The sequence below is a fragment of the Sander vitreus genome, chromosome 8, assembly GCF_031162955.1.
Source record: "Sander vitreus isolate 19-12246 chromosome 8, sanVit1, whole genome shotgun sequence".
Taxonomy (NCBI): Eukaryota; Metazoa; Chordata; class Actinopteri; order Perciformes; family Percidae; genus Sander; species Sander vitreus.
Window position 1 is genome coordinate 25912635 of NC_135862.1, and position 144179 is coordinate 26056813.

General features: G+C 41.2%; 1 protein-coding gene across 1 annotated transcript; it reads left to right on the top strand.

Moving 5' to 3' along the window:
* The first annotated feature begins 3952 nt into the window (after positions 1-3952).
* tmtc2b (transmembrane O-mannosyltransferase targeting cadherins 2b) lies at positions 3953-115969 on the top strand. The gene is made up of 12 exons (XM_078257659.1): positions 3953-4408; positions 52856-53432; positions 80009-80855; positions 82806-82920; positions 85348-85433; positions 88047-88231; positions 89409-89487; positions 92712-92833; positions 101166-101247; positions 102647-102761; positions 108962-109025; positions 115414-115969. Exons 1-12 carry the CDS (start codon positions 4326-4328, stop codon positions 115591-115593), a joined length of 2535 nt encoding a protein of 844 aa, XP_078113785.1. The 5' UTR covers positions 3953-4325; the 3' UTR covers positions 115594-115969.
* The last annotated feature ends 28210 nt before the right edge of the window (positions 115970-144179 follow it).

Below are 144179 nucleotides of genomic sequence, written 5' to 3' on the forward strand. Positions count from 1 at the left end.
TTCAAAAAAATGTCTCAGAGGTATGCTTTACTTTGAATCACTGCACTAATATTTAGTTCCATAACCATTACTTCTGAGAACTGCTTCACATCTGTGTTGCATGGAGTCGACCAACTTCTGGCACCTGTGAACAGGTATTCCAGCCCTGTACGATTGAACTACATTCCACAATTCCTCTGCATTACTGGGTTTTGCCTCAGAAACAACATTTTTGATGTCACCCCATAAGTTTTCTATGGGATTGAGGTCTGGGGATTGGGCTGGCCACTCCATAACATCAATCTTGTTCATCTGGAATCAAGACTTTGCTCGCCTACTGGTGTATTTTGGGTCATTGTCTTGTTGAAAGACCCATTTCAAAGGCATTTCCTCTTCAGCATAAGGCAACATGACCTCTTCAAGTATTTTGATGTATTGAAACTGATCCATGATCCCTGGTATGCGATAAATAGGCCCAACACCACAGTATGAGAAACATCCCCATAACATGATTTTTGCACCACCATGCTTTACTGTCTTCACAGTGTACTGTGGCTTGAATTCAGTGCATGTGGGTCATCGGACAAACTGTATGTGGCCCCTAGACCCAAAAAGAACAATTTTGCTCTCATCGGTCCACAGAATGTTGCCCCATTTCTCCTTTGACCAGTCAATGTGTCCTTTGGCAAATTTCAACCTATTCAGTACGTGTATTTTTTTCAGCAATGGGACTTTGCGGGGGCTTCTAGCTGATAGCTTTGCTTCACATAGCCTTCTTCTGATCGTAACAGTACTCACAGGTAACTTTAAGTCTTTGATTTTCCTGGAGCTGATCATTGGTTGAGCCATTTTGGCTATTCTTCGATCCAGTGGAATGGTAGTTGACCGTTTTTTCCCACGTCGTTCATGCTTTGGATGCCATTTCAAGGCATTTGAAATCATTTTGGCTGAGCAGCCTATAATTTTCTGCACTTCTTTATATGTTTTCCCCTCTCCAATCAACTTTTTAATCAAAGTCCGCTGTTCCTCAGAGCAATGTCTGGAACGACCCATTTTGCTGAGTATTTCAGTGTGAAATGTACTATTATACACACATTTGCTTCCTTCCTTCCTTAAATATGGGCCGTAATTGACACCTGTTTCTTCACAGAATCAATCACCTCACTAATTGAACACAACACTGCTATTATTTTGAACATTCCCCTTTCAATTACAGATTCAATTACACAGAATGAGCAGCATGCATGTCATGACTGTTGGGTCTGTTGGTTTTCTATGACTCTACAACACTTACTAGTAAATTCTTTGCCATGTAGAAATATCACTTCTACCAAAAAAAATTGATTTATGAGGTTAGTGATGTTGGACTGCTATTATTTTGAACACAACTGTATAAAGGGATGTGCAAAAAGTTCAAAAAAGAAAAAGTTCAAAAAGGAAAAAGGATATGTAGAATGTGCAGAGGACAGGATGTAGTTGCTGTTTCTGCCAGTGGTGGATAATAAAGCACAAGCAACAGTGAGACATTGTAGCATGTGTGTCAGGCTTTGAACCCGATATGGAAACAGGGTTGGATCGTTGATGTTTGGATATTTAATCAGTCCTCAGTGAATCATAGACCAGAAGCAAAAACCTTGTGCCAGTTGCTCTGATCAGTCTAATTAATTCCTGAAATGTGTTACGTCGTAGTGTGCTGCTGCTGTCCTGTGAAAGGCTACATTGACGCCTGCTCCGACAGATGAGCTCTGTCTATTGAAGCAACCCTGAATCAATATGCAGTGGGCCAGGCTACATGCTTTGTCTCTGGGGCACTTTTACAATTATTCTTTTTTTCTATTCTTTTCTTTGCTGCTGGTCTCTTCCTTTTTTTATATTGTGCAATATCCTCTATGGAAGCGAGTCCAAGAACATTTTTACAGTCATGACCAGTGGAAGACTTTGATTTGAATGTGCTGTATTGTTTTTGGAAATTAAAACATGTTGTTCATGCATGATCAGGATTCAATCTAGAAAAGTATAATAATAACCAAACATTGTTGTTACTCTTCATTTTATTTTACTCTATCACTTTATTTTTTAAATGGGGCATTTTGGAACAATAAGATAATAATTGGATAACTTCATTTGATTTATTTAAGGACAATGCATTTAGTTGTACAACAGAGACTGAAGTAATGAGTATGTGAGTTGTACTGTCTCCCCACAGACATCATGCACTGTGAGCCCTCTACTGGTCACTGTGGGGCCAGCTATAATGTCGCCTTCACTCATTGTTAAGGCCTAAAGCAATGGAAAGCAATTACTGCATATGACACTGACGAGACTTTTAGTAGCCAGTATAATCAACATGTCACATTCTGTATCCTTCACATTAAGTGAAATAAAAAGTTTTTTTCCCCTTTATGATTTAATCAGACAACCACTCTTTTTATCTTTATCTTTTTTCAATGAACAGAAATCAAAGCACATACACACAGTGTCCCTTTTGCTGTTTTCTGCAGATGTGATCACTTATGTTGAGATTATTAAAGCCATATCAGAATCAGAATAAAAGTTGATTAAAAGATGATTTTACAGCAATCATGTTGTACTTCATATAGCTTTTGTGTTTAATTGGTATGCATCCCAATGAAGGAATAAGAAATACAGAATAGCCTATACTATAATGTACACTATGCAGCTGTTGGTAGATGAGGAGAGTGACATATCTGATTGAAATAACATTACTTTCATTAAGGTGGTAACCCCTAGGGAATGAAATAATAGTCAAATGAAACAAAATATTCATGATAATGCTCGGAGAAACCAAAGTAGCCTAGCAACCTGAATAACTTCTAGATGTCCCAGAACGTCACTCTGAGGACCACCTCCATGTTATGGACTACTGTTAGTTGTAGTAAATGACCCTTACCAACGGCTCTCAGCATCATGTAGTGTGATTTATCCCCATCTCCGGAGGAGGGGCAGTGCGCATGCGCTCCAACTCTCCTAACCACATGCGTTTGGATTACGACTGCGTCAATTAACCAGAGACACCAAGAGCAGAGGCGGAAGTGAAGCAGATGCATCTCAGTTTTAAAGCACAAGTTGAAGCTCTATTATAAATCAAGAGAAAAGTGACAATAGAAGCTGTAATATCGATAAACTCATGTGAATACATTTAATGTACTTTTGCTAATTGCTTTTTTAGATGAGAATAGAGCTTAACAAAATGTAAAATATCAAAGATCAGATAATGCAGAAGTGGATAATAATAAAAATGGAATGATAGTGAATAACGGAAGACTTATGTTCAGTCATAATAATAAGTAATGGGAAATGTACTTGCAGTCATTGCAGACAGCCTACAATTTGGGCTAGTAACACATTATTTTTGCATGTCCTAATTTATCTGTTATTTGTGCTATCAAATTAGAAGAAAACTTCCTCATATCATAATGTCTCATATTAGGGCTGGGCAATATATCGATATCATATCGATATCGTGATATGAGACTGGATATCGTCTTAGATTTTGGATATCGTGATCTAAGTGATCTGTCCCTGGTTTTAATGGCTGGATTACAGTAAAGTGATGTAATTTTCTGAATTTACCAGACTGTTCTAGCGTTTCTATTATTTGCCTTTACCCACTTAGTTATTATATACACATTAATGATGATTGTTTATCAAAAATCTCATTGTGTAAATATTTTTTTGTAAGCACCAATTGTCAACCCTACAATATCGCTGCAATGTCGATATTGAGATATTTGGTCAACAATATTGTGATATTAGATTTTTTTTTCCATATCGCCCAGCTCTATCTCATATTGTATTTAGCACTAGTAGGTCCATTGCTCGTAAAATGTAATTTTGATCAGCGAGCCTTATTTTGAAATTTCAACCGGAAGTTGTAGATGCCTCTGTGGCTGACTTGAGAGCGGATTATCCAGCAGCGGCCGGGGCCGCTGAGCATCAGAGCGCTGATCGTCCTCTGTGTCGGCGAGGCGTGCGGTTCGCTGTCACAGATTCACTTAAACGCTGCTCGTGTTTTATTTTCTTCCCAACTCCCAGCAGGATAACAAGCTCTCGAGCTCAGACCCAACATGGGTTAGAAAGAAAGCGACCTATGGATTATCCACTTTGTGCACTTCGCCGAGAATGATGGGGGGAGAAACAGACTTGTTTTCGCAGAGACATCCTGACAAAGACGGGGACTGAGAGGGAAACGAGATTGGGATTCGCTGCTTCTCTCTGTCTCGCTCCGCATCTTTGTCTTTTTATCATTTATACTGTGTATTTTTTATTTTTTTATTTTTTTTTATTACTATTATTATTTCCCCGCGTGTGTGCGAGACAGAGAAATGTTTGCAGAATTGCTGTGCAGCGCCGTGGCTCTGGTCCTGTATGTCAACACTCTGGGCGCCGATTTCTGCTACGATGACAGGTACTTGGGTAAATGAATGACATCCAGCCTCATGTTACTAACGGCACTGGCTCCACTGTGTGTCCTCACCGATAGGCTACCTTATCATTTCTGGACAACAGCAAAGCAAAAATCATTATGTTGCCATAACTGTGAATGAGAGGTATTTCATTGCACCAGCAAAACTGACAGTTAACTCATGTGAGCTTTTTTTTTTTTTTTTTAACACAAGCATGAAGGAAAGTGCCAATGTATCAATGGTGCTTTGAAGAGCTGTAGAGTGATCAAAAATCAGTAACTTGGAAACCACTGTTATATTCGTGAAGACACCTGTGTCTTTTTAGTGAGTTTATAGGCATCATGGTCATACAGTATTTTCACATTTCCAATCATATTCCTGCAGCATTCTTTCAGTAATATCTTTCTGGCATCACTATAGTTTTCCTTGACTGATGAACAGTGAAACCAGTAGTAAATAGGCAGTGTTCTTGGATGCCTCAGTGCAAAGTGTTGCAGTCTCCAGAGTCTGGAGTTGCTCCAAGTCTTGAGTTGTGCTGAGGAACTAATTGATCTCTGGAGGAGAAATATGTCTGCTCTCCCCAACAGCACCACACAGAAGCCCCTTTTTCCAAATGTGCATTCTACTGGAACTTTGAGCACGGTATTTTATGATTAATTTATGTAAAAACAGGCTGTGAGTTATTGTTACCCTCCACTTAAAGCCATCTGTGTGAGAAGGCGAGCATGGTGCATGGGTCCAGCCGCTGCTGTGATGCGGGGTAATGCATGTATTACTCATGGCTGGCCGTTTTGATATTTGATGGCTGAATGGTTGTCAGTGCCTCAGGCTCTTTTATGCACCATCCATGCATCGATGTAGGTCAGAGGCATCCTTGTTTCTCTGCCATCACTATGTTGTCTCTTGCTGTCATTTTATAGCCAATGTTTTGATTAATAATGAGCTCATATTTCTAGATAATAGGCATGGATACACCTGTTCTTAACAGAACCATTACTAATCTATTTAAAGTGACTTTGCCCTAAAAGTAGGCCTATGTATAACAATCAATCAGTTACTTTTAATCGACAGGTGCAGCTTTTAAAACGCACCCAGAGGATACAGCTTACCTCAACATACTGTATTTTCTTCACAACTTTGCTCTGTAGAACACGTCTGATACTTTTCTTGTGGCAGCGTTGCTATAGTTTTTGCACTTTGTTTTCTGGTCAGGTGATTCAGGCAACTCTTGTACAAGAAAAAATGGTGCTCTGTGTCCATAAAGCTGTCAGGGAGTGGCAGTGCTGTGCAGAGGTGAGAGGCTACCACTGCTTGTGACTGCTGCTGCAGAGTCAGCTGCTGGAGAGCCTCGAGCCTCCCACGTTTTAATGTAAGACAGAGAGCCAAACTCTGATTATTCTGCGAAGAGATGTTAACATAATGTTATTTATTACCGTGTGAGTTTTGGTCCAAGTTATTGCAGGCTTCTTATGAAACGGATGAATGGCATACTGTAGTTCTCCAAGGCTTGAGGATTTTCTCTGACGTATTCGGTCTCTGACATGTTTTTCATTGCTGGCTATCAGTCATCCAGTGTTATCTGTTTTTAACACCATGTGTTTGGTTCAGGCTTGCAATTAGCAGCAGTCTCCTGTCCCCTCGGGCTTCCAGGGAGGGAAGGAGGGAGATAGAGGAAGGGAGGGTGTGCAGTGATAAATATCTATCTATCTATCTATCTATCTATCTATCTATCTATCTATCTATATATATATATATATATATATATATATATCTCAACACCCTGCAGCTCATAGGTGGGATTTATTTTGACAGTAATTTATGGATCATACAGATAATGGTTTTCAAAAGCTCAAAGGACATCAGTTTTACAGAATGTAAGGCCTCATGCTCTGAAATAAAGATCTATGGTTGATGTTTTATTTAGTGTGTATTTAAAAGTAAACCCCGTGGCTTCCATTGAATGTTTATGATAAATAGTTGCAGAAGAATTAAATATGGATATTTTGTCACAGTGCAACATTGATTCCTCTCTGTGAGGAGACGGATTGTGCTACTTTTTCGCTCTTGGCTGTGAAAGCAGTTCATTTACTCAACTCAGTGAGTGATTAAAAGTTAGGATCCAGAATTGTGCTGTGTGTATGGACGCGTGTGAAATGGCTTGGAGCTACAGAGCTGGCATAAAAGACACCTGAGGATTTGCAATCGATTGGCTGGCAGTCTCGTATGGCCCTGGAATACGTAATGATGTGTTGCTTTCTTTCTATGTCGCCTATTCTTGTTATGGTGAAGGGAGTGTTTGAGAAAAATAAATCTGTCTAGGACTGTGGGGCCAGATTTATCAGCGCCATGGTCAACCCGCAGAACGCGCAGGCTGTGATACTTCAGTTTACGTCGTATTTACTAAAACCTGCAGTTCATCGGGTAGTCAGCGCCTTTCTCCGCCCACTATACCGTAAATTGCGCTGTAGCAAAGCGTTAAGTACTTGTGCTATGATACGGCTGAGTGCAGACTGCGATATTCCCACTGCTGATGCCACGACTGTTTGAAATGATCCTGATGCCAATATTTGTAATGTAGCGAGGAGTTTAACAACTGCTGGAATGGAATGTGAACGCTGAGTCGGCGATTCAATGTCATCTTTCATTTCTTCCAGTAACTGTAATACTGCTTAATCTGTAACGCTTAATGATTTCATGTTCACTCAACTGAAAAAGTGTGACCCTTGTGGCAAAAATCTTTTCAGCTTGTCTCCTTGGCCCATGTCTTTGTCTTGCTCGGATTACTGCTGCCATTTCACCAGGAGGCATATGCGAGGAAACCCGTTTGCGGCAGGTTTACACCTGCTTATAAGAGGCGAAGAGAATTTTCACCGCGAAATAGAGGCGCGCTTTCACGGGCGGTTTATGTACATATACATAATTAGGCATACTTTACGTCTCCCCTCCCATCTCTTTATGGGACACTCCCACTTTCCCCTTGACCCTCCCGTGAATGCATATGCATGACACGGAAAAGCGCAATTTCCCATTTTCAGTTCCCGCGACAGGCAGTCTGCCCTTTTACCTCAGTGTGGCCTGTTTCGACATACCTCGCCATGCTTTCACGGCACGTTGCGAAACAAATACGCCTGAAGTGGGCTCAAAAGCGTTAGCACGTCTGGCCCTGTGTGTTCTGAGACACATACTTCTTATCACTGGTTACACATTAATTTGAGCCCCAGCAAACTTCATGCATTTCATACATAGTAACCAAGGCCATCAGGAGGTCACAGTTAAAAGGGAAATCCTTATCCTTATTAGGGAAAATGTTATCCTCCAGGCTGTTAAAAAAAAGTAATAATCCCATGCACGGCCCCTCCCTCGATGAAAACGACAGCCTGAAAGAGTGGCCTGCTCCGCGGTGCCGAACCACCCCGGGGAGCTTTTCCTTTCTCACCCCTGGACACACCTCATCATTAACACACACACACACAGCTTTGACACCTGCACTGGAAAATGGGAATCATACGTCATATAGTTCATATCTCTGCTGCTATAATCTACAGTTAGGGCTGAGGGAAAGAATGAAAGAGCCCAGATAAATGTCAGAGGAGAAATACTGGTGCAATATTGTGTGACTTTCCGTAAGCCCGCACACTAGAAACCTGCGGTGTAACAGCAAAACCTGGTGAAGTGCGTTATTAGCTTGATTGCCGGTGGTGAAATTTATGTCGCAGTCCTTTTTAAAAGTTTCTGAATGAGAAATAGCCTAAGCAAATTAAACATACTAGTGAAGTTAAATAGGCAGCCACTTTCTCCATTACACAGCTGCAAACTTTGAGCTGTTTTCAAGGTATATTTCAGCCTGCCCACACACACCGGCTTTATGGATTATCGTTCCATGTCAAGAGCATGACGGATGTGATGAACTGCACCCCACCTCATTTATCTGCCCTGGTGTGATGTGGTAAGGTTTGACTGTGTGAGGATTTGTGAAGGTTGCGGGTCACGTGGAAGGACACAGCCTCCCTGGGCGTGGGCGATGATTTATAACGCTCAAGACAGTTGGTAACGGCGAGCCACTGCTCTACGCCATGCCCTGAAAGCTTTATTAGAGAAGTCGGCATTGGGGGCAGAACTGGACGCTTCACGCTGATGCGGTTTGATCTGAGCTTCGAGTCGATGACGGCAAAGAAGCCACACGGCACTTTGAGCGGTGACTCATGTTGTCTAATGATCATACCAACCGGGTTATGGGGAAAAAAATAGTAGTGGATCTGTATTCCTATATATCTTTTTATATTTTTTGTGTTTTTTTGTTTATTTTTACTTCATTTTATGCCATTTTGTCATCATGTATAGTCAGCAGTTTCCTCAAAGATGCACAGACAAAGGCAGAGAAAAGTAGACTGGGTACTCGACCTCAAGTCTAATGACAATAAGGTTTTTGTGCACTCTTTATACCACTGTCTGGTACTTGTGGGGTGGAAGCAAGCCTGTGTTGACCTACCTGGCCTGACGTGGACTTTGCCACCGTCTGTGCCCATCGCTGCTTCCTCCATGGCACTGTGTGTCAGTGCACTGATCTGGAACCCTACTCTCATGGCCTATACTGTAGGATGGGCAGCTTGCGGTTATGTTGAGAGCCCAAGGGCGGCAACCCAGCAGTTTGAGTATCTCCGCTTTTTTCCCCAGTCAGGCTCTCTGTCTGTGTGCTCCCTATAATTACCGCCCTGCCTGCAGAGAGGGACTCACGCCATGGTTTGGTAGACGTAGCTGCTCTGCTCTCTCTCTCTCTCTCTCTCTCTCTCTCTCTCTCTCTATTTCGCTGTCTGCCTTCCCTTGATCAACCCCCCCAAAGCCTTTTAGTCCTCCAGTGCCCATCATCCAACGACTGCCTCCAGATGGTCCCGTTTGGTAAGCAGTTTAGGGTTTTTCTCTCTTCTGCAGTTTGAACGGGAAGGTTTGAAGTGGATTCAAATGGAGGATGTTGTGTTTGCTTGTAGTTGCCAGGATGGAGACATCAAAGTGCCCAATGGCACAGACAGTGTGTAACGGAGTCATTGAAGATGGCCTCATGACTAAAAGCACATCCAGCCAATATTATTGTATATTCATATTTTAGTTGCTAAAGTCAATAAGTATGAAAGGGGTTGCTCATAGTGATGAACCCACAGAGAATTAGCTTTATAGCATCTTTCAGCTAATTGTTTTGGTTTTAAGTCCAGCAAATGTACTGTTTTGGTTCATCACTCTCATAGCGTTTTTCGCCCACAACAATTACCTGTTTTCAGCAAAAAAAAACATTACTTCCCCAGCACAAAACGGCTGAGAAAGTTAGCAAGAAGCTAGTGAACATGAGGTCACATTTAGCAGCTTTAGCCTTTCTAGCTAAAGCTAAAGAGAAGATCTTTGCTTCAAGAGTTAATGGATAACAAACCTGCCATAAAAGACTACTCCATATACAATGTAAATGGTATTCAGTTATTGCAGGTTTAGATAAATGTCAGTTATTAATATAAACACACAATGACTATGACTGATGACCAGTGTGGTAGTGGCTATTTTTAATGTGCAATGGAAGTGTTGTTTAGAGGAGGAAGCTTAAATGTTCCTGAATTTCCTCCCTCAAATCACCAGGGAGTGCAATCTGTTGGCAGGAGAGGAAGGAGATATGTGCGAGGCATCCTGCCCAATCTTGTTGGCCCCACACTTTCTCTGATAGATTTTCTCAGATGAGGGGAAGACTGTGTGTGAGATTTCTGACCAACACTTACACATTATACACAATTACTGTGCGCCAACTTGAGACTGTTTACGCTCCAGGTACAGTAGCTGTCAACTAATGTATTTTAAAAGTTATTTTCGCTCTTTTCATTCTAATTCCTTTCTCATTTTCTCTCAAGATGCCAGAGTATCAAAGAAACAATAACTAATCTCCCTCCATCCAGTCATTTCACAGAAATGGATGAATCTCTTGTGAGAATACGCCGCCACTGTGACCATCGTTACTTGAGCTACACCAGTCCGGAAAGATCAGCTCAGTGTCTAACCACAGATAGATTGGATCTCCATTTTCCCAAGCTCTCATTTTCCAACAAATAGCCGATGAGGGTAGAAATTGTTATGTTCACCCTTGCCACAATTGCAAGATAAGCTAGCCTGGCAGAAATGCATTTGTTTCTAAAAATACCATTAATGAGGGGTTCTGATATGTTTGTGAGTTGCTTCCCTTACCCACAAAACCCTACAGAATTACTTCAAGCATCAGAGTCTTGGATAGAGTGAGTTCATATTTAGGTCAATAGGAAACAGGTGACTGGATATGATGCTCCCTTTTCTCCCTCACTGTCATCACCAGGCCCAGAATAAGACTTCATTATACTGTATCTTGGTCACCTCCTGAAGTTCATATAAAAAACGCTGGCCTTTGTACTGCATTCCCTGTGGTGAGGGCAGAAAGGGAAAATCTGAATTACCTGCATATTTGGAAAATGTGCAACAGCGATTAAATTTGAGAACGTGTTTTATTGGTGCACTTCCTAACATGTAAAATGTGTTGAAACACACTCATTGCAGCAGAACACTGCAATCCTGTTACCTAACTTTGGACTTCCTTTTCCCTACCTTTCCATTCTGCGTCTCCAGGTTTCTCAGTGACTGTCAAAACAGTTATATTAGCTCCTCAGACTGCTGTGTGGCCCAGAGTGGGAAGGCTGCTTCTAATGTGTGATCTGTGTATTGGCTAGTGTGACCCCGCCAGGCTTATGCAAACTTTCTCCTTCCTGCAGCTCTCTTATTGCTCTGGTAATTTAAAGGCTTGGAAATATGTTTAGTTAGCGAAACTTGCAATATTTTGGATCACTTTCTATAATTCAAGGGAGGCCAATATTCAATGATTTTATTTGTTTGTTTTCGTGCCATGCACACAAAGTGCCCAACCCTAATGGGTTTACAAGACACCAACATTTGATATGTTGGCCAATAAATAAGATATGTTTAAATAAACAATACAAAACAAGGGAGGAAGCCTTATTTGGATCTTATAGTAATGGAAGGAAGAGCAGGTGCTCCTCATGCGTAGGCATAATACTGTCAATAGAAAGGGAATAGATTCCAGACACAAAAGTAAGTGTTCATTAAAGTACAGAAATTAAAATCTTTATTATTGCTGCTACAGGATTTAAAAACGAGGCCAATGCATATCAATTTGACACTTTTACACTAACAAGTTTGTTAGTCGCATGGCTCTATAGATGGCAATGTCAGTCTGAAACATCTCACCAACTATCAGATCGACTGCCATTAAGCTCTGTACATACATCAATGGTCCCCAGGCCATACATACTAATTACTTTTACTTTCCCTTTGGTGCCATCAGCCTTTGGTTTATGGCAGAATACCTGCAAAACTAATGATTTTCCCATACCTGCTTACTTGTTCAACAAATACAGCCTCATATGGGCCACTAGTACGCTGTGGACTCTTGCTTCAAACTGTAAAGTGGCCCTATTTGGTCACAATAAAAAAAGAAAAGAAAAAAAAATTAAGAGCTCCTTATCAAATGTGTTTGCTCATGTTGTGTTTAAGTAAAAAAAATCAGGCAGGCTACAATAATACGCCAACTAACAGTATGGCTATTCACAAATCTACCATAAAGTATATTCTCTGCTGCAACTAAAAGACACATCGTTGTGCTCAAATCTGATTAGTGTGTGAACAGTAGCAGGTTGTAGTGCTGAGCATGGTAGCACCACTAAGCCACCCATTTTTCACTTAGTCACAGTTATCCTGAATGACACTTAACACAAGGAACATGCTCCTTCGACGCCACCGGACACCCATAACCTCCAGGTCCAGATGATGTCTAGACTCTTGAGAAACGTGATACATACCTAAGTCTGTGATGGTGTGATGTGGAGTTGATCACACAGTTTGGAGCTGAAGGAAACTCCCTTTGATTACCGGAACAAACTGCTACTGTATCTGCCGTTGATAAGACTGAATGTGTGTGGCAGGTAAGGGAGCTGAATCACTCTGGTGATTGCCCGCTTTAGCTGATTGTCATTTAGGATAATCTACAGCACTAGGTAACTGTTCTCAATTTGCTCATGAGCAGTCAACGTGCTCATTGTTTCTTGAAAGCCCTCGCTGGGCTCTAGCCCGGCCAAGGCAAGCTGCTTCAAAGCTGCATTAATAAGGCTCTAATACTTTATAATCACCCCACTGGTATGCAGTGGGATGAGAAATGTAGCCATATGTAAATGTCGAGTTTTCTGCCCGCATTAGAGATTAACTTCGCTGCCCTGCACAAGATGTTAATGTTAGTCTTATTTGGGTATTCTCAGTGCTCCTTGCCTGGCTATTTAATTAAAAGCCAACAGATTATCTCTCCTAATACATCATGTGGTTATAGCAGCACACACACATACAGTATACTGCACACAGACAGACACACATGATAATAATCACTTTAAATGGGAATAATGTTTAATACCGGACTGAATCATTCAATAAGCAAATCCCTCACATGGTCAGTATTGTGTGGCAGACGTTCAACACAGCTACTCAATAATGTGAGGAAGGTTAAAAAGCTGCCAAGATATACACTAAGTCAAAATGGTGGAACAAATGTACTATTTGACCAACAGAACCAGATTAGTGGGGTTCAGAATCAAATCACATGATGCATCTGGTGTGTCCGCTCCGAGCAGACGTGTGTGTGGTGATGGGTAAATGCTGGCTATAGGTTATGCTCCCATCATTAGACGTGGGTCTCAAATGATTTAACTCTGCAGGGCTAAGTTGTTAATGGGTCTAGACAAGGTTTTGGATTTCGAGGGCTAATGCTGGCTGATGGCTCTTAAGCTGTGGCCACTCTCAGGCTCTTGGCCCTCTTCATATTAATGGGATTAACAGGACTGAGGATGAGAGGGGGCACGACATGTAAGCAGAGAACACCAAGCCATTAGAAACAAAAACTCCCCTGTCCCCCATATCCAACAGGGATGCTATAGTTTTTCCTTTTCAGTGAGGAAGAGGAGATGGCTACCCCTCTTCACCGGGCCTCTCCATCTCGGTGGCCTTATTTTCTGACAAGGAGCGCTGGCTCGTTTCGATAAGGTTATGACACAAGTTGGCCGGTCCGGGGGCAATGCCTTTGTCCATTGTGAGAAGAAGGGGCTGTGTGGTCCCTCTGTTCTCCCTGGACCCAATGAAGGAGGCCATTTGTCCCCAAATAGAGGGGAATTAAGCACTGGTTGTGTTGGCCTGTTGTTTATAAAGGACAAAGAAGCAAGACCTCAGTGTTCAGTGTTTGGACAGAGCAGAAAACTGCTGCAGCTTTGCGGACCAAACCTGTCTGGACCAATTGGGTAAACTCATTACGGTCGTACGTGCTCTGGTTAGGGTTTTCAAGTGTCGGGACAAGAAAGGCAGAGGATTAACAGTTAGTGAGCTAACAGAAGCTTCTTTGTGTTATGAATATGCCGGCTCAACTTGTTAGTTTTGGGTGGCATGGATGTTTAGCTGGAAAGATGTTGCAATGGTCAATGCACTTGAGGAAATGCGGCGCGACAGGTTTTAGAGCTGGTTGCCAAAGCTGACAGAATCGTTGCCATACTTTAGTCATTTATAATTGGAGTAATTGCATTGCGTTTTAACTATAAGCCATATTTTACTGACGAAGAAGTGAAATCAAGAATGGTTAAACATATTTTACATAACCCAAATCGACGTGTTGGTGCTCTCACTGTGGAGGGTTTGGTGTTTAACGATATATATTTAAACACAGTGGTTAGGCCTTTGTGACGTTTCCGCGTTTTGATACTGTGTTGCTTTGCTAAATACAGGATATCAGGCTATTAATTTGACATTATCATCTTTTTCCCTTCCTTATTTCATGTTCATTTCTTGAAAAGACAGAAGTGTTGGAATTTCTCAGTTTTGTGTTACTATTGTGGTTAAAGCGGTTGTCAAGTATGATTACAGTATCTGGTGTTTCCTAAGTGTGGTAAGTGAGTCAGATGCAGCACAGAACAGCCTGTGGTCTGGGTAACCTGCCGCTCCCCTCAGGATTGGAACACTGGGACACACAAGAAAACATGTGACCCTTGTGGCCTTCATTCTGGTGCTGTGTGTTCCGTCAAGTCACTGAGTTGAGGTATCTGTAGAAAGGGGAACTTCATCAGACACTTCAGACCAGAGAAAGGAAACAGAGGGACTGGTCAGGTGTGTGTTCTATAACACTTTTCTGTATTTGTGGGCTTGTGAACGAGCTAACAAAGCAACCTGAAGACTGGATTCTTGTGGAGGATTTGCCTCCTCTCTCTGTCTTCCCTCACTTCCTACCTCTCACAAGACCACAGCAACGGAGGAAGCACATCTTTTCACAAGCTGCCTCTAATTGATACTGTTGAGCCCTGGGAACCCAGTGCGTGGTTTTAGTACTCTGCAAAATGCGTGCAAAGCACAACAGCCTGCAGTATGCCACCCTCTGGGACACCACAGGTTATTTACAACCAGACGAGCAGTCTGGCCCAGGTCCTCGTATAGTTTCATTTAAGTAAGTAAAAAAAAAAAATACCCACCGCACTTGGATGTGACGCTTGCCAAGCCTTTCATCAAATAGTTACACTGAGAGAGGGCAGGAGTTGAATCCAATCCAGAACTGTAATCTCAGCCTTAACGGGCTTTTCACTAAATGGTTGTGTGGTTATGAAAGAATGAAAGTAGTTATATGTAGGTTAAGTTCCTGCTGTTGCCTTGCTGGCTTTATGCTAATTTTTCTGTTTGTGCTTTTGCTATTCCTCACCAGCTACACCTGTATAGTTGTTTGAATGAATGCTTTTATTTCTAATAAGTCATGTGAAGTAATATTTTTTTTGTGTTTTGGATATATGTATGTGGCATTACCAAATCCAATCAAATGCGGTGTAAATTGACTAGTTCTTATGTAAGCTTGTCATGGCTCGGTGAGGCAGACGAGTCTGACATCTCTCCAGATGGAGAACAGCTTGTGTTGAATTGTATTTCACAGACCGAGCCAACTTTCTTGTTCTCTCTTGCTCGCTCTCCCTCTCTCTCTCTCTGTCATCATGAATAAAGTCACGCTGGTGACGGATTGATAGAATCACGATGGTTTACAGGGTTGATTTCCGTGGTGTATTTTGGCTGAGCACTGACTCTCCGTATCTGTGGCCGTGGTGTTTCTCCTCATCTTTGACCTCCTTGGCATGTGCAACTTTTCCCCTCTGGCTGTTTTGCCAAGTGAGGTCTTTGTCTTCGCCAGGAGATGGATGCGCACAATTGGCCCGAGTTTATTTTTGATCCGAGGAGGAAGTTTGGGTTGGGAGAAAGTGCGCGCAACTGTTTTTCCTTTACCAGCCCCTGAGGTTTGAGGATGTGGAGAGAAGCGCTGTCAGCTGCTCTGACGGAATGAGACTTCTTAAAGGCTCTCTCAAGAAAAATAAATGTATAAACTGAGAGATATTTAGGGTATGCAAAAAAACAAAAGAGAAAAGAGCAGAGCTGGCAAGAAAGAATGACTGATGGAGCATTATGGCATTAAATGGAAGGTCTGATCCTTGCATAGGCGTAATTTATGGATGGGGGATGGTGTGGTTACAACCCCCACATAATCAAAACGGGACTTTATTTTCAAAGTTTTTGTTCCTTTTCAATGTTTTTGTTGTTTTTGAACGTATTTGTTGCTTTTGAAAGATTTTTTTCGGACAATCGTTTCAACGTTTTTGTCGCCTTTTTCAGCTGCCACAACGCCACTTTTCTATGTTTTTGTCGCTTGTTGTTTTTAAATACATGCACATGTCCCGGTACCTCCCTAGAGAGTTGAAGATCTCAACCCCCCCAATGTTGAACCCAAAGTTATGCCTTTGGATCCTTGATTGTTTTAAGTGTGACTGTGAAGGCCTCGAGGTTGATCTGTTTCAGTCTGTGGTGAGCGTGTGTTGTCCTGACTGTGAACTCCGGCTGCTTCACGGTCTTACAACATTTACCTGATGAGATGTTAAGAGGGCCCAAAACCACATCGGATCCCCCCCAAGTGGCTCTTCCAAACGTGTTCAGCCTGTACAGTAGACACATTTCTCGCCACCACATGGTAGAAACATCAGTGGCTGTTTTAATTAGGAAGCGGTTTAAGGGAAATCCATCCACGGCCCTGCTGGCTCACAAGCTTTGTTTTTTTTTTTTGTGTGAGTGACTGCCCGGGGTCCTCAACGAAGACCCTCACCTTCAGACACATGAGGCTCACGACATGTTCAAACAAACCGTCACTCAAACAATTTCTTTCTGCCGAAACGGTGATGACCCGAGCAAGTCTTTTAGCCTCATGCTCAGGCTTAATGCTTTATTTTCTAGAAACAAGCGCCACTATCTCGGAAAAAGACGGATTACACTATCATGAGAATGACACTTTTATCAAGGAACTTCTTGAGGCGAGTCAATTTCTGTTTGGGAAGAGGTGACATTATCTTTACCCTGCTGGCAGATTTCCACCACTTGTGTAAATAAAGAATACATTATCAGCCCTAAACACTAAATTAAATGACTTGCCTCCGCTCATTTAGTACTACTCTGAAAAAATGTGCTAATGCAGTGCGCCCATCACCCCACCTTGATTGATGGCTCTCCCACATGACAGCTGATGAAAAGCAGGCAGGCCTTGGGGTACCTGCCATGTGGGCTCGTTGAGTCCCTCGGGACCCAGGAAAGATGTTGGGGGAGAATAGACATTGATCGGCACTGTGATTATGCCACCTTAACACCGCACGTCCCGCACCTCATATTTTCATTCTCCTCAGAAGCTAGCATCTACCACCAGCTCAGGCAGAGGGTTATTGATTTTCAGTGATGGAACAATCCACCATAGTTTACCAGTGAACACACAGATGGCTGGCCCTTATTAGGGGAATAAGGATTTCATGAATTTCTTCCTGCGGCCATTGCAGAGCCCAGTCATTCATTCATTCATTCAATGAAGTGTAAATCCATAAAGGAAAATGAACGACTAATGTGTCTATTGCCTGCAGTGTCACAGCATTAGACATTTGTATGTAAACTGTATTATCTGTGGGTTCATATCGAGACATGAGGAAAATAAAACCTTTCGGAGATGATGGTGTATCTCACACTTTACTGTTGGAAATGTTTGGCTGTAAATCATGTGGACGAATGATGGATATAGGTTGTCACAATGCACAGATGAGTTGGCAGGGCGCACGCTGGCATGTTTGCCTGCTCAATGAGCTTTTAATTAGCGGTAACAACTTGACATCAGCAAATGAGGGGTCTTTGGAAATCAGGAAATTCAACTTGCGTGGAAGAGTAAAGGATGCATTTCTAAGATATACCTGTTTTCACAATGCTCTTATCTGGAGGACAAAATGAATTGTCTTTTATAGATTGTTCCTTTTTGCAAAGCTTTTTAGAAATTCAAGTTTTAAAAGGCAGAAATTGTTTGTTTATGGGACTCACATTTGTATTTACTGTACTTATTTAACACACAAAATGACACATTTGTTTTTCCAGTGTAATTGGCTGTTGTTGTCATGATTAGTTGCAAAATTGCTAAATTGCAAACTTGGCTTTCACGCCTGTGCAATTACTATTTCCCATCTGAGAGCCGTGATTCAGCTATATGTGTGGTCCACAACTTGGCCTGGCCTCCAGGGCCAGGCCTCCTGGTGTAGTTATTCAAAAATCAATATTTGAAATGTAAATACAAATATTTCATGTTGAAATATAAATGTAAATCACTTCCTCGATTCCCTCAGATGTTTGTCCTGACCGTCGTACCGCATAAGCCTAATAGTTTTACAATACAGCGTCTAAGTGAGTATATTGTTGGAAAGGAAACATTCATAGCTTTTCTGCCATAATCACATAATCATCATTATGAATTACCTCATAGCATTTAGACCATCAAGACCTCTGGTTTCCTTCAAGAAACTAGCTCACATCATGCCCAGTATCAGATTAATGGGAATAATAGCTATATGAAATATTGCTTATTCATTCTTGGAAGCTATCCGTGGTCTTTTTTTTTTTTTCTTCACGGTATTGCATTTCACGTATACAACCTAATCAATTCATCTCCATTCAAATAATTGACATCGTTTTGAGCAGGGGAATCCTTGGCCAGGGAATGAAAGGCGGGGAGTGGAAACCTGACCAGAGCTGAAGAAGAGCCACAGGTCCATTGACCGCTCTGCGTTCACGGTTCCAGTTTTGTCCACAATAATCAAAAACAGTTACTTACATGCAGTTCTGCAGGTTCCTTCATCTGAAACCCAGAAATAATACTGTAATAATGATAATATTGGCAAAGGTACCTAAAGCAATGTAACAGATGGATGATACTGCATGTTGTTCGCATCTAAACAGCTGCATCCTCAAAATAGATTTGGGATATATAGTTATTAATAAAATAGAGGATTCTTCCAAAATCTTTAACTATTTGCAGATTTGCCTGACTTAGGAGGATTTCTGTGTAACTGTCAGTGTACTCCCAAGGGGTGAGTCAGCTGCTGCAGCTGTAGATGCACGGTCTAAACCAGATTAATAGTTGAAACCTTTCAGTCCCTGGTCCACAGGCTGTCCAACTTCTCTTAATGTAGATCCCTACCTTTTCTTTCTCCATATGTGGAAAAGTGAACATATGGGTTGCTAGATGATTCATGACTAGGGGTGTTGAAATGAATCATTGCATCGATGCATCGCGATGCGGACCTGGATGATTCTGCATCGATGCAGTGACAGACCATAATCGGTTATTGCCTACTGACTTTACAGTTTTTTTTTGTTTTTGTCTGTTGTCTGCTGTGTTCAGACTCCGTTACAGTCAGGAAGTGTATTTATTTTAAGAGCAGATACTGCTAAAGAGCAGATTGTTATTGTATCTGCTCTTAAAAAAAGCTGCTTGGATTTGTTGATGAAAACCACGTGTAGCAATATATAATAATACTGAGGAGGCGACGCATCGTGATATTGATTTTTGAATCGTAAATGTAATCGAATCGTGACACCAGTGAAGATTCACACCCCTATTCATGACTTCGCTGAAAGCTATCAAAAGAAAACTAGAACCTTAAAGTTGAGGTGCATTTGATGTTGAACAGAGATGTTGATGATTGACATCAAAGTGAATCAAAACTGGTCAAACATCTTGATTTTATTTAAAAAAAAAGAAAGAAAAAAGAAAGAAATGTATCAAAGAATCAACATTTTGTCCTGACCCCAGCTGGAGATAAAACCAAGTGCATGCACAATGTTTTCACCTCAACACATTTCCACTTTGTGACAGCTCTATACCTTGAAGCGGAGGTCACCTGCACATTCATAAACCTGGTGCCGGTGACCTGATGCCTACCAGGATGTTCAGCTCTAAACATTTTCACTTGTCTGCAGATAATGTTGTCCTGTCGTTGCCTTGTTGTGGTCAAACGGCAACGGTAACAACATAACTTGCCAGCTGCGCTCTACATATAAATACATCATGCTATATTATGCGTTATAATGAACCCAAAGTTGTTAGTCTCAGCACACTAAGTAATCACTATCCATTATAACAATGGATGCAGTATGCGGTATGACAAGACCCTAATGTAAAATGGGGAGCAGCTGAGCGTTTTAACCTTGTTGATCCGCTATGATGCAAGTGTAGCGGTGTGTGGTGCAACCTTTGGCTGATCTATGAGTAGAGATGCACCGATTGACCGGAATTGGCCGATTTTCACGTCATCGGCCATGACCGGCGACCTGCCGATCAGTCTGACATATGCCGGTCAAATTCACTCGGGAGGCGCATGATTTACATCGCGCAACATCAGCACCACACGTGCACATGCAGGGTTTCCGCTGTATGCATGTAGCAGCGGCGCACTGCCGCTCAATCAGCTGTTTATGAAATGTCATAAAGTTGTAATTATACACGGCTCTGCAGAGCCGTCTGCTCTACTGATCTCAGGCGAACAGTCAGCCGCACTCTCTCCCCTCTGAGGCTGAAAAACTGGAACATGAAAACCGCACTCACGCGGGTCCCGTGAAATATGACAGCTACAGTTTATCGGAAAATAGCGTTGGGCACACTGACTTTGATGAATTTACTGTTTATCAGACCCCACATGAGACAAGAAGCTAACGTTAGCGAACGCTACGGTCCCTCTGCCTCTGAGGCCCCGCTGGCCGCTGTGTAAAGACTCTGTATTCCTCCGACACGCTGTATTAACGTTACTGTTTAAAACGCTTTCCAGGTTAGTGGGGATGCATACCGCTCAAAACCAACATTAAAAACCTACCACCGGTAGCTGATGTTAGCAGCAGATAAGCCCGTTGACATCAACGGTATCGTTCATATTTATGCACAATGACAAATAAAGCAAACTTGCTAAAAAAGGAACGACACGCTGTTTTCAGGTAACGTTACTGTTGACGTTCAAACAGGCCTGTGCGTGTGTTTTGAGAAATATCTTTATACTTCAAGGCTATATTTATTTTATTTTTATTTGTTATTTATATATTATTTTCTTGCCCTTACTTGTTTTCCCTGTTTTCATACATACAGAAGTTTAGTTTGCTAAATATATAAAAAAAAAATATGATATTGAATGTGAAAAGAAGGAAATGGTTCTTCCATAACATTGCACTTTAGATGTGTGTGAATTTCCCCCACCAGTAGTCATTTATATAGTTCTATTTTATTAGTGATCGATTATCTTCTCAAAAAACTTTCTATGTTCTATGAAAAATGGTAAATTTTCTATTAAAGAAAAGATAGAAAATAAATATTTGTGTGTGCTGTAAAGTGGTTAGGTATCGACTGGTCAAACTCAATGAAAAATCGGAATCAGCTTAAAAATTGTAATCGGTGCATCTCTATATTCCTGTCAGCTTTGTGCAGTAGCCAACATTAGTTTTACTGGAACACTGGCCGTAGCTTATCACAAAGAGACTTCATAAACATTTCATATGTTGAGCTGCCTTCCTCATTTTCCACTTGAATTTTTTCATGGAATACAAATATTATTTTCTAATGCCCTCATTAGCAAATACTTTGGAAGTCAACCACACTTTATTAGCAGGAAAATATGGAAATATAAAATCACACCTAATGGCTAATGGTACTGCAAATGATGCATGTAAATGAGGTAGTCAAAGAATGCAAAAAACATGTACTAAAATTGGAATCATTCATAACTGGACCCAGTATTATGGACAAACAACCTGGCATATCTCCAGCATCAGTCAACCAGATGCCAGAAGTGAACACTATTTCCTCATACGGTATATGTCTGCTAGGATTGACAGCAGGTACTTGCATTATTTTCAGCAGCTTCGGTTTGGGTTATTAGCTGAAGTTGCTGATGTGTTTATGGCTGTTGGGGCTGTGTTTATTTGAGCCGGATTTAAGGCTGTTTATGTGGGACCAGCTTCTGAAGTATACAGTCAGATAATTGTGAGATTTATGAGCTAGATAAAACACCAGCTCGGTGTTCAGCAGAGTTTATCTCAAGAGTTTTGGTACAGCTAAATCATTTACTTTAGGGAAACCCATAAAATGATTCTGCCTGGCTCAGAATGAACAGAAAGTATCTGCTAATTTTCCTTGAATGCTCTCTGATTGTGAGCAACTGCAAGTATGGCTGACATTGACTTATGCAAGGTAATTATCCTGCTGCTTTTTTTTTCTACCCAGCTTTTTATGTAAATAGACTGAAACTGAACCAAAACCTGTGCAATATCATGCATTATTCAAAAGTAAAATTGTCTACTCCTTTTTTCATGTTGCATTCAAAGCATCCAAGTTAATGTCTTACTTACTTTTTGCGTCCAATGCAGTCATAAACATGATCCTCATTATCTTTTTAACTGTTTATAGTCATGTCTCTCTGATCCTGTCTTGTTTAAAGGATAAGGCTGATGTTACTCTCCTTTTCTCAAAAACTATGGCACTGAGCACTGAGCCTATTCCATTATTCTATTATTGAAGACGTAAATTAAAAAAACAGGTCACAAACATATCCTTTTATTTCTTTTTAAAAGAAGGAGTTATCTCCTCGATGGGCACTGTAGATTTTACTAAACATTACCTAAACAGGAGTAAATAGTGCACTTGTTGAGGACTACTTTCAGTTGAGGATTAAAGAGGAACTACGCAGTTTTTTTTTTTTTTAGCTTAATTTACCTTAACTGAACTGCTTTGGAATCATTGGAATGGTCATATGACTTTTTCCGGGTTGAATGGTGGTCGTCTCGCTTCCCCCTAGCGCCTGTGAGCGGAAAAAACACCCTTGCAGCTTTGGGCCGGTGAGCCGCCGGCCTCAGCGTCAGGAAGTATCGCTGTGATATCAGGTCTTGCGATGTAACGAATTGCTTCACGGCACTGCACCATGCACTGCACACATACACGCCGCTACACGCCCCCATCCAGGAACCGGCTAGTCATAAGAACAAGGTAACGATGGAGTTTTTCACACTACTGACATGGCTGAACCGGCAAAAAATAAGCAGAAAGCTAGGAAAGCATTGTCGGAGGAACGGAGAAAGGGGAAACGGCAGACTGACCGAGCGAGGAGTCAGACACGAGTAAACATCGGACCTGAACTGAGACAAACAGAAGCCTGCAAATCCGAAGCTGACCTGGCGTTCTTGCTGTTGCACTTGTAAGTATCTTTGATCAGAAACTTTAGCTGCCACAGAGTTTCTTGTCATCTTGATATTGGCAAACGCCAAGTTGCTTCTGCTCCGACAGCGTTCTAAGGCCATTGTAGGAAAAAAGAATAATGTACGAACCCGGGAGAGAAGGGTACTATTTCGAGAAAAACCTCAGTGGACATGGCTCCGTGCGTTCGCCGGTTTCTTTGAAAACAAATGCACATGACCAGAGGGAGAAGATGGGAGGGGGGGGGGGAGTCACCAACAAGTTTTTATGACAGCGTTGCCAAATATCTATTCCGAAGCTGTAGGGGGAGCTCTATAGAGAAACCTGCGAGCAAAAAGCGAAGAAATGGCCAAAACTGCATAGCGCCCCTTTAATACACATTTTTGGTGCTCTAGTCAGTGTAAACGGCAGCCGGACGGTGTACATGGGATTGGAAATGAACCTAACTACTGTACCTACGCTGATGGTGATGATGGAACATGTCACCCAGTGCAATGATGTGGCTTATTGATGTGTTTTTAATGTTTGGACAACAATGGCGTTCTATGGCACAGACAAATAAGCTGTATCTGGCTTTGACTACACAGACAATACTTGTTAGCTGCTTCAATTTATTATTTGTTTTGGTCTGTTCTTGGTGTTTGTTAGTCTATATCCTTAACGTTCCGCTGCCGGGATTGCTCCGTTGTCGATGGAAATACCGCCGTATTTTATATCCTTTAGATATCCATTGCCTTGGGCTTCCTTTGTGTTGGCATTTTAAACTCTGGTCGTTTTTTATGAGGACTATGGTTAACCTTTTCTCAGATCTCTGAATGGTAGATCCAGATAGCTAGCTAGACTATCTGTCCAATCTGAGTTTTCTGTCACACGACTAAAACAACTTTTGAACCTACACGTTCCACCAAAACAAGTTCCTTCCCGAGGCTATTTTGCAGCGGCACCGCAGCTTTTCCCTGTGCTCAGCACAGCCCGAGACGATTGTGATTGGTTTAAAGAAATGCCAATAAACCAGAGCACGTTTTTCTCGCATCCTGGAATGCTGTGTGGACTAGCCAGACCCTTCTCCGCAGCGCTGTGTAGGTAGATCAAGCGAGACTAGGTGTTTGTTGACAAATGAGAACAGTATAGAGTGTTTCTTAACCTGACGCGTCATGTGGTTTGTTACACAAAACCATCTGAGGAGCTGTAACTCCCAGTCGGGAGAAGAGCGAAACAATCTTTTTCATTGAGAAAAGCATTCAGTGCTGTTCTTTGCTCATCTTTCAAAGAAGAAATACTCTCCAGTTCTGATATAACTATGCTATTGCTGCATCTACTCTAACATCTTTAGGAGAACACATTACTTGAAGCCTGACAAGATGGATTTGTGTGGGATCTAATGGTATCACGAGATTCCAGCTGCCAGCCTCATTCTTAAAAGCCCATATTCCTCTCTGAGATATTTCATCTGGAGCGTCATTGGTTGGAATGAATCATACATATTGTTTTGCCCCAAAACCAAGGGCCAGTGGTGGCCTCTTATAGAGCTAACCAGCAAGAGACTGGTAATTGATTTGTTAAAGCCCTCCTACTGGCTTGGCGAAATGAGATGACAAGTACAGTCCTGAGGCGTAACTGAGTGGAGTGAGGGATGAGGGGAAAAAAAAGAGGTCCATGACCCACAGGAAGATCAATACTACATGATGAGGCTGTGGAAATGGTGCTGCAGCTTTTTGTTCTCGTTCAGGCCCTAGCAATAAACCAACCATTTTGCCACACCACACTTGTGATGTTATCAGAAAAACATATTTTAGTAACACAGGCCATTTGTTTTTACTGGCCATATGTATGACCATGTGGTTTTCCATACTACAGGCAGAGAATCATTATTTTTAACTGCCCATCATTGTAAGTGATATCAAGCACATACAATGCAATGTGAATCCCAAACAAAGGCTTATGGTAGGCTATACTATGAAATGGAGTCCCACTACAAAGGAATGGAGACATCACTCCCCTACGCTATGTTTTTTGTAGTTCAAATCATTAGAAGTTCTCGCAAAGATTAACAACCACAATTCTACTCTATTGGAAAAAGATGAGCTCACATCTTTGGGATATGGGCTTGATTGCAGTGTACAATACCTGATGTGTGGTGAAAAATGGTGTTCATTAATTCCACCAAATACTATTTGCTTGAAACAACAATTTGCCAGGATAACATGAATAATACAATCGAAGGACACTAATGCAGAGATGTTTTGTTTCCTCTTGGTTGTGGATCCGACTTTGAAACCAACTGTAGCGCTTTATCAATCTGTTTGCATGTACAGTACAGAATCAATTAGGGCTGGGCGATATGGAGAAAATCAAATATCATAATATTTTTGACCAAATACCTCGATATCGATACCACAACAATATTGTAGTGTTGACTAATGGTGCTTTCACAAAATATTTACACAATGAGATTTTTGATAAATAATCACCAGTAATGTGGATATAATGACTAAGTGGGTAAAGGCAAATAATAGAACAGTTACAACAGTCTGGTGAGTTTAACTTTATAGTATAACTACTGTAATGCAGCCTTTAAAACCAGGAAAAGACAACACTTATGGCATATTACCATATTATGATATCCAAAATCTAAGACGATATCTAGTCTCATATCACGATATCGATATATTATTGATATATTGCCTAGCTCTAGAATAAATGCAGTGCAGTGTTTGGCAGCATCACCTTCCAGCTCGGCTTTTCCTTTGCCAAAAGAGGGGATAGGTCAATTGCAAGTACACTTTTCAAGTCATAAAAATCCATATACAATACAAGTATTTATCTTTGAGGTTTAGAGAGAATTCCTCGCCCTCAGGAAAGGCGGCTGAAGGATTGGAGGGAATAATAGCTCACTTTGCACCTCATAAAAACCTGTGAGCACACCTTGAGTGCTGCTGCTGAAGGTCTCTCACTGAAGGTCCTTCCCTTGCAGACCTCAAAGCAGTCCCTGAGGATTATAGATGTGATGAGCATGGCAGTACAGAGGATATCTGCCTTCACACCACTGATGTGTGTGTTAAGTCGTCTTCCCTGCTTCCTTCACTATAAACCACAGTTTGAGGGTCATACAAGGACAAGACATCATGATTACCTTATTCCCTTCATTTTCTGAGTTAAGCAGCCTTTTCCTGCCACAGCTCCCATTCGACACTCCAAAGTGCTAAAGTGTGTATTTCTTTGCCACAAGATGCAAGAGTCTGGCCTGAACCCTTGGCTACTGAGCTGAACCAAATTTGTGCGCTGTGTGGTGTTTTAACCCAGTTTGCATGACTTGAATTTTTTATATCTGCTAAGCTCCAGGAATGCACTCTGTTGCGCTGGCATAACAGGCATGGCAGAGAGCGGGTGTACCCATTGTATCCACTGCAAGTGATTTCATTATTCTGCAGCGGTTCACCAACACTCAACACTACTTTTGGGCAACGATAGCAGACTGAGATAGAACTGAACTTCAGTGGATGAATTATGAGGGGATGAACTGACAGATGAGTGCTTTATTTCATCCTCCCTCCCAACAGATACAGCATGGGTATTGGCTGGAGCTGTGTTGTCCGAGTCTTTTGTTGCACTGGCAGACATACTGTAGTTGTCAGGACAATAGTCGTATCGATTATCTGAGCTCTGGTGAAAAAACGACAAGAAATAAGTCTCTCATATTTGGCTATTTGTAATGAAACGGCAGAAAAAATACTTATGAGCTCAGATGGAAATTACTTGGTCTCAATGTTGTGAAGTCGCTAGCTTTTATTGCTGAAATGATTAGTCAATTCATTTGGTTAATTGATTGAAAGAAAATGTTGAAAGCAGTTTTTCTAATCAATTAAACGTTAAGTTATTTATCAAGCGACAAGATGAAGAGTCTACAGCCATGCCAGCAACTCTGTGAAGCTGTAATTAGCAGCAGAGCTTTAAGCTAAATGCTAAATTCAGCTTGTTAACATGCAAAAAGTGACAATGCTAATATAAATATAATAATATTATTTACCAAGTTCACCTTCATCTCAGTTGCTAACGTTTGCTGACTAGCACTTAGTACATAATACTGCTGAGGCTGATGGGAAATGCATTAGTTTTGCTTGCTTGATGGCACAAGATAAAAAAGTGAGGAGAATCACCCAAATCTTACAATGTATCCTCTAGGGACTTTGAATATCCGCCGCAAATGCCATGGCAATCCATCCAATAGTTGTCAAGATATTTCACTCCAAACCAAAAATGTTGACATTTGCTGACGCCAAGTAGTCATAAAGTCAGGGGGATCACAAAAATCTGTACGATTCATCCTCTGGGGACCATGCATGTCTGCACAAAATGTCATAGCAATTCATTAGTTATATTTCAGTCTGGACCAAAATGGCTGACGACCAAGAAACATTGCCATGCATGGAGCCAAACCGCTAGCGTGGCTCAAAAATGGGTTAATAAAAGATTGTAATATTATTAAGATAAATGTATTGCTCTGCAGCTGAGCCGTAAGTCAAGATCTGAGAGGGAGATGGACTAGAGTATGCAGTACGTAGCCAAACATGTTTGACCAATGTGTAATTCTGGATTGTGTATGGCTCACTAGGTAGGAGACTGAAATGAGTCTGTCCTCCCACTCTTACAGTAATTCACTGACTTCTTCTAGGTCAAACAGACCGGTAAATCTCTCCTTTGAGAAGGCCCGTCCTCCTCTGAACTCTGTTATCAGGGATCTGACATGCTAGCAGGTTCATTTATTAAACCCCACTGCTTTGTTCACATCTGCATGTAACTGTGTCTTACATGATCCGTCTCTGTCTCTCTTTTGCTTCAGCACGTTTTGGCTTCCAGTGTGTCCCTACTTTTTTATCATTAAGCATGCAGTTTGCTCGTAATTAAGCACATCAGTGAATTAAGGTTCACTGTTGCTGAATTGTTGTGGCAAAACGCTGGAGATGACAGTCTCCTACATGCACAGATACGTAAACACAAACCCACGCAGCTTTGTGAGGCTGATTGGACTGATGGCCTAGAATTTGGTGGGACTGCGCTACAAATAGCTGTAAATACGTCACAAGCAGGTGGTGTTCTGTAGGAATTCATGTAGCATTTATCCAACAAGGCTTTAGGACTAGTGCATGAAGGAAAAAGCTGTTTACTAGCGGGGTTATTATTTTTTGTTGTTGTTAATATTCATGTCTGAATTTCATTATTTACCTTTCAGTGTTTTGTGAAAAATTAATCTGGTTTCCGCAATTTCTTTAGCTGATCACACCTCTTAAATGTTAATGTCTTGACTTACATCACCATGTTTCATGTATTTAGCTCTCATGTTCAATAATACCATACAAATCAATTGCCTTGATGCTTTTATCCGTGCTAACATCATAGCCCTCTGGATATGGATGTCGGTCGATCCACCACTTTGGTTCAGACTGAAATATCTCAACAACTATTGGATGGCTTGCTATGAAATTTGGTACAGGCATTCAGCTTCCCCTTAGAGTGATGGTTTATCATTTTGGTGATCCTCTGACTTTTCATCCTCTCAACCTATCATGTTAAGCATCTTTTCCAATACTTTGTTTATGACCAAATACCAGCAAAACTAATGAAATTCCCATCAGCCTCAGCTGTACTTTGTATTGTTTTGCTAATTAACATACACTATGTTAGCATGCTAACACGCTAAACTGAGATGGTGAACATTGTAAATATTTGACCAGCTGCTTAGCATGCTAACATTAGCATTTATACTGTTGTAGACTCTTAAAAACATTGCTTTAGGGCTGCAACTAATCATTATTTTCTTTGATTAATCAACTATTCGACAGTGAAACATCCCCCTTGCAATTTTCCTGAGCTCAAAGGGACATCTATAATGTGTTTGTTTTGTCCAACTAACAGTCCAAAACCCAAAGTTATTTAATTTAAAACAAAGTACAATTAAGAAAAGATGTAAACCCTTACATCTTAGAATCTGGATAAAGAAAAAATGTAACCATTTTGATATTGATAAATGACAGTTATTTATTAAAATGGCCGACGGTTAATTTTCAGTCAACTAATCATCTCTAAAGCACTAAACAGCTTATCTTGTGCATTGTGTTGCTATTCTGACTGACTATCATATCATCAGGTGAATAGGGAAAGCAGTTTATTAATTCCCACAGTAGTCTTGAATATTTCATCATTACTAATCTGCCCCTGTGAGTCAGAGGATTGCAAACTGAGGCAAATGTAATTCATCACCACCTCACCGTTTTGGTCATTACCACAGAACTAGTAGCGAGATGAACATTCACCTTCTGTCAACATGTTCGTTTTGAGATTATGGCTTCCTCGCTCCTTCATGAGGAAATTGGGTTGACACAATGAATTTCTTTCCATTTAAGTAGCCTTAATACTTAATGCTGTTTTGTCTGCCCCTGGGGCCCGCTGAGTGCGCTTTGCACTTTTCTGGGCTGGCACACATTCTCATTACCCCTGGAAAAACTTCCCGTGTTCATGTAAAACGGTGTAACCTGATCTCGAGTCTCCTAATAGTTTGCGGGAGACTTAACATCCTCCACAATCTGGTGGAGGCGATGCTGGCTCCCAAGAAGAATCACATAAATAGAAAGCGGCCCAGCAGACGATGTGAATAAACAGCTTGTGCCTGTTTAACACCTATAAATATCTGAGACGAGGTTAATGTTATCTGTTCGCTCTAGTGAGAGGAATTAGGGGTAATCAAAGGAGACAAAAGGACTTGCAAAGTGGTGCTCTCTCAGCTAATTTTTGATATGGCTATGGCCTTTTCTTAAACTCTGACTTCTGTAATTGTTAGTTAAATTGTGTAGGGTAAAACTGAGATCTTAACAATCAGTATATTTGGAAGTAATGTATTTGGCTTATAGATATGCAACTTAAAAAAGCGTCTTTGAATAGCAGTGAAAATAGGAGTTTCAGTCCTAAAGTGTTGGAAAGCAGTACACGGTGAGTCCACATATACTCCATCAGAAGAATGGGATTGCAACAGGTTTACAAGACATCATGCATTTTGTGGGGTAGGACGTTATTTGTTACTCCCTGACGAGATAATCTATTTTCACCAGCAACTTGAGAACCGAAGAGAAGATCAAATCTCAACCTGCTGGATAATGGATCTTCGAGTCTTTTAGGACTGGTGATTGTGATTGCCTCTGCGTTCACTGGGAAGCAGTTAAAATTCATCTGTGTGTGTGTTTGTTTGGGCGTATCGGGGCTGTGTTTGCGAGCTTGTGTGAGTAAACGTGTGTGTGTGTGTGTGTGTGTGTGTGTGTGTGTGTGTGTGTGTCTTTTTTATGAGCTCGTCTAAGTGATTTCCCAGTGAGGGTGCATTTTACAGCCGGATTCCTCCAGGATGACTCTGACTGTTTGATAGAACAGCCCCATGGCGGCCTCCCAGTCTCCAGTCTCCATCATGTCTAACAGGTGGTCCATCAGATCACAACAAGAGGAGGCTGTATGTACCTTTTCTTTTTCTTTTTTTTAACCATTAGTGCTACTTTTTTCTCCATCCAGAGAGGAAATTGAATCATAAACACTATATTTCTTAGATCAGCGATTGGCAGCCTAAGATGCGGTTTGTGGTGTAAATGATCAAACTATTTCAGAAAACATGGAAGGTAGTCGCAATTTATTGACTGATTTAAGGTTGCTGACGTTTCATACGCTGTCTAAACTATGCTGTGAACAAGCTGCTTTGTTTCATGATCCCACTATGAAGAACCTATAATAAAAACGGGGGGCACAGTGTATACAGCTGGAATGAAAAGAGTTGTAAAAGTGGCAATTGTTTCCAGTTGCACTTCCAGGTTATGTTATGTACACAACAAGGGTTTATTACATATTTTGTGAAAATCATTTGTATGATACAAGCTGTAGTTGCATTAATGAATTATTCAGAAACAGAGTGCTCTATAAGCTTAGCATGTACAGTATTGGAAGCTGTCCAATGTGTGTGTTTTTATGTAAATTCTTTCCTTTAAATGCCAAATTATTTACACACAGCATTCTCACTTGCACATGTAATCAGACTACAGACTACAGTGATACAATCAGTAGTACAATCAAGGTCCCTTACTATACAGTTAATGAAAGTTATACAGTAATAATAAAACTATTTGTGAAATGCTTAACTATCGGAGGTTACAAAGTGATGATATCTAGCTAGCAGTGTGACATTGTTGGTTGGTCGATCCAGCACTTTTGTCCAGAGAGAAATATCTTAACTTTTAAATGTCCCCTTTCTGAAAATGGGGACGATAACACGACAACCAGAGAATATGAAGGATTCGGAGTAGAAGTGAAAATGAAAATACATTAGTTACAGCTCAAACCGTAACAAAGTTTCTCAAAATGTGGAGGAGTACGGGCCAAGGTGGAAATCAGTATATCAAACCTAGACCCTATACAAAGGAAATACAGAGGTGGTACTAACCGATGACTAGAATAGGGCATCGAGAACCGGTTCCAACTTAGAATCGTTCCAAAATTTACGATTCCAATGAAATTGTTTTCTTTATTGGAATCGTTTGGAAAATTTGGTTTTTATTCGGTTCCAAAATTTAACGCGCAAGTTTTAGTTTCCGTAGCGACCACCGTACTTCCAGGCGCTGGTTGTGTTGAAGCCATGGTCCGAGGTGTCTGCCTGATAAAAGGAAGTTTTTCCTTGCCGCTGGCGCACCAAATGCTTGATCTTGGGGGGGGGGGAATTGTCAGGTCTTTGTAAATTATAGAGTGTGGTCTAGACCTACTCTATCTGGAAATGGTACTGAGAAAACTGTTGGGATTTAACACTATAAATAAAATTTTAATTGAATGGAGCACAGTTAGTGGCGCTCTAAAGTGTTGGTAAAGCCTGGTAAAACTAAATCACTATTGAATCAAAATAAAAAATAAAAAAATCCTCTTACCTGTGAAATAAGCTCAACTCCACCCCTTAAAGAATCGGAATCGATAAGAACCAGAAGAACGGGATTAAAAGGAAAAATCTGAATTGGAATCAGATTTGTTATAATCAAAACAATGCCCAACCCTACTGATAATCCCAGTGTCTCTAAACAAAAGTATACGTATGTAAATAAAAATATCTTCCTCAACCTCCCACCACATACCTTTTCTAATACGCTTAGACATTGCAACAACATTGTCCAGGCAGACTAAGAGCAGAGAAAAATGAGAGATTGAACCCCTGAGGTGCGCACCTTTTATTGAGTGCCCCGAGTGATGATTGGCTAGCTCAAAACCTGAGGGAACCAATGAGCAGCATGACCGTGCTGCACAGGTGGAAACCTATCATCTTGTTAACACCTAGAGAGAAAACGGGAAGGGGAAGAGAAATAACAGCAGGAGGGAAGAAAAACAAAACATACAGCAGGTTTTCTGCCTCTGCTTGACACGTAACAGTTTGTAATGACATTTTGTTCATCATGTTCTCCAGAGGATAATTCCTAATGACTTTGGTAATCCCCTGACATTTTTCTGGCACCACTACGGTGGTAGTTTTGATACAGTCAAACCTCCTCCCTATTTTACCGAGGTATACGGTATTACCGTGACTAATTAAAATGATGACGCAAGGCTCAGACGGCGTCACCAAACTGTTGGCTTGTGCACCGTTCAGAAACTGAATACCAAACACTAATAATACTGAAGCAATAATAACATAACAACAACTTACAAAAAACTACTTTCTCCTCCACACTGTCACGTGATGACAACCACACATAATTACATAAATTATATTTTGTGGAGTGCAAGCGGGGCAGACGTGTGCTGGGGGGGGGGGGCAGCAACGCGTGGACAAACTGCTGCCGGTTGGCGAGGAAAATCCTGTCTGCCTTCACAGCCAGTGCCCGATAGTCTCTGGAGGAAGAGAGGGGGGAGCAGGCCAGTGCGGTGCGCACGGGTGCTGGAAGCTGCCGCGGGAAAATGTGGGCGAAGAGGAATGAGGGATCCACCGCGCCCAGCACAGCCAGCATCCTCTCCATTAACTCGGACGGCTTGCTGTCGCCAAGGCCGTTCAGGGACAGCGGGCGGTCTGCTTTCTCCAGCTCCGACAGTTCAGAGAGTTCCAACAGGAATGTTTGGAGTGCGTCGTACTTGCTGTTAGCCGGAGGAGCCTCTAACAGCGCCATAGCCCTGGCTGTTGTTGAGGCATCTAAGGCCGATACCACATGGAAATACTTTGTAACGTCCTGTGTTATTCCTCTCAGCTGGAACTGGGCCTCGATGTGCTAAAACCACGGCCGTGGGTTGTGCTGCCAAAGGTCCGGTAACTTGATGGTGGCCGCGTAGATAGCACCGACATTAGCCGCGCCGCTAGCAGCGGCCGGCGCCGCCGCAGCAACAACAGCATTTTCACCAACGTCGTTGTTTGACATAATTCAGTCGTTAACCCGGAACTCGTATATCATAACACCTCTCCCTTAAAGGTACAGTACCTTGGTGAATGTCTCTTTCAGTCTTACTTGTGGGTCACCACAATTTAATATTTAATCCTTGTCTCCTATATAAGTGCATTGCATTTTTTTTAATAACGGTACTGAAACTGATACCGTTGCTATTTTTAGACCCTGTGGTATACCGTATTACCAACCCCAGTAGGTTCATATTTGTAATTGCGAATGGAAGTTCACGCATCTAGTGCCATCTTCAGGTCGGAAGTTTAAATTTGTCCAATACACAAAATACTAAACTACTGACATTCCCATCAACCTCAGCTCGTCTTTGTGTTTAGGGATTAGCAAATGTTAGCATGTCAACATGCTAAACTACGAAGATGAACATGGTAAACATTATATCAGCATGTTAGCATTGTTTGTGAGCGTGCTGACATAACAGTTTTTAAGGTCCCATTCCCCTAGTCTTGAAATGGAGACGAAAATTGAAACGAAATAACACGAAAATAACTTTGCCTCTCTCAGTTGCTGCTTTGGTAAATGTCTGAGTCATGATTACTAATTTTAGTCTTCATGACTTTTCACAGTTAACTGATTCATCTGCGTTATGTGAAACTGCACTTCCGCAACAGCAAGATCCTTATCTCAAATTACTACTTTGCACTTTGCATTACTTTAATTACTTATTAGTTAGTTAATTACTTCAATCATACTTTCATCTAATCATAAGACAATCTACAGTTATGCCTTTATCTCAGCCAGAAGATAAACAAGTATAAAGAAAAAGGACACGCTATCCACTATTAATGCTAATTTTCTTTATTTCTTCTACTTCTTTTTGTGCTGCTTACAACTTTTTACTATCCTTTTTTTTTTAAACTTAATATTTTGAGCTGTGCTGTAATCCCTCTTCCGCATGAACAATGTATACAGTAGGTCAGAAACAAAGCTGTTTAGCATGACCAGCGAAGGTCTTTTGTTTTGGCATGAGCTCATTACATGATGGTGTGTTAGAATGCAAGGGGCCTCTCCTGCATTGCTGCTGCAGCTGACTTTTAATGGAATCTGATTTAAAAGCATGTGAATAATTCCCGTGGGGTTGTGGTTTGTAGGTCACTGTGCCATTATGGTTTGTTCCTGGTCTGTCTGAGGGAAGATGTATGCATGCATGCATGCATGTGTGTGTGTGCGTGGGTGGGTGGGTGGGTGTGTGTTTGTCTGGGTGTGTGTTGGTGGGGGAGGGGGAGCAGAGGCACAGAGGAGGCTTCGCCTGCTCGTCTGGGCGAAGTATCGTAGCTTCTCTCTCCATACGGTTGTGGGTGGACACGGAGATAACCCATCCCCCCTTAGACTTGACCCACAAATCCCTTCCTCTGGGCAACAAAGGGATTATGGGAGAAATAGACTAATCTACTTCTGTGAATTTAATGCAAAGTGTGTGCCACACAAGCCCTGGCATCAGCCTAACCTTAGAAAGCAAAAAAAATAAAATAAAATATAGTTATTATTTTTTTATCTTTTACCTTATTTATTTAATCGTCCAAAGCTAGACTTTTTGTATGTTATGCTTTGTGTGCAGAGCAAAGAAAGCAAACGCTTTGTTTTCTTTATTCAGGATACTTGAGAAGGAACACTGGGCTTGTAAGGGGCCACCTGCAATAACAAATTACTCCCCAGTGTGTATGAAACATCCAAAAGCAGCACTCTTACGATTTTACGCAGCACTGATTTTTTTGTCTTGATTTATTAATATTCTGAATATGCCAGAGGGTTGTGCCTGAAATATAGCTGGAGGTGTTGCAAGATGAAAAATACACCTTTCTTCCCAGCTAGTAATATTCAGTAGCACATACCAGAAATGACAGCTTGTTACTTGGACAAATGCTCGGAGAGAAACTTTCACCTCAGAATGGTATTTCTGGCCGGCTCAACTCAAACATCTTTGATCTCTTCTTTCTGTTTATATCTGGATGCCATGTCTTTATCTGCTGGTGAGGTGGGAGTGGAGTGACAGTGAGTGGAGAAGACTGAATAAGGATGAACTTATCATCTTGTCTTCTTGTGCAGGGTTTCACCAAAAGCCGGCTCTGTTTCACTTGTTTAAATGTTCCTGTCTTGATGGTGTGATACGGCGTATCCCAGGCTAATATAAACAGTCCAGGGAGAAATAAGCTCAGGGATTTTCTGCAGTAAAGGTTAACACAGTGGAGTGGCTGGAAGGAGATAGAGTAAAAGCTTCTTTGCAGTGATCACGTTATTGTTCCTCCGCAGACATCCCTAGATGTTTGGAAATTAGCCTACATGTTTGCACATACTGTAAAATGATTGTTTCCCCTCCACATTTGGCCTGATGATAAAAGATTGTGTGATATTCTTGTTGGCTGATATTTATCTTAGCAGGAAGAGCTTTGATTTTGCACCACAGGAAGAACATGTGGGTAGTCTCTGTGTTGCACAGCGCTGGATTGTTTTTGACTCATTTCCAGACTAAATCCCAGATGCTGGACCTGTAGCGATGTTGCACAATGCCTGTTTGCTGCCTCTTGTTTGTTAACCAAATTTTGTGCTTTTCTGAGGGTGGAGGTGGTCTAACTGATATGTGTTATCATTCTGGCCCAAATATAAGATGGTTTTTATTATAAGACATCCCTACTTTTCCAAGACCTATTTCTGTAAATTGACTTTTTGACAATAAGAAACACTTTCACTGAGATACTGTTAGATGCTGTTTTCTCTTGTAGAAGTGAAACATAATAAAGCAGGACCTGAATCCTTTATGTGTAGGGTTGTTCTTGCAGATTAAGGGCTGACTGACTGAAGTCTACAAGACACACTATAAACAGACTTAAAGAAACTAGCTAGCCTACTAACATTATGGCTCCAAACAACGAAAACATCTGCAGTCTCAAATATGTAAGCGTCTAGTCTTCATATATAATATGAACCCCACCTTTTCAAACATAACTTCCAGAAAAAAAAATATTGTCTAATATTTATATTTGGGCCTATACATTGGTTTTATGTACTATGTTCTGCTTTAGTATTGTTATTCATGAAAATGGCAAACTATAATTAAATTGTACCATTTTATTATTAGAACTATGGCCCGACCAACACTGGATTATTGAGTCCGCTACCGATAATTGACAGTTTAAACAACTCTGATAACAATAAACACATAATATATATTACATTTATTTAATACAGACCCCTTAAATGTTTACGAAAGAATAGGTACCAACATTACAGCGTATACAGTAAGTTAAAAAATGACGTAATAAAGACACTGTTTCTAAATGACTCAGAACCTAGTTTGGCATTTTTGTACTGCAATTAATTGTGACTTACTGGCTGATATAGACACGATACTGATATATTTGCAAATGACTGATATACTGGCTTGGCTGATTAACTGGTCTATTTCTAATTAGGTAGCATTATTAAAAATAAACGAAAAGACACTTTTTTCTTTTTGTTTTTTTTTAGAACATATTCAGACATGTTTTCTTTTCTCAGCCTGCAGGCTTCTTTCACAAGCTTGAGTATCCCTGTTCTCTCAGCTCTCTATAAGAAATGAATGAGCCTCTGGTGACTTGTCGATCTCGTTAGTCAGAGTGTGATCACACAGTTAGACTGACTTGTTCATTTTATCATTTAAATGCTACCATGAGAGCCGCCTGGATTCAAAACAAATGTTGCTTTTACCGCTGTGTAACATTATCATATTTCACAACAGTGAGACACACCACTCTGTCCAGGGGCAACAAGCATTCTCTGTGTTGCCATTTACTCAACCTTATCTGAGCTGATTTCAAACACGCCCCGTCGCATGGAAACAGGAGCACTGCTATATCCAGGCCACTCCCAGGCATCCATCACAGACTGTAACAAGCTGCTGAGAGCCGCTTGAAGGGTGCGTGTTTATGTGACATACGTGCTCAGCGCTGACGGATATGCAGTGACAGTTGTGAGATATGGCCTGCAGGACATCCAGAACAGCGATTGTACTGTCTGATGAGTGGCATCAACAGCCCGCTGATCTCTGAACCCATTTTCTCATCTGCTGTTAGCAGCGGATAAGGCAGCTCTAAAGCCTCTTGTGTAAGAGACTCAGTCACCGGAGATGGGACGGGAAGGGGACAGAGGATGACGTAAGTGTCCTCCTGTTTCTTCCTTTCATTCTCCCCTGATCCCTGATCCTGAGCGCTCGGGAGGTCAGCGGAGCGGAGTCACTGACCCTAATTCCTTAAGGAAAGGTTTCCTGAGAAGAGTTGCTCCCTGCCCTCTTTTGGCGGCTGACCTGGAAACAGCGCGGAGAGCAGCGGACGCAGATGAGGCTGCTTGTTTGTAGAGACTTCAGACGCTGAAGGGCCTGAACCGCCTACCCTGGCCTTTTTTGATCTGATGAAGACACGGCTCCATCTGTTTCCTGCTCCCGAGGGCTGCGGCATTAGAAGTCAGATCGGATGAAGACAAATGAACAAACGGAAGGATGAGTCACGGCTTCATTCTCATGTTATGACAAGTCCTTCTGCTCAAATGCGTGAGGCTGGAAGTATAGACATGTTTGTCAAATGACTGTGAGGGTGGTAGTGTGTCAGGCGTCGTTATAAACAGATAAGCACAAACAGTAGACGGTTCCGCAGACATTTCGCTCTATAACTTTACTATAACATCGCCACATTTACTCGGCAGGGTTCCATTGTTTGTTCTGGTCAATAAACCAGCCAACTCAAAATGTAGGACAAACTTTCTCGTCGTGCTCTCCTCAGGAAGCCAGTGTCTCCCCTTCATCCACCTCCACACTCAAACCCATTCGTCTCCTGTATCCCGCTCTGTCCTCTTGTCCGTCTTTCTGACGCACCTGTCAGCTCCATTGTCCTCCCCCTGAAGAAGAGTAAACTCATCCAGGCATGGCTCCTGTGACCTTTGTCAATGGCCCTCTCCCAACAGTGCGGGTGCCTTTGTTCCTGGATCCTTTCTTACCAGGTTTTCAGGCAATCAGCAAGGGGGCATCCGTCTTCCCATTGAGGGAGGCGTGGTGTTCGCTGCTTGCTGAGTGCGATAATGGACCACACATGGTCGTGCTTCAGCAGCACACCAAGACCTGGGGCTTTGGTGCGTGGGCACAGGCCCTGGCTTTACCTCCTCTCCCTCCAGCCCTGCCCATAAAGCGCTCTTCTTCTCAGCCTTTTGTCAAGGGCCCTTTCACTTAGCCTGAGCTCTCCCGGGCCCTTTGTCCTCCTATCTGGGGGCCCAGTGCCTCAGCGTCCACTCCCTCAGCTTTGTTCACTCCACCTACAATATGCCACCAACAAGTTTTCCAGAAATGCAATGAATGCAAGTACTTCTGTCAGTGTGAATGTGCCTAAGTAAAGAAAATATTTTTTATTTTTTTATTTCATGTTTGGGCAGTTTATTGAGCTGAGCTGATGATATGGATAAATTCATTGGGAAACAAGATGTCAAAAAAATAAATATACCAGCATTCCTTTCCTTACTGAAAATGAAATGAGGAGTCCATTAATTAACATTTTTCCTGAGTGAGGGATTGTTGTTTACATGGTGCAGTTTCTAATATTAGCTCTGAATTAAGTTTTATTAGTGAATTAAAACCTTATGCACGCTTTAATGGCAGACAACTCAACAATACAGTTCAAACCTCAGTCCCAGTAGGTTGAGTAACCCCCATCACAGACCACATGAATCGTAACAAGGGCTTTTTTTGATCAAACCTATAGACATATTTATCATACTTGACAGAATTAAAGAGCCAAAAAACAGGCGTCAGAAGTCTGGATACTACACTTAAAACGTAATATATGTCCTTTTGTCTCCACATCCACTAACATGTCTGACTTTGCAATAATAAATCTTTATAACCGAGGCTTATTAAGTTTACTTTTTTGTCTGTAGAGTTGAGCTTTTTGATATTTGACACACATGTCAGGGAGGTTTCTTTTTAGCTTTCTTTCATTATATTGGAGGCCTTTCTAATTTAGAAAACTTCTGTCAAGCCCCTTAGCAGTGGTACCACCCTGACACTTTATTAACATGAGGCATGTAGGATGGTAATGATGTAAATTGAATTAAATGCCCATCCTTCTTCGACTAAAATTTCATTGTAGCCATTTTAAACTATAAAAGAGATGTCATTTTATGTACCTCATGAAATCATTCAGCAGTTTGCTCTGGTTGAAACCATACGGATGGCATTGATTTGTTGGTGCTGCCGTGCTGCCTGCAGAGACCTGCAAGAGTGAAGCATAACATTCAATTGCGAATGCCGGTCCATTTAAGTAATAAGTCCTCCGCACCACATGGTCCTTTGTTGTTTTACCGCAAACCAGGAATACAGTACGGGGAAACATCAAAGGGAAACAGTTAGGCTACCTCTCGGGTAGCCTTACCAGAGGCCTTGAAAAAAAATCTGTTTTTTCCCTCTTTTTCATTCAGGTCACCATGCTGTCTTTAGTATTTCACACAGTTTATACAAAGTCCAAGTACATTTTTGAGGTATTGGTGGGTTAGAAAGTTTCCATCTACAGAGCTGGGTTAGGTTCTTCAGTGTTTCCTCTAGAATGTTTTTCAGCAGCGGCGGGTGTTGAACGTCAAAAAGTACGGGCTTATCTGCTAATGTTAACTACTGACCATTACCTTGAAACCATCCAGCAAATAGACGGTACCGTAGGGTGATTTAACGTCACCGCTCATTTTACACGCAGTTTAACAATAAAACAAAACACTGAGTGAACATTACTAGCTAGTTTTTCGTGTTGGTTTTAAGTGGTATGCACCCCCACTAACCTGGAAAACGGTTTTAAAACGGTAACGTTAATACAGCGTGTCGGAGGAATACAGCGTCTCCTGCAGCAGGGAGTCAAAGGCAGAGGGACCGCAGCGCTCGCTAACGTTAGCTTCTTGTCTCATCTGGGGTCTGACAAAACAGTAAATTCATCAAATTCAGTATCCATAATGCTATTTTCCAATAAACTGTAGCTGTCATATTTCACGGGACCCGCATGCGTGCGGATTTCATGTTGCGGCTTTCGTCGTTGTTTGTCACTTTGCCTAAGATTGAGTAACAAGTAGTACTCGCCCTGTTGTTTATTTGGTTGCCATGACTCTGCGAGTGATGACGTCCTGTCACTGTTCCAGTTGCTCACCCTAAAGGGGAGAGAAAGCAGATGACATTTCGCTTGAGTTCACTAGAGCAGACAGCTCTGCAGAGTCGTGTAATTATGACTTTATGACTTTTCATAAACAGCTGAAGGAGCGGCGGTGCGCGGTGTACATAGCGGAAACCCTGTTGTGCGTCTGCCCTATTTCTGATACCGTGGCGGCAGAAATTTTACTGTGGCGGGCCGCCGCGGTAAAATAGAAATACAAGCACTGAAATACAAGCACTGAGGCCAGTGTGCTGCCCATACTTCCGCATTTGTCATAGGAGTTTTTAACAATGTTTTGCTTCTCACAATACTGATTTAATTTAAAATGTCAGCGTATTGTTAGTATTCCATCAACACCTGGGACTGTTTCTCAATTTCAGCACTCTCTCAGCAAATCTCCCTGTGGAATCGCACGACTCTGATCATTTACGCCTGCCAGTTAGGAAGAAAAAAAACCAAATAGCTGCCTGTTTAACAATCAGGCCTACCCTCAGGACAGAGAAAATATAGATTGCTGTTGTGTGATACATGCTCTCAGAAGAGGAGACTCAACCAAACACATTGATTACTGCCCACTTTATCCAATTGATTCTGTTCACTTTCGTCCCACTGTAATTCAAAGCTAATGACACAGCCTCATCAATGTGTACAGTATATCTGAATTTTGTTTTTAATATTTTCTACCTTGTGTTGTGTATATATTGTACAATGTGGCGTTTTGTAAGCCCAACATTGGCAGTGTAGAACAAATGGTTTTAGAAAATCCAATAGTGCTGACTGCTGCAGTGTACATTGTGTCTTAGTTTGGAATTCAATTTAGCCCGAAAATGGGAACTGAAGGAAATTGCCTGTGAATGTTATTGACTCAGAGATAGAGATTAGCTTGGGAAAGTCTTTTATGGTCCAGTGACAAGATTGACAATACAATAGAGAGAAGACATGGAGACACAGGAGGAAACACTAATAATAGAGTTAATAGAGAAGGTTTTCCATTTTTGTCCATTTCAAGGCACAAAGACTTATTATTAGATGCATGTACACTGAATTTGTAACAGTAAAATGTCTGATTTGTTCGCTTTGGTTTCAGATTGGTAGTTCCTTTCCTTTGCGATGAGTTGGTTTTTCAATTTAGCAGTGCAAATAATCTGCGTATTGTGTACATGCTGTATGTACAGTTCTGCATTTGTCTCAAATGGAGGGCAAAGAGTGTGCCTGAATTAAAAGAGGAGCTGTGTGTGAAGATAGCGAGCACTTTAAAAGCTCTTTAGTAATGATTCAAACACATGGAATCAACTCCTGTGTTCACTTGTGTTTGACTTCAGTATTTGAGAGATTCTACACTTTCTAAATGGAAAACTAAGTGAGTGAATCCAGAGTTTGTTAAAAAAATAAATAAATAAAGAAAAGCACAGGCACTGGTTACGGAGGTGGTGTGGTTTGTGTGATTTGGTGGCCATAAAATGTCAAATGCGTAAATGAGCTCCTTCGCAAAAGTGCAAATTGACACCATGTGGAAGACAAAGCATTTAAAAACATGTAAGAGGCTATTTAGGTTCCTCTTGGACATGTTTATAGGTTTACAAGTCAGCGTCTCACGCAATGGCAGCCGGCGCTGGAGATATTTAGGTTGCTTTTGCTGCAGGCCATGGATATGGACCTGATATAAAGTTTTGCGTTCCTGATTGTTTCTTTCCTTTTATATTCATCTGTTTCTCTCTGTCCATTGTTCTGTTGCACATTTAAACACTGTTTACCAAGTGGTTTTATCTCATTTTGCAACATATAAGCATCAACCTCCAAAAGCCTCGTTTTCCGTTTCCAATTTGAAGTTAAAATAAATACCAGATTAGCATCGTGCGTTAACCTGATTTCCCCCCTGTGTACCAGCTCACATTGGCCCTGACTATCTGAGATCAAGCAAAACTTTAATGAGGCAACAATGTCAGCCATCAGAGGTGAATCAGTCCAGTCTGTCATAGAAAGACCCTCGCTTATCCCTGAAGGAACACCACACCACCAAATCCTGACAGCCTCCACACACTCACATGGCTGTCGATGTGGGCTCTCGATCTCTGTGTGAGCGGGCCACATGTGCCTTCAATTATGGCTTGGAACTGGAGCCCAAATGTGAGAGTAAAAAAAAAAAAGAGCAGTGTGAGAACACTGGCCTGTTGTGATAGTATCTAATGAGATCACTCAGAGCTGCATCCTTGAACACTGCCATTCATTAATGTAATGCTTCTTTGTGTATGTGCATGTGTCCCAATTCAAATAAGCTTTCATGCTGTGTTGTGGTTGCTGCCTTGTGGTGAGCAGAGAGAAGCTGCAAGAAACCTGCATTAGAGGTTTATATAAAGCTAATGCGGGTATTATGTGAAAAAAGAGCAAAGCAATCAATTGCTCTCTTTCTCCTGCTCTCCATCTGCCTATTTTCTCTTGCGCTGTTAGTGGCTTTAGCTGATTGGTTCTCACGATTTTTTTGTGTTTGATTGATTGCACAGGGCTTCTAGAAAATAGCCACTAATCACAACGCCTGCAGGAAGACGAGCTCTTGGAGAACTCCTGCATTCGGGCAGCATCTTCATATTTAAACAGAAGAGCCTCATAGCTGTGAGGAGAACTGGGACGCAACACAGCTGTTTTGAATGCTGCGCAATTAAGATGGTCGGGGCACTAGAGATGTCCTCTCCTTTCTGCTCCACTGGCATTCTCAAAGGCTCTTCCTGCACTTAAGCCCCCGTGCAATAAACATCAGTGAGCGGAGGCCTCTGCGTTGATGTTCCATGATTCAGGCTCATCCTTCAGGGCTGCCGTGCCTCGTAAAAACCCCTCTATGCAAACAGGGTTTGGGAAGAAGGATGGCAAAATGTTGGACAGGCCATCCGTTCACTCATTTGTTGAGCTCTGGCTTGCACAGGATTTTTCCATCCCACTCTGCTGGTCCTCTCCATCTGGTGCGGGTCTCCCTGAACCCCTTCATGGGTCAATATTCTCCGAGCCCAAATCAGAATGCTTAAATGGCCCAGTGGTGGGCCAGGCTGGATGGTGCTTGAACGCTACACGGCGCACGAAGAGTAGCCTCCCCTGCATTGATCTCGTGCTCCATGTGGAAAGAGACTCCACTCTAAACGGGAGAGGAGGAGCAAATCAAACACATTTATTACCACATGGCTGAAAAGGTCAGAGCATGACAAAAGCCCTCCCATTGTGAGGAGGAGTGCTGTGGAGTGGCCCCCTCCAAACAGCCTGGGTGACTATTGCAGCATTAGACATGGGTCAGGCCGAGGGGAAACTGTGAGGTAGAACAAAGACCTTGTTCTTGATTCTCCTCCGACTGTGACGTTTATTTAATAAAAACCTCTGGTGAAATTTTCCACTTTAGTGTTAAAGTGGATAAAAAGCCAACGAGACACTGACAAATTCAGTTATTTGACTTGGTGACCATAATGTGACCATTTTAAGAAATTCAACAAATTGTAGACCGTCAAGTTAATTAGAATATTAAAGTTTATAAGAAATGTAGTGTCACGTTTATAGTTATTTTTCTCGCAATCTGGTTAGCAGATGCTACTTTAATAACATTTTATTCTAGGAATTATCAAATCGTGATTTGGCAGCTTTTTCTGTTTTCTTAAATTATTTTTGAAAATCATTTCTCCTCAGCTATAAAACTATGCTATGCTATGTTTTTGTTGGCTACACCAGCGATGTCAGTTTGTGGGTCAGATGGTCCCCCTACTTTTGTTCCAGACTGCAATATTGCAAAAACTATTGGATGAATAGCTTTGGAAGCGTACAGGTGCCTGTGCATCAATATGTGGAAGTGCAGGGGTTCCAATTGAATTTCACCTAACACTTATGAAAACCATCTGGTGGAAAGTTCTCACCTCTGACTGACTGCCCACCACACACGCGTGCTTGCGTACATATACGTGTGTGCGCGCCTACTGGAGTGAACCAGCAGCTCTGCACATGCTGACAGATTTATCGGATACAATAATCAGAGTGTATTTCACCCTGCTGTGCTCTGCACATGCAGCTCCTGTAATTGGCTCTTACACCTGGAATCCACAATAAACATCGGACAACTTTACACTTTGACATTCAGGTTATTTGCTCGCAATGCTCCTGGTTTGGACAGTGATCCACAAGACATGTTGCTTTAACATGAAGACATCAACATTCATAGCCTTTGTTGAAATGAAATCTTTCTTAAACCTACAAAATACCATTTAAGTGTCGGTCAATTGTTTTTATGTGTAGTTGGTCAGAAAGTAATAGAGACAGACTTCCAGACAGCTTTATCAAACAGGGCAGTGGCCCTAAGGCCTCTGCTGGACATCAGAGGTTTAAGCAGGACTCATACATGCCCCTGGCAACTTTACACCATGGGATTTAATGCCGGGCTGCCAGGATTCCTGCTCTGCCAGCCCAGTTGGCTGGATAGAAGTGTGTCTCACTGGTTGGTTGGTTGCTTTGCTGGCTGGCTGGTTAGCTCTGGGGGATCAGCTTTCAGGTCGTGCCCTATTGTGCCCATCCCATACCGCACAAAGTGCTGATCAGGGATGCTACACAGCAGGCACGGGCATTCACCGAGCTAAAACACACTGCAGTCCTGGACGAGCCTGCCCAGACTCAGTGTCTCAGTGTCCCAGTGTTTGCTTGTCTACTGTGCCATGAAATAGAGTGAGTGTGTATGATTGTGCCAGTGGAGCAATGCAAATACCCTCCCTGAAGGGAAGACTTACCCACTTAGTTAGGGGATGTGTCTGTGAAGTTAGGGGATGCTGCTGCTGGATGAATTGGACACAGTGTTGAATGTTGCACTCTGAAAAACACTTTGATCCTTTTGAATGAGCCTTAAGTGAGATGAAGTGAGCGTTTTATATGCAAGTAGGTTTGCAGTATGACATAGAATGTTACAAAAACACACTCTCAACACTTTGAGCAAAGCTTGAGGCAACGGATCCTGTATTTTCCATTTACTTGTCAGAAAGTTTTTTTTTTTATCTTGATCAAATGGATACGTTGCAACTAGGGCTGGGCGATACGGAGGAAATCAGATATCACAATATCATTGACCAAATACCTTGATGTTGATATTGCAACGATATTATAGGGTTGACAATTGGTGCTTTAACAAAGTATTTTCACAATGAGATTTTAGATAAATAATCATTAATACAGTGGGTATAATGACTAAGTCAGAGGATTAGACAAATAATAGAACATTTAGAGGAAGCAGGTAGTGGGAAAACCCAGCATATATTATGCAGTATTAATGACCCAAACCGATGATGGAGAATATTGAAGGAAATAATAGTTCCATTATGGGTACAGAGTAGATATAGCCCAGATCCAAACCTCATTAATGACTTTTATCCTGATTGTCCATCCACATGTATGTCCTCCATCTTTACTCTCCTGACTTTCATCAATCACAGGGATAATAGTGTAATATCCTCTTCATTTGCTCTCAGGAACGGAAGGGGAAAAAGACAGCATAGCCAACATTTTTTTTCCTCTACTGTAAATGAATATAACTGGTTAGTTTGATGGGGGCGAAAAGGATGAAGAAAAATGTTATAGTTCTCACTCAGACATTTACAGAACATCTGCTATTTTCAGGTCAATAAATACAAATGAAATAGCATGACATTTTTCCTCTGCCTAGCTAAAAACAAAATGCTAATCAGCGCTTCCCTGAGGCTGTTTTCTTTTATAAAGAGCTTTTATTATGGGCTTACTAATCGCATATGTCGAAAGTAAGAAAGCAGCCATTCATTCGTGACAATAGGGATTTTACGGCGGTCTCCGTGGTGGTGTGCTGGCTACAGTGAGCTACCCCACAACCACTTTCCCTGTCCTCTCTTAGCCTTCCTCGTCTTTCATTCACTGCGCTTCCCTCTTGTTCAAGCTACAATATCAAAACATTCAGTGACACTTTAATACTAGAGTTATTAATTACATTTTAGCCTGAAGATACAGAAATGGAGAGCTCTGAAAGTAAGCCAAAACAAATTTGGACTTTTACTCCATGTTGAATGGGACCCAGGTGCCTTTTTTTTCTCCCTGGCTGAGCTAGTCGTAAAATGTTAATGCTTAAATACATTTTATCTTGTTTGGTGTCCATTGCTGGTGGCTGGCAAGTCTCATCCATATACCCGTGCTTTAGGAAGCTATTTGTAACAATGCCCCAAAATAGTGATTTTCCCCCTCTCATTTGGCAAATTATTTCCCCCCATCTGGGTGTATTTCATCTCATCACCCTACAAATTAATAATTGATGTATTCAAATGAGATTATTGAGAGGTGGATTGCTTTTCCAATGCTACTGAATACATTAATCACAGCAGTCCAAAGGCACAAAATAGGGCATTATTTATCTTTCATTTCATGAAAAGATTTGAGAGCATAAATATTATTTTAACTAGGCTATTACAATTATGTTTAGACATTATTTTTTAATTTATTACCTTAGTTATACAACATTTTAGTAAAGAAAACCAATGGAATATGTACGCTTGGCCTTAGGGAAATACTTTGTTTTTTCCATATAAGGTACTTTAAGTGTGTGAGTGAAGTGGAGGTAGGCCATTAATGACCTGCTAGCATGCCCATGGGAAGAAACATTAGACAAAAGAGTTTGCCGGAAACATTGAGCGGGCTACCTCGATGTCTCTGTGGGCAGTCTAAAAATACCACTGTGCCTCTTTCAGATATTGAAGCCGGGTGATGACATATAGTTGGCAGACCTTCGATCACTTTCGCCAAACTCCCACCAGAGTTGATTTTCTTTTCATATGCTGTCACAAGTGGAAATCTTTATAAGCCTTGTATTTTAAAGGGCTCACTTTCTCGTCATTGTTTCAATATAAAGTTAGTCTGTACTATTATACACTGTGTACACTGTACTGTACCTTTAAATCCTATTCTTTCCCGGATAGATGACCCAGCATAATGCATTCATTGGTGACAATAGTTTGCTTATTTTCATGTACTTTTGCTTCATGCTTTGGAGGATTTTAAAAAGATTTTATTCTGGTTATACAGTCATGTGAACAAATTAGGACACCCATGCTAAAGTTGACTAAAAAGAGGAATAAAAAAATCATCTTTTGGAAATTGATCTTAATGCCTTAATTAAAAAACAAAGAGGAAATATCCAATATTTAAGGACACCAATTTTCTTTGTGAATGAATAATGTATCGTAAATAAATAAATGTTCTTCCTTAACATACAGGGGGCATAAGTAAGTACACCCCTATGTTAAATTCCCATAGAGGCAGGCAGATTTTTATTTTTAAAGGCCAGTTATTTCATGGATCCAGGATACTATGCATCCTGATAAAGTTCCCTTGGCCTTTGGAATTAAAATAGCCCCACATCATCACATACCCTTCACCATACCTAGAGATTGGCATGGTTTTATTTCAGTTAGCCTAATAGCTGGTTTGATTTGCATTGAGAGATGATTTTATGGAAAGTACCCCATGCCAATCTCTAGGTATGGTGAAGGGCATGTGATGATGTGGGGCTATTTTAATTCCAAAGGCCAAGGGAACTTTATCAGGATGCATAGTATCCTGGATCCATGAAATAACTGGCCTTTAATAATAATAATCTGCCTGCCTCTATAGGAATTTAACATAGGGGTGTACTCACTTATGCCCCCTGTATTTTAAGGAAGAACATTTATTTATTTACGATACATTCAATCACAAAGAAAATTGGTGTCCTTAAAGATTGGATTTTTCCTCTTTTTTTTTTATTAAGGCATTAAGATCAGTTTCCAAAAGATTATTTTTTTTTATTCCTCTTTTTAGTCAACTTTAGCATGGGTGTCCTAATTTTTTCACAAGACTGTACGTCTCCATTTCACCCACAGCTCCATCTCAAATTCATTGAGTAGTTGTAAAGGGCACATTCTGATGACATGTCCTTGGTTTTTCAATCTCCTTTCTAATATCCAGTCTCATCTCCTGTGTGTGCACCCACTGCTTAGACTCAAAGCCAATCAATCTTCAATTTTAGATAGTCTCTTTCCGTGGGATCCCGTATTCATTGCAGTTTTCTCCACCCTGCTGGCGCCTTCATATTATAAGTGAAATTGTTCCAGGGGTAAAGAGGTTAGCTCTCACAGGATTATTTCTCAGACAAGGAGATAGCAGGAGCATTTCTCATGGAAATGCTTTTCAACTCAGCAAAAAGGGTTTACGGGTACGCCCTGATAGAAAATTGTTTTACTCTGGGTTTATAATGACATGGTCTACAGCTCTGCGTAAGAAATTGTGCTTCATTAGAGGCTCATTTATGCAAATGATAAATTACATAGCAGAGGAATAAAAAGCAAGGCTCTTTTGGGGTCAAGGTAAGAAATAATAATTTGATCCAGAACAAAGAATAACTTAAACATGAGAAAGCTTTTTGACTGTTGACTATTAAGCTTTTTCTGTTCACGTCTTTGTTTTTCGTGATTTCATGTAACACATTTCTAAAAATGTTCAGTTGAGCAAGTTCTTTTGTTAACATTAGTAGGGTTCACCACAGTTATTCCAATTAGCGGTATTGTGTACAGTATGATGCATAGGCACAGAAAGCTTACATAATAGCATTATCCCCCTTGCATTTCCATACTGTATATAAGTAAACAAGCCCTTTAATATATAATTCTAAAGAAGGGTAAAAGTTTAGTTTCTCACGTCAGCCCCTGTTTCAGTCCACACTGTGACAAGCAAACACATTGTGACAGATTAGGCTCCAGACAAGTTGTGGAACAATTGAGGCTGGCAGCACGACGTTCATGATCGAGACAGAGCAATGTGAGGTGGAGCAGTTTTTCAGGGGCTCCTCTTATTAGTGGCCACACGATCCCCTCGTTCCTGTGGGAGTCGGCGTACAGGCGCGCAGCCGGGGGAGGAATGTGCTGCCGGCTGGTTTGCAGTGCACAGAGAGGTCCTCCCTGCCTCCAGCTCTACTGAGAAATGGGCCGGGCCATCCGCAGAAACTCAATCTACCTCTCCAGCTGGCCTCTTAGCTGGTAGAGGAGCAGGGTCTAATGACGATGATCAAGACCTGCAGTGGTTTGATGATTTTCTATAGATTGGGTAGACTGCCCATGACTAGTTGGACTGTAGTCTATATCGACGACGTTTCATTTACGGGATAGTTCTGGTGCCGCTGGAGGTTTGGGCAGATGTCCCTAATTTTTCGGCTGGAGGTTCGTCAACTTCCGCTTTCTTTGTGTTGGCATTCTAAACTCCGGTCGATTTATGAGGACTATGGTTAACTGCTCCTCAGATCTCTGCAGGGTAAATCCAGACAGCTAGCTAGACTATCTGTCCAATCTGAGTTTTCTGTCGCACGACTAAAACAACCTTTGAACGTACACACGTTCCACCAAAACAAGTTCCTTCCCGAGGCTGCTTTGCAGAGGCACCGTTGCTCCGTCTGGCGCTTAGCACCGCCCAAGACGATTGTGATTGGTTTAAAGAAATGCCATTAAACCAGAGCACATTTTTCTCCTATCCCAGAATGTTGTGTGGATCAACCAGACCTTCCTCCACAGCGCTGTGGAGGAAGGTCTGGCAATGCCAAACTCGCTGGGCTGTGATGCAAATGTGTTAATTCAGCTGTGGGTGTTTCCCATTCACCCGCTCTGAGTAGTTGATGCAAAGTGGATTAAGAGGTTCCACTCCCTCTTTCTCTGCGTTCCTCAATTCTCTGCTTGTCACCCACAATGCATTCGCTGCTTGTCTGCCTCTGTGACATAAAAGCAGGAGACTATCTGAGAGGTGAACCTCATGGACGGCGACACAGGAAGCCAAGGCTGTAAGCGAAGTGGGCTTCTGAGTGAGTGGCACTGGCTTTTTGTCTGTGCTTTTGCTGCCAGAAAAATCTAGTGTGGTTTTAGGGCAATATATAATGTATCTGGCCTCATGGGCTCCACCGCACTGTGCAGTGGAAAAAGAGCGCACACTTGTCTCCAAAACGGCTTTGAGATATAATTGAACCATAATGCCTCTTATGTGAGCATCTTGCGGCGGAATGAAGATCTCATTTGACAAATGGGCCAGAAAAAATAAACTGGCATATCTGAGTCATGGAGTGGAGAGTTGGGCTACCGACTCTTAATCCTGCTGGTGGAGGGCTGGAGCCTCCGTCAGTCTGAGAGAAGTTAGAGAAACCCAATCATCTGTGCGCTGACATCCAAGGCATTGTTATTATATCCCAGCTGATTAATTCTATGCTCCTTTCAACATCCTGAGGCCAGGTAGTATTTCTTTCCCTTAGATCCATCTTAAGATGGGCTATTTTTGCTCACCCTTCTCAGAGAGAGCCACTTCATTTTGTGATTTGATGAATGCTGCATTCCCCGTTGTGCAACACCAAACTCCCCATGAGCTTTCTGGTATTGAGAGGTGTCAGTTGCCAAGATAAAGTGTTGTACTTAAGAGCTTCAGAACAGCTGAGGGAGCGGATCATTACTCTTAAGCCATCTGTTTTTTTGATTTATCCATTTTTCTCACATTCATTTGTATTTCATACACAGATAAAAAATAATGTTCTTCTTGTGTTGCACTCTCTATGGCTCCCTCCCATTTTTTGCTACACCTGTCTGTCTTTGAATTTATTGAGTGTGTTAATTGTGACGTGTACAACCTGGTGCACGCGGCTTGTTATTCCGTGTCATGTCCCATCTGTCACACTTTTAATAACACCTCTGCTCTGCCATTGCCAACAACCTTGTCTCTGCGGAGGCTCATTCTGTTGACTTCGAATCATCAGCAGCACCATCTCTGTTTAAAGCAGCAGAGGCCTGTCACTGCGGCAGACACCTTGCATCGTGGCAGAAGAAGATAGGAAAAACATTTTGCATTTAAGGACACCTGTAGGGAGAAACATGCCTTCTTTTTTTCCCTCTCCCTTGACCCTTGCTGGCCACCCCCCTCAGCCACTGACACGCACAGCTTGCCACTGATGTAGCAGCATTAGGGTTAGGTCAAGCAGGTTCATTATTGACAGAGGGGAGGTCTAACTGGGCCCTTACTTAGCGGGCATGCCTGCCAAGAAAGGCTGAAAGTACACATTTGTTGTTTAGAAATGTTTTTAACCGTGGACATATCTTTCCATTTTGCTCCGTCGTCCCAAAACAAACTCAGCTGCCATGTCCATTGTCACCTCCGGTCGCCTTCTCTCCAAGCTGCATTATGCCAACATGGCGTTCCCCTACTTCATGCATGTATTTGTTTGTGGGTTAAGGGTGTGGTGCTCTTGCTTAATCCACAAGTCCACAGCTGTAAGAGCTGTGGCTGTGGTGACAAAGCTGCCCAGAGTTTGAAGCTCGCCCTCTAAATGTTCTGTTTGTAAATGCCACATGACCGCACTCTCTGGGAAAAGCTGTAAGCAAATGCAAAGTTTTATTTCATAGCAACCTATATTTTCTGCTTAGTGCGCACTGGTGCAGAATGGCTGTACATCCCCCTCAGAGAATCTGCAGTGGACTGCCAGTAGAAATACTGTATACCATAAACACTAGGGGTGGGAAAAAAATCGATTCACATATGTATCGTGATTTTTTTTTTTTGCGACAGTTTTTTAAATCGATTCTTTCCTAGAATCGATATTTTTTTTTTACCAATGATTGACCTAAATATTTTCTGTTTTAAACGGTACATCATATCCATTTCCAGCTAAACAGAATGAAAGCAGATGTTATTTACTTCTTTACAAATGAAATAAATGTCAGACTGACTGACACGCAATGAGCATTCTTTTTAGAAAAATGTCTCATGATATATTGTCTCTAGAAGTTTTGGGATTCATCTTTTGTTTTTGTTAAAGAAGGAAAAGAAAATTACTATCTTAATACTATCGAATCGCAATACTTCTAGAATCGCAATAAATAAATATCACAATACAAATCGACGAACCCATGTTTCGTGAAAGAATCAAATCAGGACAAAAGGATATCAACCAGCCCTAATAAACACTGCGTTCAGATGTAGCACTTTTATTGAATGTGGCAGGGCGGTTAGGCAGTGTGACATTAATTGAATTGACGGAAATGTGAGCATTCAGTACAGTATCAATATTGATTTGATCTTTCAATCTACAGTATATACATTGTGTTGTTTTTTTTTGTACCCATAAGTCCTTTCCTAACCTTTTTTTGTTTTTCTTTACAGCCGTGCAATCAAGACTAACCAGGACCTGCTTCCAGAGACCCCCTGGACAAATATCTTCTACGATGACTTCTGGGGCACCTTGCTCACACACAGTGGCAGCCATAAGTCTTACAGGCCCCTCTGCACCCTTTCCTTCCGCCTCAACCACGCTGTGGGTGGGCTGGAGCCCTGGGGCTACCACCTGGTTAACGTGGTTCTCCACGGGGCTGTGACAGGCCTGTTTACCTCCCTGGCTCGCCTGCTGCTTGGAGGAGGCCTGTGGAGCCTGCTGGCCGGCCTGCTATTCGCATCTCACCCCATCCACACCGAGGCGGTGGCAGGGGTGGTGGGCCGGGCGGATGAAGGGGCCGCCCTGTTTTTCTTGCTGTCCCTGCTGTGCTACATGCGCCACTGTAGGCTGCGGGGCCACGCCGGGCCCTGGCGGCTTGTGGCCTGGTTCCTGGGCAGCCTGGGCTGCGCTGCATGCAGCATGCTGTGGAAGGAGCTCGGAGTGACCGTCCTGGCTGTATCGGCGCTGTACGACGTTTGCGTTTTCCACAAGCTCAAGTTGCGACAGGTCATCATGCTCCTCTACAAGGTAACCAGTTTGTTCTCGCCCCGTGGTGCTGCTTTTTCACATGTATCTTATTTCCTGCACCCGCTCCCTGACTGGGAATCTGGCAAACAGCATTGGAAAGTTGATATATGTATATATAGGTGTGCGTGCCCTATATGTGTGCGTTTCGTTTGCTTTTCATCACAATATAATTTGAAAAACCTTAGCGAGTGTATGCACAGCTGTGTCATTCAGGTCAGATTTGTGTGTTTTCCATTAAATGCAAGGAAAGAAAGTGTTAGGAAAAGAAAGCAAACAGAAGGTTTTTTTTGTGTTTGTGCAGAGGGAACAAACACTACTGCTGTTGTATAGCCATACCCATGTATATTTATTAATGCATGTATCAATGGGTAATCTGAGAGGAATGTAATTGATCATTATGGTAATTGGTAGGAAGGAGTGGATTGCTGAAGTTGTAATCAATTAAAATGTAAATTTTTACCCCTTTTGGCCTTGGGACTAAATGCGCAAACCCACAGCAAACTGGCCTGTTCCACATTTAAGGTCCAGACCTATAATTCAAGATATCATGCCTTTGTTTGAATCCTAATCTGTCCCTTGAAATGGCTCAACCTTAAACAGTTACATCATTTTTTTCAATCAAAATTCTAAACATCTAAATTAGGATTCAGTTTATCCAATAACAAGTCAATTAAACCAAGCTTAATGTGAGAATGTACAGCTAATTGTTCCGTGTTTATCATTTTGAAACACATATCTTTTTTTAAACATTTTTTTTTTTAAATGATGAGAAGTTCAGAACAAATCACTTTGTGTCTCTGGGGGTTTCACATTGCACACTGCAAGAGAAAGAGAAGAAAATGAAAACATGTTTCAAAAGAAATCTCTGAGAAAACAAAGAGTGATGGCCATTTTATATTCTCTTGTCGCTTTTGAAGCATTCAGCTATTGACTAGCCTTTTTCTCCAACAGCTGCTGTCAGAAGTATTTACTGTTTGCTGTCTAGTCAATGTGACATCCACAACTCACTACCCATCATAACAAATTCAACAAGACGTGTGCAGAAATCTCAACAAAAGGGCTCAAGAGCAGCCAATGAGAGGGTGGCTATCTGGCACGCCCCAACAAAGAACAACACTTAAAGATATGTCGAGTGGCAAGGAGGGATAGGGGTCAGCAAGGAAAGAGGCTGAACTAAGAGAGACAGACACTGAAATAGAAGCAAAGAGAGAAAATAAGGGCGGCAACTAATGATTATTTTCATAGTCGATTAATCTGTCGATTATTTTCTCGATTAATCGATTACTTTTTTGGTCTATAAAATGTCAGAAAATTGTGAAAAATGTCAGTGTCGATCAGTGTTTTCCAAAGCCCAAGATGACCTCAAAAGTCTTGTTTTGTCCACAACTCAAAGAAATTCAGTTTACTGTCATTTGGGAGTGAAGAAACCTGAAAATATTCACATGTAAGAAGCTGGATTTAGAGAATTAGAGAGCATAGTATGTAAATGAAGAGTGAAGGCCTCTGCTGCTGTCTTCTCATGATTTAAGCCTTATCTGACTCCCTGTGTCCTCTGGAGTATGGCACATTCATTGCCACAGGCAGACAGGCCTTCTGATGGCTTGTCAGGCATGGCTAGACTAGAGAGGAAACAGGGCCGAAAGGGCCAAGGGACATGATGCCTCATAGCTGACAGTTTTTCAACCTTTTTGATGGAAAATCCACAAAGCCTGCTGAGCCAATTGTCTTAGGGGTTAAAAAAAACGGACTGGAAGATAGTTACACTTCTGGCATGGAGCAAGCCCTACAGATGTCTTTCATGGCTTGCCATCGTGGTTAACTAAATTGGCAAGCATCTCCAGGGGCAGATGTCTTCTGCTACAGCACGGCACGTCCAGTGTAGCTTCTGAATTCCAGTGCTGCATTTCTGATGCCCTGATGCTTTGTTGTATTTGTGTAAAATATATATATATATATTAGGGCTGTCAAACGATAAATGTTTTTTTAATCGCTGAATTTCTATAGTTAATCATGATTAATCGCATGTTTTATCATATGATTAAAATTCTATTATTTTGCATTTCAGAACTGTTTTTAAATACATATTAACAATGGAAATCAAAAGCAAAAAAAAAAGTATTAGATCTTTGAGTTCAGCTCATGAAAAAATGGGGGCAAAAACAAAAGTGTTGCGTTTATAATTTTGTTCAGTGTATGTATGTATGTATATATATATATATATTTGTGTGTGTATGTATGTATATATGTATGTATGTGTATATATATATATTATTATTATTATTATTTTTTTTTTTCAGTTAAGATAAGTGTGGCAACAAGAAACTACATAAAAGCAAGATTTAAAAGTCTTAAGATGTTTCTCGAAGGAATTAACAGTTGCACATTGCGTGTCGAATGTTTACAGTTCCACAGTTTTGGTCAATAATAAGTAAAGGCTTATACTTCTTATCTTAACGGTCTATTTATTGCTGTGACGTTTGATGAGCCTTATAAGGCAGGAGCTGGGAGCATAGAAGGAGAGACAGTCAACTAAAAATGAATGTGCTAAAACATTCAGAGCCTTGTTAACTAGTTATAAGATTGTTAAAGGGACAGGGAGCCACTGTGATGCCGCTAAAATCTCTTCCATGTCTTAGGTCGTCCAGTTAAAAGAGGATTTCAATAGTCTAGACAAGAGAAGACCAAAGCATGAATCAATCTCTTTGTATCGCATAGTGCTAAAGATACAGTATGGTCTGAACTTTGCTTTATTTCCCAGTTTGAAAAAATTGCACTCCTGGTCACACCCAAGATTTTTACCACCGATTGAACCTTTGTTGCAAGATTTTTTAGGCCTCTTAAAATTCTTTACCAGCAAGTTAAATGCAATGTTGTTCTATGTCCTAAAATCACAAATTAGCCTCAAAGCTTTATAATCTGTTCAGCTAACGGCACCGTTTATCGAATAATCAAGCCTTTTCTAGTTAAAGCAGTGTTATGGGTGTTCTATAACAGCTACAGCAAACAGATGTCATCGCTTTAAAGTCATTTGTAAGATGGACAGTGTTGATGGTTATATTGTGAATGTGGAAGCTTTAGCAAAAACATATTATTTAGTAAGGTGAAATACTGAATGAACCTTGACAAAACCACTGATGAGGCCGTTTGCTTTCACAAAATAAGAACATAGAAAGCTGCATGGCCTTATTTTCAACATTGCACGCTGCAACCATTCAGTCTTTATATTGCACAATTAAAACTCAAAGAAAATTATAGTCACTGTCATGCGCAACAAGTTTTAAGTGAATATGCCACAATCACTGGTGTAATGATTAATCAAACTGACACGCTAGATAGGGTGTTAGGAGATAAATCCCTGTTTTGCAGCAAAGAGGAAAACTCACAATGGGTTACTGAGCATTGAGGAGGCAAATAAGCTTTGCGTGTGTGTTGTTTTTTTAGAAAACTGTGCAAAACAACAAACTTTCTGTTGAAAGAAGACTGTAAAGCAGTATATTTTTCTGGACGGGAGGCTTCAAATTCCTAACGTGCAACTTGGAGCTGACAATTGTCATTATCGTAGCATTTCATTTAGTTGCACCACAGACAACATGAAAGGGAGCCCAGACAGAGAGCTGTCATCATCACGTCAATCATGTTAACTTGGGAGGTTTTTTTGTCTACCTGTAATGTAATAGTGCTCTATGATCATAGATCCATATGTATGAGTATTGTGACCCAATCTGTTACCCTCATGGCAAACAGTCCACTACGGCAGTGTGCACATTTGTCTCTCTTTGTCTCTGCGGAGTGAGGCAGTCACTTTGACTGATGATAAGCAAAGGGAGTTATTCCTCAGGGCAAGTTGAGCCTTCAACCGCCTGCATGAACATTAGTTGTGTACAGAGCTGGAAACGATCACAGGGAAAATGAATCAGGAAAGTCAGGGCTTGAGATCTATCAGGTGCTGAAAACTTGGTCACCCCAAACTCGTATATGAATAGGAAAGCAGCATTGTAGCATTAATGTTCTGTGATAAGAGGTATATGCATAAAAGCATGAAAAAGCAGCTGTCACCATGTCCCAGCTTTTTCTTTGTTTGGAGTACATAAAACCCATTCTTGAGTCAGACTAAAGAGCCCAGCCTGTTGCGTGACTGACAGGCCACAGTGGGCCGGCGCTGCCTTTTATCACCACGCTCTCCACTCCGCTGAAGTCATTTGACATTTAACGTTGGAAATGGTGAAATGGGCCTGCTTATCCGATCGTGGCGCACAGTCAATTACATTAGAGTTTTATATCTGCTGCAAATCTCCCATTGTGTCATTACAGCTTCTGTGTGCGGTTTAAAGGTTATAGGCGGGCGGGACTGGGAGCTTCACTGTAATTCCATGTAGGTTTATAACTCATTTCATCAAGACTTTAACTGTAGACTCTCTGCATACAAATCACAGGGAAGAGGTAATGCATGGAAATGATCTTGATTTATTCAATGGCTATACATCGAATAACAGATCTTGGAACAAAAGAGGCATGCGCTACAATTAATATGTGTAGAAAAATAAAGCGAGAAAATAATACCTTCGGAGACATCTGACATTAAAGCATGCAGTATTTAAATTAGGTCAGATTATATTGTCAGTTTGAATGGACTGTAATTTGTTTGTGTGCTGTGCATGTGTTCTTGCAGGCTTTTTTTCTGTGTGATGTCAGCTTCAGAGCTTACATGGATCCAATTTTTCCATTCATCAAACGTAATTGTCCCTTAGGCAATACACAGTCCTAGAAGGGATTAGACTAACGCATGCCAACTTTATATTTGCCAATAGATTTTGTGAATATTAAACATTATTAGGGCTGTCAGCGTTAACGCGTTAATCGCGATGCGATTAAGGGCCGACGCAATGCGATTATTTATTCTTTAATCGCATGCCGGCATGCGATTAATTTATTTTACACTTCACTCGGCTTTGCGTCGTGCCTAAGGGCTACTATTTTGACCCTTTGGCGCTGCCGTACTTCTACATAACGCATCTTCTACTGCAGAATGCAGGCAGGCTGCCGGCATGGAGAAAGACAGCAGCAACACACTTCTGAATGGCGCTTTTCTTTTAAAAAAACTCCCGGACGGCTCAGTAGACAAGTCGAAAGCCATATGCACATTGTGTAAAGCCGAATTAAAATATCACCGAAGCACGTCAAGCTTGAGCTACCACCTACGAGCTAAGCATATTAACGTGACGCAGTTTGATGCTAGCGGGCTCAGGCAAAGCACTATTTTGGAGAGTGCTACTTGCCGACCTGTGGATGAAACCAAATCCCAAAAAATTACTACAGCTCTTGCAAAATGGGTGGCAACTAACTGCAGACCTGTCAGCATCGTAGAGGACTCGGGTCTTAAAGAAGTGCTATGGTTGGCATATTCTGACCCGTCTTATACACTGCCATCGAGATGGACAGTAGTTTCACCGTACACAGCCTGTATGACACGGAGAAAGCAGCTAAACTGGAACTGTTGCCAAGTGCAAACGCTGTCTCATTAACCGGTGATCACTGGACGTCAGTGAGTAATCACAATTATTTAGGAGTTACTAAACACTATATTGACTCTGGCTGGACTTTGCACTCGTTTGCCTTAACGGTGGTTGTTAGTGTTACATCTCAGTCAATTGTTCTCAATCCTTGTTAAAAATGTAAAGGTTAAATGTCTGGTTTTTGGACCATTTTGTTTGTACTGTATAAGCAACGTCAGACACGTAACTATCGGTAAGCAGGGTAAGCGGTGCTTACGGGCCCGGACCAATCAGGGGCCCGCGTGACTGGAAGATATTGATTGACAGCCGGGACCCCCTATCGCATTTGGCCACTGACCAAGCGGGAGTGAGAACGGGTCAAATTCATTTCCTTGTTTCAGAGACCGTTCTCTTCACGTGTGTGACTCGAACACCTCACATTTACCAACAAATCGTACAACCAAAGACCGTGCAGAACATTTCAGACCGTCCTGCCAACCTGTAAACATTTTAACATCAATGTACGCTGTAACGTTTTTTCACTTTAAAGTCGCTGAAAGCTGGTGCTGTTTACATCCTGTCTGATCTCTGCAGCGGGGCTGCTGAGTTCCCCCCGCGACTGACACACACAAAATCACACACAGTGGATGCAGGAAAAACCGGAGATGAGACGTACAGGATGACTTAAATTGAGAACAGCTACACTCGTTATTGTAAGTGCAACGATAAGTTAAAGTCCAATAAGTAATTTATCAAACCGTATGAATGTGTGTCCCAGGCCAGGCCAGGATAGGAAATGAACTAACAATGTAAAGATCAACAAGCCACTGACACATATGTTCATGTTTGATTCATTCAATAAATTATTATTTTTTGTCTTAAATCCACCAGCTGTTTTCATATTATACCAACATTTGCAGCATCCTGAGCCTTTTTGGTAAGGTTCCTAGGAAATCTCAGCCCAGAGTAATTAATTAATAGTAATAATTATTATTCTCCCTATACAAAACTATACTATACAAAACTTTTTTTGCAACTTTCACTGTCTTCTGCAACTTCATTGCAACAAACATACAAAAGACATCGCAACTTTTATCGCAAAATCAGGCATTTTGGGCCGCAACAATCTAAAAAAAAAGCCACGAAATCCTGGAGGGACTGCCCTTGTGTGTTTTTTCATGTGTTATGGTGCGCATTCACCAGTGTTTTTTTGTTGTTGTTGTGGTGCGCGTAGGCTACTCCTGATTTTGTCAGTCATCTCATCTCTTATATGCTGTGTCTCTATGATCCTATCCTGTCCTATTGATGGTAGCCTACTCGTGGACATTGCGCCGTCATCACGTGCTGTAGTAGGGGGGCCCGCCTTGATAATCCTGTTTAGGGACCCAGTGTTGGCTCGTTACGCCACTGAGCAACGTGTTAGTGTTACATCTCAGTCAATTGCTGTCGTGTTTTAATTAGGTACTTGTAGGAAATGTGCAATAATGACAGATTCACACATTTGTTTACAGTAAATAAATAATACTCAAGTTCATAAAGTCACTTTCTTTGCATTCATTTGATTCCCAATCAAGATACACTGGTAAGAATTGCTTTCCATTGTTATTATGTACTTAAAAACAGTTCTAAAATGCACAATAATAGAATTTTAATTGTGACAAAACATGCGATTAATCGCGATTAACTACAGAACTTCAGCGATTAATCGCGATTAAAAAATTTTAATCGTCTGACAGCCCTAAACATTATAGAGTGCATTCAGTGTGAAAAGCTAATACAAGTTTAGGAGTACTTCTTGCTCGTGTTAGCGGTACATGAACTTCTCTGACTGAAAGAATTGAAGAGAAAAGAGAGACGGCGAGAGGGAAACAATAAGGCCGAGACTAATTGAATAAGCACACGTTGGGTTAACGGTGACATTGGAGTGAAAGCTCTTAGCATTCTCTGGCATCCAAACTCCAGGGAAAGCTTTTATTAAGAGATCTGGTGCAACCTTTGCATGCTCGGAAGACCTTTCTAAGAAAAACATAGTGCTTTGTAGTGCTGTGTGTGTGTGTGTGTGTGCGCACATATATGTATGTGATTATAAACATACAAAACACCTCTTTCTTACTACGGCTGGGTATCGCCACCGATTTCCCAAATCGATTCAGATTCACAAGGTCCCAACAATTTCTGATTTAATGTCGATTTGGGATATTCCAGTTACAAAACCAATTTTGCTTGGATATGAAAGAGATTCCACAATTGTACAAGGTTCCCTCTAACCTGCTGCAGTATTAGAAGTATCAGTGTTTACAATAAGAATTGACCCCAAAGCAGTTTCATGAATGTAGTTTTTATTTAACATGAACACACTACAGCAGTCAACACAATAAAGTGCAACTCTACAGACTGTACAGTCAGTGAAATACTGAATGAGGCCGGTTGCTTTCACAAAATAAGAACATAGAAAGCTACATGGCCTTATTTTCAACATTGCACGCTGCAACCATCCAGTCTTTATATTGCACAATTAAAACTCAAAGAAAATTATAGCAAGTTTTTAAGGGAATATGCCACAATCACTGGTGTAATGATTAATCAAACTGACACGCTAGATAGGGTGTTAGGAGAGAAATCCCTTTTTTGCAGCAAAGAGGAAAACTCACAATGGGTTACTGAGCATTGAGGAGGCAAATAAGCTTTGCGTGGGTTGTCTTTGGAAAACACTGTGCAAAACAACAACTATCTGTTGAAAGAAGACTGTAAAGCAGTATATTTTTCTGGAAGGGAGGCCTCAAATTCCTAACGTGCAACGAGCTGACAATTGTCATTATCGTAGCATTTTCATGAATGTAGTTTTTATTTAACATGAACACACTACATTAGTCAACACAATAAAGTGCAACTCTGCAGACTCTACAGTTAGTGAGTATTGAGTGACATTTCATTCAGACATCTTGAGGTGAGAGGTCAACCCCCTTTTTGAAGCTTTACTGCGTAACTTATTTTTTTATATTAATGAACGTCCATTACATTCAAGCCATTGCCAAATGACTATCAGCTCCACACAACTCTCTCTGTATTTCTCCGGCCTCTTCTAAAGAGTCCATCATGTTTTTTTAAATCCTCCGTGTCCTCCTTGGCTACAAGTAACTGCGTGGAGGAGGGGTGGGGGCACGTGCGCGATTACATCACGTCATGTGGATGCAACAACAGTGTTGTTGTCATTACTTAGAATTCCTCATGGGGGGGGCAACAGAAACTACACGCTATAGCTTTAAAATAGCCATGCCAGTTTTTCCCTCGCTAAAATGTAGCCTATCTTTGGAGCATTTTTTAACCCTCTTCCGACATGGCATGACATAGTTGGTACCAATGGATTCCTTAGGTCTTTTAGTTTACAGACAGCGTTTGGAAAATATTTTTTTTTAAACCCAGCCCTATTTCTTACCGAATGTGTCTGCATTTAATTGCAATTTAACTTTTTAGACCAATACTCTCCTATATACCTTTAATCAAGCATTACACCCATTTATTTTCCTCCCTCCAGTCATTAGTCTGTATGTTTGGTGTTGAACCCACCAGCACTTCCAGTGTTGATAACCAATGCCAGTGTATGTCTACAGCTTACAGTGTGCTCTAAATTACTTCTTTCCAAGACGTGCTGTCTTCAAAAGTGGAAAAAAAAACCTTGTCATTAAATTGTTTACTCAAGCGGACCTTTGCAGTGGTGATATTCTCCAGTTGCCTTTGTGCTTGATTAAAGCATTGAGGGCCATGTGTTGTTGTGTATCCAGCTACTCCCAGGCAATGACTTTACAGCATTCAAATGTAACATATTTGGCAAAGGTGAGTGTGTGCGGCGTGACCACAATTTATGTGGAAAAACGTCTTTTTACGAGACCATTTCCTGCACAGCATTAGTTAATAGGCTCATTTGCAATAAGTGATACTGAAACACAATTAGATCCCTAATTTAGTGTGGGAAGGAATGCTTTTTAATCGGATCTCACTGTGTTTATGCCATAGCATAATGCAATAAATCGTCTGTCCTGAGGACTGAGGTGTTCTCTCTTTTTTAGTTGACCAATAAAATAAATGTTTGGACAATTGAGGACAGTGTAATTGGCCTAAACGTAGGCTCTATAGCGATGGGAAAAACAAAATCTTTTTGGCCCTATAATTCAATGTAAACATCTTCACTACAATTTGACTCCTTCTGATGTGTGGCTTTGTTTAGTCATGAGGATCCATTTTTCTTTTGTTTGACAGTCTCTCCCACATAATGCTACACTCCCTGTCCACGTTTTTATCCAGGGAGAGAAAAACTGTTAGTGACTTCTTTTCGCTCTGGAGAGACAATGCTGTTAACATACAGTACAGGTACAATATGAGCCACAGTCCCTGAGGGGCTGACACTCTTCTGACATGATGAGAACAACCCTTTGAAGACACAATGCAGAAATCTGATGCTTTGAAAGTTTAAACTAGATAGAGAGGAATTATCTTGGTGATGTCATGTCAATGTTGTACATCCTTTAGGACCTCCTGAGTACACAGGGGCTCAGATATGTCTTCGGAGAAACTTGAGATGTTCCTCTGTGGTCGCTTTGTTCACACGTCCAACGACGTTGCCACTGGAAAATAATTTCTAAATCTGGGACGAGACCCAGCTGGCCCTTAGTGAATGTCAAGCTTACACCCTTTATCTTATCACACCTCCCATTTTCTGTTCACACTTTGGCTATTAGTGCAAGGTCACTGCTTGTGTGTGTGTGTGTGTGTGTGTGTGTGTGTGTGTGTGTGTGTGTGTGTGTGTGTGTGTGTGTGTGTGTGTGTGTGTGTGTGTGTGTGTGTGTGTGTGTGTGTGTGTGTGTGTGTGTGTGTGTGTGTGTGTCTGGAGGGTGCCGGAGCTGACAGACTTTACCTGGGCTGAGAGATCAGCTGTCGTGGAGCTGGTGACATCGGCAAGGCCTGACCTCAGGGAGGGAAGATGTGAGATGAGGGGTCCCTCCGAACACATGTATGTGTGCAGTGCATGTTTACATGCCGAGTTGCGTGTGTGACCTATAGACCCTGCATACCAAATATGACACCCATACATACCCTTGCTGCGTATTAGATGGGGTAAAAAAAAAAACACAGCCCAGCCAATACATTCTTACCTGGGGCTCCACAGATGCTCCTCCATGCTCTAATGGCTCCTGTCACTTTGTGATGGATTGGGCCTGGTGGGCTCAGCTAGTGCCCCCTGCCCTCACCCACCTGCCTCTCACATGGGGATACACCACACCGCTTCTGGTCTGGAGATGGAGATGGGCAATGGGAGGCATGCATAACGGAAACATATTCATAGAAAAACAAAAAAAGCATTTACAAGCAGATGTTGTAGGCTTTATAGTCTATATCCTTCGCGTTCCACTTCGGGGATTGCTCCGGTGCTGCAGGAAATTTTGCCGGATCCATGTATTTTCCGTTTCCTTCCACTTTCTTTGTGTTGGAATTTTAAATTCGGTGGATTTATGAGGACTATTGTTGACTGTTCCTCAGATCTCTGCAGGGGAAATTGAGACAGCTGTGTTCCAATGTGTCCAATCTGAGTTTTCTCTCGGCAACTATTTTGCAGCGGCTCTGTGCGGAGTTTAGCACCGCCCATGATGATTCTGATTGGTTTATAGAAATGCCATTAAACCAGAGCACGTTTTCCTCCCATCCTCGAATGCTATGTGGAGTAGCCAGACCCTCCTTCAGCACGCTTTGGAGGAGGGTCTGGCAAAGCAATTGTATCACTTTAAGTAAGACAATTGTTACGCGTATTTCCATTCCTTGCTGAGAGTTTGATGTGGATGCTGATAGCACTCTCATGTCTGCATGGTGAATATGGTACGGAGAGTGGAAACAGTGGGTAATCGCTACCCTGGAGTCTATCATCACTGTACACTTGCCAGGCAATCAGTGGAGCATACCTGCCAACTAGTCGCTTTTCAGCGAAAATCGCCATTTTGAATGGGAATTTGTCAACCACGTGAATCGTGTAGATCCAAAGAGTTTTTACTTATTTTTTTGGGGGGGGGTCTATTAGCACCAAGACCTGGTGCTAATACGGCACTGGTGCCTTAACGACCGTTATCTACCGGCCCGAATAGCAACACGGATTTCGGTGCCTTATTTAGGTGCTACTTAAATGCCTGCGCTTCTCTCTGATGCTCCGAAAACGGACGTTAGAGGGAACTGAAACATCGCCGCACGGGACGCTAGTTAACACTAGTTACGTTAGCCTACCTAAAATGCTGACAGCTAAACGGTGTAAAAGTGTGTCTGTATTTCACTGTAGAGGATTCCAACAACAGTCTGTAGCTGCCATTGTCTGAAAAACAACACAGACTCAGCCAAGCCCCGCCAGCCTCGTGGTGCATTCAAAGTTATTGTAAAATACCGTTTTCCCATCCAGTGGGTGTTTTTGTTGTTAACAGGAATTTACTGGTGAAATAAGTTATTGTTATTACATGTTTAATAAATCATTTAATTTTGACCCTGTGGCCTTAGCAATACACATACCATTCTTTAATGTCGCCGTTTTGTGCTCCTTTTTTGTTTTTTTAGATCAACTTTTTATTGTTTTATATTTTTGAACAGACAAATACAATTGAACAAGGCGCTCCTTATATATATTAGGGGGGCATTAGCATAAAACTCTACAGTTTTATGCTATGCTATGAAACTGTAGAGGAAAGATGCTCTTACTCTGAAAAATATAATAGCGAATAGGTAATAGCGAAGACATTCCAAACAAATGATTGAACAGATCTTCGGACCCGCTGTGGGGTAAAATGAGGCAAGTGCAACCACGGTGATAGAAAGTGACTTGAGCTGGGTTCGCTTCAGCCTGCCGTTCATCAGGCATAAGCGAGCCTGACAGGCAGGGTGCCAGTGACAGCCAGTGACAGCCAGCACAGTGGCCCTAACTTTGCCTGCTGTGAGAAGATGGAGGCAGAGAGAAAGAATTGGAAAAACCCTAAAAACAAAGCCTTGTGCCGGTATGAAAAACAAACGTGAAATACAGCATGAGGCTTGAAATATTTCACATTGTCCCTTGCTTCGCTTTTGCTGAAAACGATCGCGTTGCCCATTCTTTTTATAGCCAGCATGTCTGTGAATCTATAGTGACATGTTATGTAAGATCTCAGTCCAGGAAAGGAATGTCCCACCGCACCAGTGTCCTGCAGCATCGGGTTGTCTTAATGGAGACGTATAGATTTGCTGGTTTGTCTGTGTCCCCTGAATCATTAAGCTTTCAAAAGGGATAATTGATTCACACAGAAGTATTACGGCAAATAAAAAAATCACCTCATTTTAATCAACTGAGACTTGCTTTCAGTGTGCTTTTTTTCACATCTTTTCTTTCTCTGGACAGTCCTGAACTACATTGGACCTACTCTTCCAGCACATTCTAGGGTCAATTGATATTTTATATTTAAAGATTCGCAAACTATAGTTTAGGAATTAAACACAAGTGAAATACAGTTTGGGCCCTTGATTTAGTTGCTGACCATAGTTGCTATTTAAGGCTCCCTTTTATGGTCTCAGCAAATAAACTGGCATGTAAAATCAGTCAGCCAGAACTGCGTTACTTGAGACTTCCAACCGGCAAAAGACCAGTGAAAGACTTTGTTAGGCCTCATGTGGACATGTCGTGTAATTTCAGAACAAATCTACATGTTATTATTGTTTTCACTTCTTTCTTCTTAATGTCGTTTTTGTCACTCCAATTAAACTGAACGGTTTGATTGTGTACATCATTTTACACACAATGCACAATCATAAACTCGATTAGTTTTTAGATTAGATTAGTTATGTGAGTTATTAGTATGTAAAGCTCAACAAAAAAGATGCAAACTGGAACAGCTCAAAGCTGTGTGACAGGTTTATAGCACTCTTGAGAAATTTCTCATGTTACTTGTTTGTATACTCAGCACAGTAAATACAGCTTTCAGGAATCCTAATCAAAACAAGCACAACCAAATATCCAACAAACTGTAAACTGCTGCCAAAATCATTAGATGGATAAGATAAATGAAATCATTCAGATGTAGAATGGGCAGACTGCCACTTTCAACAAACAAAGGAAACAAATACAGGGCTATCTGCAAATTGTCTGCGGCATCATCTCATCGCGTCCTATTATTATTCACAAAGGCACCTGAAGGCAGAGCGGTCCGGTCTATGACCTGAATAGGTTGAGTCCCAGCAGAAATTCCCCTTGTGCGTGCTGCTACAAAGGACCACTGCATTTTCCAGCAGAGGTCCTATCATCACCGCGGGCGCTCCCAGCACAGAGGGCGGGAAGCGAAGAGAGACGGGGCATGTGCGAAAGAGACGCAGCGAGAATGGGTTGAAGAGGAGGGGAGAGACATTAATAGATGGAGCTGCCAAGGGACAGAGAGAGGGGGAGAAAGAGAGTATGCTGTAGAAATTTTCTGCATGATGTTCCTCCATCAGACGGCCTGTTGCTCCCCATGAATCATCAGCCACTGGATGCTCTATTTTAGTATACCCCGACTGGGGATGGACCCATATACCAAGCTAGCGCTATAGCCGTTTATTAAACATGGGGTATTAATTAGTCATAGAGGTTCCTCTCTGAGCACATGTGAAACCTGCGATGGCACTCATGGCCCATTTTTATTTATTTATTTGTTCCGTAATGGCTTCCAACATACATTTTATTTTTTATTTTAGTGCAGTATTAATCTGTGTTGAGGCGTTTCACCCTTTGCTTACAGTGCTGCTAAACCTTAAAGAATATCAGTATCATAGGGTTCACTATACAATTATGAAAACCTAAGAAAAAAATTATTTTGGGGAAATGTTTTATTTGCTTGTTTGACATGAAAATGGTCATTTAAAAAATAACAAATATACTGAATATGGACCTATAATATTTGTTTCTATAAGTGCTGGCTTTGACATTATTGGTCATGTTCTCTACCTGTGTACAAGACATGGGGAACACCTCACGTAACACCTGGGAATTAAATAAAGGCAAGGTATGATCATGTTGATAAGAACATATACGTCTTTGATGGACATTATTTGCTTTGTTGCTGTGACAAGAAGTAGCACAGATGTGGTCCCAAAGAAGAAATGTTTTAAAATATTATATAATTATATAATATAATTTTTTTCTAGCAGGGGTGCCAGGCATTCCCTCACTGTACTGTATGTGAATATGTTTGCAAAAATACAGTATACCTGGCTGACCACACTGATTTAATGTACCCCCAACGTTCATTATTTGTAGGTCCACTATTGTTTTCATTATTTATAAATATATATTTCTTATATATATATATATATATATATATTCTCTTTTTAACAACTATCCACATCACATATTGGAGTTTTAACTTTACATTATTGGTGTGTAAAAGGTTTATGAAATGCAATATGTAAAAAAAAAAATTGTTGTAAATGATGCGGTTACCTTTTGCAACTGTAGGCAGAATGAAACGTGATGTGTAGTCATTATGACTTGCACGGTTGTCACATGACAATTGTGATTGCAGATCTTGGAGTATCATTTCAGAATATCAATGTAATCAGCTAAAACAAAAGTAGATACGTACTGGCTGGATATGAGAGTCATGTTAATGCCTGTTGTAGGGAGGGACATTTGTACTGGTTTGTACAGTATTTGTACATGATTGTATGATTAAGAATGTGTCTCTTCTGTGAGATGGAGACGAAGAAGGCATTGTGAATTTTCCGTTTTTGGATTAAGCCCTGAACTACTCTACAACTCTCTCTTCCACTCAGTTGTTCTTGACGTCTTTTTTATTTTGCTGCTGCTCTTCAGCTTTTTCCCCCTGCTTTTACAGTACTTTTTAATTGTTTTCAAATTCCTTCTTGTTTTGCTGCTGAGTTGCAGTTTTTGTCCTTAAACATTAAGTCAACCGTGTGGACTAAATGGACTCTGGCCCACACCCAATGCTACTGTCTCCTCTGTGACACATTGGAACGATTGTAGCAGCGGGAAAGCCAAGCCACATGGGACAATCTATTGGTTGTAAACATGAATGCAAATTGTGGAAAGAGTCCTCCTCCACAATAGGAGCTGTAAAGGGAAATTGTATTGACACTCACGTTAATTAAATCCAGGTACCATCCTGTCCATATTTGGGATCAAGTCTTGGTTTAGTGAGCAACAACATGTTAACTCAGCCCAAAACCTCTCCCAACACTACTACTATAACTTTGTTGTTGTTATATTATTTATGCAAATTGACATATTAGTTTTAACTTCAGCGTGTAATCCTACTTAGAATTAATAATGAATGAATCTTGGCTGTGAAAACCCTTCAGCATTCTGTCACAGAAGGATTGAATGTTGCACCAAAAGGAGACGTACAGGTGCTGGATTTCTGCATCAGCACATCTGGGAAATTCTGAAATGAGTTATCGTGTACTTGAGGGAGTTCAAGCCTGCATGGAGACGTGTGGAGGCTCAGAGACCTAAAGAAAGATGTGTGCCAGCCAGCATACTCCCACAACCTATAGCTTTCTGTGTTTTCTGTTGGATCTCTCAGGTTCCTTCTCTGTTTTCTTTTTTTTCTGTCATTCTCTCTCTCTCTCTCTCTCTCTCTCTCTCTCTCTCTCTCTCTCTCTCTCTTTCTCTCTCTCTCTCTGGCCATTTTTGATTTACCATCTTTGCTGAAAACTACAAATTAAAGTAATTTCATGGTCCCTAAGTGACTTTCATGATTCTATGATGATTTTACGTGTTTGATCTATGGCTCCATTCCTTTAAAAAAAAACAAGCAGTGCCTTTTTGGTATTTTGAGTTCATTCTACCTGTTGGATATTCTGCAAAATCTCCATGTTGTTTGGATTTTAGAAAAGAACAGCACATACTGTACATTCATACATTCTCTTGTATGTCTGAACTGCTAATAATGCAATATTATTTATTACTGATTTACTTGTAAAACCTCAAAATGTTATTGTTTTATGTTATAGCGAATGGACTAACTGACATATTTTAAAGATGAAGTGTTTATTTTTACTCACTGAGGGAATGGAAGGGATGGCCCTTTCTTACGCAAACGTTTTTATTAATCACGCTAGCTGCGTGGCTCTGGGAATGACGATGTCTGTCAGTCTGTGCACCACTTTGATCTCGGCTGAAATATCTACCAACCGTTGGATTGTTATTCAAATTTTGCAGACATTCATGTTCATGTTTAGTGCTAATAAGCATGCTTACATGCTAAACTAAGAGGAGAACATGGTAAACATTAGCAGCTAAACAGTAGCATTGTTATAGTGAGCATGTTAGCATGTTGACATTAGCATTTACTTGAATCAGTGCTTAGTCTATATCCACGACATTCCACTTCTGGGATTGTTCAACTGCCGCTGGAAATTCCGCCAAATGTCTTTTAATTTCGGCCGCATGTCCGTTACCTTCCGCTTTCTTTGTGTTGGCATTTTAAACTCCCGTGGATTTCTGAGGACTATAGTTAACTGCTCCTCAGATCTCTGCAGGGTAAATCCAGACAGCTAGCTAGACTATCTGTCCAATCTGAGTTTTCTGTTGAACGACTAAAACAGCCATTGAACGTACACATGTTCCACCAAGACAAGTTCTTTCCCTTGGCTATTTTGCAGCGGCACCGTTGCTCTGTGTAGCGCTTAGCGCCGCCCAAGACTATTGTGATTGGTTTAAGAAATGCCAATAAACCAGAGCACGTTTTTCTCCCATCCCGTAATGCTGTGTGGACTCAGTATGATTCTCCTCCGCCGCGCTGTGGAGAAAAGGTCTGGCAATGAAAGACTAATCAGTGCTTAAACCTGCAAGAACTGATTTTGTTTGTCCACTTGGGGGCAGCAGAAACTAGTTGTGAACACAACATTGACATATTATTACCGTATAAGTTGGCAAACTTGTTTGCAAAACAGTTGCTTATTTTACACATTCAACAGTTACATACATATCTGGCTCTTTAGCTGCTAAATGCTCCACTATGTTCACCAGCTAGTCGCTAACTTTGTCTGTCTGCCGTTTGGTGCTGAGCAGGTTGTTTACGGTGGGGTTTGGGAGCTTTTTCACTGAAAACAGCTGTCTGCCGCGCCCGAAAAATGATGCTATGAGAGCGGTGACTGCCAGTGAGAGTGAACCAAAACAGTAAAGTTGCAGCCACACAGCTATACGATTAACTGAAACTGCAGATTCAGGTGATAATTCTGTAGGCGCATCACTACGAGTGACTGCTTTCACATGGTCACATTGTTTTTACGCTGTCACTTGATAGATTTAAATACAGCCTCATGGCTGCAGTTTTGTTTCTAAGAGACTTACTCAGAATATCTTTAGACTACTTTTCATCTGTGAAAAAAAGCCGACTGCTTTATGGTTGACGCTTGTTTCTGATGTTCGCCATAATCCCACACCACAAGTCATCTTTTTACGCTTCCCGAGCTCCTCTTGTGCTTTTTACTAGCCAGTATAAACAGTAACAAATGGCATGCTGTCACTGAGATGTGGTGATCAACCGTAACGTGACACAGCAGAGAGCTATTTTCAAAAAGTGGTTCAGAGAAAATATGCAATCAGAGCGATTTTCGACATCAAGCATCTGACATCCCTCTGACAGTGTATCTGCTTAGCTTTGGACCATAGCTCTGGCTTTGTGCGTCTCATTCATGCATGTTCTGTAGGAGCTTACTGCCTCTCTAAACCCTGCAATATAATGGCTCTGATCTCCCAAATGCACAGTAATGACTGGGAATCCATGCTAGAAAGGACTAATCTAGTTTGGATACTGGCAACATGAGCAGCATGGGGCATGAAGCACTTCCCTCCAACCCACATTTTACTCCTCTCTGTAGAGCTTGAATCAGCATCTTGTCACAGCAAATTTGCAGTAGTGGTCACACAGTCTAGTTGGCCCTCGCAGTACAAATAAATACGGGAAACGAAAGACCAGAAATAAGGAACACACTATTTTTCAAACCATTACTGTGGTTACACTCAATAAATATCTTCAATGAAATGTTAAGGATTTTGAGTCGAATTTGGTTTTCCATTGTCATTATGTCCTTATTGTTTGGTCTGCCTGACACTTTCGCCTTTCCTGAATATGACTTCAGTTTGTATTGAATTCTAATGAAGATGAATTTAGAGTTTTATTTTTCTGGGCTTTTCAGTTACTTCAATGAATCGTGATGCATGTCCTTGATGTGACTGTGTGACCCATAAAAATGCACTTTAAAAAATAACAGAAAACAAAATGGCACGGGCATTTTCCTTACCACTTTGAGTCAACGGGTAGAGTTGGTGGGTGAGTTGAACCTCAAGAAGGCAAACTGTCGTGACTTTTGGAAAATATAGTGAGATGTTTTGTTGCTTTTCCATATATTTTATCTACTCGAATTTCAGTAACCGCTGAGAACTTGGCAAAGTGGAGGATTTTCCATTGATTAGCTGTTTATGTTACTTGCCTCAGGCCCTCCGTCATCTTCCTCCTGCCTACCTATAACACACTTCTCCATTTAAACTCAACCAGAAGTTCAGATTTCACCCGCCCCCCGCAGAAACACCCTCCGGTTGACTGAATGAGATATGTTTTTCCTTTGCCGTTTTGAATCTATAGATGCCTGATTGCCGCTGATGACAAAATAAATGTACTCTGATTATGGCACTGGGAGAGGTAGACCCTTTCTGACCCCTTCAAAAGGATCATCTGGCTTCATCATGAAAAGAAGACCTTTTGTAGCATGACTGGGACATCTAAAGTAAGTGTGTTTAAGGTGAGACTGGGTGAGACGAGCTGGAATGTTGAGTGAAGGTTTCAAAAGAAACGGATCCTGTGTTGGTTCAGTGATTATGGTTAATAAAAGCTGACCAAGAGAGCATGAGCTGGCGTGTTTTTTACGACATTTGGTCGGAAACTTTCTTGCTCTGATTTATTTGCTTTCGCCACGCACGTTTAAATTCCAACTGTTTATTTTTTTTTTTTTACCGTACGCCTTTGGAACTCACCAGTAGTACTTAAAAAAGAGAACATGTTGCTCTTTTTCACATTTAGCACAGAAACTAAACCTGTCAGTGGCTTTTATTCACACTTTCTCCTACCTCCTTTGTGGTCTTGAACATAACTCCCTCACCGCTGGAAACCGCATGTCTTTAATTGTCTTATCTTTAATGTTTCACAGTCAATAAAAGTCTAGTTTTTTTTTATTTATTTTTTTTTATCTACAATAGATTCATCACTGGCCTTTTTCCAGGGCTTTGCTGTTTCTGAGGCAGATCCTTTCCCATCTTGGGCGCCCTGCCCCCCCCAGCCCCCGCCAGCCAGACCAGCTTACTCTGTGGGTTTTCTGGTGGGTTCACACGGGTTAAAAGCTTTGATCATGAGCAGTGCGAGGCAGGTCCGCTGTGGGGTTTGACTCCATGACCTTTCGCGACATGCTGCCCACAATCCGGCAGTTGTCTTCTTGCCTTTTAAGTAAACTACAGTATGTACTGCACCTACACATAGTCATTTATAGAAGGTTATATATCCTAGTGATGACAGCACTGTTGCAGCTTAGCTACATGACAAATTGAGGAATGTGATTGTATTGCATGTGTCTTGAGATGACTCAAAATTTGTTTGAACCTCTCTTCATAGATGTCAAAAATAAAGATAAAAAAGAGACACTTCTTTGGTGTTCAGTAACGTTCTGAGGCAAATGAGTGCACCTGTCACCTTTCAGCTTTACATTTATCAAAACTCAAGTGTAAATTATTTAAATTAATAGTTACTCTGTGTTAGTGTTAGATGATTAGATTGATACTCTCATATCTTTATGGAAAATATGAAGCTAGCCGGTTAGTTTAGCTTAGCACAAAAACTGGATAAAAACTGGGATAACAGCTGGAGTGTGTTGTCACTGTGAGGTTGCCAGGCAACCAGCAGAGACTCCGGGAAGTGACCTCGCCAAGTCAAAAAATAACCAGGCCCCCAGGAAGTGCCTCTGCCTTTGAAGCAAATTGAACATAACGGCCAAATGCTGGAATTGCAACTCCCAGGCCTAAACATTTTTTTTTCCCCTTCAGACTTACATTACAAAAGACACGTCTGTAAATCAGTGGATACGTTTTTTGAGCGTCACAACCACCGCGAAATGACTCGTTTCACTATCAGAATTTGATTCATACTGTCTGATAACATTTGGAAAGTCTACAAGAAGCGCACAATTAAATTATTTAATCCCGATTCATGTTGGTAGAACGCTAAACCGGAAGTAGCTGGTTGGCCGGCGGAGGTCTTTAGTGCGCCTTCTCTATGGGGGGCACAATGCGGAAGTAGTACCGATCATCCGGGCCACTGAGCAACTCTCATAGGGATGAACGGGGCTCCGCCTCGAACGCTGTATCCTGTTCTTGTTATACATCCATTGAAATAACCCCATTGGACCACTTGTTATTACTCTTCAGTTTTTGTACAGGTGAAATAATGTGCTTTAGGTGGTGTTGGTAGGTGGATTTTGTTACTTTCAGACTGAGCCAGGCTAGCTGTTTCCCCCTGTTCCCAGTCTTTGTGCTATGCTAAGCTAACTGGCTGGGGGCTTTAGCTTCATATTTATCTAACTCCTCTCAGCTAACAAATAAGAGCATTTTCCAGTCTGTAAATTTAACCAGATGTTTAGCCAGAAAGAATTACCCAATTTATTTCTGTTATTGTAGCATGGCTGGCTATGAAATTGAGCTAAACAAAATGCAACAGCTTACACATTCTGTGTGTGAGAGAAAATTGTCAGGCATCCGCCTAATCACATTTTGAAAACATGAGCCAGCTGGTGGTTATCCATAACACGTTGTAAAGATGTGCAATAGTCAGGCTCTTATCTTGTCTTGCCTGTTAACAATCAGGTTTTTACAACCAACGGTTCTTTACTGTCTCAGAGAAGGCGATCACAACAGCTGTGGCTGATAAGAAGGAGAAAAGATAGGTGCGGGATTTGTGGTTCATCAACCACAAGCTCAATTAGTTGGTCCAGCGGACACGGAACAAGGACACAGTGTATATCTATCCATCAAATGTTTCGAAAGCTTTCTGCAGACTTTTTAAGGGGATCCGGTGCTCTTACCGAATTTAAGCTTTCTGTATGTGCGTGTGGGGTTTGAATGTGGTTATACTCTCTGATTGGTACCCTGAGCTCATTCACTTCCATTACAAGTCTATCAATGTGAGACAGGAACATGATGAAAGGCCCTCTACAGACAATTGATCTCCGTAATAATGAAGAGGAGGGGATAGGTCGGACATGCCACTTCTTCTTTTACAGGATTTTCTCTGAGGTGCTCGCTGGAGTGTGAGCCAGACACGGCGTTGCAGTTTGATGGGCTAGATGTGTCATGTGATGGATTGTTCTTAAAATGCTCTTGAAAAATGGTACGGTGTCCATCAGCCAATTTAGCAAAAAAGCCAGTGTGTACCCAGAGAATGGAGTACTTTCTCCAAACTAATTAATTACATTTCCCTCTGAGCTCTCTCTGCTTTAGTTTGCCACAAACCTTTCACAACACCCTAGCGGATGTTAAAAAAAACTTTTTAGATCGAGTTTTCTTCTTCTTGATTGAAACACAAATGAGAAGAAAAAACCCCACTGCCCTCATGCCTCCTACGGGGTTGTGCTAAAGCACTTATTTCAAACTAAACTGGATTATAGACAAAAGACACAAAGCTGGAATGCCTTGGTTTTCCTGCATAATAGAGCTATAGCACCTGGGGAGCCGTTGCCCGGCTGGTAATTGAACTTATGCCTTTGAATGGTAGAAAGTTTAACCGCAGGCATATTAGGAATGATGCACATGTTTGTTTATTCAAGAGATAATAAACTTGGGGTTCATGTTGTCCTCTCAGTAATGTGTCCTCCAGATCATCCCTAGAGCACTTCCTGTTTGCTTGCTGCCTCTATACTTCTTTGCTTTCACATTTATGTTCCTTAATAAAGTCAGAGCAGTTGGAAAAGTAGGACAAGATGAGGAGCAGTGGGGTTACAGTGTGTGCTAAGGTGCAGTCAAAGGATTGTTTTATGTTCTCAATACTAGCCCAAAGACTATTCTGCATAGAAAAAACGGGGAAATCTCAATGTGCAAGTGCAGCACAAGAATGTAAAAGAAACACCGCCTCAGTCCTCGGCATCGACATATGGATGTGGTTAAGGTGCTGGTGTCTGAGCGTGTGCTGCATCTGGGAAGAGTCAGGATGACATATCTGTTTGTCACGGGGGCCAGGTATGAGTATTTATGGGAGCCATGCCAGGTTGTTGTCAGCACTTTCAGAGGGATTTAGACAAAAACATGAAACACACCTAGGGGCGGTGGTCTCCCTGTTGGAATCAAAGGTACTGCACATCAGCCGTAAACAGAACCGAAATTAGCTCAGAGAAGATCTGGGTGTTGTCTGGTTGGCCTAGTGCCCCATGCATATCTCAACCCAATTTTGAATGACCTGTTCACTCTAAAACTAGAGAAAGCTTTTCTTCCAGTCTCTCCTTTACAGTTCTCTTAATTAACTTTGAGGTGGTGTCTCGTCTCGTAAGCCCGCGCTAGGGCCACAGAGGCGACTCGAGAGCTTGTAGAAGAGCCTCGTAAATCCAAGCTGGATCCCCCTGAAGCAGTGATTGAGATGTATTAACACTGCTCAACAAGCCTCTCTGGCAAAGTCTGCACAAAGTACAGCCCCTGGGCCTAACAGACCACTTCATCCTACTTCATCTCTTTGTAGAGTTTCTGCTCACCTGCTTAGATTGAGAAGCGGTCACAGGACCTCTGTTTCTCTGCTCCAGTGGTCTTAGGGATTGACTCAAAGTGCACATTGAATCCTGCTGTGTGAGATTTACAGAGGATGATCTCCATCCATCCACCCATCCATCCATCCATCCCACGAGTTCATATGAAATTCAGATTACAGATTTTTAGTGTGGGCTATAGGAGGGAGTAGTACTACTGTATATTCTTGTAGAGTTGTTACAATATATATTTGATGAGCATATTTTTTAATTTGTTCATCCATAACCAAACAATTGTAGCAGTTTGGAACTTGTTATTGTTTTGTCAAAGTACATTCAATATGTTAATTTAGATCTTGTAAAGTGTTCAAGGAGTTTGACATTTTGGTAAATACATTTCTTGCAGAGAGTTAGATGAGAATATTGACACCACTCTTAAGTCTGTACGATAAATATGAAGCTACAGCTAGCAGCCGATAGCTTAGATTAGCACAGAGAGTGAAAACAGGGGAAAATAGCTAGCTTGGCTCTGTATTAAGGTAACTAAATCCACGTACCAACATCTCTAAAGCTCACAAATGAACACATTATATATTGTTTGTTTACTCCGTACAAAACCCAATGTATACACATGTCATGTTGTGGTTTTACAGGGGGTTCAATGCCAGACTTTATGCTAATTATTTATGCTAAAGTAAGCTAACCAGCTGCTAGTTGTAGCCTTATTTGTTGTACAGACATCTTATATAACTCTCGGCAAGAATGGGTTGTATTGAACTATTCTTTTGAGTTGTAGAAAAGGATCTATGTCATCTAGTCTTTATGGATGTGTTTATGTTTGTTTTAAGCATGCCTCAGTGGTTAGTCCCACAATCAGCAGGAAAACAGATGATGCATTCCTTTTGTGTCACTGAGGGCTAATTGTCATAATACATAGGCATGGTATTATTCTTTATTCGACAGGAAGTGGGGCTTATTTATTTTTATATATTAACATGTTTTACTAAAGCAGTGTTTTGCTTCATGACCCATGTGCTTTCTGTTCCACTATGTTATCAGTTGTATCTGTATATACCGACGGATGTTAGTACTTTTCCTGTTTTTATTTTTAATGGCATTGAGATCATTGTGATTGTTTGGCATAGACTCCATTGTTTTGTGTTCGGTCGCCTAGCTGTGGTCTTTTGTTTTTATGTTCTAGCATCTGTTGTCACAGTGGGTTTCCAGCTAAAGTAGATTAATTATGGCTGACTGATTGAAATGGTTCACCCATCAGGTCCCTGTACTGAGCCTTGATTTAACTCTTAATTTAGTGTTACTGTATTAAACACCATCTGATAATAGCCTTCTATATATTCTTACTATATGAAATATATTGCCTTTCTTCCCCTGGACGTTATGGGGAGCTGACTGTAACACCTTTGACAGTGGCTCAAGTTAATGAGAAATGGATGAATGTGGATTGAAATGATGACCTTTTGTTGCCAGGCAACTGAATAACTTCTTCAGCAGTGGCTTATCATCATAAAACCCTGCACCACAGGTTGTTGTCAGGTCTCTGCCAAAGGTTTTGACAGAGTTGACCTTATACAAGTAACAAGGTTTTTTTCTTCTTTCGTGTTTGTGATATTTTCAAAAACTACTATGAAAATTGTATGCCAATATTCAGCTCCACCGTGTTGCACTTTAGCCACACAAGTGCACTTGGTGCTCCAGTGATTTCTTGAGTGTGGTTGGATTGAATTTATTTGGCTGCAAAAACAAGGAACTATTAACAAGTGTTCTTTTCTCAGTCTTCAGCATACACACTAAACATATAAACGTGTTGTGTTTGATTGCACTGTATTTTCAGGCTGTCATGGTGTTGTCATAGTGTTGTCTCCTGTGTTTCCAGTCTCATTTCCTGTTGCTTGAGTGTTGGGCTGCAGCTCGTTGCATTAGCAGTGATCATTAGCAGACAACAAAGCTTTCCCCCTGCAGTCAGATGAGATTACTGAAGCCTCTCTTCACAGATACAGTCTGTGAATAACAATGGACCGGCGAGGAAATCAATAGTACACCCCCAAAGTAGTGGTGGTATGAAGTTTATGATCACAGATGTTTGTGCCCTTTGGTACAGTATGTAGAGATGAAGAAATATCACATCCACTGTAATAAAAGTAATGTGAGGTTAGCCTATGCTGCCTTGGGTTTAGATTTAAATAATGAAGAGGAATTAATCTGAGAAAACATCTCGGACTGTGATGCCCTGGAGATTTAGATTCAGGCTGATGGAACAATCCGTTGCTGCAGAGTTCATGTACTGATAATCTATGATTTTTTTGCATTCTGTGCCACTGAATTATTTCCTATTTTCGATGTTTTTTTTGAGGCACATTACATGTTAATACTGCAGGACTTGAGGGGCGATTGCTGTGCATGCTCCAGCTGCTGCTTTGAGAAAAAGCTCTACATTTTTCTAAGTTGATTTCCAACATGAGCACAATAAGAAAGGTCAGTTGGTCCGCACATTGGAATATGCTTGCGGGGAAATATGTCCAGTCATTTTTCAATGCTCTGCCAGCAAAAGTATTAAACAACCAAACACACTATAAATATTTCATAGGTTTTCCCACACAGCATTCGGGAGAGTGTTTAATATCAAGTCAGTAATATGATGAATGGAGTTCAAATAGTTGTGTTTGTTTTGATATGTCCATGGAGGCCATGGAGAAAAAACTTTGTGCATGAATGGAAAGTTCTGATGAAAGGTCCCCTTCATTTATAAACAATCAATGAATTGACTCAGTGTGAATGTTCTGGTTTTAATAAAAGTTAGCGTGACATGTTTTTTCTTCTTGGTTAGCTTAAAAATTGGTTCAAAGAGTCAATAAAGCAACAATAAAGAAAAAGATGACACTGAACTGATTTGTTTGCTTCACACGTTTCCTAAAAGCTCACAGCAGCCAAAACAAAACTTAAAAATAAGAAAAATATCAAAGTCACCGTACTTAATCAACACTTTCTAATTTTCCCTTGAACACTTGTTTTGTTAAATATGGCATTATCCAGCTGTGCTGTCGTGACCACGTAGTAACCATTTTATTCTTGAGAGTTGAAGTCATGTAAGACCGGGCGTTCCTTTGATCAATTTTCAATCCATAGCCCAGGGCAGAGTAAAAGTAAAGGTACAAGAGTCATAAATATTACAACCACCCAGAAAACTAGGTTTGGCTTGATGCTCTCATATGTGCAAAATCTTTTCTCCAACAGTCGTTCCTTTCCTTTCCAGTGGACTGAGGGTTTGATCACTGTTTTTGTGTTTTCTTTGTCCTTCAGAGAAAGAACGTCCACCTGCTGCTGAATGTGTTTTTGCTGGCAGCCTGGGGAGCCGTCCTGTTGGCCTGCCGCTTCTACTGGATGGGTAACAAACCCCCCAACTTCTCCAACTCCGACAACCCGGCAGCCGACTCACCCTCGCTCCTCACACGGCTGCTAACCTTTTCCTATCTGCCTGCGGTCAACTTTTGGCTTCTCCTTTGCCCGGACACGCTCAGCTTTGATTGGTCAATGGACGCCCTGCCTTTGATCAGGAGCCTTGCAGATTGGAGGAACTTTCACACAGTAGTCTTCTACCTTGGATTGCTCTTGCTGGCTTGGTTCAGCCTGTGGACGCACCAGACGGCTAAGGGCAAGGAGACCAATGGCAAAGTGCATCATTACACCAATGGCAGAAACGGGAACAGTAATGGACACAGTTACCAGTGTAACAATCATGAACATAAGAACAATTCCCACACAGACGCTCACATTAATAATGCACAGAATGGTACCAATAAGCACTATGAGAGCAGGACTCCACTGCCCACCACTGAAAATATCGTGGTGTTCTCTCTAGGCCTGTTGGCTATCCCTTTTCTCCCTGCCACAAACTTGTTTTTCTATGTGGGTTTTGTGATAGCAGAGAGAGTATTGTACATTCCCAGCATGGGCTTTTGCCTGCTGGTGGCAGTGGGGATGAGGTCTCTGTACGTCCGTCTGCGACGCAGGTCCTCCAGGGCAATGTTGGTGTACTGCAGCGCTGCCGTAGTTCTTCTTTTCAGTGTCAAAACTGTTTTAAGGAACCAGGACTGGCAGAATGAGGAGATGCTCTACAAGTCAGGGATTTATGTCAATCCTGCTAAAGGTAAGGCCCTTTCATTCAAATCTTCATGCGACTACTCTAACATGTGCACATACACACTTTTATCCCACACCAAAAACCTCTTTCGCCCATCATGGTTTGTTGTCTGAACAGTGAGTGAGTTAGATCCAGTTTGGGATTTGATGTGTGCTGTCTCTCGACTGCTGCCCTGAATAATTCAAAGTGAAGCTGCTTCAAAATGTCTTCTCTTGATCACTCAGCCTTACCACAGAATATAAAAGTGCTCACGAGTTCAAGTCAGTGCAAAATGAGACTGTTGTGATACTCAAGGTAAAATGTGTTCTTAAAAAAAACAACTTGATTTTACTGTTGTTCCAAGGATTACAACAGAGTTGTACTTATTTATCACACATGTTCTTATACCCAGCATGCAATCTGTTTAATGGCACCAGATGTCCTGTCTCACTTGGAAGGGCAGCATCACCTGTCTCTGATTGGCACTTGTATCAGCAGATGAAATATTCAAAAGCCTTCACATTCAAGGTCATCAGACACAGATTCTTACCCAAGGCAAAGTTCTGGGAGCTGCTGAGGAGGGTAGCAGGCAGGGTACTTGCAAGGCAACAGCGGGACACGTTGTGTTAGCTAATTTCCCTTTCAGATTCTGAGCGGATCTGAGGCGTGACAGCTGTTTGTTTTGGCAGGCCATCAGGCCGAACAGAGCAGCAGCAATGTCCCCGACTCACATTCATTATAGCTAATATGAGATTTGAACAGAACCCAATGTCAAACACAGAGGCACTCGTTGGGATTGTTTAAACTATGGAAATTGAGGTCGCACAACGCAAGTCTTTTTCTGCAAAAGGTATTTCATAAATCCATCTGTGCATAACTGGAAGCACAGTTGCATGAAGGACGCTGGGGTTGTTTTTCTGCTTGCCTCTGTTTATACTGAATATTCTTTTGGGATTCCATAGATGTTATGATTTTCAACAACTAAATACTGTAAATACATTTCTTAATGGCATGCTGCATATTTTAGCACTTTACACATGCAACAAAAGCAGCATGAGCCAGGATTTGATCTTCCTTTTCAATATGACTTGCAGATGCAAGAAGAAACAATATAATACAACACCGTAGCTTCACAATGACTATATTAGGGCTGTCTGTGTATTTTTACTGTATGACAGTTTTGTTTGAGACATTCATTCTGTTGAATCGTAATTATTGTGACGTTTGTGTAGACATAAAAAGAAAAGAAAATGATCACAGAGGAAGCTTGTTAACTAACTAACGATGATTTATGGAGTAGTACTTCTTCCCACTCCTTTTCGGACAAATCTAAAAAGACCAAGTGTTTGTTATTCATGTATCTCTATGCTTTCTATTTTTTGTAACATATTTTTCTGTATGACCTTTTCTGTTTTCTTTTACATGTTTGAAACACATTTCAATCAATCAGACTATAAAAGAAACTTAAAAACAGATCTATTGGCATTGGCTCCTATTTTACATCCAATTAATATCTTTTTGCTCCATCGCCCCCCCTTCTACATTCATTTTCACTCTCCAGTCTTTGTACAAAATCTAGCGAACCCCTCAGCAACCTTATTTCACCTGTCAGTTGCTGCACTCTGCCTTTCAACACGAATGCCATTAGCTCTGCAATAGCACTGTGGTGGTCTTCTTTTCACTCTGTCATAGAAATAACTGGTGCTTTTGGCAAAAACCTCCCCCGCTGCGTCATCTCTCTTTACCCATAATGTCTTTCTCTTTAGAGGTTAAAAAAAAATAAAACTGAACCCGTGTCAGTAAGGGTTCTGACAATAACAAAAGAAAATGATTACTTCCCACAGAAATGTCCTCTCATGCTGCTGTAATCTAGGAGCTTTTAAAGATTCCAAAAAAAACGTTATTAAAGAAGGTTGCCACAAATGTTCTTTTTTTTTTTATTCTGTTTGATTAACCTTTTCTTTTGTGATCTGTCAGCATGGGGCAACCTTGGAAATGTCCTGAAGAGCCAGGGCGAGATGGAGGAAGCTGAACAGGCGTACAGAAATGCCCTGTATTACCGCAGCAACATGGCTGACATGCTGTATAACCTGTGAGTTTGTTTTATCATATTTTTGTGTTATTTATATTTTCTTATTCCTAATGCTCAAGTTCATTTGCTTTTGAGGAATCTGTTGATCTGGTAACACTTTATAATAACCATCATTAATAAGGGGTAAATTCATATTTAATTAAACTTTAGTTAATAGTTATTTTACTGTTAAATAACAATGAGATGATGATTTATCATGTTTACTAATTATTAATAATGTTATAATTTACATTATTTTATCATTAGTTTAGCGTAGTATAAAATAATTACTTTATAATAATACGTTTATAAAATATACTTTGCCCATGGTTAATAAACATGATTTGCATAGCTATTATAAAGCTGCAACAAATGCTTACAATATTTAGCAAATGAATAATAATTGGTTTATAAAGCATCAAGTAACATTAATTTGGCCCCATTCAATATTTTGTAGTGATCAATAAAAGAGATGATTATTGATTATTTGTGCACTGATAATAGCTATTTAAATAATGCTTATAGATGTTTTACAGAGTATTATATATTATTATAATCATCAGTTGCAACTTTATAATAGCCATACAAATCATTTTTATTGACAGTTTACAAAAGGTTTCTTAAAGGCTTACAAATCATTTGGTCATCATTAACAAATACTTAAAGTGCTCATATTATGCTCATTTTCAGGTTCATAATTGTATTTAGAGGTTGTACCAGAATAGGTTTATGTGGTTTAATTTTCAGAAAACACCATATTTTTGTTGTACTGCACATTGCTGCAGCTCCTCTTTTCACCCTGTTTGTTGAGCTCTCTGTTTTAGCTTCAGAGTGAGGCATCTCACTTCTGTTCCATCTTTGTTGGGAGTCGCACATGCGCAGTAAGTACTGCTAGCTTGTCAGTTGCAGAGTATGAGCAAGGGGGTAAGCCAGCCTCCACAAAGCGTACCGCCTATGGAGCCATTTTGTTGCTAACAAGCCACCACCCGCCTTTAGCATCCCATTGACTGCCATGCATTTTGGCGCCATTTTGACAGCGAATAACTGACTAAGAAGCGTTTAAAGACTCTATTTGTCCATTGTTTATTTCTAAAGAAACACAACAATGTATAAAAGTTTTTGTAAAAATAGGCTAACGATTGTGTCATAACCACGCGACTTACTATCGCATAGTAGAGGAATTACCGTATAGTACAGGAGAAGCTCACAGGCAGTTTCAACTTATATAAGCTGTTTAAGTTGAATTATTAATGTTAACTAGCATTTCAGTTAGCAATAATTAGCCTGTGCCTATGTTATCTCCTAACATATACCTATGCTCTCCTTCTCTGCAAGATTAGGAATGATTGAGATTTCTCTTGGCACAGCTACCAGAAGACTTACAACTTTCAGACAGGTTGCTCATGTAACAGCTACGTTGTCAAGCTCAGTTGGAGGCTGCGCAGTAATGCTCAGCCATCACCCGGAAAAATGCATCTAATAGACTTCACTGGTCTCCGTGGAAATCTACGGTGTCACATTGTCCATTTCTTTAACTGTCTATGAGTATGAGGGAGTGCCACGCTAGCAGCTAGGCGAGCATTATAACGTGTGTTACAAAGTGATGCACGTTCGTCACGGAAGTAAAGGCTGGACTACAACAGAGCTGTTTGGAGCAGTTTGTGAACAGTGTTTTCTGTTGGAGATGGTGAGTCCCTTTGGGGTGGACTTTGGGTCTTTTTCACTTTGTAAACCTATAACATGCACAACAAGATATATAACACAATAAAGGAAAGGGGGAAGCCAAAAACCATAATATGAGCACTTTAATATAACATATATATAAAAAAAAATTATGTTTGCAACAATAAACTGTTAAAATAACATAAATTATAGCATTACTAATCATTTACTAAACATTATAAATCATCATTTCATTGTTTGTTAACAGTAAAATAACTACTTTAGTTTAATCTACTATCAATTTACTTTTTATTAGTGACGGTTGTTATAAAGTGTTACCGTTGATCCTATAGTGTGCCTGTAAGGCTTTCCTACTTGATTTTTTTTTTTTCAGTGTGTCTCCGCTCACAGCTGCTTCAATGACTTATGTCAAGGAGTGTGTGCAGCAAAATGGATGAGTTCTCCTCTTACAGTACATGCGTGTGTCCATTGATCAGAGCTGTTCTCTCAGAGGAAGTGCCGTCTTGTCTTGTTTTCCCCAGAGGGCTGTCTGTCTGAGTTATTAATGCTGCTGTTTTAGCCTGAGGGGAGGGGGGGGGGGCACAAACCATCCACAGCCAACACTCAATGTGTGCTCAAATGTCTGTGATCTAAATCTTCCTCCTCATTTTCATCAGCTGCTTGTGTTCTAATCCTAACAAGCTTTTTAACTTTTCAAGCATCTCCTCCTTTGAGTTCTCGACAACTCTAAACTGCCTGTACTGTCTTTTCTTTTGTCTGTTCCAGCGGTTTGCTGCTACAGGAGAGCAACAAGTTCTCCGAGGCACTCCACTACTATAAGCTGGCCATTGGGAGTCGGCCAACTCTGGCTTGTAAGTACAGCTTCTCTTTTTTATTGACAATCTCCAGCTCTTGTGGTTGTGGCCGCGCTGTGTCCAGGCAACAGTGAACACAGGCTGTGGTTATGTGAATGGAGAGGGATAGGTGGCAAAGGGCAGTGGGTATACGACTGAATTCAACAAGCAACTCAGCTGTCTGACGGGCTTTCAAAGCCAAGTCATGTCAACAGATCAAGTAACTGCATGATGTCATTTACTATGCATTCAGGCCATGACCCTCATTTCATTTTAGCCCACCTACGTTCGCTACATCTACTTCTTTCTCCGTTTTCAGCGTATCTTTCCCTCTTCTTTTTTGCTCATCACTCTTCCTTCCCATGAGAATTCATCCCAATTTTTCTGGCTCTTGCTGGAATTAAATTTCCCGTAAACTGTCATCTTCAGCAGGTTGATGAGAACAAATCGCGCACAATCTTACCTCACTGCGCAACAAATTAGCTCCCTATTGTTCTAGGCTTCAGTTAATGACAGATAAACAGAGATTCTTAAACGTCTCTTCCTTTCTTCCCCCCGGATTAATTATCGAACTAATCAAGATCACGGTTCGACTAGAAAATTTCCATTCAGCATGCAATTATCCAATCTGTTGTAGCCGATAACGAGGTTAATTAATTACCCCAAGCAGCAGACATGTTGAAGGCAGAATTAGAATGTGACAGTTAAAAGTGTTTTTCAAGGTTGAGCCATTACTCACTGCCTAATTGGGAGCATGTAGCATTATTAAATATGGAGAGCTATTCTGTTTTGTGTTAAAGTGCTATTGATTCTTTCCCATTTTTCGCACACAGAAAATCAGTTTAGAAGGCTGATGACATTTCTTTCGTCTCTCTGTGCATTTTCTTATCTGTCCTTCCATGCAATGGGAATGAAAGCCTATATTTTAAACATCTAATGCAACACAATGTAGCAAAGCTAAGACTGCAAGGTGTAAGGATGTGGAATGAAATAATGTGAGCTTTTAAGATAACAAGTTCCAAGAACACAAGAGAAAGAAGACAACTTGTTTGATGGTGGTGAAAAAAAGACGCGTCAACACCCTGTAGAAGAGCCTTCCAGATTGATCTGCTGTATCAAGTTAATTTATTCCAACAGCCAGACTTGATAGGGAGTTGTTTAGAGAGTCAGGTCCACAGAGACTAATTACTCTCCAGCCGCGTATTGACTATTAGATGTTGTCTTTGACCGCTCAAGAAAATGTTTAACAAGCGTCCAAAGTATCCCACAGGATGCATGCAAAGGTCAAACTTACAGTAAACATTAAGATCAACAGTGGCTTATTGTTCCACCTCAAAGCTGTAATACTTATAGAAATGGTATTACTCATCTTTTCAGAACCATTGATCTCTTAGGCTAAAGGTCAGTAAGAAAATAGCTATATATATATTATATATATATATATAATAATATAACTATAGTTATATATAGCTATATATATATTATATATATATATATATAAATAATAATATAACTATAGTTAGATTTGGCAGCAAAGGCTCTTTTTGAGGGAGTTATCGATTAATCCAAGCAGCATTTAGGATTCTGCTTAATGAATTAATCCGCCTCAAATAAACACATACATACATATTAAATCTTAGTTAAATCGGCAATACAAAAATGTACCCATTGACTGTAAAAAAAAACGTAGCATCCGTTACGTCACCAATTGGTTTGTGGACTGCTGTTTTGAAGCCTCGAGTTTGGCAATACGGGCGTCGCCATCTTGGTTTTTTGCAACCGGATGTGATGATTTTTGACGAGCGGGTGGAGCTGGGGAGGATGGCGCTGCCAAGCCAGTGTTGTTTATGGTTGCAATGGCGCTGCGCTATGCTAAATGTTGAAGAGGGAAAGTTGCCGATTTTCAACCCTTCTGGAGCGAGTCATGCAGTGGAGATTTACTGACGGATAAACACAGACCGGGTACTGCCGCCATTCATCTGCATGTACAGCAGTACAGAAAAACTGCAAACGTTCCCTTAAGTTACCAACTAGCTGTAGCTAGCTTGGTTAGCAGGACGCTGAATAAGGCATTTTTAGGCGACCAAAATATCCCAGTTAACTTTGATGAAGTGAAAACAGACAGTGAGAGGGTCACAGTTCCAGTTTAAAACACAGACAACGCCCAAAAACAAGTTTACGGTTATGTTAATGTGCACAGTGCCATGGATACGGATGCCATGGATAGAAACTTAGAAAGTTCTTATTGCAACCAGTGGAGTCGCCCCCCTTCTGGAAATTAGATACTATAGAATGCAGGTTTAAGGCACTTCGGCATTGGCTTCATTTTTCAGGCCCGGAAGCTTTGTCCATTATTTTTACATGCTATGAATCTACCACATATAAAGGAGGTTGGGGTGGTGGAGGAAGCTGCACTAGTAAACACTGTAAGCATAAATGTATTAGCAGAGTAACGCGAGTCAGGTTATAGTGGCTTCACTGTACATCTGCATGAAGCTGTTTGGACGTTTCCAGTTAGCGGATTCTTAAGCAGGGAGGAAACAGATGATCCAATCAGCTGATGCAATCCAAACCTTCAGTAAGTGCTCAGCCAGATCTAACACTATTCTCCATGATTTGTTTTCCCAACAGCGGCCTACTTGAATACGGGCATCATCCTGATGAATCAGGGTCGCCTAGATGAGTCCAAGCGCACCTTTCTGACCTGCGCAGACATCCCAGATGAGAACCTTAAGGACCCCCACGCCCACAAGAGCTCCGTCACCAGCTGCTTGTACAACCTGGGCAAGCTGCTCCATGAACAGGGACACCAGGAGGTAACGACCCAAACTGCAAAAAAATATATTTCACATTTTGCTCTGAAAATCTTTAGAGATATATGATGTATATTTCAAAAATATTTTACGCTTCATTTATATTGCTTTATTGGCAGGCATAGTACTGTTGACTGGACTATGATAACTTTAACTACAATGGAGAAATGTAAACGTCAGACTTGGATAAGTGCTGAGTTACACTAATTTCCCTAACTTACATTTTTATATTTAGCAAGTTGAGATAATTGAGGCATTATGTTATTTGTCAGTGAAGGACCCATAGCATAACCCATAGCATAACAATATAAAACAAAGGTACATTTTAGTTTACATGCACAAACCTATTTTGCCTCACATGTATGTATTTTGAAACATATAGTATCTCCAAACACATTGTGTCTAACAAACACCCCCACATTTTCCATAAGAGTTCAAAGAGTGTTCCTTTACGTGCAGTTTATGCTGGAAAAAGTTAAACCATAGTGAATAAAGATAAGATGCAAGCAGTTGCCCAAGGAGCTTCTGGAACACTGAGAAAATGCTCAGTTTGATGTCCATAATTGCTTGTGTCAGAGGGGACACAGTGTTTTGTGCAGATAATCCTCAGGCTGTATCTAACAAATTTGCTCTTTTTTCACGCCCCTAAAGACCTATAGTGCTGGCTAAAGTAACTGTTTTTTCCAATGCTGCACATTTATATTGTACATAAGCACTGATGCTGCTGATTCAATCAAGATTGAAGCAGCGGTGCTGCAGATTCAATAAGGGCTTTTATAAATTGTTGGCGTGCTGGAGAAAGAGAGCAGTCCCACTTCCTCCGACCTCTAACCGCAACATTTGCGTCAGCAGTAAAGTAGTTCCAGCTCCTTCTTCCATTGAAATTCTGAGGGACTCTGAGGTGAATCGCTGGACCTACACTCTATACATACCAGAGTCAATATGTGACACCGCTCTGGTCGTCTTAACAGCCGTGACACTGAGGATAGACCCTTTCTGCTCGACTCTGTATGAACCTGCCTCCCAGCGACCCCTAATTCCACGCCGTGTATTCACAGTGTCAGGGCCTCCGGCTGCAGGGGAGGAATGACTAGTTACCACAGCGCTGGTTCCTCTGGCGGGGTCTCTTCACTCTCTAATGCAAACATCCCCGACCTTATTTTTTTTGTTTCATTCACAGGAGGCCCTCACAGTGTTTAAAGAAGCAATACAGAAAATGCCAAGACAATTTGCACCACAGAGCCTCTACAACATGATGGGTAAGAGCTGCTTTTGTTTCAAGACTACAAGCATAAAAGCTATTGTTTTTAAATTCAAAAAATAAGAACTGGGCACTGGAACTTTTTTGTTTTACTTTGTTGCTCTGGGTCCCTTAAAACAAATAACCGTTTTGTTTCTTATGGACAGGCAGTGTCTTAACTGAACCACACTTTTAGTAAGCATTTGAGGATTACTAATTGCAACTAAGACCAGTGCTTACAGCCCCATTAGCTGTTTTACTTGCATCTTTGAATGTGGGATAGCGCAAGGCTCATTAACACCCACTTTGGAGCAGAGAGATCCTAGACTTTTATAATTTGCACCAAAATATGCAGGTTAAAATCACTTGAATTAGTTGAAGTTTGCACAAAACCATTCATACCGCTAGTGCTGTGAAAATTCCGAAGATGTTAACCTCGTGTTCACATTTCCAGTTGTGAATCCTAAACCTGGGGCTTACCGTAAGCCCTTGCTTATTAGATATGAAGATGAAAACTAGGTCAAGCTCACTCTAGCTTTTTGCAGCCGAGTGTTTCGGTTAAGCCAGAGATCAGATATGCTGCAAAAAGTTTTAAGGTGTGCTAGAATAAAGTAGATTGTCCAAAGAAATGTGTAAGATCAGTGTGACAGATAGACATCAAGCAAACAACCATTGATATCAATCAGTAAAATCCTTGTTTGAGAAATCTAACTTGAATTGATACTGTTTTGAGACAGTGGTAAGCTTTACAACATCATGTTGAACAGAGTTAATTTGCTTTTCACTGCAAGAACAAGCCAGCTTGTTAGATTACAGCTGTAGAACAGCTGCTTCCAGCCTCATTATAGCTGCTTTCTTTTAGTTTTTTTTTTACTTTTCTTTTTCCTCTGTCTCCCTCCTGCTTCTTTCTCTCTCTCACACATGCAGCTACTCACACACACACACACACACACACACACACACACACACACACACACACATGAAACATGGGACGTCTGTAATCCAGACTTGGTAGTGCCACGGCCATTTTATGTGAATGCAAAATCCAATTTGACGGAGCTACCAAGATTATGTCAAAATGTTGATGAAAGCTCTAGTCACCATTAAGGAGCAGCACAGCGTCTGTAATGGAGGCCCTGAGCCAGAGATCTGTGATTTCTGCAGCTTAGCGGTGTTTCCTTGCTGAACTGATTTGCACATTTGGCACACCTGCTCATATCTATCTCCAGTTTTTTCCGCTCACTGTGCTGCTCTCATGCCGTTTGTCAGACGCCAAGGAGCAGAATCTTTCATCAGAGGCAGACCTGGGTAATCTGCACCCTGCTGGTCTCGCTCCAACGCTCTCTGGTGGGCCCAGGAATGTTCCACTCCAAGGAGCAGGTTTTCAGCTCCTCGGATTCAATGTCACTTCTAATCGCACGTTGATGTTTGTGCTAATCTCATACAGAGGTCTGCTGCGAGGTGGGCGAGACAAGTCTTTTGGCGGCTTTTAAATCCATCAACTAATGAAGCGGGCGTGTCTAAACTAGTCTGTTATTACATTACATTATTTTTTATATCCACGACCTTCCGGTTCCGGGATTGCCTCCGGAAATTCTGCAGTATTACTGTTTTTTCGACCGGATTTCCATTACCTAACACTTCTTTTGTATTGGAACCAGACAGCTAGCTTATGTTGAATCTGAGTTTTCTGTTGCACGACTAAAACAACTTTTGAACGTGACATGTTCCACCAAAACAAGTTCCTTCCCGAGACTATTGTCCAGCGGCACCGGGGCTCCGCACAGCCCAAGACGATTGCGATTGGTTTAAAGAAATGCCAATAAACCAGAGCACGTTTTTCTCCCATCCCGGAATGCTGTGTGGACTATACCAGATCCTCTTTCGCAGCGCTGTGGAGGAAGGTCTGGCAAAGCCAGACTATGTCTTTACAGACCTATACATATATTTGTTAAAGTAGTTCAGTGCACCATTATGGTTGGTGGTAAGTCTCTGGAATCTCGGTATTCTTAAAGAGCTTTAGAACGGAAAAAAATTACAAGTTGGCCATAGGAATATTGCAATCTTTAAAAATATCTCCAAATGTGCGACATCCTTTGATCCATGCTTTTGCTCTATGTGATGTTAGCGTTGACAAGAACATTTGTGATTATGTAGCTACAATATCATGGATTTCCAACTCTTAAATCTGAAACTTAAGGCTGTACTGATGGATATCATCTTAAAAATATATTCTAATGTATTGCTTTAAAACTCTGGAGGGGGGGGAGGTGCGTTCTTAAGCCTTGAGCTTTCCTTTCTTTCACAATAAAAGGAAGCCAAGTCTTACATTTGACATATTTGATGTCTTTTACATGCTTATATGTTAAGAGGTACTATTACACAGCGTTATCGCTCATTCGCAGTAAAATGAGAAAGTGTGTTCAAATCATTAAAAAGGTCCCAGAGTTGTGATTAGGCGTGGGACACCTGTTGCTTATCACAGTTTCCAATCAGGGAAGTGATTAGTCCTAATCCTCTCGGAATTAAAGTGTCAGTCCACTCTAGTCCAAACAACGTGTCCACTCCAGTGCTAGTGAAATGTTAACAACTGGGCTACATTCAGTTTCTTTTTCCTAAATATGTTATAATGTTGATTTTAACTGTGTTGTCTCCAATTACCAGCCAATGTTGTCGAATTCTCTCAATAATATACGTGTTATTGGATGGCTGTGAAAGAGAGGTATTGTTTTTTCAGGTGTGAGCAGGCAGAGGGTCAAATCTGGTGGTGGGGGAGGTATCAGATGATGTCTGACAGATCAGGGAGAGAGAGGGAGAGAGAGAGAGAGTGAGAGAGAGTGTGTTAGAGACTCTGTATATTCTCCTGAAGTTATTAAGCCACACACTGAGCTCTTCCTATTTTAGTTTTTAAAAAATAAAAACACTGACAGTGATTTAAGTGTTAGTAACTGACTGGTTTGCTGTTGTGAAAGCAACATCATGAATTGTTTCTGCAGTATGAATGTGGTACTCCAAAACAAAGCATTTAGCATTGTTTCAGTCCATTGCCAGATATCATACAATTAAACATATCATTTAAAAACAACATAGGGTGTGACGCTGGATTTCGTGCCCCTCTGGATTGAGGTCTGGTCTCACTGCTACTCTGTCATGGAAACACTCAGCTGAACAATGGCAAAGAAGTGTGATGTCTTAACCTCCGACAGCTCGACCCCTGACTCAAACCTCACTTTGCTTTCACAGGAGAGGCCTACATAAGACTGAACAAGCTGACTGATGCTGAACACTGGTACCGAGAGTCCCTGCGAGCCAAGCCGGACCACATTCCTGCACACCTCACCTATGGCAAACTCCTGGCTATGACGGTAAGACTTTGGTTTCTACATACAGTCTGTGTGAATATACCTGTATTGACCCTCTGTCTGAAACGCTTCCTTTTAGTGCCTGTCTTTAAGCCCCCCTTTTTCAAAAAAGCCATGTTTCCTGCGTTTCCTGGAAATGTGGGTCTTCCACATTTGTGCTGTCATTGCAGCCGGGAAATGACTGTAATGGTACTGTAGCAGCACTTTCTAGCTATCTATAGTTTTGTTATATAAATATATAATATATAATACACATATATATATATGTGTATTATATATTATATATATATAAATAAATATTTTATTTTATTTTATTTATTTTTTTACTTTCACAGTATTTATAATGCACCTTGACCTTCTTTATTAAAAAAGAAGACTTTTTACAACATGGGACCTTTAAAGCTGCAGTGGGTAAAATAAAAAAAATGTAAAAAGAAATACGCCAGAATTTGAAGTAGAGTGAGACCTCTTCCTTCAGCTCTCCCTCTCCCCGCCGCACGCATGCGCAGAACAGCCAATACGAATGCTCTCTCTCTCTCCCTCTCTCTCTCTCCCTCTCTCCCTCCCTCTCTCTCTCTCTCTCTCTCTCTCTCTCTCTCTCTCTCTCTCTCTGAAATGAGCTGCAATTGTCCAATGACGCTTCATCACAGCTAGATTATCCAAAGCATGAAAACAGAGCCAAGATGAGGTGCACAAGTCTGGTTTTCTCTCAGACCACTAGCATTACAATATGCTAAGGGATTATTATGGAATCTTTTCTCAATGACGCCAAAAATAAATTGCCTACCACAGCTTTAAACGAGAGACTATATTACTTTTGAAGGAAGAAATAACCCATTCTTTCTTTTGCAAATGAAAGTTGAATTCATAGATCATCTGCTGGTCGACTGTATCGAACTGTTGATATCTTCTAACTTTTTGTTTCCCTGAACCAGTTCTCATTCTCTACATGTACTCGCTCAGTTCTTTTAACTTTCCTTTTTATTACACTCTCTTTCAACTCCCCTGGCTTTTCATTACTTTTCTCCAGCTCTCTACTCATGTTCGTAATGTCCTCCTGAAGTCTCTACAGTTAATCAATAGTGTGTGGGTTAGAGAGAGGGACAAGATTGGAAGAGGTTGAGCATGAGAGAACAACGAGAGGAGGGTTGTCACGTTGTATTTCTCAAGATGCTCCTGTCCGTCATGGGAATAGAACTTCCTGATTAAAAACCTTGCCCTTTTTTTGGTCCATGTAACTTGTGATTAGATCTTTAAAAGTTGCTGTAATCGCAACTTAGAACCAACAGCGAAACAGATATCTGGCATTTGGCATGTTTGCAACGTTGAAGAGAATTTAAATTTCTGAGCACTGCAAAGAAAGAATTCAACATCTGCCCAGCATTTTCCAGGAGAGAGATAAGATCCTCTCGGGGTCCTGACCTGTGTTACAATACCATGAAGAAAATGCTTAAGCAGTTTCCAGAGTCACAGAGGTTACGAGGAGGTGGTCATGTGGTCGGGTCATACAGTCATCTGTTACAGATCACAGCTAGATAGGCGTATTTGGAGTAGTCTCGTATTGCCAGACTTTCCTCCACAGCGCTGCGGAGGGTCTGGCTAGTCCACACAGCATTCCGGGATGGGAGAAAAACGTGCTCTGGTTTATTGGCATTTCTTTAAACCAATCCCAATTGTCTTGGGCGGCGCTAAGTGCCAGATGCAGCAACGGTGCCTCTGCAAAATAGCCTCGGGAAGGAACTTGTTTTGGTGGAACATGTGCACGTAGGGAGGCGAGCTCTGGAATTAAAAAGGCTGTCAAGTGTGTGATGAGAATTTTACTCAAAAAATATATATAAATATAATTTGATTATCGGTTCTAGCTTAGAAGATGTTTCCCGAATCGACCGGAGCTTAGAATGCCAACACAAAGAAAGCGGAAAGTGAGATACATCCGGCGGCACCGGAACTATCCCGTAAATGAAACGTTGTCGATATCAGAATCAGAATCAGAAGATGCATTGTCATTGCATGCATGCAGCGCAATTCTTAGCAGCAGTTGACCCAGTAAACATAAATCTAAATCTAAAAAGACAAGAAATAAATAGTGAAACAATACAATCAAAAAAATATATACACACTAAAATATATATATATATATATACACTATATTTGGAGTAGAGCTGAAAAAGAGGAGCAGTTAGAGCTGAAAAAGACTGTCGGAGTAGAAATCAGACAAACAAATTGGAAGGAGAGCTACCCAGCAGGTCAAAAGAAGGGTGGAGGCCTTCTCTTCAGCTGACACCGCTCTCTCCCACAGTCTGATCCCTAATGAAAGGCCGTCAATGTGTTTCTGTAGCCTCGAGCGCTGGAATCTGGATCTCCACAGAAAGGCTTGAGTCTTCCTGGCCCTGTCCAGTTTCATTTCCCTAATGGAAACAGAGTCTTTTTCAAGTTCTTTTCATTTCATTTATAGTCTTTCCAAAATTATGAGTTTATGTTTTACAGCTGATACAGTACTTTTGGAAGAATTTTACTTTGCACGTCATTTACTCTAACTTGCTGGAAAAAATACAATTTTCCAGCAAGCAACAAAGGTTTACATTTATCCCTTACAAAGAATATTCTAATATTCTAGCTTAGCTCTGTCCATGACATAAATTGCCTATCAGCACCTGTAAAGCTCAACAATTAAGACGTTGTATCTCATTGGTTTAATGTGTACAAAAACTGAAGTGTAAAACATACACTTTGTGGTTTTACAGTTGTTTTTTTGCCAGACTTTTACTCAGTAACTTCTGGCATGTAAAAGAATATGATTAGAAAAGACATTTTAGTTTTGTTGTCTTTCTTCGAGTTGGATGAGAAGATTAATACCTCTGTCTGTAGGGTAAATGAAGATGGAGCCAGGACACAGTTAGCTTAGCATTGTTTGTCGTTTCTTCTTCTTACTTCTTCCTTCCTGTATGCTAATATATGCTACTATGTTGCTGGTGGTAGCTTCATATTTACTGTACAGTCATGAGCGTGGTATCAATTAGGGCTGTGCAATTAATCAAATTTTGATCGTGATTTCGGCTTCCAACGATCACAAAAAAAAATTCAATTGAATTGATTGCCCATTACATTTTACAAGTAAACTTTTATTTCGTCTTATGTTCTGAAGGGGAGTTCAAAAAGTTCAATGGGAAAAGTATCAAGGGAAATTCCACTGTTGATGTGTCTAAATGCTCATTTTCAGGTTCATAATTGTATTTAGAGGTTGTACCAGAATAGGTTTATGTGGTTTAATTTTCAGAAAAACACCATCTTTTTGTTGTACTGCACATTGCTGCAGCTCCTCTTTGTGTTGAGCTCTCCGTTTTAGCTACAAAGTGACGCATCTCACTTCTGTACCATCTTTGTTGGGAGTCGCACATGCTGTTCACAACTGACTGCTAGCTAGTCACTTGCAGAGTATGAGGGCATGCCATGCTAGCAGCTAGGCGAGCATTATAACGTGTGTTACAAAGTGGCGCATGTTCGTCACGGAAGTAAAGGCTGGACTATAATTGAGCCGTTTGGAGCAGTTTGTGAACAGTGCTTTCGTCAACAAAGTGAAATGTCTGAAAAACTGTTCATTTAATCTGATAATCGTGTTAATTCTCTCAATAATGCCATTACATAGTGTATCCTCGGTCTATCTTGCGGTTGTAGATCATTGTGTGTCCAAATGAAATTGAGCTCCAGCACCATACTAGATTGATTTTTGTCAATTGTCAGCTTAAAGACTAGTTCAGCTGACACTGCAGTTAAAAGCATCTTGTTAAGCTGACATGAACTCCTCTCTGTTCAAAAGCCACTGGACATCAAAAACTCTGAATCTGAAACCAAACGCTGTCAACGGGAACAACACAATTCTTTAGAGGAGATTGTTGTGATTTGATGAAGTGGACTCAGGGAAGTATTCAGTGGGCCGTGAAGAGAAACTCATTTTATTTAAGAAAGTGTTATTGATTTTGGAGGAAAATAGAGTTTAAACCTGCAGGGATGAATCTCTGTAGATCTCTGACCATGATGGATAGTAGAGGAGCCCCCGTGATTCTGTGACTGCAAATAATGCTGCCAGAGGACGGAACTTAGTTGTTTGTTAAAGCTTCGGACCTCTTAATCCATAAGAGAATTATGGGAAAAAAGAAGTTTGTTGGGAAGTTTGTACCGAAGAATTCAAGTTAGGGTACCGTAGGGCTGCACGACATGACGGAAATATACAATATGCGATAATTGAATATCGCGATAACGATATTACCTGTGATAAATAAACCGATATTAAAGTGTACTCAGTTCTGCCTTTCTGCTGCTTTCAGTATTCTGCACCAAAGACAACAAATTGGTTGTTGAATTTAAAACAAATGAAAAGTAATCATTTCCAACATTCTTTTATTGAACAAATTGAACATTGAATATAATGTAAAAGCATCACTAAAACAAAATCTTGTCTTATGTTATGTGTGATGTTACATTTGTAAAATGTTACATTTTAAAGTGTATTTTTCTACTTTCTCTTTTAACTAACACAAAAATCTCTGAGTGTCATTCGCGATAAGTCGCAGCCGTTTGCAATATGTTTCTTGTGCTAAGTTATTATCGCAATGGCGATAATAAAGCAATATAATGTGCAGTCCTAGGGTACCATTTAATGTATTCTCTTCCTGTTGTATGGCCTCTGTGCTTGATGACAACAGTGTTTAAGTGTGATCATAACCAGCCCAGGAAGTTGAACTTCCCACCAGCCCCGCGTCTTTCATCCCCCACCCCTGCACTCCTTGTGGCACCACTCTGAGTGAAGAAGACGCTTCTGTCAGGAGTTTCGAGGTTCAGATCCCTGCGGGGGGCGGGGGGGGAGGCTGCGAGATGAGGCTTGATATAGGGTCAGAGAAGGGTGAGAGGAGGACGCTGGTGCTGAGCTGGTAGTGGAGGTGCAGAGAGTAACAAGTTGCTGTGATTTGTGGATGACGGAAAGACAAAACAGGTGGGAGGGAGAGTTAATAACCCAGATCAGTATCGTCCCCCACGCTGCGCTGACCCCTGCACACCTCTGCTCAAACCCCAGGGGTCAGGATGTGACTGGGGCTCTCTGTACACATCGCAGGTCAGAGATGGACACAGCCCCACTGATGCCTGCAATATTGGATTCAAGTCATCTACTTGTCATTTCCTCAGCTAATACGATGCAGGCTTCATTCATAATCACCCAGACGTCCATAGAGCCGGAGCTATATCTGCAGTTTATCTGATGCTATCAGGAGATTTGAGGAGTGAGGAACGCACCAATAAGCTCAGCATGTGTGTGACAAAAGGGAGGATATTGTATTCACACAATGAGCTGACTAGAATTAGAAGTGGATATATGTAATGGAAAGTGTGCTTTGAAGGGTGGTTGGCATTTAGTTATTGACTTCCTATATTATTTTTGTGCTTCAGAAAAAAGAGCATCAGTGCTGGTTGGGTTTCGTGATTATTCATAGAGTCATACAGGTGAGCTAAATGTGTTTATAATCCAGAAATTTGAAGATGAAAGCAGTTGGCTGTTTAGTGAGGTTCAACAGCTAAGTAAGTAATATAACAAGTAGTGTAACAAATTGCCTCTCTGGGGATTAATAAGAACTGCAATAACATTTATTTTAAGACAATTAATGAGAAAGAAGCAACTTGTTAGTTTTTTTTTCAGGTCCTAACTGCCATATATCTTGCTCTGGGCATGGTATCCATTAATATACTTAGATGTGTCATAATATGAATCCACTCACAACTGCAACTCATTCCAATGTGTGAAAGCTTAATTCTGAGGTTTAACAAACAGATGTAGACCTGTGTTATTATAAAACCAGCTGGCCCTCAAACTTACACATTCCTACATCTGTGAATACGAGTATAAAAATACACAGAGAGGATGCTTTTCAGACTGGAACTGTGATCGCTATTTGGACACCATCAACTCTATTAAACATATACTTAGCACGGGCATGATTTTCCGCAGCATCAAGGAGAAGCCCACTCAAATATTTACATTAGAAAATTATGTATTTATTGAATCTACAGCTCACTGAAAATGTATATGCTTGACTAAGTATATGTCATTTATGCTACACTGTACTGATTGGATTTGAGCCCATTCTTCTATTTGACTAGTTGAAGCAATTTGCTGTATATACATTATTTTTCCTGGCTTATGCAATCTTTATGCAATCCGTCTTCATCTTTTCTGATGCTTTGGTATTTTACCTCAAGCCTTTATAGACTTGGCTCAACTCGATTTTAACTATGTTTTAGTCATGCAAATGTATTATCTTATAGCAAAAACACACACTAATGGTTGCATTGTTAAAGGACAAATCAGGCGCAAAATGAATCTAGTGGTTAATAACACGTGTACCGAGTCGACTGTTGTCTGGGATATGTTTTATGCTAATCGAATGTGACCAGTTTTAGCGCAAACCGCTAATTAGCTTATAAAGCTAGTCGTCGGGGCACGGGTAAAGTAAAAAGAAATCGCTATTGCTATACCACTAACACGGCTCAAAATAGCACCACACTTCCACGGTAGCATAATGAGGGTCCCTACATGTAAACTGAAGCATTGAGAACTTTGTAAGTGTACAGACAGTTTATTAAAAAGATAGATTATATATACTGATACAGGCAGGCGCCATCTTGGGAAAACAGTCATGATCAGTCGAACGACGAACGGCGTAGTTAGTCACCCATATATTTTAATAAACAGATATAATTCATGCATTTCCATGTAATTACATTTCACAAACGTAATTCCTATCGACCCATTGAGAAACCACGGACCATGGGAGATTTCAAGTGACGGTTCGTCGTTCGACTGGTCATGACTGTTTTCCCAAGATGGCGCCCGCCTGTATACGTGAACGGTACTGTCTTTATAAACTATCTTTTTAATAAACTGTCTGTACTCTTACAAAGTTCTCAATGCTTCGGTTTACATGTAGGGACCCTCATTATGCTACCACGGAAGTGTGGTGCTATTTTGAGCCGTGTTAGTGGTATAGAAATAGCGATTTCTTTTTACTTTACCCGTGCCTCGACGACTAGCTTTATAAGCTAATTAGCGGTTTGCAATAAAACTGGTCACATTTGATTAGCATGAAAACCATTCCCAGAGAAAGGTCAAACTCAGTACACGTTATTAACTCCTAGGTTCATTTTGCACAGGATTTGTCCTTTAATGCTAAAACATCAGCCTTTATGGATGAGTGTGCATTGTTAATTGTTGATCAGATGGCATCTGGTGCCCAACTGAGAGCAGGGATGTGTCAAAGTCCCAGCTGGCATGAGTATTGGCCAGCTGCTCTGTTCTGTCTGAGCTGTGATTGGTTACGTGTCACAGTCTAAAGGACCTGAGGGAGTTTTGGAGGTCCACAGGGTGCTATGCTCACCCACCCAGAATGGGTTCTTTCATCTGTCTGAAGGCTGGAACAACACTGTACACAGAAAAACTCTGTGTGTGTATGTGCCATGCACTTCTTATGTAACCCTAAAAAATCCCTATCTATATATATATATATATATATATATATATATATATATTTGATCACACTTGAATTTTGAACATGATTTCGATTTCAGCTCCTAACGATCACAAAAAAAACGTAATTGAGAACAACTATTATATTTGCACATTATGTCTCGCAAGTAAACTCGTTTTTTTGTCTTGTGATCTGAATGAAAAAAAAAGTATTTAGAGAAATTTCACAGTTGAAGATGTTTTTACTGTTGATTGAACTGTTTTTTTTAAGTTCAATAAATGCAACATCTTTCAAAAAGTCAATTACAAATCGTGTTAAATAATCGTGATTTCAATATTGACCAAAAAGTAATTGTGATTATAATTTGTTTTCATAATCAGGCAGCCCTAATCACTCTCACTGTTTCCTCTTCTTTCCTTTCCACCCTCCCGCTCCATTTCCATCCACTGCTCTCTGTCTTGTTTCATAGCAGTCAGGCCACACACACCGGCAAGCTGCGGTTAAACTCTGGAAGTGTTATTTGCACAGATAAAAGTGTGTAATGAATGAGCTTTTTGCCCTGCCTGGTCTGCTGTGCCAAGCATGACAGTGTGTACTTTGACAGAACGACACATGAGCTTTAACGAATAACACTCGCGGTCCATGTGTTTCATGTCTATTTATTAAGATTTATTGTTAAAGTAGGTCTGCGGTTTGGAGAAGGACATTGGGTATACACAAAGGTATTTTGGTCGTTGAGCTGAGTGCTGTGTTTTTATAATGAGTAGTTTTGAGGAGCAGTTGAAAAAATAATGACACTGTGTTTATTCCATCTCTCTCAGGGGCAGAAAACAGAAGCGGAGAGGTACTTCCTGAAGGCCATCCAACTTGATCCTGCAAAAGGCAACTGCTACATGCATTATGGTAAGCATTGATATATATTTTTTTTCCTTTTAATTTGACATATCCTGCCTTTGTTCTTACGTCCTCATTTATTATATTTGTCAATTTCACATGGTGCACTTGTTTGCACAAAGGTAGGAACTTGTACACCCTAGCAGTGTTGGCTGACCCTTTTGCCATCTCTTCCCCTAACTAATCAGCCAGGATGTCAGTCTGTACGTGGTTGGGGGGGATCGCAACAAGACAGGATGATTCCCTCTGATTGTCCTCTTTGATTTCCTGGAAATGCGGAACGTGACAATTTTAACGTAGCTCTTGTCTTCCATTATGTCTGTGTGACTCACACATGGCAGTGTTACCTCTTAGATTTAATTACTGTCATAGTAAGATTGAGTTTGAATAAGCTGTCAAGTTAATTACTTCCTTTCTTTCAAAGCCTTTAAAACCACGTCTGCCTGAAACAGCATTTTGGGATGAACTGATGTGTCAGCTCGCTATCATCACACAAGCTTCTATGTGGCATTTAAAGCGATCAATACACCAGGTTAATGGTGGCTTTTTACGTTTTCTTGAAGGACTGTATGTCTAAGTTGTCATCTGGCAGAGGTTAAGTACTCTGTTTAAAATAAGATGAACTCTATTGATCTACAAGAGGAAAGAATGGCATGGCAGAGGCAAAGAACAGGATATAGATAGACATCCAATTGATAAATGATTAAAGGTGGAGCATATCAAAGTCTGTATGCGCAGCTTTGTAAAAAACATTTTAAAACAATATATAGCAGGACACTGGCATTTACTGATACAGGGGCTGTCTTCCCTTTCTTACTCATAGATGTGCTTTGATATATCATAAACCCTCCGTAACTGCAAAGGTGTTTTTAAAATGAAACTATTTTACACTCAGTCATGGTCTGAAGTCTCACTTTACATCTGTCTCCGACCTCAGGCCTGTATTCACGGCTTCAGTTTCATCCACAGTTATTAAGGAAAATATGCTTAGGTTCACATAGTGGTTTAGCATCCTGGTACAGTAACCAAAGTCAACGGGATAATAATTCCTCTCTCTGAACCTGGCCCTTACTAAGGGGTCCAAGATTTTGCGATCCCATCTTATGCGTTTGACTGCAAACACAGCCACACTCGTAATAAGACACAAACCTTCAGCGAGAAACGTTTTCATCCTAAAGAAACAGATTTATCAAGGTCGGCTAGTCTGAACAAATGGGTCTGAGAGATGGCCAAAGAGTGATGGTATGTTGCGCTCATATCTAGTGTTTCGGAGTATTATTTCAGGGGCAGACCTGGCTGTCCCTCTGCCAGGGCCAAAGGCAACACTCGCACACTGTGTATCCCTCTTTGCCTCTGTGAGGATCGCTCAGCGGTTTAACAGCAGCGCTGTTCTCTCCTGTCCCGCCAGGTCAGTTTTTGTTGGAAGAGTCACGGCTGCTGGAAGCGGCGGAGATGGCAGAGAAAGCCGCGCGCCTTGACAGCGGGGAGTTTGATGTGGTCTTCAGTGCAGCCCACATGCTCAGGTGAGGCTTCGATCGGAATGATTTCCATAGCTACGGTACATGCATAAAGACACTATATGTATTTCACTCTTTGTATATGAAATGGGTGGGCCACAGTTTTCCATGGCTGCGTAGCAAGGAGGCTGTGTATTAGAGAGAGGGAGGTCTTCTGTCTGCACGGTTTATCCAGGAGCTTACACTGTGTTAAGTTCCGGGAAGTTGAGGACCCAAAGGTAGGGAGCAGGCAGGCAGGCAGGAGAAAGTTGAAGTTGAGGATTTATTAAACCAAAACACAAAAAAATAACCAAGGGAATCCAGAGAATAGCTGACACGGAGAAACACGACAGGAACAAACACACATACTATGATCCGACACAGGACAAGGGGAACACAAAGACTAAATACAGAGGGTAACGATGTAACAAGGGGCAGGTGACACAAGGGCTGGGAAACAGGTGGAAAACATCAGGCAATCACAAGAGCGGGAAAACACAGGGAGTAAAACTAGACAGGACAAGACAGAGAACAGACTATCAAAATAAAACAGGAAACAGAACATAAAACAAGACCAGATGGAAAACAAGACATGACAGAAAACCAGGCTACAAAAATGACTGCAATACTACGATAAGACAAGACAAAACACCAAAACCATAACACACTGCTCCTTAGCCAGTGTGATTTACTTGGCTGTACTTTGTAATCCTCTTTTAGCTGCCAGCCCGAGAGCTGCTGGTTTGTCTTAGCGTGCTGCGTGGCTATGTATCTTCGTATTCTCTCTCTCACTCTGTCTCACTCTTTCTCGTCTGGCCCTGGCTCATACTTGAAGGTCTGTTTCCAAATGAGTGCAAGGTTGATGGGCCTGAGCGGCAAAGCTTTAGCAGCCCAGAAGCTGTTGTGTTTCTAAACACAAGCTATGGAGTGGAAATTTGTAAATACAGCCACGTGCCAACTTACAGTGGGCTGCCCCACTGACTGAATAAACCTACAAAATTATACATTGTGACTCAGTGTAGAGATTTCCTTCTTTAAACAAATCATGGGTAACTCAGGGATTTTTAAATTGCAGCTGCCTGCTGAAAGAAAATAGTTATCTTTAATGGAATAGTTTTGCTGAAAGTTAGGGGAGAAATCCGATACCACAGTTAGCGTAGCTAGCGTAAAGACTGGAAGCTGGGGGAAACAGATCGCCTGGTTCTGTTCAAACGTAACAAAATTGGCCTACCAGCACCTTCAGCGCTCACTAATTAATTGATTGAAGCGGTACAGAAACCAAAATGTAAAAATGACATGTTGATATGGAGACTCTGGGAAGTTACTGCGCCCAGCACATACAGTATGCCGCCTTCACGTCGATTAGACAGAAATCACGAGCAACAGAGTCAGAAAAACTGTTAAGGTCTAGCACCTCTACCTCCTCGTTGTAATTCCAAGTCAGAGAAATCAGGAGTTTCTGACTGCAACAATATTTCCCACATGGTGAAAAGAACTACAGAGGTGTAACTACCATAGTAGTAACTCCTAAATAAAATCCAATAGTACACTGATACAATCAACTCAAGTAATTTCACAGGATATACCCTTTTAACAGGTTTTACTTGTTGACAAACTGCTTCAAATTCATAACCACAAAAAACAGCTAGAGTAATTTAGGCAATATAAATGATGGAATCATTTGAATATTACATAAACAGCCCATATTGAATTGATATTGGAATAACAAAGCTGATATAGCATGACGGCAGCCCCAGCTTGTAAAACCAAATGTGTCATTTTTACACTTAGCGTAACGTAGCTGTTTCCCCCTGTCTCTAGTCTGCTTAGCTATAGTCTGACTCACAGGATGTAGTCTGTGCATATAATCCTGCAACTATTCAGGACTAATTCCTGGCTATTTTACTATACAGTCTATTTCAGATGGAATTCTTCTTCCCTTCCACTATCTGTGTGTTACTGTTTTCAAAATCCCCGTCGCTAAGTGAGGAAACAACAACAATCTCTGAGCTAGCAACCTACACGCTGAAAATGGCAGGTTTTGATGAAGATTTGGAGGCCTGCTCGGTTCTTTCAGTGAATGGTTGTAAAGGTTTAGAAGGCAAATGTTGCATTTGCATATGAACATTTGCTGTCTAACAGGGACGTTCTTGCATGTTTGCTCACCGGTTAAGGAAAAGGTTTCATATTCCAAGCATGGCCTGTCATCCGTTCCACTTCACGTGAGCTTCTGTGATATTGGTTTAATAACATTCTGCAAGAGCCACATACAGCTATTAAATTGTCTATGGTTTTAACGAGTCCAGTGAGCCACTTTGGAGCTTAAGTATAGGCAGGCTTTACCTCTTGGGCACCATTGATCAACTTATGTTTGTCTTTTTAATCAGTAAAAGTTGTACCACATTGTCGGCATACGTCTTTTATGGTTTTATGTCGCGTTTTCTTTTGCGGGGCTTTATCAATTGTCATGCAAGGGCTTGCCTCCCCACGTGAAAATGTTCCAATAAAACAAGTACCCTCCCGACACTTTTTTGCAAGGGCTCCGTCGCTGCATCTTGGGCCTAGCACCACCCAAGACAATTGTGATTGGATAAAGAAATACAAACAAACCAGAGCGTTTTTTTCTCCTTAGTGTGGAATTATGATGGCTGGCACAGCTCTAAAACGAATTGTGGACATAGGTCTGGATATGCGAGACTAGCTAAGCTAAACTAACCACCTGCTGGCTGTATCTTCATATTTAGCGTACAGTCACAAAAGTTGTACAGTATCGATCTTCACAAGTAACTCTTGGCAAGAGTTTCCTAAAATGTCTTGAATCTTGAGTTTGGTGTTGCTTTACCCAAGAGTACAGCGTTGCTACACAGCTCTATGTAAGATTTTTACCCAGCTGCTTTATGCATAGCTCTGATCATGCAGGATCTTCACCACCAACAGCCTTCAGTATTGAGGGCCTCTTCCAGGGTCCAGACCCCTGCCTGCTAAAGAGAGACTCAAACTGTGCTCGGGCTGAACTTCTCTCCACCTGCTTGGCATGGAGTCTCACTCCTCCACAGCTCATGTTCTTTATGTGTTTGTCTTGGACACAGACACGGAAAGGCCCTCGGTTGGTGGGGACACAAGTGAATCTACACGGGGGAAGGGAAGAGATTAAAAGGAAGGGTAGACGCTCTCAGACGTGCAAATGTCTTTGTATTACCCTCCTGGGCCCTTGGCTTTTTGACCATTTTGTTTCCAAATTAATAATTTCCTTCTTCCTCCTATGAACAATTCTTATGGGGTTTATAGTGTGAATGTAGGACAGGAAAGGTTGGTTAATGGTAAAGCCAATGGGATGTACTTCTCTTCAATGTGTCAAATCTCTGTGAAAGCCAAAAATGACATCATACAGTGAATTTAAATCTGTATATTCACAGATAGCCGGGGGGGGGACAAATCGCCTAAAGACACACTCAAACTAGTTATGCACTTACAGTTAATCTGATAGATTCCCATTCAAACCATGTGTGGTTATATAATATAAAACACCATATCTGAAAGACCACTTTGTATTTTACTAGCATGTCATGATATTAGGTACTGTATGCCAATTTGTGCAAAAAGTACAGTATATACATTGGTTTAAATGGTTTAATTTGATAACCTTGTCATGGTAATAAAATGAATAGATTGGTATGGATTAGGTGTACTGTACACACAGTACTACCCTTAGGGAAGATGTCTGTGTTCAGTGTAGCATTCTAACAGAGAGAATCTTACTCTAAAAAAAAAAAAACTAATGCAATTCTGTGCTCGAGATAAATGGGACGGCTGCAGTTTAAGCACAAATATCAGGCTGTTGTTGAAAATGCAATTTGTTCATAAAGTCATTAATATTCAACAATGTCATGCTTATAAGCAATACTGTCAGTGTTGTGATTTGTGAATGCCTGGGATTTATAGACCATCTCTAGACAACAAGATGTCAGGCTAAAAATATCAGTGGTTGAGTTGCTGATTTGAAATATGGTTAAGAATTCTTTCCCTTGGGGGGAATTTTTTTTCCTTCCTACCCCCTTTTCCCATCCTTCTTGATATTCCTGTGCTCTTGTAGCCTGACACTGACTCTTCCTCGGGTTTAAACCCAGGCAGTGGTTTACTTGGCCTCCATTGTCTTCTGCGCTCTCAGAACCCGCAGTCAGACAGCCCTCGGAGGTCTCCCTGCCCCCTTGGTTATGGTGTGGCAACTCTCCAGTTCTCCTTTGATAATGTGTTTATAAATGTGATAATTATATTATATAATTAGATTTGTGCATTTTTTCTCAGAAGGTTGTGCTTTCTAAATATTATGCTGGCAAACAAACGTATGGTTGTGGTTGGACGTAAACCCACATTTATAATCTCAGGACAAATTCAGCAACTCGAGTCGGTGTCTGGATCGCCTTTGGAATGTAAAATGCTTTTTTGGAACAGAGATGGAAAAATTCAGTTGTAATAAAAAAAATAAACAGCAGTGGCATGGTCTTCTGTATTTCTGAAGTATGCAACATGATAACCTGTAGGAGAACTTATTTAAGATCAAAATTACACACAAAAAATTGCTGTAGTCATGTTACCGTGACTCTAGAGATGGCAGTGTCGGTTGATCCACCACTTTGGTCACAGACTGAAATATCGCAATAACAACTATCTGACAGATTACCATGCAAGTTTGTACAGACATTCATGGTTCCCAAAGGATGAGCCCTACTGACGTTGGTGATCCCCTGACTGTGAGGTTAACATATGTAGTTTTATGTGTGTGTTAACAAAAGTTTTTTTCTTGGTAGTAATTAGTTTTAAATGTCCGTTATAGGGTCACTACTTTGTCATATTCTTCACTTTTTCATGTTACTAGATATAACGATGATAACCCAGACTACGGCGGAATATTAACCGTTTATTAGCCCAGCAGCATGTCTTTACAGCAGCATGGCTAACACCAACGGAAGCTAAAGTTCCATCAGGTGTATCTCACTACGGAATAAGGAATAGCCCAAAATACACAACACATTTGATAAAAGTCACTATTTCTGTGAATGTGATATTTAACTTTTTAAATAGGACCTGACAAAAATGTGTTAAGTTATTAAAGCTTTACTATCTTATATGTCACATTGTCTCATCATTGATCAGTACGGAATAAAAAAAACTAAGTACAAGTATAAAAAAGTTTGGACACATAAGACAGTGTCTTAAACCAAACATAAATACTATGTGTTTAGGTAGGCCACTAATCTTAAAATAAAAGCTTTACCTTTGATCTGGAACCATATGGATGATGATCCCTTAATAGACCTTGACAGTCTAAATGAAACTGATGTTCCTACGGCCTTGCTTCCTTTGATCATTACGACTTAAGGGGGTCCACAGCCAGCCGTCGTTGACTCTGTCCTTGACTTTGTCAAAGTTAAATTGTTTGCAATGAGACAATTGTTACCATCAGTGAGAAGCATGCAGATGTGGACCATAAAGGTGATTTCTGTGATAGCACAGTATAAATAACAGGAAAGGCCTTGTGACAGAGGAGCCACAGGTTTGTGTATAACAGTAGGCAGAGCAGGGGGTTATGAAAGAAGATTTAAAAAGAAAAAGAATAAAACAGGACATCCTGTCTTGACTGCAGGTTTTATGTCCTCAGGAGCAGTCAAGTATTTCTGGTTCCAGGGACTCATGCCGATAAGCCATCTGCCCCCCAAATCCTTTTTGTCGCAGTGTGTGTGATGCATCTGCGCCATCTACTCTGCTGTCCTGGTTGTTATGATAGTATGATCAAATTACTTTGTGTTTCCACACTGTTTGCATTCCTTCAGTGTCTCAGTATCCATCCAGCATGTTAAACCACAATCTCCCCCACCAGCTGTAAACAGAAATATACTGTGAATATTCTTGATCAGCCTTGGTTTGTTGATGAGTTTTCTCTTTGCAAGTACCCAATAAGCCAACTGTCCTGACCTCAAAGTTCAATTAAGGCAGAAAGTGCTTGCTGTGCAACATCTGTGTTCAGCACAGATGTTATCAAGAAAGATGCTATCAAACGAGAAACCTATAGGCGAATGGATCGCGGATTTTTCCCCTCATTCTCTTCCCTCCTGTTATTTTCTCAGTGACCCCTGAGTGCCAGTAAACACGCAGGGTTCAAGGCCCCATCCAAAGCCAGGAGCAATAAAGATGAGTAATGATTGCCTCTCTCTGTTTTTCCTTTGCAGACAAGCCAGCCTAAACGAGGCAGCCGAGAAGTATTACGGACAAGCGGCGAGCCTGAGACCCAACGTGAGTACAACCACAACTAGCTAATCATCCCCATTACTATTTACCCTGACAGACACTGTGCAATCACAGTCTGGGTGGCTTTCCAATATTATTACTGCCTGGTCTGCCATGTCACAATGGCCTTCATTGTCAGTGGGTCCTAGGAAAATGGAGGCTATGTTATTTTCTAAGCAAAATGGTTTGTTTGTGTAGCATCCATCACCAGCTTCAAAGGACAAGCCAGGGTAAGTAGATTGAAAAGAATAATGATAACAACACTCAGTCAGGGGACTTTGACATCTTGAAAATGAATGGGGTCCAGTCTTTGAGACCTCTGGCAGGAGGGGTCGAGTTGTGTAAGTGAGGGCCACAGAGGGAGGAAAATATGTTTGCCATGTGGTCACCCTGTTTGTTCCTGTGTCTTGATTAGAAGAAATCAGTTCAGGATTAATCCTCAAAATATATCTGGACAGTGTTATACAGACAATAAAGTTTAGTTCTACAGGCACACGAACCCCAGTATAATATATGCAAACAATGACGAACAATACGTTGAGCATAACAAAAGGATAAAATTTAAGATTTTCACAAGAACCATGAAATTGAGCTTATATATATATATATACTGTATTTATTTAGGTTTTTTGTTCAAAGCATAAATAATGTAAGAGAACCAGAGATTAAGGTGAGTGTTTCCATGAATTCTCTTTTATAAGTAGCACAAACTCCTGTTTCTGCTGTGAGGACGTGCTCACATCTAATCACCGCTCCCTTTTTTCTATTTTGATCAAACTTTGTAGAACCTTTGGAGTTAAAGAAAGATTTGGAAATCTTAAAAAGGATTTTTGTTGAAAAATTGGAACTCGCCTTGCAAGATAGACTATAAAGCCTCTTTTTCTCTGACGATTTATGTCTTTTGTCCAACAACAACAAAATATTGGATGGTTTGCTGATGGTTTTGTTCATCCATCCATTCATTTCATCTTTACTTGCTTATCCCTTAAGGGTTATGGGTGCTGGACCCTATCCTGCAATGGGTGAGAGGCAGGGTAAACTTAGGTCACCAGTCTGGGCTAACACTATCGCTGCACTAACACAGACGACCGTGGGAGTTGTTGTTAGGTAACAGGCCATTGAGAAGACCACTGTCATGCTGCCCCCTGATAGATATGTACTTGTGTAAAGTACTGCTGAGGAAGTTTGTGTTCCTTCCAGTTCCAGAGCCAGCCAGTGTAATTTTCACATGACTGTTTCTTGGCATCTGTAATTGTACAAACATACATTTGAATTCAACGAGGCACTTTTTTGCCCCTACTTGGTCACTTTTGCTTAGAAGCCTTTTGCCATTTGTATTGCTTGTATTACAGCTAAGGCACAATTATAATTTAGCATCTTCATCTTCTTTACCATTATCTTTGTTCTTTCAGATGTGACTTGACTTAAGCTATGTACCCTGTCCATCTTCATTTGACTCTTCACTCTCCAAAGGCACTGGTGTTTTATATTAAGCACATGTGTTTGCTTGCTCTGAGTGAGGAGAATTCTCTCCATTCAAAGGATTTAGTCCTACAATTCCCTCTATCTAGACAAGCTAAATCCCATCGGATGCTTGGTTTGCTTTGGTCGATCTCTGCACCCTATGACTTCTATCCTTTCCCCATTCCATGTAGATATTCTTAACCAAAATGCCAATCTGAAGTCATTATGGTCAGGTCATTCCCCATTGCCTTCACGTTTTACTCTCACAGCCTTTACAGCATATGCTGCTTTATGGTCTAGGCTAATATGCTCCACATCTGGCCGGGCCTCTGCTGCTACATGCCAGTTTTAGGAAGGGTAGGCAGGCAGAGAGGTTGCAGAGCAGCAGGAAATGAGGAAAAAATGAAAGCTTTTGACAAGGGAACGTTTTGCAGAGTGTTGCAAGTGTTGCAAGGGTGAGGAAGAATGCAGGAGTAGGGTTATAAATCACAAAAGTCTTAGCCATATGAGGAAGGGGGAGAAAGGCCTGGGTGAGGAAAGGTGGGAGCCTACAGGGGAGAGTGGAGGAAGGAAACTCAACTCAGGAATTGATAAGTCCTTCATGGGCAGAGAAAAGATCTTTTGAGCTGCACTGAGAGAAAAACCAGGAGTTAGTTGATTTTCTACCCAAAAGTCAGAAGCCCGTTGTGTAGTTACGTATGTATCTTCACCAACCTCTAATCCATCTAAATCCTACTCTTATCTGGACAGACTTTGTTTTGGGCTTGTTAAAAGCTTTGTCCCCATCGCCCTGTCGTTCAACCAGTGTCAGAGAATAGAACGAGAAAGCTTGACTCTTCACTGAAACATTCCTGTGTACATTTGCCATCAATCAAATCCACTCATGCCATTAGATGTGCAGTAGTTGTTTCTCCCCATGGCAAGCTGGGTATTAGTCGACCTTTGTCATTCTTTTATTTTGTGACCATATTCTGAGTCATGTTTCCTTTTGAACTGATTGATATCTTAGAAACAGACCGACACCAAGGGCGTAATTTCTTTGATTCAATCACTAAAAGACTACTCTAATCTACCAATCTGTGTCCTCTTACTGTCCAACCATCAACATCCAGAAGCTCTGAATTGATCAGAATGTTAACACACTCTAGACTAATCTTAATCTCTTTACATTATTACTGTGCACTCCATGCATTAAAGCTTTACAAGCAGTAGCGAGTGATTTTCAGACTTTTTTTTGCCGCTACCTACTTGATGGTGATTGTTGGGGCCACATGCAGCCTGTGAGAAAGACTAACAGTCAGGGTTGAAAAAGGTCCCCTAACTCCTCTGCATTTTGGATTAAATAAAAACAATTGAGCCGTTTGTCTTTACAGATAATTCTAAGAATTCCTAGAAGTAATAATCAAAGATAATGCAGTAAATGACGCTGGCTCTTTGTAGTAAATATTTAAATAAAACATTATTTATTGAGTAGGTTCATTGTTGACATTGGAAATGATAGTTTGTTTTTGTCCAAAAAGAAATTCTATAACATAATAACAACATTTATCCAAAGAAGCAATCCATAAAAGTATAGGTGATTATTGGGAATTTCTATGTGGAAATGTTTTGTAGACTAACATTATTATGCAGAATATCATAACCAATTAAATCATAATTTATTATAATTCATAATAAATGAATCATAATGTCCCCCCACTTCTGACACCAAACCTACACCCTTGACTAAGGCTAAGGGATAATTGCAATTCACTTAATATCAGATGCTTACTAACTCCACAAAATGGTCTTAACACCGATTTGTCAATATACACCTACTTGTTACCTACGTGTTGTGGATACAGTATTAGTGTGTGGCCCTTTCTCTGTCACTTTCAACTATGTCCATATGTATAAACAATTATATATTTTGGCCAGCATTATCCTGAGTAGTAAAAATCCCCAAACTTGCAAATGGATCCCCAAGCGTTTTTTTTGTGGTTTGACCTTTAAATGGTGGGTCAAACAGAAGGTAATTTATTGTGCAAACAGCCTCAGAATTACCCAGACCATTAAAGTCAAAAACTCTGGCTGCTCCTGTCCTGTGAACAATAATGGAAACACAGAGAGAAAATTGTGTTTTGCTATGGGCTTAATGTAATTGCACAATAAGCAGTGAACGTAGTGCACTGGTATCTAGTAACTTTAATGCTGAACATTTGGGGTCAGTAAGCAACACTAGAAGTGTTGGTCATGCTAGTCTTTACTTTGGCCAAGGCATCTGTAGCATGTTTTATATGTGTGGAGGTGAATAGTGACTCCACTCTAACGGACAACAGGATTATTCCAGAGTCTCTTTGATTTATTCATCAATTTAACTCTCCCTATGAGAAAAGCAGCCCTATTGGACATATTGTTCCCATTGAAATTCTCATGCATGGAGCATCACTCATCCAAGCTTGACACAGGAAAAACAGAGCAATGTTTTGAGAGTTTTGTGTCACAACAGTGGAACAGTCTTGCAAAGGAGGGCAGTTCACACACAACCTACAGAGTGGAACAAACAAGATAAATGGCCATACTATCTGTCTGTGTTTGGTAACCTCTATGGAAAGGTATTCTCAATTGCCTAATATAAGATATGTACTGTTTGGGAAGTGTTTACGGTCAAAAGGTCATTGTTTGTTCTCAGGAATGCATTTCCTTTTGGTTCAAAAACAGGATTTTCATTCCACTCTTTTAGTAGTGTATCATATTTTTAATTGAGGCCACGAAGCAACTGTTCTCCCAGTAATTGAAGGAATATGTAAAAAATCGTCCCAGTTATGTAATTGCTAACCTGTTAATTGTATGTTTTGTACGTTAATGCATTTTATTACTGAAAACACTTAATGTCAAGCCCTGAATTGTAATAACTTTGGTGATCCCTTCACTTCTTCCACGTCTAGGTTTTAACAACAAAACTTGGTTGTGCTCGCACATTTAAAAACTACAGAAGCTAACGCTTAGTCTATATTGACAACGTGTCATTTCCGGGATTGTTCAGGTGCCACTGGAAATTCTGCCGGATGTCCCTAATTTTCCGCCAGATGTCCGTCTGATTCAGCTTTTTTTGTGTTGGCATTAATACTAAACTCTGGTCGATTTATGAAGACTATGGTTAACTGCTCCTCAGCTCTCTGCAGGGTAAAATCTGTTGAATCTGAGTTTTCTCTCTCTCAGCTCCTACTACGTGAGCCCCGTCTCTATGCGTAACGTGGCGTTTTTCCTGTCTGTCTCTACGACGTGTATCGTTAGACAGCCAATCACCACCATTATTAGCTCTTGGTAGAAGCACACTGCAAGCTTATTGGCTCACTGACGCTGATGAGATTTACTACTTGGGTATTGAAATTAGGTATTGAAAGACGAGGCATTTTTCGATTCTCGATACCTAAAAAGTATTGAATTCGGTACCCAGCCCTACAACCACCCCAGCCAGGTTGGCCAGTGAAACCTAACAGACTGACATGACACATTGTCATTGTGATGTTACCATTTAGCTCAAAGCACAGCCTCACAGAGCCACTAGCCACTAGCATGGCTATAGACTCTTGTCTTGATAGTAAGCTCAAACTGTTTTTGCGCAGCACTGCTGTTGTGAATGGTTCACATTTGTCATAACATTCCACAGATTTCTCATAACATTTAGAGAAAAAGCAGCTCATGCAAGAGTGTTGCTCTGGGAATTACTGTTGATTAGTTAATATGCCATGAGAAAGAAATTACGGCTTAATTTTGTGGTACAGAACATCAGTAAATGCCAAGATGCCATAATCATGTGACAATGATGTATGGGGCGATACTTATAAGAAAAAGTCACAAACACTGCAGTAAAAGCCCATGATTTGCCATTTTTACGAAGACTGTTTCATTGGAACATTCCTTGTTTCCTAGGAATGGCAATTACAGAAATTACAATAGTCTCAAGCAGTAAAACAGTAGCTTCACTACAGGATTAGACATATTTTCCACACGTCTAACTAAAATGGAGATCAGATGTGGCCCCTCCCTTGGCCTGGATACTTCACGGTCTTACCGTGATTGCAGCTTGGACACTTTTCCTGTACTTACGTCCTCATGACTCACCCGCCCGTCGCACTGCCCCCTGGCACCAGCAGGAATTTACAGTACATTCATCTAGACTCACTTCAAAGTGGTGGCTGCTCCCTCTGACATCTGTGGCCACAGAGAAGACACAGGGACACGCAAAGCAGCATGGTTACCAAACTCCAAACACTGCACCGCAGTCTGTGTGATCTGACAAACAGGAACCAATAACGTTTTAGGGTCTGCTGTATAGCTTCGCAAGATGACCATAGTTTATTTTATTTAAAAGGACAAAATAACTGTTTATTCTTTAAATTCATGTAGTCATCCACTATGACATATTTCCTTGGTTTTGTAGTAAGATTCAAATTTTAAAGTGATTTAAAGCTCTGACTTTCAGAAATAACATCTGTTCAAAGTTTGTCTGTTTGGAGTCCTGTCAGTGCCTAGACAACAATTCATTGGATGTGGCTCAGTGATGTAATTTCTGGTCAAATTCAATTCCCTGTTAAATTATGTATACCCTCAAAGTGTGAATAGTTAGATCTCATTTGCATTAATCATCGTATCCACTCATGGCCTCTGATGTTGTAAAATCTGAATTTTTCATCAAACGAATTCTCTAAACAGACCATTAGTGGTGAGTAAATAACAGTCAGCTCACTCTTCCTATGTCTTCACAGCAGACTCACTGTGTTTATAGGAACTAACCTGTGTCTCAATAACAGGGTATGAGTCCTGTGTTGCGATTCTTGAACAGAAAAGACAGTGTATCTTTGGCACAAACCTTTTAAGCTACCCTGAGGTGTACTTATGAAACTAATCTCGTCCTAAAATGACTAAGTCTCTTTTTTGGTTTCAGTATCCTGCCGCCTTGATGAACCTGGGGGCCATCCTCCACCTCAACGGGAAGCTGCAAGAAGCTGAAGCCAATTACCTCCGAGCACTTCAACTGAAACCGGATGACACCATCACCCAGTCCAACTTGCGTAAGCTGTGGAACATAATGGAGAAACAGGGCCTGAGGACCAGCAGCCCCTGAGCTCACCCTGCCCACCTATACCTGTCATCTGTATGCCAGACCTGGGGGAAAGGACGGCATACACGCTCCTCTTTTTCTCTTCTCATCCCGGAAAGATGGAAGAAACTCAGGGAGGATGTTTGCTCAGAGAGGCCATGACTGTACAGCACAGCCCGCCTAATAACTCCTGAGCTCTGCATACACCTCAGGCCAGCAGCTTTCTGAGAAGCATTGCTCACAGTTTGGCAGGCGCTGTGTGGTATTTGGACTCTTTAGAACTCTCACAGGAACCACATGTTTGTTTGTTTTCTTTTTATTTCTTTTTATAACTAGAGCACTTGAACATGAAGTGAGACCATAGGTACAGTACATCCTTCAGCATTTGTGATGAATTAGGTTTTTTAAATAAGCAATTGCAGTTGAAAGGGGTGAAATTTGTCCCCAAGCAGTGTGAGATGAAGAGAGAAAAGAATCTCAGAGCACTGCACTGAGGGTATTTTCCATCACCATTTATTAAAGTTCTTGGTTTGATCTAATGTTCCATCTTGATAATGACGAAAAGGCAACATGAGGGACTGGATACCATCCAAAATCACCAAATTAAGTTAAAATCACTAAAAACTCTGTTCACATCCTCAGTGGGTCACATACATAAGATTGCACACATAATCACATCATGAAAATAAGAACATCAGTACCATCACTGCAAACCATCTGTGACAGTCCTGATATTTGGTGAAAACTTGAAAAAGAGAATTGAATTTGGTAGCCATAACAGCACAACAATAGCCTCTAAAAGCTCCACAAAGGCTTGACTTTGTCAAATACAGTATGTTTTGACAAAACAAACTTAAAAAAAGCAAAGGAAGTGAGACTTTTCCTATTGTAATGCCTAATAATAAAAGGTATGAATCTTCTCTAGCAGTGTACAGTAGCATAGAGGTGGCATTTATACCACTACTGCTTTTTATTCTGCACTGGCAAGGAAGCCAAGTCACCGTGGTTGCTTACAAACTTGTTTGTCAGCTTGTTTGAAGCTATGAATGGAAATAACAAGATAGCAGGTACAGTAGTTTTTGGGTACATGTTTCCCCACACGCCTGAAGCTTTTACAAACAAGTGTGCGGAGCTGAAACCGATGAAAGAGTTCCTCTAACCAAATACAAAAGCTATGCCGATGCACACCATTTCATCACAGAACAATTGCACAGACATCGTCTGAAGGAAATGTTTTAATGCCTATGTTTTTGTTGGAATAAAACTAATCTCATTGTGTTTTGTATAAATGAATCCTAATATATACCTACATTGTGTATAGTATACAGAAAGTCTTGTAGCAAAAAAAGTAGCCAGACTTAAAGTGGAAGCTCAGATACTGAGCGAGTTTGGTTTGTTACATGAAATATTTCCCATATTGTCAAAACTCACTCTTAAGGTCTCATTTTGTATATATTCTGAGTAATTAACATCTATGTGTTTTTGTTGTTGTCAGCATACAGTAAGTGAAACGGCACCTTGCGGGAAGTAAGAATATGTACAGTATTTGTGATCGTTTGTTTGTTATTGGCCACAAACCTCCTGGACTATCTGTGTCCTTAGTTTATACATTGTAAGTTATTGCTTTGTGTTACCTTAGCAACAGAAACAGCTGGCACTGTGTTTTTACTTGTAAAATTAAGGAATGTGATGTACACGTTTGTGGTCATTGCTGAGAAAAATCTCCAAATGCAGTTGAGTGGCTTATTATTGGTAAGCACCTACAATGGAGGATACAATTGTTGAATATATATGTCACTTGTTGCAGTCACAATGTTTTTAACACTGTTCTGTTTTTGACTGTGATTGTCACTAGTGATATGTTCAGTAAGATAATCACAATTCACCTGACACACACCCCGTTAAGCGCTCGCTAAGTTCTCCTGTGTACTGTATATAAAGTGTTCATGAAGAAACACTGATTATTGTTATTGCTTGAGTGAAGATGGAAAAAAAAAAAAAAGTTTTCACTCTGTGTCTCTGCTCAGGGATCTCAAGCGGTGGGTTATTGCAGAAACTTGTTCACAGAGCGTTTACTAAATTAAAGATTTATTTTTGAAAGTTGACGTATTTGTATAAATTATCGAGATTTGTAGCCTTTTTCTCCTGTTTGTAATATAACGATGAACAATGTGCCAGAATCGACCTTTTTTTCTTCCCAATGTTGCTTTTTCCACAATAAATTCATGGTGCTTTTGTTTTGGTTCCTGTGCAGACATTTTTTTAAGTAGATGTACACTACACTAGGTTACATTTCAGACTAATTTATGGATTTCATATGGATTTTTAACATTCTCCTCCATTCAAAAACACATTCCCTTCACACTCTGTAGCAACGTCTACAGTCCTAAGTCAGATTTCCTTTATATTCATGTGGGAGAGCAGACTTAATGGGGTGGTCTTGCATGCTGTGGAACAGGTTTTACAGAGCATTTAAAGTCCCCCCCTGCAAATTTGCTAGAATGTGTCATAAAATCAACTCAAATGGATCTCCTCTGCTTTCATCTTTGAACAACAAAGAAGACGTGTAAATAACCCCATATGGTAAGGGTAGCACAGTGTCTACATATGGCTGGTGTGTTTCAGTTACAACCGCCTCCACAATTCAGACCCCGCTGACAGGCAAAAGGCCCTTCCCTGAGAACGAAGCAGTCTGCCTTGTGATGTTTCTCACATGTCTATATGGAAGGTCTGCTCCCATGATCGGAGCTCACCATGGTGCCCAGCTTTCCTTATTGGACTGGAATGCTCAGAGGCTGCCTACGCAGTCTGGTCCAGTTTGAATCTTCTTCTCATAACACAGGTGCGCCTCACTTATCTTCACAAATAATGAAATAGTAAAGCTTGCTGGTTTGTTGGGTTTGCAGAGTCACGCAACGAAGGCAATGGGCTTTCATTTCTAGCTGTAGGCCTCGGGAGGCATTTGGGTTTCTTCCCATATGATGTTAAATAGACTGCTGTCTTTGAAATTATGACATTGCACATGATAGTTGCAGCAGTGGCAGATGGTACTGTTTAAATCTTGCAAGCAAGTTCACAGACAAAAAGTCGTTGCCCTGTTAATGTCGTTCAGTCCACTACCTTGGTCCAGACTGTAATAGCTCAGCAGCTATTGGAGGATTTCTATAAAACTTAGTACAGACATTTGTGGTCCCCAGAGGATAAATCATAATAACTTGTAGTGATTCCCTGACTTTTCCTCTAGTGCCACCAGCAAGTTAAAGTCTTCACTTAACCTGTGAAATATTTACGATATGGATTGGCATAAACCTTTGTAGGCATTCATGGTTTCCAGACGATATACCATGGCTTTGGTGATCCCCTGACTTTTCTTCTAGCAGCACAAGGCTCATGTGTGGGTTCAGGTGAAATATAGAGGGGTATTAGTCTTGTTGAAAGTTTAAGCAGTTTCACAGACATGGTATTTTTAAAATACAGTAAATGGACCATAATTTGGTCCATGCACCCACACCACATACTGTTCAAATTGTCTCTGCAGAAGTCTAGCTATAATATGTAATTGGAGCCATAACACTCATGTGAACTGTCCTAAATTGAACTAAACATATACATGTTGAGCTTATGAGTTTATTTGAGTTTCCGTGTCTGTGGTCACAAACAGTGATGTTTCAGGGCTCTGGTTTGTCCTCATTTGCCTTCAAACCTCTCAACACTTGTGAGTGTTTATGCAAGCATATCATTTTGTCAGTTATTAGTACCGCACAGCTTAAATTAGAGTGGTAGTGATAAATCAAGTCAAGGGTCCTTTCCCATTGACACCATCATTATGTGCAGCCTGTGAATTAAATCATCTCAAGAATTACAAACTGATGTGAAGTGACGTCCTCATACCCTAAGAGATATTGTACTGATTTGAGTTTATATTTCATTGTGCAAGGTACATTTCTTTAGTCCACTGCCTCTTGCATCTAGAAGAGTTCAAGCTTGGATAAAGGAATTTGCTTTATCATGCTCTGATCTGACAAATCTGCCTGCGGTTATCAAGCAAATATTCTGTGGTATGTGCTGATGAACTATCAACACTTTGAAGTGCTTAAGCCGGGCGCTCACAGCACTTTGCAGCTTCTGTGGATGGCTGTGCGTGATGCTGAGAAGTCTTCTCCTCTGGACCCAATATCCACTGTTATTACTTGATAAAAGAAGCATTAAGATGATACTCTGCTTTGGGCGCCTGGATAGCTCAGTTGGTAGAGCGGGCGCCCATATATAGAGGTTCACTACTCGATGCAGCGGGCCCGGCTTTGACTCCGACCTGCGGCCCTGTGCTGCATGTCATTCCCCCTCTATCTCCCCTTTCATTTCTTCAGCTGTCCTGTCAAAAATAAAGGCTGAAAATGCCCAAAAGAATAATCTTTAATAAAAAAAATAAAAAATGATACTCTGCTTTATATTATTGTTGTATGTAAGTGTTATGATGTGCAGAAAGGAAATTGTCTTTATTTGGTTTTATGTTGCTATGCAATATCTAGCATTACTGTAGCCCAGTGTAACAGATGCTAAGTCTTTTAAAGTGGCCATATTATGCTAATTTTCAGGTTCATAATTGTATTTTGAGGTTGTACCAGAATAGGTTTACATGGTTTAATTTTCCTTCTCCGGGAACCATCACCTTATTGTGGTGGAGAGGTTTGTGTGTCCCTATGAACCTGAGGGCTGTGTTGTCTGGAGCTTTGTGCTCCTGGTAGGGTCTCCCAAGGCAAAGTGGTCTCAGGTGAGGGGCCAGACAAAGAATGGTTCAAAAATCCTATGAAACATCGAGGAAGGGATGAAGTGACCCTGCCCGGAGGAAGCCCGGGGCCCCCGTCTGGAGCCAGGCCCAGATGGAGGGCTCGTCAGCGTGCGTCTGGTGGCCGGGTTTGCCACGGAGCCCGGCCGGGCACAGCCCGAAAAAGCTACGTGGCGGACATCTCTCCATCCCATGGGCCCACCACCTGTGGGAGGAACCGCTGGGGTCGGGTGCGCTGCCACATGGGTGGCAGTGAAGGTCAGGGGCCTCGACGGACCAGACCCGGGCAGCAGAGGCTGGCTCTGGGGGACGTGGAATGTCACCTCTCTGTGGGGGAAAGAGCCGGAACTTGTGCGGGAGGTGGCGCGCTACCGGTTAGATCTGGTCTTGGTTCTGGAACCATACTCCTGGATAGGGGTTGGACTCTTTTCTTCTCCGGAGTTGCCGGGCGGGTGTGGGGATACTCACAAGCCCCCGGCTGAGCGCCGCTACGTTGGAGTTTAACCCGGTGGACGAGAGGGTCGCTCCCTACGCCTGCGGGTTGTGGGGAGGAACGGCCTCCCTGATCTAAACCAGAGTGGTTGTTTGTTGTTGGACTTCTGTGCTGTGTCATGGATTGTCTATAACGAACACCATGTTCGAACATAGGGATACTCATAAGTGTACTTGGTACCAGAGCACCCTAGGCCAAAGGTCAATGATCGATTTTATAATCGTTTCATCTGATCTGAGGCCGTATGTTTTTGGACACTCGGGTGAAGAGAGGGGCGGAACTGTCAACCGATCACCATCTGGTGGTGAGTTGGGTCAGGGGGTGGGGGGAAGACTCTGGACAGACCTGGTAAGCCCAAACGGGTAGTGCGGGTAAATTGGGAACGTCTGGAGGAGGCCCCTGTCCGACAGACTTTCAACTCACACCTCCTGCAGAGCTTTTCGTGCATCCCTGTGGAGGCTGGGGGGCATTGAACCCGAGTGGACAATGTTCAAAGTTTCCATTGCTGAAGCTGCGGTGAGGAGCTGTGGTCTTAGGGTCTTAGGTGCCTCAAGGGGCGGTAACCCACGAACACCGTGGTGGACACCAGTGGTCAAGGGAAGCCGTCCGACTGAAGAAGGAGTCTTTCCGGGATATGTTATCCCAGACGACTCCGGAGGCAGTTGCAAGGTACCGAAGGGCCCCAAAGGGCCCTGAAGGGCTGCAGCCTCTGCCGTGAAAGAGGCAAAGCAGCGTGTGTGGGAGAAGTTTGGAGAAGACATGGAGAAGGACTTTCGGTCGGCACCAAGGTACTTCTGGAAAACCGTTCGCCACCTCAGGAGGGGGAAGCGGGGAACCATCCAAGCTGTGTACAGTAAAGATGGGACGCTGTTGACCTCAACTGAGGAGGTAATAGGGCGGTGGAAGGAGCACTTTGAGGAACTCCTAAATCCGACTAATACGCCCTCTATGGTAGAGGCAGAGCTGGAGGATGAGGGGGGATTGGCATCAATTTCCCTGGTGGAGGTTGCTGAGGTAGTTAAACAACTCCACAGTGGCAAAGCCCCAGGAATTGATGAGATCCGTCCAGAAATGCTTAAAGCTCTGGGTGTGGAGGGGTTGTCTTGGTTGAGACGCTCTTCAACATTGCGTGGAAGTCTGGGACGGTGCCTAAGGAGTGGCAGACCCGGGGTGGTGGTTCCCCTTTTTAAAAAAGGGGGACCAGAGGGTGTGTGCCACTACAAGGGTATCACACTTCTCAGCCTCCCGGTAAAGTCTACTCCAAGGTGCTGGAAAGGAGGGTTCGGTCGATAGTCGAATCTCAGGTTGAAGAGGAACAATGCGGATTCCGTCCCTGGTCGTGGAACAACGGACCAGATCTTTACTCGCAGGGATCCTGGAGGGAGCCTGGGAGTATGCCCAACCAGTCTACATGTGTTTTTGTGGATCTGGAGAAGGCGTATGACCGGGTGCCCCGGGAGATACTGTGAGAGGTGCTGCGGGAGTACGGGGTGAGGGGGTCCCTTCTCAGGGCCATCCAATCTCTGTACGACCAAAGCGAGAGCTGTGTCCGGGTTCTCGGCAGTAAGTCGGACTCGTTTCAGGTGAGAGTTGGCCTCCGCCAGGGCTGCGCTTTGTCACCAATCCTGTTTGTAGTATTTATGGACAGGATATCGAGGCGTAGTCGGGGTGGGAGAGGGGTTGCAGTTTGGTGGGCTGGGGATCTCATCGCTGCTTTTTTGCAGATGATGTGGTCCTGATGGCATCATCGGCCTGTGACCTTCAGCACTCACTGGATCGGTTCGCAGCCGAAGTGTGAAGCGGCTGGGATGAGGATCAGCACCTCTAAATCGGAGGCCATGGTTCTCAGCAGGAAACCGATGGAGTGCCTTCTCCAGGTAGGGAATGAGTCCTTACCCCAAGTGAAGGAGTTCAAGTACCTTGGGGTCTTGTTCGCGAGTGAGGGGACAATGGAGCGGGAGATTGGTCGGAGAATCGGCACAGCAGGTGCGGTATTACATTCAATTTATCGCACCGTTGTGACGAAAAGAGAGCTGAGCCAGAAGGCAAAGCTCTCAATCTACCGGTCAGTTTTTGTTCCTACCCTCACCTATGGTCATGAAGGCTGGGTCATGACCGAAAGAACAAGATCCAGGGTACAAGCGGCCGAAATGGGTTTCCTCAGGAGGGTAGCTGGCGTCTCCCTTAGAGATAGGGTGAGAAGCTCAGTTATCCGTGAGGAGCTCGGAGTAGAGCCGCTGCTCCTTTGCGTCGAAAGGAGCCAGTTGAGGTGGTTCGGGCATCTGGTAAGCATGCCCCCTGGGCGCCTCCCTAGGGAGGTGTTCCAGGCACGTCCAGCTGGGAGGAGGCCTCGGGGGAGACCCAGGACTAGGTGGAGGGATTATATCTCTAACCTGGCCTGGGAACGCCTCGGGATCCCCCAGTCGGAGCTGGTTAATGTGGCCCGGGAAAGGGAAGTTTGGGGTCCCCTGCTGGAGCTGCTACCCCCGCGACCCGACCCCGGATAAGCAGATGAAGATGGATGGATGGATGGACCATATTTTTGTTCTACTGCACATTGCTGCAGCTCCTCCTTTCACACGCTGTCAGGTTTCTTTTTTAGCTACAGAGTAAGACCTCTTAACTTCTGTAACATCTCTGTTGTCAGTTGCACATGCGCAGTAGCTAGGTAAGGATTACATGAGCTAGCTCCAACTTCGGCCTGTACAAGGCAGGATTAGCCGGGAGACTTCTTTTAAACGAGGGCACATTTCCAACTTTGCATGGAATACCTGCAGAATAGGGACATGTAAGTAGTTCTATACAATTTATTTTGTAGATTAGGGTGAATTTGTATGTGTTGTAGCAGTGTTTTGCCATTGAGAATGAGCTAGCATGCTAGCACTAGCATGCTAACAGTTAGCCCCCTAGGCCCCTCGTCTCGGCTAGTGACGTAGAAAGCCGTGCAGATTTTGAACAGCTTGCCCAGAGACTGAAGGGAGGACACATTCAGAAACCGTATCTCACTCAAAACAGCATGGATGTTTGTTTTTTCAAAGTTTGTATGCGTGTGGAAGTACCAGAGACACAAAATAACACCCCAAATACCAGAAAAAGTGTTTTTTTTTCATAATATGGGCACTTTAAATACAAAGTGCTCATTAGAACATGGCGATATTCACAAGTTATGCTTGTGTCAGATTTCTCAGTATATTGTAGGTAAATACACTATGATGTAAGCCCTACAATATTTTGGAGTTATTGAGTAAAAAAAAAAAAAACACATGTTGTCATCAAAATAAGATGTTATGTGAAGTAATTTCTATGTGCGTAATAATTTTCATGCCCTGACCTCAACACACAGTTGCTAATTCAGCTAATTAGGTTAGCGTGGCTAAAAAGCAGTTCTGTCCACAACTTTGTTTTAGATTGATCTCAACAGCTATTGGATAGATGGTCGGTTATAACATTTGCTACAGGTATCTATTGTGCCCAGAGGATGAATCATAAGCCCATTTCACACATTCAGTGTATCACTGAAATGTTCAAGAACATTTTCTGATATTTAGAGAAATCTGTACTACCAATTTCCCACCTCCAGACGTAGTAGCATTTCAGGGAAAAGGACACGGCTTTGTTGTGAATGCAATAACATTACAGAGACAAGTAATGTATGCGATTTAGCAAGTGCTAGCATGCTAACATGCTCAACTTGAACATGGTAAACATTGTAACTGCTTAGCATTAGCATAGCTTTGTCATTGTGAGCATGTTAGCATGCTAAAGTTAGCATTAAACTTAAAGCATCATAGTATTAACTACAGCTTCACAGAAGTCTGTCTTGTTTATTTGTGAATTTGCTTCATTTTACATTGCGGAAAGTGACAGAATATGACCGATGATGGGACAGTGTGTTACCTTAGGTGCAGTGCAACGTTTAAGGTCCATGATTCCATGAACAGATAGATAAAAGTTATGTTGATTTTCCTTCTCCCTGTGCCACATTAAATCCCACAGCAGTAAAATGTGGCAACACATGAAATGTATATTCTCCTCACATACTTTGGGAAACTTATTTTTATATGGATATATGCATATATTATAGCATTAAAGAGTTGTAATAATAGGTTAACAGAAGTCCGAATCCTAGCCACATTAAGTTTAGTCCAGTAAAATGACAACACATTCATCAAAATGACATAAATGCATTGCTTTCAGGACTTGATGTACATGTATGTAGTGTAACAACACCCGACTGGAATTAGTTTTTGATAATTGAAATTAGTGTGTGTGTGTGTGTGTGTGCGTGCATGCGTGCGTGCGTGCGTGCGTGCGTGCGTGCGTGTGTGTGTGGAGAGAGAGAGAGAGAGAGAGAGAGAAAGCAAAGGAAATGAACACATTGGGTGGTTCCCTGTCATCCATGCCATAAATCTTCTTTTCAACACTACCTCACACTATATTTGATTTGTATCCTTCACGCCAGCCTACTGACAAGAGTAGATAGTGTAATATGTGTTTGGTTTTAAAAAGTTTGAAACTGAAGTTGCTGATGCATATGATTCCCAGAACTCAAATTTAGCGTTTCAGTGCCAATGCTCACCCAAATGTCAGTACAGACATGTAGGAATCCTCTAAAACCCATTATGGGCTCTGACTAATATTTGGTGAAGGACTTCTCTGTTCTATTTCCCTGTTTGGACCTTATTTCCATGTATACCAGCTACCACAGTGTGAGATCTTGTGGCGGTCATGTGTGCTTGTCCAGGTGTACAATGTTAGCATGAAAAAAGGAGTTCGAGACAACCTAGATCCCCATCTCCTCAAAATGGCCACCCTTGACGATTTACAGAGCGATATTAACAGCCAAACCCTTGAGACCCTCTGAACACACCGTTTTGTGTTTTTTTTCTGGCAGCTGGGACTTACACATCTCAGGAAATGGCTCTCAAACTTTTTACGTCTACAAGGACATAATGTACTTTGTCTTCCTTCTGCCCTCACTGATGTGAAGAAGCAGTACTGCAGTGTTCTCCGCGCCGGAACACAGATGTGTGTGTAGAATTACGTGCACGGGTGTGTGCACATGCCATACGTGTGTGCGTTAGCCGGAGAGGACGCAGGTGCGGCCTGTGCGTATCACTGCGTCAGGATTGATTAGTTCCAGAGACAGAGACAAGATGTGGAGATCCAGCAGCATACTGTCAAAACAACAGGCTCCTCTCCAGACAGCTGGATTTCCACTCAGACCATCACATGGACAAAATGCATGCTTAGGGGTGAAGGACTCTATGGGACACTATTTATAGGTGAGTTTTGTGCGATCCATTGTGCGCTCAGAGCTCTTTTGGGCAGTACTTGCTGCTGCCAGAAGATCAATGTCATGCAAAAGAACGATAGAGAAGAATTATTAATTTGACCTATGGAGAGGTGATTCCAGCTGATTTAACACAGACTGACAGCCATAACGGAGGTCCTCAACTGGATGAGCCACAATGCCGGTGAACAGATTGCATATCTAAATGTACAGCTTGGTTTCATCAACGGACTTTAACATGTGCAGTTAAATTGTAAGCTGATTTGACAGGGAAATAATCAGATTTCATCACATATCAAATATATCCCAATGTGGGGGTTGGGACCCACTTCCCCTGTTTTGTCAGGAACGTACTTCAGCTGGTCTGCCACATTCTCAACCATCATGTTTCATTGCAGTGATTTGGGGGCTTTTTAAGGTCTTCACACTCCCCATCCAATCTGAATGTAGATGTGTTTCTTACTTACTGTAGCTGCTGCTGCCAGAGGCTCCACACTCCAGCCTCCACCTGCTTTAGCACCACTCTGTGTATGCACCTTGGATGGTGCTAACAATTACATTATACCCACTGGGTGTATATTTGCATGTTGTTTATCATGTTTTCACATTGTTCTGCTGTGTTGCTGCAGCAGGGATTCTTCCCAAGAGGAGAAGTATACCGCCAAGTCAGATTGGATGGTCATGTCATTTGCCATATGATGTAAGTGTTTCTGACAAAACTGAATTTAACCACACACACGTTGTCAGGCTGCTCTCTCAGCATGCAATAAGATAAATACAAAGTCTAAAATGGTGTGGTCCAAGGGTGAGGGAAATGTGTCAGCACCATAGGATTACATAGAGACATGACTGGAAACAGGCATTGAAATACTGCAGTGGAAAGTAATGGTAGGGACATATTGTTTAATTCAGGCTGCGGTAGAGGAACATCAGAATCACATCAGTGTCCCCAACTAATCTGCTTGTCAGACTTTTTTTTGGACACAGCTAATTTTTCATCAGAACCTCCATTATGGCACCAGTTGCCAGGAGATTTATGACGCAACTGCAGAGCCTCTACATCTGGGCAGGTTTCTGATCTGCCCGTGCTGTGGCCATGTTGATGGAGTATACAGCGACCCTCTCCCCAAAAACACAGACTGCACTGCTCTGCTCATCTTTCATCTCTCAGTTACAAAATCTATATAAACTTCTAGCCCTGATGAATCAGGGACCAACCATTACAAAATAAGCACAATGACCATCAGTTTCGATAAGGAGAAGCCAACATGAAAGAAGAATGACTGAAATCAATAAGTAGTCTAGAATTTGCAGAAAAGCTTTCTTTATTACATTTCATTTGGAAATGATCTCCTCATATGCCGCATATGTTGCATTCAACCTGATGTCTAGGCTGGTGGAGGACTGGAGAGCACATTGACATTAAAGGTCCCATGTTGTAAAAAATGAGAGTTCCATGTTTTTTTATTAATTTTAAAGCAAGTCGAGGTTAATACTGTGAAAGTATCAAAACGCTTAAACCGCAGGGAAATACACACATACTGTATATTCGATAGCAAACAGCAAATTAAACAGAAAACCTCATCCCAAGTGTTTCTATTTACAAGAATGACTGTTTACAGATAGATTGCAATTTGCAGTTTTTTCTCCAGGAGCTTCTGTGATTTCTTGAACACAGTTTGAGTTTGACATTTTTACAACATTGTTTTTTTTGGTTGCATATCTAACTTCAGGCAAAAGTAGAAAGTATGTAATATCTATACAGTATCCTCTAGTTTTGACTCTATTTCAACTTTAAAGTACACCATGTATCTTGTTTTCTCAGTTTCTCAACTTATACTGCCGATATTTACTGCTATGAGTTCATGCATCCTACCCTTATTTGCTATAGACTCATTTCCAAACACCTCATCAATACATTCTTGGCAGCTGCTGCCATGTATTTCAAGTAGCCACAGCCACGCTCTTATTTCTATCATGTTAATGTACTAATCTCACTACATAAGAGCATGTACGTATATCAGAAACCTGGATGGCAGTATGTCTGGTTGTTTAACAATACTTCACTGTGTTAAGTAGATATTTATACTGAAAAACTCTTATCAGTTTACGTCTTTGCGCCCATGCCAGTTTCCACTGAACATGAGCATACTGCAGCGGAGCTCTTCACATATTTGCTGTGCAAGCTGTCTAGAACCTAAGTATGTAGTTCGAACAAGAACCGACACACCTACGCTATCCTTCACCACAGATTTAGATGCCTTGTGAAAGCACACAGATTGGTTCACACAGAAAGATGTATTTCAAGAGTGTGTGTCTCAGTTTGTCAGACTTCACTCACAATGACGCTCATTACCATGCTAAAAGGATCTTTTTGCTATATTTTGAGTGCCATCAGTCAGCTCTTTCTTGGGCAGACCACCCCCTGCAGCACACTTGTCCAGCTTGTAATTTATCTCTGCACTGCGGGAATGGCTGATTAAGTTCCTCAGAGACCCATTAGAGCAGGCAACCTGTCCCACTCAGCCACTGCCACCATCCATCACGCAGATCTAGAACACGAATACCATGCTCAAGTCTACCCCAGTCTGCTTTATTATACCCTCATGTCAAAAACCAGTAAAAAGTCTGCTGCTAACAACTCTGGACATTTCCTTTAAAAAAAAACTTTCATAATAACAGAAATGGGACACCAGTGGGTGAGCGTGGAAGGAGCAACAGGTCTCGTATCAGTAGGGTTTGGTTAGCCAGGTTTGACACCTCCCCCCCTCGGTGCTGCTCCATATCTCTTCTCCCACGGTAGCTGACCCGGGTAGCTGGGTCTTGGACAGACAGAAGGCTGCTGTGTGTTATTCTACCCTCGACTCTGGTGAAGGAGGTAATTTGCAAATAGGCATCAGGACGCTCAGCACCAGGGTTCCAGCCTAGAGGCCCACTGACAGGTCTGATATGAATTCCAATGCAAAATCTCTCAAAGCTGTGGTTTGGACATCTAGCAGTGGGCCTGACTGAGCTCAAGACGAATCCTGGGGGCTGTTTATTCTGATAAAGAAAGTATGTTTCCCCTTTTTGATTCAAATGTAAAATTAGAGTATACGCTGAGAACACTAAGTTTGTTTAAAGCATTGAAAGGTTATTAAGGCATCTGAGGAAATGCTTCGCAGTTATGCTATTTATTGCTTTTAAAGCTGAAATCAATCTCTTGTGCATTCGTTTTTACAATCAACATTTTTTCTCATGGACTCAGCTCATATGACAGACTCTTGATAATGCCTTTGGATCTGGCCCCTCAGAGGTATCAGCATGCACAAACCATTTAACGCTAACAATTCTAGTTGATGAAGTAAAATAGCGGCCTAAGTTTTATTTTGTTGCAATGATGAAGTGTTTGTCTGACTGAAATACATTCAGTACTGTTAGAATAATTAACAGAAGCGACCACATTGCGATTCATTGTTTGCCAAGACGTGTCTGTGTTTTTCATCTGTTTCAGCAACCTAAACCTCGCACACACCACTCTCTCCACTCACACGCAAATGTGTCTCCTGTCAAAAATTCCCTTTTTTCCTCTTAAGCCAAAGTTGCAAATCAGCTCTTTTTCAAACATTGCCGATAGCCTCATTACATGCCTGATTGTAATTGATGCTTTTGATTGTGTCAAGCTCTGCCATCCACAGCCACACAACTAGCTCGAGGCCATAGACCTTCATCATGCAAGGAGAAATCCCCAAAACAGCACGCACAACTGCTTCTGTTGTGTATCAAACCAGACAGCGGAGAAAACGAACAAAGTCTCCATTTACACCAACAGCAAAACTGTTGATGCTGTTCATTTACAGCAGTGTGTAAGACTGATCAGGAAATGCCTCGTAAACACCCTCCCATGTTTGTGACATATGTATGCAGTGTAGTAGATGGCTGCAAACAGTTTTATCAGAACTGTCTGAAATGTAATCCCACAGTGAAATGTGTGGTACAATGTAAACTTATTTCTAAGCATAGCACACATAATAAACAGCTTAAAGCTTTAGTACGTAACTTTTTGATATTAATGAATGTCCGTTACATTCAATCCATTGCCAAATGAGTTGATACAAAGCTAATTAAGACTATCAGCTCAACAAAACTCTCTCTGTATTTCTCAGTATGGCTATGTTCAGAAGATTGTGGTGTCCGGTGACTCTGCTGCGCAGAAACTCGAGAGAAGATAATTATCTCTTCTGAAGAGTCCATCATGTTTTTTTAATCCTCCGTGTCCTCCTTGGCTACTAGCAACCGCGTGGAGGAGGGGGGGCGCTGCACGGTCACGTAAGGCTTGTATCATGTGAACGCGCCAACAGTTTTGTTGTCCTTACTTAGAATTCCTTACGGGGGCCGCAGAAACTACGCACTATAGCTTTAATCTAAAATAAAAATACAACAAATTTACTTACCTCATATTAAATTCAACCATTTCTTTGTAAGGAGTTTATGACTCTGCTGTTATTGCAGTAATTTTATATTTTTTTGTCACCAACCCAGAGGTAAGGAACAGTAACCATGTTTCATTCATCATATCGATAGTTACGTATTGTTACTCAAGATTCTATGACTATAAGCATAGCCCTCTAAGAGCTGTTGCTATTGGGTTTATCCCTCGCGCACGCGCAGTCGTGAAGATTTCTTTCGCGCCCTTGTGCCCTCACGGGCCTCTTACGTCCGCAGTTACTGTATATTACAGCTGCGAGACCAGCGATCTGCTCCCAACATCAGAATTTTTCTTCAGCCAATGTTAGTGAAGCAGGTGGCCTAGATCTTAGAGGGATATGCCTAGACTCTGGAGTTACAATACGTAACTATCGTTCTATTTCATATAGGCTTCGCCCTCTAAGAGCTGTTGCTATTGGGTTAAGGGCGAAGCAGATGTAGTCAGTGCCACCTGTGACACCAAAATCCACAAGCAGATAGCATAGACTAGATCCTCTTCCTTACTCCTTCCTCTACTAGGCTTCCTCTTCTATCTTTTTTATGTTGCCTTTCTTTAATTTCTTATACTGCACTATGAATTTTATTCTCATATTTTATCTGATTTTACTTTTGTTTTCTTTTTATTGTTTTTAATTGCTTTTAATGTTTTATGTAAAGCACTTTGAATTGTGCTGAAATGCTGAAATGTGCTATATAAATAAAATTGCCTTGCCTTGCCTTGCCTTCCTTTTCACACTGTACAGTTTTTTTTTATGTAACAAAATTATATTGCTTGCTTAAAAATCTGATAGGCTATCTCTTTGACTGGCCTGCTTAATGTTGAGGCCCTGCCGCATGGATTCTGAAGGTGCTCCATAATTAAGATTAAAATCATCATTAATTAATGCAAAGCACATTCCTCACAGCACTGTGGTGCAGGAGGATGGAGACATAGCATACCAGATCTAATAGCGCATCACATGTCGTTAAGTGCGGATAAGACAAAGTGATTCATGGAGCCATATCGCGCAATGAAAGCGGATGAAAAAAGGCACGGAGATGCTTATGACGCCGTTGAGCAGATGTCAGCCACTGTCATACCTCTGAGGAGGGCCGTGGGTGCTGATAACGCACTCGTGGAGTGGATGCCGTAATCCTCTTCTGTTTCGAACTCCAGTTCTCCCAACAGGGAGGAGGGAGAGCCCCCAGAGAACCATCTCTGGGGGGATACAAGTCAGTGGACTCTTGCCTGCCAAAGAGATCCCCTGCTTCAGGGATGTCTGAGTGTCACCGCTGGTGGTATCCTTACCTTACCTGACTGTCCGCCTGGCTGCCATCGCCTGCCACTTCAGTTCCTCGGTAAGGGGGCGGAGAACTGCTGGCGGTCGGCGGGGTGCCAGCCGGGTGAAAGGGGCCGAGGCACGCCTCACAGCTCGGGTGGAGATCTGGCGGCAGGATGTAGCTGGTCCGTCAGTCGGTTAAACAGGTGGACACCGCTGTTCTTCGAAGTCTTCAAACTGCTTGTCGCTGAAGAAATATAGGGAGCAGATCTCTGGTCTTGCAGCTGTAATATACAGTAACTATATAGGCTTCTTAGAGGGCGTAGACTATACCATATAGAACATTTCATTCATCATATCATTCATCAAGTTAGTGGATATGGCGTGTTATTCTGGGAAGAGCAAAAAGGAGCTCTGGAAGCAATCAGAAGATGTTTAAAATTTGGCAAAATGATATTCACTTAATGCTGAGTATAAAATGGAACAGAGGCAGCTGGTGGTTAACTGCTTACTATCGTGGCCATCAGGCTGTCAGTTTTAAACCAGTCATATGTCTTCATTGGCTTGAGCCACGGTGCTTTACTAGGCTTTGAGTGTGTTTTTGATAATAAGAGTTCTACGTCTTGGTGAATGTGTCCGGCACCATGAACTGCCTCTCACAGTCTTTATTTTAACAGTTGTCTTAGAAATTTAAGCATTCACTTTTGTGTATATTTAAAGGTGCCCTGCCACACATATTCCATTACTTTGTGGTAATGTCTGAAGTTCTACCATGGGCTCTAACATTTCTTGTGGAAAAACGCCTCGGTTACCTTGTTTCAAGCCATTCTAAATTGGTATAGAAAGCCTGCAGGAAGACTCAGCTCAATTTGTGCCAGTTCTCATTAATATTCAACAAGCTAAGCTGCTTGACTCTGATTGGCTAACAGCTAGCCAATGAGAGCCTGGCTATCAGCATCCTTTACCCAGCGGAACTGGGCGAGCTCATTAATAGTAATGAGCTCAGGCAACATGATGTCAGACTGACCAGCTTTTGTAAATGGCCTGATTTCTTTCTTTTCAGTGGTTCATTTTCACATTCACAACATAACACAAACACATATGGACCTAACAAAAATGCAACTAAAAACGGTTTTGTGTGGCAGGGCACCTTTAAGTTTGTTTTTAATTTTTGTGAATCCTCTTGGTGTGTTGTGACCAAAAATGTCTGTTAGTCTGATGTCCAACACAAGTGCTAAGGCTTAGTGACGTACAGCAATTCGGCATAAAATAACATCTTCATCAAAAAAAGTCTCTTCCTCTCTACTCTTCCCAGCTATCTAACATGAACAGATGGAGTTCATTGAGTTAAAAGTAAATACACTTAATCAGCATCGTCCATGTAACATACTGTATGTATGTACTATATGTGGGCATAAAACATCCAGGAGTGGCTTTTTTACTTGGTTAGACACGACTTCTGTTTCTTTCAGCAGACTGGATGCAAAATTGATTATGGTTTATTACACATTCACTGAAACTCTGTGTACATCTTTTTTCAATGTTCTCCATGAGAACTTTCTAGCATAATCTACAGTGTTTTCTCACCCAAATGACTTATTATTTTACCTATTATTTTCACATTTGAACTGCAACATGCATTACAGGAGATAATGCACTCTGGCACTTTTGACAAAGCAAATTTAGTTTAGTCATTTCTTATCAGTCAAAAGTAGGAGCTTGGATATTAGAGTGTTTCAGTCACAACTGATGTGACTCAGGTTGTCAGGACAGCTCAATTTTTGTCAGTGAAGGTTGATAATTCTGTAGGAAAAGTATGACGTTTAACTTTTCACAGCATAAGCCAGACCCTCCTCCGCAGTGCTGTGGAGGAAGGTCTGGCAATGCAAGACTATACCCCTCAACCTTTTCCAAACAGAGTATTTCCACTTCCAAATGAGAACGCATCTGACACGTACAATCTCGTGTTTTGTGCAACGTGTGAAAGGGCAACTCTCGACAATGTCCGGAACCGATTCTCCAGACATTGTCCAGAGTTCATATGAGAAAAAGGTCCTGTGATAGTCTGGCGACCTGTCCAGGGTGTACTCTGCCTCTCGCCCAATGTCAGCTGGGATCGACTCCAGCCCCCTCACGACCCTGCATGGGATAAGCAGTTACAGATAATATATGGATGGATGGATATTTACAGAGGGACACAAGAAAGCCTTTGGGTAACACCACATTTTCATTTAGAATGTAATGAAGTAGTAGAAAGAAATTAATTAATTAATGTTAAATATTATGCTGAATACAGTTCCTATTACATGTAAGTCTCAGCTGATTGGCTGTTTGTCCAAGCAGATGTGAGTGTGAGTTAGAAATGTTCAGGAAATTAATTAGAGGGATTTAGATCATTTTAACCAAAGTCAAATCATTACTGGTCACACACGGAAGTGGATTTCCTCTCGATTTGCAAAATCAACAGAGAGATTGCCTTGGTCACACAAGAGGTCAGAGGTGACTTGTGTTAAACGTCCTTCATTGCCTTCTGTTTTGGGCTGTGAAGATGAAATTGAAATGTGAAATGCATTAGTGACTATTTTTTATCCGCACGGTTTGTACAAAAATACATTCTGTTTTCTGTTTTGAACCACCCGAGGGGACCTTAAAAACAAGACTGCTTTAATATGAGTCTTACAGGAGCAGATTAGTTTCAGACATTCTGACAGCTGGGCGTAAATGGAAGACTTTTGATTTGATTTATCTCATAAATTACACTCAACCCAAAGGGCTCTGTTACTTAGAAACTTACAGTAACTGTTTGCATCCCAGCAGGATCCATTCAGCTTGCCCACTGTAACAGCCCAGCCTTAGGAAAGAAGCATAATGTTTTAATAACAGCAATAATGTATCAAAGATGGTTCTTTTTAAGCTCTCTGTCATCATACAGTGTCTCACACATCACAACATCTTTGATATTAAAAGTTGTGGTCTAATCTTTTGCAGATACTTTTACATTGGAATTTAAAATCCACCTACCAGTTGGTCAGAGGATGGAAGCGCTGCAGCACCAACAGCACAACAACAAACAATCAGTTTAAAGGTTAAATCCATGCTTAATCAAAAAGGGCAGATTGCTGCTACTGTGTTTCACTGTGGATCCTTAATGGTTTTTCTGATTTGTTTTTTTTCCCCACAGGAAACTGAAACGGCCTGCTGAATTTACAAGCAGTGAATTTTAGAGTGATTCTGTCTTATTTTATTTGAATGCGCCAAAACATGCGGCACCTGGACAAAGAGTTTCATTGTGAGAGTGCTTCTTTGTAATGACCCCAGGTATGGGTTGACTCACAGAGCAGCTCTTTGTTTGATGGACACCTGGAGGAAATAGTGACGGAGGATGGAGGTGGTACAGAGGCAGGACTGCTCTGTGGTTCGAAGACTCCACTTCTCCTTGTTTTCTGTATAATTTACTGTGATTAACAGCCCTGCTTGGACTGAATGAGCTACTGGACAGTATGTAAACATTAATTACGTGAAACTGTGTTGGTCACTCCAATTAATTAAGATTATATCAATAAGAAACCAAAGCTATGGCATCACAGCCATCCAAAAATCCTTTTTTGACATCATTTCCACTGTGGTTGCCAGACCTCTGACCTGGCAACACTGTCCAGTGAACTGTGAGGAGCTAAAAATGTTTCCCTGCAATTATATGTTCACCACAATTTCCTAGGATTCCCAGGAGATCATAAATCACTGTCAGTCAACTAAAAACACTTGTGTTAATACAACATCAACAGCAAATGACCCTTTAAATGAACATCTGGGGGCCATATTGGGAAAACGTCCCCATTAGCTCGCTGTGCAACAAAAGGTTGTGTTGGTGATTCACAACTGACTAAACAAAAAGGTACAGGTGAGATATTTAAACAAGATTTTATATTCTGCCACAGAGGGAGCAGACTGCCCTGCCTTGCTCAAGGGTATTGTTAAAATAGTTGCTGAAAGAAGGTTGAGCCAGACTTTTTTGATTTCTTGCCCTTTTCGTTGTTAGTTGAGGGAATTAATGCTGTGACCTTTTGTTCACACCCCAGTTTTGTAACCTTAGAGTACCGCCACTACGCCATATTCCGCTAACTCACATGGAATGTACAGTATGTGACTGAAGAATATGTTCAGAGTTGATATTTGGCATCTAAGCTCTGACCTCGTCACTCCCCAGAAGGATACATCAAGCTCCACACAGCAGGGATTGGGAAGTGACGGTAATGACTTCTCCCCCGGGGAACATAGACTTAGATCCTACAGGTGGAGGTGGGGCTTATGAAGTGCAGTGGTGGCAGCAGCAGTAGCAGCAAATTAGAATCAGGGCACAGTGTCAGCGCTGGAGTATGGTCTGGCTACACCACCTAACTTTTATTGGATAGGGTAAAAAAACACTCTGGCTTGTTTGTATATCTTTAAATGAATCACAACCGTCCTGGGCAGTGCTAAGCCCCGATAGCAGAGATAGCAAGAGGAGAGGGACATCCGATGCGTCTCACATGCCGGCCGGATGTCAGACTTTATCCCAGCTATGTCCAACCGTTGAGCTTTTTAACGTGAACATGCCCAGGTCAGACATAGACACAGACAGATGAGACACAATTTTGCCAACAGCACACGTAGGCCTACTGCTCACAACACAATGAGGTATCTCAGTTAATATTCATGAATTTTCTTGGTATGTGGCCTACATATCTAAGTAATAATATTAAAAGACTTTGAGTGAGTTTTGTGTGGGACCAACTTTATTTTTCAGAATTAAAGCATTCTTTTGGAAAATGCACCCACTGAACTTGTGAAAAACTTTGTGAAAAGGTATTTTTCATTGCATGGCACTAAACGAATTATTTGGAACTGCTGCCACAGTTATGGTAACACTTTACGGTAAGGGTACATGAATTATGAATTCATGCATGAATTAATTCATGATTTGTGCATTACTTCATTCCTTTTTATCTTATGAATCATCAGGAATTGACATGAGTTCATAGCCTCTCATTCATGACCTCATGCATGAACAACACATCATCTAAATCATTAGGTCAATTCCAAATTCATTTCCTTTTTTCTGATATGAAGATGAGACGTGTGTGATTCGAACATCTCACTTTTACCAACAAAACGTACAGCGAAATGCCGTGCAAAACATTTCTGTATACATTTTAACATTAAGTACGCTGTAATGTTTTTTCACTCTAAAGTCGCTGAAAGCTGCTGCTGTTTAAATCCTGTCGGCTCTCTGCAGCGGGCGGGGCTGCTGCTCAGTTCCCACTGATGCGCGCGCGCACACACAGACACACACACAGAAACACACATGGTGGATGCAGGAAAAACCAGAGATGAGACGACACAATGACCTAAATTGAGGACAGCTCCTGCAAAATCAGGCATTTTGGGCCGCAACAATCTCAAAAAAAGGTGGCGAAATCCTCGAGGGACTGGTTAAAACGAGACAGATAAGGCATTGCGACAATGTTTGCAAATATATTGTAACGCTGGTTGCACAGATTATGCAGACGCAGACAGCTACGATTGACTGACACACACACAAATTGTTAAAATCATATGCTATATAACCATTGTTATTTTGGTGTAACCATAATCTTTCCCTAACTTGAACCATGCAGACATTTTTCAAAACCTTTCTATTTGACATTTAAAAAACATTGTCAGTGAATGTATTCCATGGTTTTGCAGAATTGTCCAAGTTTTATATTCTTGTTTGGCAAGAGGGTTGGAACAGTATGTTATGTGAGAGTAACAATGGACTCAAGTTGACTGAATAGCTCACAGGCCTTGTATCATAAACACCAGCACTGCATGTGAATGGTATGTGTTCTTACTGTTTGATTTTATGGAAACAAAACATTGCAATCAGTAAAACATGATCCAAACCATCTTCTGTTCACGATCCAACTCAAATGGTTCAAATTTAGTAGAAAAGATTATAGTGTAAATCTGTAAGGTAAACACAAACATTCTGCAGTGCCTGCCGCCTTTGTAATTGACACATGTGAGCTCATGGTTTCTTCGGAGGGGATACGTTGGGTAGCAGATGATGAAAATAAGGACTGGGAAAAGAGACAAAGAGTTGAATCGTGCCAAAATATGTTGCTTTTTTTTTTTACCATTCATTACAATGGTAATTAAAAGACATTTTCTAATACCATTTTCAGGGTTTGCTCTTTGACATTATCTACCACCATGTCAACCTCCCCAGCTGGATCTTTATGTGCCTGAGGTTATCACAGTTCAAATTAACCAATCACAGCAAGATTATCCAACAAGTGAGCAAAACGAACCTTGGAAAACTTCCAAGGGTAGATCTGAGAAGCTTTTGTCTTGGTCGACTAAAGAAGCATGAGTTTGTTTAATCTTCAGCACTGAGCCAAAGTGGATGGCTGCTGGTGTGCAGACCTTATCCAAGATGATTATATATTTCCACCATGTAATCATCTCTTCTAATCACAAGATAGGCCTCTCTACTTTGGGCATCATACTTAAATGCAATTACATTAACTGTCTGGTCAAATGTTAAATTCTTGAGAGCGTGTTTATACACAAGAAATGTGAGCTCACGTTTTGTTTATGTTAACATTTTGCCAGATATAGCGATCTGAGTTCAGGGCAGCAAGGTAACTATTGCTACGGGGTGATTGTGGTTTGTTGTTTCCGAGGAGGACAGAGGTAAAAACAGAAAACCACCGTATGTAGGTATTTAACTGAAATGATCCTCTGCAGAATGTTCGGAAGTGAACTAGGAGGGAGATGCAATAAGTACAATGCAAGTGAAAAGAATGTTTTTTGTGTGTCCAACTCCAAGCATTATAAGTCTGATAAAGATACTTTTACACATGTACTTCTTATTATATTGTATGGTCTTACATTATCACACTTTCTGACTAAAAGTGTGACTTAACAGCTGGATGAGTTGTACTGTTTTAACTCCCAGATTATAATTATGCCTATAATCAAGCATGACTCCCATTCTCACCCAGATTACAGCCTACAGCATACATCCCTTTACATTAATCAAACATATTAGTTCTCAGTCGGTGTACTCCTCACTTATCAGAACACACTTGTCTGCACTATACTAACTGACATCATCAAGAATCTGATGCTCCACCATCCGTGTTTTATCATAAACATCTCCTCCCAAGATAACTCCTTTCACTGCTCATAATTTATTCGATAAACAATCCCAAAGGTTGAAATGGGTGGGGGGGGGGGGATAGGAACGCATGAAACAGGTCTGGTTTTGTAATCAGCTCTAACAGATGTCCACGGCTTTGTCCCAAGAAAGAAAAGCATTGGGAAATAAATGCAGCTTATCACTTAAAAGGTTCCCTCCCAGTGGGCAGGATGCTCCATTTGTTATGAACATGAAAAAGTAAAACCGATTTTCATTGCTGAGAAACGCTCATCCATCATTCCATGGTATGACAGTGGAGACGGTGGGCGTATATGCAGATGTGATAGATCTTCCTCTTTCGTCACTGTGATATTTGCCAGGTTTTATCCTTCCATTGGCTGTGAGTACATTAGTGAGAGGATCAGCTACATTTAAATACAGTTTGTATTTATGTGTCCCTGAGGCAAACTTTGCTTAGTAGCAGAACAAAACTTCCAAATAACAGTGATAGAATTGGTCAAACTGTAAGAAAGTTGATGTCAATAAATATAAGAAAAATAGGGGTAGTGACAATAATCTGATACATTAGCACACACAACAGGAAGAAAGTGTGCTTTGGCAATGTTCTTGCTGAACTTGTGTGCAGTATTCGCACATCAACAAAAAAAACCTGAAAGCTGACAGGAGTTGAGAAAAGTTTTTATCGACATACCTCATTTTTATTTTTATTTTTTATCATTTTTATTTTAAACAATGAATTATTGCCATAATGTGAAGCATGGTCAAGTGCCAATCTAAACCATAGAATATAAGCCTGACATAAAGTAGAATTGTTGTGAAGCAGAATAATGTAATATTAAACATTATCATAGTAAATATTAACAACTATTTCCTCAAAGTTTCCAAAGTGCCCCTACTGTATCATCACATTTATTTTAGACTGCTTTGGAAGGTACGTGTAACACACAGATGCAACACAAACCAGACTATTGAAACAATTCAGAGCTTACGGAACAAAAACAATACAGTATGTTGGCTCTTTAGCTGACAAAAAATGAAAAACAAATGCAAATCTTAAAATAAACAGAGCTTGAGAGATTGTGGGAACACTACATTTCTATAGTTTTCAGGGATTTTTTTTCTCACCCACACCTGGGTGACAAACTGGCAAAAATCATCATTTCACTTGACTTCACCATCCAACACAAGCACAGCCAACCCTTTTAGTGTGTTTGGTTTTCCGTGAATTTGAGACCACATTCCCATGTGGGCGTTGTTCATTATGAATAGATTTATGCATTTGAAGTCTCCCCTCTCTCATGTTTGATACATCGCAGAAGGCTTTTTAACAAAGGTCACAGAATAATGTTCATTACGGAACAAAAAAAGAAAGCTATGTTATATTAAAAATGCATGCTGTGTGAAATCCTCCATGTTCCTCTAAAAACACATTGCACTGCATCTGACCCATTGTGACACTTGTTGCATTATTTATCATTCATGAATAATGAACCGAACATCACAACAACCCTGAACATCCCTGTGAGATAGCAGATAAAAATGTGAACAGTTCATTTTAGGGCAGCAAGAGGATTATTAATTTGTTCTTGTCTAGCTGCTTTCAAAGCCACACACTGCAAGAAAATTAAAATGTAAATGCTCTACTTTGAAAGCTGAAAATGATTTAAATATTTACATCTTGTAAACTATTCTTGTTCAAGTGAATCTTATTGCATCTAACGTCGCCATTTTTCTGACACTCCGGATAGTTATTCAACCATGCAGGTAATGTAACCAGTAATTGCTTTTGAAAAAGACCATTTATGCCTCCATTAAAGACCAGTTTTCAACCAAGTTAAATTAATAATGTTGGCTTGTTTTTATCTGGGAGTCACCAGACATTTTAGGATATGGACTGTTGAGCAGCTTGGCCGTCATATCATTGCTCTGTTCGTTTAACCAAGAGAGCAAATAGGATAGTAAGAAAACCCCCAAAAATCCAAACAGTGCTTTTGGAAATGCTGTTTTTATAATTTTTCCTCCCAACATTGCACCATGGTATCTAACATCTTCTTAAAGGAATAGTTTGACGTTTGCTTTCTTGCCAAGAGTTAGATGAGAAGAGTGATACTACTGTCATGTCTGGGTAGTAAATATAAAGCTACAACCAGATGCCAATTAGTTTAGCTTATAGTCTTATATGTAAAAGGGCTGCCAACTCTCATACATTGACCATGAGACTCACGTAAGCAAGGCAAGACAGTTTTATTAAATAACACATTTCAGCAACAAGGCAATTGAAAGTGATTTACATAAAAAATGAAAGAGCAGTTAAAAACAATTAAAAACGTTCATTACAATGAATATAAAAAAAGCTAAAACAGAATAAAGAAAATGAAGACGTATGCAATGCAAGAATAAAGGTTACAGTAGCCTACACTGGAGAAAGAAGAAATCAACAATTACTTTAAAAAGGCAGTATCAAAAAGAAAAAAGTGTAATTAACTTATCTTAATCTAATTGGCACTTATCGCATACTCTCATGCCACACGTCCATTTTCTTCCACAATGAAAAACAAACATTGCAGGGCAAAAGGACATTGACAGCGCAGCAGCAGCGCCGTAAAACGCTGCGTTCATGTGAGCCGTCGTTTACGAAAACTCGCTCGAGTCAGCCGCCGCTTGGATTTTGATGCATGTCTATTCCTGCTGTTACAGTAGTAACCAGTACTTGGAGCAGCCAAAAAAGGACAAAGAAAGAATCGCATCACAGCAACAATTTCTCACATTTTATATACCAGATAATAAGCAAATAAGTCCTATTTGACAATAATAGGTTTGTCGAGGTGTGCAATGGGTTTTTGGGAAAATTAAAGGGGAAGTTATCTCAAATTCACTATAGCATTCAATTTCCTCATATTTAAACATTATGTTAATAAACGTTATGTTCATCATTAAAACATAACTCTCGCCAAAATGCAACCTAGGGTCTTTTTGTGAATGTACCCGAGTCAAACTTTTATTTAAAAGCATATTTAGGACGGAATCACCATTTTTAAGATTTACCGTGTTTTTGTTTTTCGGTCAAATGGCCTTTTGAATGGGAGTGCTAGGGGCACTTTTATGCTAGCTTCAAAATAGCTATTTTTAAAACACTAAGAAGGCTCGACACAACATGAAACTTTGCTCAAAGTATCACCAGGGGCTCTACACCTTAACGAAAGCATTGACATTGTTTGTGTACCCAGAGTTTACTAAAAAGAAAGGTTTTGAACAACTCACCGTAGGTCTTGTTGTTGGCAGCCAAAACGAGTTGATAACCGAATGCGAATCAACGGACTCCATATCTCCGGCTTCTTTTTCAACTACGAGGTCAATATTGTTTTTCAATAACGACAAAACAAGAAATAATCCGTGCATTTATATGGAACTAAGCTTTAGGAGCTTTCCATCTTTACTCTCCTCCCTGTTATGTTGCATTCGGAAATCGATTGTTTTTGACTGATAAAATGGCTGCTTCCGGAAACAACAAGACCTACGGTGAGTTGTTCAAAACCTTTCTTTTTAGTAAACTCTGGGTCCACAAACAATGTTCTCAATGCTGAGTTCATGTGTAGAGCCCCTGGTGATACTTCGAGCAAAGTTTCATGTTGTGTCGAGCCTTCTTAGTGTTTTGAAAATAGCTATTTTGAGGCTAGCATAAAAGTGCCCCTAGCACCTTCATTAAAAAAGTCATTTGACCGAAAAACGAAAATACGGTAAATCTTAAAAGTGGCACTTCCGTTCTAAATATGCTTTTAAACGAAAGTCTGACTTGGGTACATTCACAAAAAGCCCCTAGGTTGCATTTTGGTGAGAGTTACGCTTTAAGTAATCCTTAATAGTTTTGCTGAAATTTTCAATGGAACCCTCAATAGAGTGACCCTGAATAACCATGTCAATTTTGAAGTTATTTTCTTGTAGGCTACAGTTTTGGGAAAAGGGAAAATCACCTCCAAACACATTGAAGCACAGAAAATATCTTTATGTTTAATCTCTCATAAATCGTTCAGAGGTTTGCTGAATTATTGTGTATATGTGTTCCTCTTCAGAATCACCCTGACTATGACTATGTAAAATCTGAAGTTACCTTATCAGCCCAGTACATTACCTCCTTGTTTTTGTACGGATTCAACAAAAGATATAGGCTATAATGTAGTAATTAGTAGCTTTAATTGTGCAGATATTGTTACCTTCAGATAGAGTCATGTTAGCTGTTTCCCACTGTTTTCAGCCTTTATGCTAAGTTAAGCTAACTGTCTGCTGACTTTAGCTTTGTACCGTACAAAATTTTTTCAATTCAATTCAATTTTATTTAAAGTATCAAATCATAACAAGAGTTATCTCGAGACACTTCACAGATAGAGTAGGTCTAGACCACACTCTATAATTTTCAAAGCCCCAACAATTCCAGTAATTCCCTCAAGAGCAAGCATTAGCAGTGGCTGTTGCAACAGTGGCGAGGAAAAACTCCCTTTTAGGAAGAAAACACAGACTCTTGGTAGGCGGTGTCTGACGGTGCCGGTTGGGGGTGTGATGAACAGTGGCAATAATAGTCATAATAAAGATAATGGGACAGTGACTACAATGGTAGTCGTAGTAGGTCATGTCATAGCAGGGCACAGCAGGGCGTTACGGGATGAGCAGAGCATGGGTGGACGCAGTTGACGCGGAAGGACGCAGCAGGATGCAGCCAGACATTGCAGGGAATCGCAGAGCGTAGCAGGGTGTAGCAGGTCCACAGCGACAGCTGCAACCAAGACCCAGATCTTGGTGCCACCCTAATCCAAGGCAATATTCTAGGCGAAGAAGAAACATTAGTTAGTAACAAGCATTTCTGGGACAGAGAATGCACACAAAAGGAAACAAATGAAAAGAGAGATGAGAGAACAGCTCAGTGTGTCAAAGGAAGGAACTTCCCCTTCAGTCTAGAATTATAATAGCATAACTAAGAGAGGCAGGTTAAGGAGAGGAGCCTGGTCGGGCTAGAACTCTCCCCAACCGGATCGGGCTGTACTGGCCTGCCTCCCTCTACTTTTATTATAATATTATTTATATGGTAGATGAATCTGACGACTATGAAGAGAAGCAGGTGGGCCGGGATAGGC

Excerpts from the sequence above, each read along its gene's own strand:
- tmtc2b (XM_078257659.1), top strand. The coding sequence starts at position 4,326 with ATGTTTGCAGAATTGCTGTGCAGCGCCGTGGCTCTGGTCCTGTATGTC. Across the intron at positions 53,433-80,008 it reads TCATCATGCTCCTCTACAAG|AGAAAGAACGTCCACCTGCT; the intron begins GTAACCAGTTTG and ends TTTGTCCTTCAG. Across the intron at positions 85,434-88,046 it reads GAGTCGGCCAACTCTGGCTT|CGGCCTACTTGAATACGGGC; the intron begins GTAAGTACAGCT and ends TTTTCCCAACAG.